Genomic DNA, 144,179 nt, shown 5'->3' on the forward strand with positions numbered 1-144,179 from the left:
ATCTGTAAACATTACAAGCAGTAATATACAAGCGGGCGGAAGACGCGCTAATGCACCGTCCGTCCTTTTACTCCAGAGCATCCTTCGATCTTCATATGACAGCCCAGCGACTCTGAACTGAGTTCTGGATTGCGTCCCACAGAATCGATTAGTAGCAGCTGTCAGACTAAAACCTTCTACTTCTTCTTCTTCTTCTTCTTCTTCCCTTCAAATATTAGGGCAAATGGCCTGTTACGATCTCACAGTTGAATTTTCAATCCAGCGCTTCTTTGGACGACCGAGAGATCTCTTCCCGTTTGGACGATAGTGGAGCATGACTTTTGGGATTCTATCTCTATGCATGCGATGCAGATGATTTATCCAGTTGTTCTGATAATGTTTTATGTGATTAATTACAGGTTCTAGTTGTAATTCTTCCATTACTTCTTCATTGCGTGTGTTATCCCATTTCGTATATCCCGCTGTATATCTCATAAATTTCATTTCATTAGCCGTTATTTTGCTTTCGTCTTTCTTCCTCAATGTCCATGCCTCACTGCCGTTACAAAGTACAGGTCTCGCCAAGGTCATGTAAAGGCGAATTCGAGTATGTCTTTGTACTAGGGAAGGTTTCTTAATGGTGTTAATTATTCCCATTGTTTTGGTGTATTTAGAAATTTTCTGTGAAATGTCTACTTCATCGAAAAAAGATAATGTGTACCCGAGATATGTAAAATAATTGATCCTTTCTAATATTTTTGAATCTAAACATATTTTGCTAGGCACAGGTTATTTTCCGCAGGAGGCCGTAATTTTAGTTTTTCTTTATTGATTTTCATATCATATTTAATTCCAATTTTGTTAAAATTAAAAATTGAACGTTGTAATTCATCTTCTGAGGATGCCACCAGAGCAAAATCTTCTGCAAAAAGTAATGAATCTAGTTGTAAATGTATATTGAGTTGTATATATCCATGAGGCAATTGACTAAAATGTTAAGTAAAAATAAATTAAGTTTAGTAATATTATTTATTTATTATCAGATTTTACATCTTCCTGTATCTATTTTCAGGATTTAAAGCCTTTCTCCATTCTTCCCTATTATTTCTTGCGCCATCTTCCAATCACCTTTCTCTCATTGTTCTAATTATTCCTTGTGTCCATGTCAGCTTTCGTCTCTCCTTCTTTTCCAGTTAGAATCCATTCATACACTTTCTTCGGCAATCTATCTTCTGCCATCCTCTTCATATGACCATCTTAATTGTTTTGTTTTTATAGATCAGGGATGCAGAACTGGCGAGAGAGGAGAGGAAAGCATGGGGAAAGTGTTGGTTCCCCGTCCACAGTCCACCGGCGTTGAATGACGTATCTGTGGCCCGTACGCAATCACATAAGACAGACACTGAATACAAATCCCCTCCCCTACCAAGTCAATGACATGGGGATGGAAGGAAAGGGTGAGTAACGTATCCGATGAGTGACGCAACGCCACAATTGTCGCCCAGTTCTCCAAGCCTGTTATAGAGTCTACAAGCGATACTTGTACTTTCATTTTTCCTCTTATAAAAGTATTTCTAATTTTGCACTTCCTTGACACTCTTGTAGATTTCCGCCAGAAACCCATCTCTGTAGAATGTAGTTCTGCTACTGTCCAAGACTTCAAATGCCGTATTTCTGAGCCGCATGGTACTGTGCTTTTTACAATTTATACAGAATAAACCGTAAGTAAGTTATCATTAATTACAGGGTTTTGTTCGAGATATTTGAAAAAGAAAGTTTAATAGAGTTTTGCTTCTTATGGTTTCCTTTTCGAGATAAAAATTGTTTTATATGAAACATACCACAACGTGTTTTGAGAAAGCCAGTGCTTTAAATCCTAATATTACCAGTCAATTTAAGGAGTTAGGTACAGCTTACAGCAGTAATATTTTGGAAATATTCAACATTTTTTTCCTCCATTACTGTATCTCGTACAATAATGAAAATTAGTACGTATAAAACACTGTCCTTTTATGATTATATATATATATATATATATATATATATATATATATATATATATATATATATATATTTTATTTTATTTTATTTATTTTTTTTTCAAAATTCAATTCATTGTGCAGTGATGATGCGTTTCCCACATAAATAAAAAACTATCCAACATTCTGTGATGAAATTTTTTGTGTGTATTTATGCATGTCATATCTACAACATGATGCAAGATCATTTCTCTCCCTTTGATAGACTGTCAGATAAAGAATAAATTCATTTAAAACATGGTTAAATATCAGTATTTTCTTCTAACATAAAATAAAAAAAATATATTATTTATTAAGTAATCTAGTTGAAAGAACATGATACTGTACACATGAGTTTCAGCAATAAAATAAAAGAGAGAGAACATGAAAGTTTATGTGTTATGGGGGAAACGCTTCATCATTGTACAGTGAACTGCCATCATTTTTAATTTTGAAATATATATATATATATATATATATATATATATATATATATATATATATATATATAGTTTTTAAAATCGTAAAAATATTTGTTTTTCATATAGCAGAAGAACAGTGTTTGACAGATACCAATTTTCATTATGGCACAAGATAGAATGCTGGAGGAAAAAAATGTTGAATGTTTCCAACAAAATTACCGCTGTAAGCTGTACCTAACCCCTTAAGAGATCAGTGTATTATGATAACAAGTGATTGAAAGAATTTTAGTTTTATACTTTAAATGTGCAGAAATTTGATCCGGACAAATGTAACTTTTCGTTCTGCAAAAGTGTATGTGTATTTAATGCCTACCTACTTCACTTGCGTGATTCGGGTTCCTGAACCGCCGGTTGCCAAACTTTTACCATTATCTCAATCTACCATAAATTACCATTAATACGTCTTACTTCCTACGGCTACTAAATGAGATGTTTCTGTATACTGGTTTGGTTGGTTTGCGCAATGGAAGCAATAATTAATGCAGTATTTCTAATAACATAAATATAATCTGACTGAATGAGTAACAATTACAACAATAATGTACAATGAGTTGATCAATGAATAACAAAGGTGCGTCACAAGAAAAATAAAGAAGGTAAAGTTGCGAATTCTAAATGAGGCAGTACTGTAGAACAGTGAACTATAAGCAGTAACATGAGCTGCAGCCAGGAAGTCAAAAGGAGGAAAGCTATGGCAAAGGAAGCTTTTAATAGAAAAAGAAGCATCTTCTGCGGACCTCTGGAAAAAGAACTAAGGAAGAGACTAGTGATGTGCTTTGTGTGGAGTGTAGCAGCATTGTATGGGCAAAAACATGGACATTACGGCGAAGTGAAGAGAAACGATTATAAGTATATGAACTGTGGAAATGAGAAGAATGGAACGTGTGAAATGGATAGACGGAATAAGAAATGAAGTTGTGTTGGAAAGAGTTGGTGAAGAAAGAATGATGCTGAAACTGATCAGGAAGAGAAAAAGCAATTGGTTGGATCACTGGTTGAGAAGAAACTGCCTACTGAAGGATGCACTGTACGACATTAAGATATATGGATCAAATGCGGAGACTAAGAGGAAGACAGGAAGTAGGAAAGATTGGAGAATTCTGGGTTTGCAATTAAAGACCTGGCCATGGGCAGACATGTATGTATGTATGTATGTATGTATGTATGTATGTATGTATGTATGTATGTATGTATGTATGTATGTATGTATGTATGTATGTATGTATGTATGTATGTATGTATGTATGTATATTGAGATATTAGTGTCAAAATTTTTCCGAGACCGCCTCCGTGATCTGTTAGTCACCATGCTGGCTTCCAGATCTAGAGGTCCCGGGTTCGATTCCCGGGCTCGACTGTCGGTGAATTTTTCTTGAAGAAGAATTGTCTGGGTTTCCAGAGTCTGCAAATTGAATGAAAGTGAGTGTACTGGGTTAATACTAATTAGCCAATCTTCAAAAATATAAAATACAAATATATAAGAGCTGTCGCTGTGACGAGTTTCAGCGTCACATTGTTGACAAGTAACTCCGTCAGTTAGCACAACCATAAGGCACTAATAGATGTTATAGAGTTAACAAGAATGAAAAAAAATGCTCCGCCATTTAATTATAGCTTTGTCAATGTAAATCTCTACGTTAAAGAGTGTGGGAGAAAGCGAGACGTTCTTGTCGCACATCTTGACTTACCATTATTGGACTTTTGAGTATTCTATTTAGATTTTGGTGTCCACAGTATACAGCCTATACGTTTTTTACGTCTCTTGTGAGATACTGTAAAAGTCCTTTCTTCTGTTTAGTTTCCTTCTAACAACTTTGCCTATACTGTATATTTAAGTCACTAATATTTTTAATCTTCGCTTACTGTATACCCCTTCACAAAGTATCATTGGCTGCAGGACAATAAACACTTTCAAAAATAGCTTAAAAATAACCTCCTTAGTAATTCATTCATCATTTATTATTATTATTATTATTATTATTATTATTATTATTATTATTATTATTATTATTATTATTATACAGGCTTTAACGGTCACTGACTACGTTGTAATTTCTTTCGTTAGACATGCTGCCTGATGGTGCTGTATTTTTACAATTGAAGACCTAATATTCTGAATGTGCTTAGTGCCAATTTTTTAAATTTCATTTTATTCAATATAGGGAGGAACATCCATATGAGAATATCATACTAAACTGTCTTTGTCGTAGCTAAACTGTAAGCGACTCGTGCAACAAAAGACGGTGTTGTAGGTATCTCAACATGCATTCCGCAGTGTGTTGTTCATCAATATCTCAGACTTTTCCGCATCTTCACATCTATGTCATGTCGTTAGGATGACATCATTATTTAACGAATCCAAGTGTCTATTCCCCTCTCTCCAGCTTTGCTCATTTTATCCTTCTTTTGCTTTCTTCCTGACGATGTAGGTAGATGCTTGAGAGTCCATCGTTGCCCGAATGGAATTTGCAGACATTGCTGATTTCTTCAGACATCCTTCTATCGCAATCTCATGTGTCATTGCCTTCATGCCTTTCGCAATTTCACCCTTTCTTTTTATTGCACTTTTATTTACAATCCCTCTTACTTTCTCCTTCATTTCTATTCTTTTCCATTCATCTAAATTCTCACCATTTGTCGACACATTCATGCCTTCTAAACAAAATTCGACATCTAACAATCTCTCTTACAGAGGTGTGAAAATTATTAGAATAATCTTAATTTTAAAGGTTTTTTAATAGTTCCTTCACAAATATTCATTGAATTGATGAATATTGGTATATAATATTACTATACTGATGTAGGATATATTTACTACTAACAATATCGGAAAGCATTGTTGTACATTGGTATTTTTCTTATTTTACAATTGTTATGGGAATTCAGAAATTATTATATTATGTTGGCGGAATTGGAAACATCAAAAATTAATTAAGAAATGCTTTAAACAAATTGTTCTTTGCGTTTACATTGTTGTGAAGGTTCAAGTGAATGTATACATCTGTTTTGTGTCTATAATTTTTTATGTTTCCAATTCCGCCAACATAATATAATAATTTCTGAATTCCCATAACAATTGTAAAATAAGAAATATACCAATGTACAACAATGCTTTCCGGCATTGTTAGTAGTAAATATATCCTACATAGTATAGTAATATATACCAATATTCATCAATTCAATTAATATTTGTGAAGGAACTATTAAAAAACCTTTAAAATTAAGATTATTCTAATAATTTTCACACCTCTGTACTTTTCAATTTATCCTTAACTAATATTGCATAATGTCCATTTTTCCTAGCTGCTTTCATAAACGGCACTAACACCTTTCTATGCCACCTTACCCCGTATTCAAAATCTTTCTCTAAACTAACATTCGAGTCTTTTAATGCTTTCTTGCTATCCATAATCTTCTCCTTAATCATCCGGTTTATCAGTCTGACCAAAATGGGCCTATCATTCCCATTTCCTATCCTGTACACTTCTTTCACTTGCCCATTTTCAATGCCAATACCTAACCACTCCCAGCATATATTCACTACAACTTCATACCTGTCCTAAGACAGTTCTTTCTCTTGCTCTTCGATACCGAAGAATATTAAATTGTTCCCCCCTTTTCTCCTTTTCTTTATTTCATCTTCTTTTTCTTATTCTTCTCATTTCGTAGATCTTCCAATTTACTATTAATTTTATCGATAATCATCATTAGACTTGTATCCATTTTACATAGAGCAGCCGTAGCGAAAATGTGTTCGTGCGCCGAGCTACTGTGTAACCTGCAACGTGCATAGCACTCGAAGAGGAAGTGAAGCAACTGTCTGACTTATTAACGGATTTTCATTTTCCTTACGTCAAGCACTTGAATATAATTTCATACAGTTTAAGGTTACAAACTAATGTTTAGTACGTATAACGAAGAAAGAAATGAATAAGAAAACATAGGACACATTATCACAACCTAAAATTAACTGTCTTCAGAATGTGTCTGCGACAGAGTTTCAAAATCAGGAATTATGTCACTTACTGCCAGTCGTAGTTGATCACGAAGGTATTTGTCTGTCAGTCGTGATCTAAATTTGGTTTTTACTATTTTCATTGCTGAAAATATTTTTTCACAAACGTAAGTTGTAGCGGACATGGCTTCAACAGAGCAAGCGAAAGAACGAAGGTTCGGATATTTATTTTTTGGCAAAGATTTGAAAAGTTCAACATTTGTCAAGTCCTTACATCTAGCTTTCATTTAACATGACATAGTAAATCTGTGAGTTTAAATTGAAGACCTAACCGCATTATTCGCACATCTGCTGAAAAAGAATCGACGTACAGAGATGATGATAATAATAATAATAATAATAATAATAATAATAATAATAATAATAATAATAACAATAATAATAATAATAATAACACAATCTTTTAATGTTTCATTTTATTTATTTTATTGGGTTATTTTACGACGCTGCATCAACATCTAGGTTATGAATGATATGAAGGTGATAATGCCGGTGAAATGAGTCCGGGGTCCAGCACCGAAAGTTACAAAGCATTTGCTCGTATTGATTGAGGGAAAACCCCGGAAAAAACCTCAACCAGGTAACTTGCCCCGACCGGGATTCGAACCCGGGCCACCTGGTTTCGCGGCCAGACGCGCTGACCGTTACTCCACAGGTATGACTTTTAATGTTTCATGAGTGAAATATAGTATAATGCCGTTTTATGTTATACAGCCGTATTCCTCGTAATACTTGTGAACAAATCATACATTTAATATTCTCATCATATTGGCAGCAAAAAAATGCGTCCTTCCAACCTACTTGAAACATTCGTTTTTGTAGCGGTACATTGTTTCGAGAGAGACATTGGACGATACGCCACTCACAGGTCAGAGACAAATACAAATGAACTGAGTTTGACTCCAGTGAGTGAGAGGGTGGAGGTTTGGGGAGGTAGGAAGCAAGAGAAATGCATAGCTATCATTGCGAGCCACAATGTGCTTGCGAGTCACATTTTCGCCACGGCTGACATAGAGCCTTCACTTCACTTAATGTCCACTTCAAAACGGTTTACGTAGTCTATACTACTGCACTTTGCAAAGTTAGCAGATTCGCGGTAACTACTTGTCATTGGTATATTGTTAATTCGATTACTTTATAACTTTCAAAACTGTATGAGACTCACGTCGGGAGTTATGGTGATGGGTTTTCAACTCGTCACACATAAAATGTTGTTGCCGAAATATATCCTAAGTATAAAATAACAGGAAAAATTAGGAAATTAAATAAACAGAACAAACAGGAGATGGAAGATAGATTAAGTTGAAAAATTATGGAGTGAACATCCACTGAAATAAGACAAAGAGGAACACCAAGGAGGAGAGAGAACTGAGAAACACACGACTGGGGACGATTGTAAAGATCTCACGAACTGGCGCTCAGTATGCGAGAAAAAACAACGGTTGTAAAATATTTCCTGTTTATATAGGCTAAATGAGGAATCCGTTTGTGTTTCAAGAAATATCCTGAGACAATTCTTTGAGATAAATCAGAGCAGTAGGCCCACATTTTCCAGGGAAACGGATTAAGCCCAAAGATCTGTCGCTTTAAAGGTAAGCGAGTGGAAAAGTAAATAGAAATGTAAACATCTGCAGCTTTAAGATCTTTGCGCGCTGACTCGGACGGACGGATGGAGGAGTCTGGAGCGACTAATGATCCTTTCCTTCCACTTGTTGAATGCGGCGCCCGAACAAGGAGCTCTCCACGTCGTTATCGCCCACTCAAGGACTCGCACTGAAGCATCTAATTTGTAAAAACTTCCCCGCGGTCATGAGGAAATCGCATTCTCATTCTATTTTCATTTTACTGTTAAACGACTCGGCGGTTATTACTGTAACTTTCTCATTATGTGAAGCGTAGAAGAAAGTGCAGTAGACACTGATTAATTCGACATTGAACAATTCGAATAAATTTTTATTCTCCTTGAAAATCCTATTGAAACCAGCGTTAGAAATTCACATTGAATTCAAACTTTCTTATCTTATAATTGTATAATTCGAAGAGAGGACTTGGATAAATCGCAATATAGCGAACGCCAGTAGGGGACGTTATCCCCGCCCACATGAAATGTGCATTCGACACAACACTCGCCTATCACGTAAGGTGTCTGTTGAGCTAGTAGGGGAAAAGTGGAAGGGGTCGTTCTGAAAAGGGGAATTTTAAAATGTTACATTTTTTCGGATCAAATTTCTGCACATTTAAAGGATAAAACTGAAATTCTTTCAATAATTTATTACCATAACACACTGCTCTCTTAAACTGACTGGGGATATTTGGAATTAAATCAATGGCCTTCCCAAAACACGCTCTGATATGTTTCATATAAACAATTTTTATCTCGAAAAGGAAGCAACAAGAAGCAAAATTGTATTAAATTTTTTTTTAAATATCTCAAAGAATAACCCCAGAAATTAATGACATTATTTACGGTTCACTCTGCATATTTTTTACTTGGTTATTTAACGACGCTCTATTAACTACGAGGTTATTTAGCTTCGATGGAATTTGTGACAGCGAGATGATATTTGGTGAGATGAGACCGAGATTCGCCATAGATTATCTGGCATTTGCCTTACGGTCGGGGAAAATCTCGGAAAAAACCCAACCAGGTAATCAGACCAAGCGGGAAGCGAATCCGCGACCGAGCGCAACTTCGCATCGGCAGGCAAGCGCCTTAGCCGACTGAGCTACGCCGGTGGCCTCACTCTGTGTGTGTGTGTGTGTGTGTGTGTGTGTATATGCAAGAGGCAGGTGAAAGAAAAGAAATGAGTGCAATAAGGAGATCATAAAATCTCCTCCTTGAACAGATATCTAGATAGATGTCAACGGACAAGAATTCCGGCTATTTCTATGAAGAGGCAAGTATGCTTACAAAGTAAGATCTTGTTTGTTTTTCATCACGTTTCAAAAAAGGGCTCTCAAGTGTTGTCGTATTAATTCACCATTAAAATGGGACACACGGACAGGAGAACACGAATTCGATCATGCGCAATGTTTAAAACATACAGAGGTGAGCCTGCCTGGAGAGAAATAAAAAAATAGATTACAGCCGCCAAATTACTCTTCAAGGAACGACCACTCATACAAATTGAGGGAAAGAAGACAGAGGATGGACATTGGAAAGTTTTCTTTTCTCAATCGTACTATCAGAGACTGGAATGCTTTACCTGCAAACTTACTAAAGGCTTTACCAATAACCAAAAATGTATTTAAAAATAGCCCTAAGGAATTTACTAATAGACGGTAGTATATTATACACACTATTTAAAGGGTGTAATTGATATCTTGTTATTTGAAGTGTTCTATCAGTGAGGAAGTGTGTTGTGTCAGTGAAGTGTGTAGTGTCAGTGAAGTCTATTGTGTAAGTGAAGTGTGTTGGTGTCAGTGAAGTGGCTGTGCAAATTATTTGAATAGTGAAATGGTTTTGAAGTGTTAGTGAAATCAGGATAGAATCAGTGTAGTGAGTGAGTTGACAGCGAAATAAGTAGAGTGCCGAAAGGTACTTGTCTAGGTATGAACCTGTCACAATCGTGGGTCTTAGTTCGAACTTAGGGTTAAGATACAAATTAGATTTACTTTAAATATTATTTTAAGTGACCATGCTTCATTTAATTTAGGATGTTCCTTGTTATTATTATTATTATTATTATTATTATTATTATTATTATTGGTTTTTTATTAGTTGTGTTTATTATTAATTGTCATTATTGAGTGTAATTAGTTACCACTGCCACCGGGTATATACCCATTTGCAGTGTGAATAAATACATACACATACATTTTTCGCGGGCAGGAAGTAAATATAGGCTACTTATGTTCCATTACGCTGCATTACTTAAAATAGCATTATAATATAGGGTGCATCTATATATGTGTCCATAAATGTGGGGGCGTATTCCTGACACCAAACCATAACAAAAAGTTCATATGAACATGGGTCCGCAAACTCTTCGTTAGGGAGTTACGGGTTTATTGTTAATAGTACATGTAATACATCATTTATCTTACTGAATACATCTTGTGATGTGATGAATGTTACTGTGAATAACACAAAACAGAACAAAATGCAATTAGACAAAACAAAACAAATGTCATGACCAACTGTAATGAAGAAAGTGGGGAAAATGCAAGTTTGAGGTGAAATACATAATCAGGAAATTCCTTTCATAACTCCCTAACGAAGGGTTTGTGGACCCATCTTCATATGAACTTTTTGTTATGTTTTGGTATCCGGAATACGCACCCACATTTATGGACACATACATAAATACACCCTGTATATTTAAGAAACAGCCTTTACCCATAATTCCTATATTTGAATTCTATAGATTCAAAATCCCCTACATTCACTTTTACTGTCAAAATCCTTCAATTTGTGACTTGTGGCAAATAGAGGGAATTTTCAACCTAGCAGTGGCTTTTAACAAACCTTTTGTTTCAAATTTAGTGGCTTTTTGAATTAAAACTATATAAATCATTATAAAAAATCTCTACAAATAAACGTTATAGTAGCTTATAAAAATGAATGGTCCCCTAAACGCCAACAATCTGCATAAATTGGGAAAATTTCTTTTTAGAGTTAAAATTGGATGGGAAGAGAAAGTCCAAGCTTTAACGGAAATGGAATTATAAATGTTGAGTAGTCGGACACGATAGGAAACTACGGAGAGTAATCAATGAAGTTAACAGAATAATTTTTAAGAGATTGAGTATAGAAGTGAAAAAGCTAAAGTAAGAGTTTTTAATACAAGAGCTATACTTATTATTAGTCTGTTATTATTATTATTATTATTATTATTATTATTATTATTATTATTATTGTGTACAGAGGGTCTTATAGGTTCAATATGTATTAGTTCTTGTAATTTTTGTGTAGAGAGTGATGGCGGATTAAGAACTGGAATACATCTAATCCATGACGTGAACAAAGATTGATGAAATAAATAAATAAATAAATAAATAAATAAATAAATAAATAAATAAATAAATAAATAAATAAATAAATAAATAAATAAATAAAATATAAATCATTAGAATTTATTCTTAGCAAGCAATATGTACTGTACTCCAACCACGAGAAAGTCTCCAGGGAATGAAACGAAACGGGGTGATGCTGTGAATGAATGTTGATGTCATAAGATGTCATAAGGTCACACACGTGGGTACTCGTATCTCTATTGGCTATCTCTCAAAGCACAAACCATAACACTGATATACACATTTTTATACTACCCTAGTTACAAAATTAGATCACTGTTAATCTCCTGGTCTTTTAATCCTTCCATACAGGAAATAACATATGCAGGAGAGCGCATGATTTTTAAACTGACGTTATATCTCTAATATTATCTATCTACTTCACTCCAACAGATGACGCAATAGTAAGCACATTCCTTTCATGGTTTATCTCCTGGTTGGAGAACAGTAGGCATAACTCAATTATGAACAAAATGGTCTTTAGGGGGTTTTGAATCTAGAGGATTCATTTCATAGTCTTCCCGATGCCATCATCTGTCACGAAAGAGCAGAAGAGGTGAACTGAAAAACGAACAGTACATACTGAGATGTTTGTCATTGTTCTCTGTCGTTGTATATGAGGATAATTATAATTACAAGATTATAACAGTGAAGCAAAAATGGTAAAGTGGTCGAAGGAGAAGAGTGACTAACCCGGAAAAACGTGTTCCAGTGCAGTCTTTGTTCACCGTAAACTACAATTGTCTTCTTCGGTGCTTGAACCAGGTCTCAGCCGTGCAATTGTGTCACTACAATTTAAGTTTTTGTGGAGGACGGACGAAGGATCTGGTCTTCACTTGTTGTGCTCTGCGCACAAGCGTTCGCCGAGATAAATCATTACAAAGGAATGAGTAAAGGGCAAATTAAAAGCTTCCATCTGAAATGTATGTGGCTCAGACCCTCCGTCTCTTTGACTACAGCCACTCAATTTTTTCACCCCACCCTGTCTATTCCCTTATAGAAAATGTTCCTTCCTTCATGTACAGTATCGAAAAGAAAGGAAGAAACTTCCGCCCTCTAGAAAAACTTTTTCATAGTCAAGACATATAAATAAAGCCTTAAAGGAAAAAAGTGGGGAGAGACAAATTTAAAGTGGGATGGAAGGTTTGATTCAATCTGCTCCTTGTGTTGAGACGCGACGCGAACGCTGCAGTGCAAAAATGGTACATGGTACAAAACACATGATGAATTATTCTATTTATATAAAACTTATATAATTATCAAAATATAACGAAATGTCATAAAGGTAGTTCAAGAGTGAAATGGGCTTCAATATAAACCTAACCCATGAAGTACATACACATACATACATAGCCTACATACATACATACATACATACATACATACATACATACATACATACAATACACCGTGTCCGAAATGGAACCTACCGATAAAGATACTAAATAATTTATTCCTTAATTATGATACACAAAAACAAATTAGGGGAAAGTATCAATCAACTCAACAAGTTTATGTCACCATCAGTAAATCTCAATATGTCCCCCTCTAGTAGCAAGACACACATCTAACCTGCATTCAGTATCTCTCCAGACATTTTGTAACATCTGCGGAGTTACAGATCTTACTGTGTCGATAATCCTTTGATGTAAAACTTGAAGGTTATCCACTCTGGTGTTGTAGACATGGTCTTTCACGAATCCCCAAAGAAAAACTCCAATGGTGTAAGATCAGGAGATCGTGCGGGCCATGCAATAGGACCATCACGACCAATCCATCGTCCTGGGAAATGATTGTGTAAAGTTTCAACGACTGGTCCCCAATAATGAGGGGGTGTTCCGTCTTGTTGGGAGGTGAACCTCTCTGGAATCTGGGGTAGAGCAAAAGTTTCAAGCATATAGAGATATACCGCACCGTTCATTGTGTTCTCTATGAAAAAAAAAGGTCCGATCACTTCTGAACTGGTTAATCCACACCAAATATTTAACTTTGGAGAGTTACGTCCATGTCCAAAAATAACACGAGGATTCTCAGAACCCCAGATCTCGCAATTGTGGCGATTAACATAGCCACACACGTGAAATGCTGCCGCCACCATGTCGCTGAAAATCTCCATTTTCTAGCAAATGTTTGTGCCACTGAACAATGGTGTACCTATCAGGAGTTGCACGGACGTATTTTTCACGAAATCTCCACTGAACTGCAACCGAAAACTTAAACTCTGCTAACTAGTTTTCTTTTCTCAATCGTACTATCAGGGACTGGAATGCTTTATCTGCAGACTTAGGCCTACTAAAGGCTTTACCAATAACAAAAAAATGTTAACAATAGACTTAAGGTCTTTACTAATAGACGGTAGTATATTATACACACTTTTTAAAGGGTGTAATTGATATTTGTTATTGAAGTGTTTTATCAGAGAAAAGGTGTGGTGTCAGTGAAGTGTGAAGTGTGTTGTGTAAGTGAAGTGTTTTTCTGCCAGTGAAGCTTTATAATTTATAGTGGCAGTGGAAAGTATTTGAACAGTGAAATGTTTTTGAAGTGTTAATGAAATCAGGATAGAATCAGTGAAATGTGTCGTAGTTCCAGTGCAGTGAGTGGGTTGTCAGCGAAATGAGTGTAGTGCTGAATGGTACCTGTGCAGGTATGAACATATCATACTCGTGGGTTTTAGTTCGAACTTAGGGTTAAGATACAAATTAGATTTACTTTAAATGTTATTTCAAGTGATCGTGCTTCATTTAATTTAGGATGCTTCCTGTTATTATTATTATTATTATTATTATTATTATTATTATTATTATTATTATTATTTTATTATTAATTGTATTTTCTATTAATTGATTGTATTTTTATTAATTGTGTTTATTACTGTTATTATTGAATGTAATTAATTAGCACTGCCACCGGGTATATACCCATTTGCAGTGTGAATAAATACATACATACAACTAATAACCGCACTGCACTTTTTCTTGCGGTGTGAATGGAGCCGTTTTGGAAAACAATCTGTGTATACACAACAATAGGAATAACAAATTCGCCAATTTCACGACATAACTTGTTGAGTTTCTGTACATTTTAGTGCAAGCTGGCCTAAGTAACTTATGTTTAGTTAGTTCATTTCTTTATCGGTCGGGACACGATGTATTTCACTATATACAGTAATGTATAATATTAATTCACAGGCGTATTCCTTGGCTAGTTCAACATCGACTTTACCTATACAACAACAGCAAAAATTCATTAGTTACAAAGATAATGGAGTAACAATAATAATCAGAATTTATTACGATTTCCAGAATTATACAGATCGTTCACCCTTTTACTCATAAATTTAACGCGACTGTTGTATATTTCCTCTCGATCGATTGTGGGAAGGCTTTGTGTTGCATAGTATGGACAGATAACACAGGCTGAAGGAACATCATAGTTACAGTATTAGTAGACCCACAGAGCTGATATCCATTCAGTGCAGTTCAGTTCGGTTCGTGGTAATGCAGTACACAAGTTACAGGAGGTCTAGGACTGTGACAAGGTTAGAGTGGGTTAGAAAAAGGGATAACATTTCCTTCCAACAACCATGCTATTGCTTTTCAAATGTTCGTAACATTACTCCTAAGGTTTCCGCTACAGACAACATTAATACAGTGCGTCTCTCCCAGACAATTACAACACTTGAAATGGCTACTATTTCTGTTTCGTTTCTAATTTTCTGCAAAAGAAAATGTGGCGTTTTGAGTGAACCACACAATTCTGCGGAAAGAATCTCTCTCCCAACATTACCGATCATTTCCTAAATAATTCGTATATGCTCGGAAATTAGTTTTCTTGGTTTCTGTAATGGTAATCGAAGTGTGGCCATAAATTCTGCATTTAAATAATCTACTACTTATTTAAGAGCTAAATTACAATTTTGTGAATTGAACTGAAACAACTTTCCAGTCAAGACAGTTTTTGCTGAAAGAGACGTTCATCAATAATTTTTGTAAAAAATTTACAATCTTAATGACTTATTATATTCTATTCTATCTATAATAATAATAATAATAATAATAATAATAATAATAATAATAATAATAATAATAATAATAATAATAATAATTCTTTATTTATACTGGCAGAGTTAAGGCCATAGGGCCTTCTCTTACACTCCACCAGGTCACAAAGTATACAAGCAGTTAAAATTTAACAAAAAGTTAAAGAACAGAATACTAACATATTACAAATATAATAATAATAATAATAATAATAATAATAATAATAATAATAATAATAATAATAATAATAATAGCATAATAAAATAGACACTAAACAACATGAAAATAATATCATAATAGGAAAAAAAGTAAAATACATTGGAATATAGTGAAAGCAACTCATTTAGTACAAATGGTTAATATGGAAAAACGTAAGGAAGAATATATCAAAATGGAATGTAATAAAATAATAATAAAAAAGAAAAGAAATACGACAATTAAATAAAATTCACAATAAAAAGGCTATGATAATAAATTCATCGGCTGATAAAGAGAACAAAAAAGGGAAAGGAAGGAAAAAGAAATATATAGCCTATACTTTTAAAAAACTATGGCAGAGAAAAGGGCTTATAACTGAAAGGAATCTAATTCAAAAGGTGCAATTTTAATTTATTTTTGAAACTAGACAATGTCCGATAGTCTCTGACATGTTGTGGTAGAGAGTTCCAAAGATGAGCCGCAGAGACGGTGAAAGTTGAAGAGTAGAAGGATGTTCTGTGTTTAGGAATAGAGAGTGTGATGTGTTGTGAGCGAGTATCTATTTCGTGATATGAGGACAAATGTTGAAAACGAGAAGCTAGGTAGCTAGGGTTAGAGATTTGTAGAATATTGAAGAGTAAAGTGAGAGTGTGAATAGTTCTTCGCTCTTTGAGGCGAACCCAGGACAGCATATTTATTGAAGGTGTGATACGGTCAGATCTAGGGACGTTGCAAATAAGTCGAACGCATGCATTATGAACACGCTGTAGTCTGTCTGTCAGTCTCATGTTAGGTCAGTGTAGAGAGTGTCTATGCTGTTCTATTCTTTTCTATTCTATTCTATATTATGTATTCTATTCATCTTATTTTATATTATCCTAGTTGTACTGTTTAATTGTATCTAAAGTCGACCTGGTTGGCGAGTTGGTATAGCGCTGGCCTTCTATGCCCAAGGTTGCGGGTTCGATCCCGGGCCAGGTCGATGGCATTTAAGTGTGCTTAAATGCGACAGGCTCATGTCAGTAGATTTACTGGCATGTAAAAGAACTCCTGCGGGACAAAATTCCGGCACATCCGGCGACGCTGATATAACCTCTGCAGTTGCGAGCGTCGTTAAATAAAACATAACATTTTTTAACATTTAATTGTATCTATTATATTATATTTTAACGGGTTTCTCACGTTCGACACAAATCGAGATCTTCGGCGTTGCTCGGAAAGCATTAGCTTGGCAGGAAGGCAACACACACTGATTGTGAAGCTGGCGGCCTTCCCCTTACTCTTGCAGGCGCCTTAGCTGTAAGCAGTACGTATTACTCAGCCTCGTTCTTTTTTTTTAAGTAGGTTATTTTACGACGCTTTATTAACAGCTTAGGTTATTTAGCGTCTGAATGAGATGAAGGTAATAATGCCGGTGAAATGAGTCCGGGGTCCAGCACCGAAAGTTACCCAGCATTCTCAGCTTCGTTCAGTTTCTTTTGCTGTGTGATTGAGTACACGTTTGTTCATTCTTACTGTGTGTAGTTTTGTTCACTATTTATATATTAGGGAACAACGGGTGTTTATTGTGTTAAACTATGCAAGGACAAGAATAAAAACCAACTTACATTAAAATATAACTGTGCTGTCTCATTTCAAAAAGTCAGATCTTTTTGCCGGACCCTGTACTATTTAACGTCATTAATAACTTGAAACGTATTTTTCATCAATTCCTTCTCTTTCATTTAAAAGTAGAATACAAGAGTCCTTTTATATCAGATTAAATAATAAATTGGGCCTACAGATTATTAATCTCTTGTGTCAGACTCGTAATTAGAGTTTTAATGAAATTATCACGCGAAAATATTACTGCGCATAATTTACACGTTTCGATAATAATGGCAGTCCCTTCTGGAATACAAAACATCACAATCGATACGCTTAAATGAAATACGGAATTACTAAGTGAAATACATTAAATTCATCAAGAAAGGCACATTTTAATTACGTAATGGAACTTTTACATAATTATTAGTATGAAAGGCAACATTTTAATAATGAGTAGGATATCATTTATACTTGCTGTATAATTATTAAATGTAGAGCCACTTAAGACAGGGTAGTCTGTCAGGTTATTAAGAGCACAGGACGTGTTTTTCAAACTTTTTTTAGGTCCCGGCAAAATTCCTATGCTATTTATATTAATTTATTTCTGATATATGTGTTTTTGTTTATTACACTCACACGTTCGTATTTTGAATCCCTGGAGATTAAACGTTATTTAAGTCATACCTTCTAAATCAATTTTGCTCGAAATTAGACTTCCCGTAAAAATATAAGAAGTGAAAATACAATACGTGTTCATCGTTAAGATAGGTCCACTTTGAAATCGTGGGAATTCGAAGCTGCCTATACTTGCCTCCAACAACATTCTATCCTTTAATTACTCTTTTACTGGTTTAGAAACAATGAAACATTTTGCAACACTTTATGTAACTGTACAAATTTTGGAACAGGCATCGTCAGAGATGGGATTTTAAAGGGAAAATTTTTCATCAAAAAAGGGCAAAAAAGGGAAAGTTATAGCCAGAAAAAAGGACTTGCAAAAGGACTATATTACTCCTCAAAACACACTTCAGCACATTTATGGATATGCATGGCACACACAATCTTACATTTCTCACTTAACAACATAAGAAAAGTGTTGTATTTGATATAGTCAAAAAAAGGCTTCAAAAAGGACTTTATTACTCCTCAAAAGGGTGCTACTTTAATTGAAAACACACTTCAGCACATTTATGGATACACATAGCACACACGAGCTGATATTTATCACTTCACAACATAAGGAAAGTGTAATATTTGATCACATTCAACATTTTTATATGTTTCAATATAATTTTGTGTCTTTGAACGCAGAATGTCTTTATAAACAGAAAATGACTGCTCAACATCAACTGAAACCAGAGGTGAAAATTTTCTTTTTATGCTGAACTCTAAATCAACAAACATTATTACTTTTTCAATGTCTGAAATCAGAAGAAGAACGATATTTATTTTCGCTTGCTCGGGAAGTTTTAGGCCTATCGGAAAAAAAATAGGACAATTATCTAAATGTTTGCGATATTCTATTAAGAAGGACCAAAATAAGAGATGTTTCAAAAAAAGGGGGAAAAGGAAATATGGACTAAAAAAAGGGGAAAAAAGGGAAGACAAAACCACATAATTTGGTCGGTGGAAGATAGTTTTGACATCGTGATTAATTGTTTTATGTTTCGTGTTGAAATAAAAAAAGGGATTCCCTTTAAAACCCGGTCTCTAGTTATCACATTCCTTAGGAGCAAGCAGTCTAAAATAATTGACATTTTTTTCTTAAAAAAAATCAGTAATTATATGTTATTAAATGAAAACCACAAGGTAAGTTGATTAATTTACGATACTTTATCAACAGATATGGTTATCTACCATCTGTGTGAGATGAAGGTGATTATGCCAGCAAAATGAGTCCAAGGTTCAGCGCCGAAAGTTACCCAGCATTTGCTCTTATGGGTTGAGGGAAAACCCTGGAAAAAAATATCAAGCAGGTAACTTGTACCAACCAGGATTCGAACCCGGCACATGGTAAGAACAAAGTATGTCAAGTTCTTATATTTTCACAATTTGAGCTTGAAATAAAATATATCAGCCAACTTTGGCTCTAAGCAGCTAAAATTTCCTACAAAAAATCTTACTTTTGTCAAGAATATGTGTTTGAATTTTTAGTACGTTTTTACTATACTGTGAACTCAAAGATGGCTTCACTCTGATGTTCTAAATTTATATTAAGAAAATTTTATTAAACTGACTTAACTGATCCTTTCCATACAGTCTTCAAATGCTGTTTCAGATGTTACTGAATGTTATTTTAGTTATATGATTTTCTCACTTATGCCTAACCGTTTTTTCTCAGACGACCACACATCCATAAAAATGTATTAATGTAGTTTTATTTTATTAGCACTGTTACCTATTGCTGGTACACAGCTACGGTATTTCTCGATAACAAAGCTCATAGCGTACTATTATTTCAATCTAAGATTACAGTGAGACCAGTGGCGAGGCGTGAGATATTTGTAATTGTAAGCCAAGTTGATAACTGAATAATAATAATAATAATAATAATAATAATAATAATAATAATAATAATTATTATTATTATTATTATTATTATTATAATTATTATTATTATTATTATGGTAATAATAATAGTAGTAATAATAATAATAGTAGTCTTCTTCTTCTGCCTGACAAATGTTAGGCCACAAGGCCTGTTACGGTCTCACATAAAATTTTCACGCCATCTCTTAGCAGGACGACCCACAGATCTTTGGCCATGTGGTACATAATCATAAATTGCCTTTGAGAATCTACTATTACTCATTCTTTCCAAATGATGTTTCCAATTAGAGTGATATTGAACAATGTAATCTAAAACTGGTTGAGTTTTTAGTTCCTTTAAAATTTCCGCAATTTCTTTTCAGATCCCAGTTAGTATAGCCCGCTGTTCTTCGCATGAATCGCATTTCAGAAGCCGTTATTCTGCTTTTAGCTGCTTTCCTCAGTGTCCATGCTTCGCTGCCATAGCTGAGCATCGGTCGTGCCAATGTGTTGTAGAGACGTATGCGGGTGTGTTCCTGAACCAAGGATGGTTTCATCACTCTATTTATAATGCCCATAGTTCTTGTGCATTTATTAATTTTCTCTGATATGTCCAGTTCTTAAAAAATGGAAAGATCGTAACCTAAATATGGGAAACTATTACATCTTTCTAATATTCTATTATCGAGACAAATTTTACTTTGTATTGAGTATTTCCCACAGAATGCCATAATTTTTGTTTTATCTGTTGAAATAATAATAATAATAATAATAATAATAATATTGTTATTATTATTATTATTATTATTATTATTATTATTATTATTATTATTATTATTATTATTATTATTATTATTATGCTTTTTATTGAATGGAAATTGAGTCAAATGTTAGGACACTTACCGTTTTATTTGTATATCAGGTCAACTCAGTGGCCCTTTTTGTCGAAAATTTCAATCACGGAGCAGTAAATGACACTTTTATCAACATTTCTGGAAATAGTGAACGTAATTCATGGTTTTTGTGTTCAGATTAGGTAGCTATGGTATGTGCCAGCACTATTTCATTATGTAACACTTCCTGTCACATTTAAGTCCACCAAATTACAGCTTCCACAAACTTTCCAGCACATAGTTACAGTCCGAGAAATTAGAAACGTATGAAGAGTCAGCTATGTCCCCTATCATTCAGCTAGTAGAGTAATCGAAGACAACATACGCTTACATGAGCTAGCTAAACATGTCATTGACTTCTTGCTTCCAGCTGACGGAACTGCATGGCCAAGAAAAATAGAGAATACAGAGAATGTGTGCGCACTCTTAATCGATAGTTCACACATGTTACATCTGCACGTTGTAGGGCTAAGGTTCACTACAAGAAGTACTGACTCTGTCAAAGACTGCAAGTGAATAAAGATAGTATACAGGGTGTTAAAAAAAAGTATCCAATATTTTAGGAGGTGATAGCATGCATCAAAACAAGAAAATAATGTCTAATAAACATAGGTCCTACAACACATACTTTCAGAGATCTGAACACTTGTTCATAGGAGGTGCTCAATGTGACGTCCACTCATGGCAATGCATTTCTCTACCCTACAATACAGCAGACTACCAGGTAATCATACCGTAGGTGACACCCTTGGCATGGAATAATGACACGTCGTAAGGAATAGTGAAAACAAAAGTCTGTTTGCAGATATGAGCAGATATGATATTGTGAATTTTCGTAATCACTAATCAGAATGTGTGGGCTGGTAAAAATCCCCATACAGTTGTAGAAAAAAGGCATCAGCACTAATTCTCAATCAACGTATGAGCAGACGTTCTTGGCGATAGATTAAGGGTCATACGTGCTACCACAGAGACTTTCAGGACTTTCTTATTAACGTATTGCCTTCCTTGCTGGAGAATGTGCCATGTCAGCAGAGACTAAAGATGTGATCCATACACGATGGCACATCAGCACATTTTCTCCGCAATGTCCGTGAACACCTGACGGTGATATTTTAGGACCGCTGGATTGGTCGGGGAAGCCCCATATCTTGGCCTGCTCGTTCCCCAAAACTAAATCCCCTAGACTTTTGGTTATGGGGACACATGAAGGAACCAGGTCAATTTCAAAGAGTGTGTGATTCCTTATGCCGAAGGGAAGAGGAATGCATTGCCATGAATGCACGTCATATTGAGCATCTCCTAAGAACAAATGCTCAGATCTCAGAAAGTATGTGTTTTACAACCCATGTTTATTAGACGTTTTCTTGTTTTGATGTATACTAGCATATCCTAAAATATTGGATACTTTTTTAACATCCTGTACTCAGATTTTTTTATTTTAAAAATATTTTAAAACATTTTCTTGTTATTTGTGAGTGTAAAAGACATTTACAGCAGTTAGGTCTACATGTAATTATACCTCGTCATTGAGTGAGAACGAGTCAAGTCTGTCCCTGCGTTTGTTTCTCAGAACATCTCCTTCGTGCGAGTGATCATATATAGGGCTTCTACAAAAACCTTTCCGGTTTCGACAACATGTAATTTACGTTCTATGAATCTGAGTTGTATAAAAATAGTACCAATGGAAAAAGAAATTCAAAATGTCTAGTTCCTTACCTTAAAAATGTTCAATGTGTCCCCCCTTGGTAGACCTAACACAGCACACATTAAGCCTATAGTCAAGTTCCACGTAGGTATGCGGATTTTCCGACTCCCAGATTCTGAGGTTAGGTCTGTTACCAGAAAGATAGAAAGTGACTTCGTCAGGAAACACCACGGAACGAATAAATTCATCATCGTTTTTAATTAAAATCAGCATATATATCCAGAAATTTCTTCGTAGCACTTTGTCCTCTGGATTTAGGGCTTGCAGCAACTGTAGTCGGTAAGGATGAAATCGCAACAGCTTTCGAAGGATCTTGCCTTAAAATCAATGTACCATTTACAGATTGTGGGCCCACTGACTGGATCTGCACCAAACTTTGTTCAGTAATGCCGTTGGACATTAATAAACCGGTAAATTACATGTATTTGAAACAGGAAAGATGTTTTGTAAGAGCCCTGTGCAAGTTCGACTCGCCTCTCGACTATGAATACTGGCTGGTTGACTTCCGGAAGGTTTCACCCGGAAAGAACTATGCATTTATGCTCAAATCGATCCATTTATTTACTTACAAATGGCTTTTACGGAGTTCACAGGTTCATTGCCGCCCTCATATAAGCTCGCCATCGGTCCCTGTACTGTGCAAGATTAATCCACTCTCTATCATTATATCCTATCTTCCTCAAATCCATTTTAATATTATCCTCCCATCTACGTCACGGCCTTTCCAAAGGCTTTTTTTCCTCCGGTCTCCAAACTAACACTCTATATGCATTTCTGGGTTCGCCCATACGTGCTATATGCCCTGCTCATCTCAAACGTCTGGATTTAATGTTTCTAATTATGTCAGGTGAAGAATACAATGCGTGCAGTTCTGCGTTGTGTAACTTTCTCCATTCTCCCATAACTTCAACCCTCTTAGACCCAAATATTTTCCTAAGTACCTTATTCTCAAAGACCCTTAATCTCTGTTCCTCTCTCAAAGTGAGAGTCCAAGTTTCACAACCATACAGAACAACCGGTAATATAACTATTTTATAAATTCTAACTTCAAATCGGTCCAATATGCGCCCTATATATGCAATAACAGTTCCGGCCCGATGTGGCAATTTTGTTCGGTTATTTAACGACTCTGTATCCCACTACTATGTTACTCGTATTTACCGTCGATGAAATTGGTGATAGCGACCATAATATCTGGCGAAATGCGGCCGAGGATTCGCCATGAAATTAAGTGACATCCGCCTTAGAGTTATGGAAAAATAAAAAGAAAAATATAGGAGGTAATCAGCTCATGAGGGAATCGAACCCTCGCCCAAATGCAGCTCTGTACCAAAAAGTAAAAGCGCTACTGCTGAGCTACGCCAGTGGCTAAGTGGCTTTCATGAATCCAATTCTGCCAGGTTTGTAATTTTAATAGAAATGATTTCATTTTATATTCTACTAGCCGTACCCGTGCGCTCCGCTGCACCCGTTAGAAATAAATATAAAGTAATTACATAATTAAAATAGGAAGTTTGATCCAGGGAACATTCGTGTTTGATAGAAGCATAAATCGTTTAATATGTTACTTAATTTAAATTGTATTTAAAATATTAAAATGCGATCATTTTGATCCAGAGAGCACTCATATGGTGCAATGGCAATTCCTTTAACATGCTATTAATTGTTATTACCAATTGTTTTTGGGAAAGCGAAAATTAACAGAAAAATTTTGGCTAGAGATTTATTATTATATTATATTATATTATATTATATTATATTATATTATATTATATTATATTATATTATATTATATTATATTATATTATGTAAAAAGTGTGTTCAAAACGGATGTACTCGAATTAGAAAGTTTTTAATTTGTTGTGGGAGCTCTTGAATCTCAGGAGGAACAGTTTTTACAACAGCGCAACATAATCTGCGTGGCTCATTACCCAATTTTTTTTGCATTGCATTTATTGCATATATATTTTATGTATTTCAACTCGATTCAATTGAGCATAGTTACAATTTTAATTATAAAATAATGGATTGCTAAGCTAACGTACTATTACTGCATACTAAATCAATACACTCTCGTTGTTCGTTAATTCTCTGAAATAAAAATGAATATGTTCATAAACATTATTATAAGAAATACAGGAAATGAATATACAGAATAACCTATCAAGTTTTCTGTGCATAAGAAGCTATTTTAATCTTACCTGTCCTCAATTCACTCACAAGTTATTGTAATAACATTATAGCATTATGTCCATCCAGAGAAACTACACTTTCCAATGATGAAATAATAATTAATTATACAAATCGGTTAATTTAGCTTCCTATATTACTTCATACAAACACAGAAACATTGTCTGTAGGCTATGTTTCATACCTTTCGATTGTTGTGTCCAAGGCCCCTTATAGACGAAGTCATTTGTTTTTTATTTCAATACACCGCCTTAGATGGCAGTTATTTTAATTTTAAAACTAATTTATCTCATTAAATATCAGTCCTATAAAAATTTTTCAAAGAATAAAACTTATCAGAAATCATTTTTAAAGAAACCTTTTTTATGTAACATTTTTCACAAAAATCAATAATAAGTGAGATATTTCGATTTATTTAATTCAGGCCACCTTATAACCCCCTTTTTAAATAACGTATTTTGAATGTCATATAGCCTAAAATCCAAGTTACAACGAACTTAATTTATATTCCAATTTTCATCGAAATCCGTTCAGCCATTATCGCGTGAAAAGGTAACAAACATACAGACAGACAGACAGACAGACATACAAACAAAAATTTCAAAAAAGCGATTTTCGGTTTCAGGATGGTTAATTATACACGTTACTTGGCCATTTCCTATGAGTCCCCCAACACTACTCGTAAACGTCATCTCCACAAAGTTGCACAATTTCTATAACAACCAGTAAATTCTTCTTCCCTTTTTCGATCACCATTTCTTTCAGAACTTAATTAGCCAAAAGGCAACGTTTCCCCTTCATTAATATTACCACTAATTTTCCAATTCTGTTGTGCTGCTTCGTGGTAAGCAGTCGATTTATGCCTCTTGAAGTGGAAGTCTTCTTCTAGTTGATAAATGGTTCATTTACCTAATATATAAGAGGTTGAGAACCGACACCTAAAGTGTTTTTAGATATTGAAATGCATATTTTATAGAAAAAATCTGGATCCTTCTTTCTGTAGGAAGCTAAGTCTTCAACCAATGCTATTGATAATAAAATTAAAATACCGTTCTCCAGAAAAAGACAATTTATACTTTTTTCTCGTGGAGATCAGTTGGATTTGTATGTGTTGGGGATACTTTTTACCATTTCCTTGTTAAAATTAACGTCACAACATAAGTAATCAAGGAAAATTTCGTGTAAGCTACCGCAACTTGTTGGTTTTTTGTTCCTGTCAGCAGTTTTAACGTTTCATCAGTTGACTTTATGGTTTTAATGTTTCTTGTATTTAATAATGAAGGGCTGAGAATGATATAGTCCAAAGCCATACGTTTATCAAAAACGGTTTTTTGGATGAATTCACTTCTTCCACATATGAGGAAGCTACTAGTAAAATATTATAAAATTTACTAAAAAAAATAACAGACATACACGCTGAAGAAATGATGATACCGTACTTAATAGCATTAGATTCTCAATTTTCAATACGCTCTCCTGTAAAGTTTTGTCTTTGTGGTTGAGGACTATCTCATTCTCACCCATTCCATTAGTACACTGATGAATTGTGTTGATGAAATATTAAGACTCGGAACAAGATCGTCATGAGGAAGGTAAAAAAGCAGTGAAATCTCTATAAAAACCTAGAGAAGTAAACTTGTTATACCTATAGTCGACTAAGATATTATAGGCCTAATAAGTAACTCATTTTTCTTCTTCTTCTTCTTCTTCTTCTTCTTCACTGTTGTTGTTTAGTCAACTGTCCGAAGACAGTCTGACCCTCACAAGTGACATTAAAAAGGCATCACTTATGAGGCAACTAGGCCAGGAGATATGGGGTAGAGTGGCCAGTGGCCAGTTCCTTTCCCCTCCATTGCATACATCGCTGATTAGCTGCATATTAATCTAATCAGACTTCAGATGTATACAAACAATTATTGTTCTTCCTCTGACCATATCGTCAAGTGAGATGTATTGCCTGATAATAGAACTCTTCATTAGTCAATTGTTTTTCACAAAATTATTTTAACAAAAAATTCAGTTTTTTGCTGAAAATCTGTTACAAACTAACTCACTATCCTCAGAAATAGCTTTTATATACTGTGCTGGTACCCTCATGGAACATTCTATAAATGTCCACTACTTCAATCATAGTCAACTTTATACTCTATTCGCTGGTTTAAACAAAGCATAAAATTAGTTGATTGTAGTTCTACAAATGTTTAGTCTTTCAGTTGAAGTTCCATCACCTTCCATTTATTCCATTCTGTAATAAAACTGTACTAGAACTTTCTTGAAAGTTTACTTTGTCTCTATTTCATCATTATTTATACTTGCTTTTCTGTGAGAATTTGTATATTCTATGTCCCAAAACGTGCTTCCACTTTCTTGTCAATAAAATTTAATTTAAACCAAGGGTCGAACTGCGAAAGAGGGAATTCTCTGTTGTCCAAACTACATTGTAGTCATTGCTATTTGAACTGTGAGGGAAATATTCTGACTGTGTTTGTTACAGGTTGTTGTGTGCTGAATTAACTGCTATCAAAATACTATTGTCTGTCTCAATTTCATAAAATACGACAGCAAACTTTGAAAACCTAACGTGTCTATTTTCAGAAAACACACTTCAGATGCCAAAAACGTAAATCTCTACAATTAAGAAAATAATTTCTATTGTGAAATATTAAGTATTTTTTCTATAGATTCTTATAAAATTTTGCAGTAGAAAAAAATTCGTCTATTACTGAGACACACATTTGTAGCATTTTCTGAAAATGGACAAGTCAGGTTTTAAATTTTGCCCCTCATAATATATGGACCCAAAACGTAATAGAGAATATGTTGAAAGGAAAAATTCTTTATTATCATTTCGTTGAACTTTATATTTCTTTTTCTATTACTTTTATCTCGTAATATATAATAGGTTGTAATTAATTTAATGAGCTGCATTTCTAATTCTTCCCAAATGGAAGGTAGATATTCACCCACCCTTAATCGTGTCAATAGCTGAGAATGCTAATTTGTCCTATTAATGTATATTATTTCTAAATAGGCCTACAGTATGTGTGACAGTCCTATTTCTGTAATCTCTCAGCTATCAACTTTAAGATAACTTAATGTGTAACAAATAATTATTGTAATTGCCCACATCTAACACCTTCCACAATATTTAGGAATTATTATAGATCAGCATTTACGTTGGGATAAGCAAATTGATTTTATGTGTACAAGTATAAGAAAGATAATTTATAAATTCATAATGCTTCGAAATGTTATCACTAAGGAGGTATTGAGAATAATATTCTTAGCTTTAGTACAATCATTAATACAATATGGTATAATAAATTGGAGTGGAGTAGCATCATCTGTACTTAATCCATTAATTTTATTACACAGAAGATAAATAAAAATTTGTCTAACCAAAAATATGGATTACCCAACAAATGTAGTTTATACAGATTTTAAAGTATTAAATATTGAAGAAATTTATAAATATAGTTTACTAACTTACTACTACAGAAATGAAATAAAACATAAATCTAATCGATATGAATATCGTACTCGAAGAGAAAAGTCTACTTTCCCATTAATTGAGCCTAATTGTCATACAAGTACAGTTCCTAAAAATGGTGCTAGTTCCTGCCCACGACTTTATAATAAAATTATAAACCATTTTCCAAATTTGAAATATTTTAAAACTGTAGCTTTTAAAAAAGAAATTTATAAAATTATCCATGATATATAATATTAACAAATGTGTGCATTTTTTACTTTTTATTTCTGTCTACTGTACTCATGTTTTTATTGAATATCACTGGCTTCTGTCAGATTGTGAATTTATATTAAATGTGTTTTTTCTCTCTTTTCTCTCTCTCTCTCTCTCTCTTTTGCTGTTATGTGTTATTTATTGGTTTGAATTAAGTTACTTACTGTATTTAGTAAACTGTCCTTGTAAATTTTATGTTATATTATTGATTAAGACCTCACCGTACACGAGCCTTGATCTTATGGTAGTGGCTAGAAACATTTTTGTTTTATAATTTTAATTTGTACTCACTAGCTAGCTAGTTAAATAAATAAATAAATAAAAATAAACAAATAAATACTTAAGAGATCTAAATAATAAATTAAAATGTGAGAATTTGAATTATCTTCTATATTGGACCATTTTAAATTTCAATGTGGAAATGACAAAAGCGTTGTGTAGATCTAATTTAAAAATAGGTTCTGTCTTGCCCTTCAAAGGACGTAAAATAATGCATTGTTAAAAACATTCAAGACTCTGACCATATTCGTATTCCTATGTCACTTTGTGTCTGTAGTATAAATTAGAACTTCGTTATATTCAGCACTCTAGTTGTCCTGTTCCCGCCTCCCTGTCTTCTATTAAGCTTTAATGAGAATCTGTGAGTGACATGTACCCTTTCTGTACGCAAACATAGCCGCGGTAATTTCACATTCCCGCTGCATCTCCAGGGATTCCGCGTTATAAAGGTAGACAAGTTTCCTCTCTTCATATTCGTTGTCTCTGAGGCACCGCAAACTTCTGTGTTCACCCACTCACTCACCCACCCACCAACAGAGACATGTTTGGCTTATTTTGTACGGTTAAAAGTGCTCCACCTACTGTCTGTGCATTGCATTACGACAAACCTCAGTCAAATCCGAGCCCTGTTTCAGTGCTTCCGTAGGAAAAGCTGTCCTCTCTCGTTTGATATTGTTGAAATAACATAAATTAGCTCTTTTTAGTCACGTTTTGTTTGGACTCTTTCCATTACCGAAAATGTCAGAATAACACGATGTTTCAAAGCTTGGATTTGACTGCGCCATCAGGTGAGGGACAGAAGGAAGTAATAGAAGATGGTGAAAAAGGAGAGAAATAAAAGAGAAAGAAGAATTAGCCTAGAGCAGTAGTGTCAGAGTTGTAAGCTCCGAAACCGGTTGTGGTGCTAGAAACGTCCAGTCGGAGCGTGAACTTGCTTATGTCTGTGGAAGCACCGGAGCACGCAACCAGTTATAGTGGAGCGCTCCGCTCCGTTTAGGCTGTGTCTGACAACGCTGGCCTAGAGTTAAGAAAAGGAAGAGAGAAAATTAAACAGGCGACAGAAAAAGAGAATAAACGTGAAATAAAATTAGATAAGGTTTAAAAAAATAGGAGGGGAGAAAAAAAATCAAGTGCATAGCTTTACTATGCTATATTTCTTTCGGAAAAACAAGGAGAACAAGGCAAAGAAAATGGAGAACACAAAGAGAAAACAATGCATAGACAAGGAGATAATGGGGAAAACAAGAAAAATAGGGGGAATAAAAAGAGAACGAAGAATCAGCCTAGAGTAAAGAAAAGAAGGTAAAGGAAGAGAGAAAGATGAAACAAGCGATAGAAAAAGAGAATAAACGTGAACTAAAGTTAAATAAGATTTAAAAAATGGGCGGGGAGAAAAAAAAATCAAGTACTTAGCTTTACTACGCTACATTTTTTTCGGAAAGACAAGGAGAACAAGGCAAAGACATAAAGAAAATGGAGAACACACAGCGAACACTGGACAGACAAGGAGATAATGAGGAAAACAAGAAGAATAAGGGAATAAAAAGAGAACGAAGAATCAGCCTAGAGTTAAGAAAAGAAGGTAAAGGAAGAGAGAAAGATGAAACAAGCGACAGAAAAAGAGAATGAAAGTGAACTAAAGTTAAATAAGGTTTAAAAAAATAAAGGGACGGGGAAAAAAATCAAGTGCATAGCTTTACTATGCTACATTTCTTTCAGAAAGACAAGGAGAACAAGGCAAAGACAAGGCGAAAATGGAGAACACAAACAGAACACTGGACAGACAAGGAGATAATGGGGAAAACAAGGAGAATATGGGGAATAAAAAGAGAACGAATAATTAGCCTAGAGTTAAGAAAAGGAAGAGAGGAAATTAATCAAGCGACAGTAAAAGAGAATAAACGTGAAATAAAGTTAAACAAGGTTTAAAAAAATAAAGAGACGGGGAGAAAAAATCAAGTGCATAGCTTTACTATGCTACATTTCTTTCGGAAAGACGAGGACAAGGATAAAATGGAGAACACAAAGAGAACAATGGACAGACAAGGAGATAATGAGGAATACAAGAAGAATAGGGGGAATAAAAAGAGAACGAAGAATCAGCCTAGAGTTAAGAAAAGAAGGTAAAGGAAGAGAGAAATATGAAACAAGCGACAGAAAAAGAGAATAAACGTGAAATGAAGTTAAATAAGGTTTAAAAAAATGGGCGGGGAGAAAAAATCAAGTGCATAGCTTTACCATGACGAATGGGTCTATTCGTTATGGCTTTACTATGCTGCATTTCTTTCGGGAAGACAAGGACAACAAGGCAAAGACATAAAGAAAATGGAGAACACAAAGAGAAAACAATGGACAGACAAGGAGATAATGGGGAAAACAAGAAGAATAGGGGAATAAAAAGAGAACGAAGAATCAGCCTAGAGTTAAGAAAACAAGGTAAAGGAAGATAGAAAAATGAAACAAGCGACAGAGAAAGAGAATAAACTTGAACTAAAGTTAAATAATGTTTAAAAAAATGGTTGGGAGAAAAAATCATGTGTATAGCTTTCCTACGCTACATTTCTTTCGGAAAGACAAGGAGAACAAGGCAAAGATACGAAGAAAATTGAGAACACAAAGAGAACAATGGACAGATAAGGAGATAATGGGGAAAACAAGAAGAATAGGGGCATAAAAAGAGAACGAAGAATCAGCGTACAGTTAAGGAAAGAAGGTAAAGGAAGAGAGAAAATTGAAACAAGCGACAGAGAAAGAGAATAAACTTGAAATAAAGTTAAATAAGGTTTAAGGAATGAATGGACGGCGAGAGAAAATCAAGTGCTTAGCTTTACTATGCTGCATTTCTTTCGGGAAGACAAGGAGAACAATGCAAAGACAAGATAAAGACAAGGGGAAAATGGAGAACACAAAGAGAACAATAGACAGAGAAGGAGATAATGGGGAAGAAAAGGAGAGTAGGGGGAATAAAAAGAGAACAAAGAATCAGCCTAGAGTTAAGAAAAGAAGGTAAAGAAAGAGAGAAAGCTGAAACAAGCGACGGAAAAAAAGAATAAAAGTGAAATGAAGTTAAAGAAGGTTTAAAAAATGAGGCGGGGAGAAATAATCAACAAGTGCAAAACTTTACTATGCTGCTTATCTTTCGGGAAGACAAGGAGAACAAAGCAAAGACAAGGAAAAAATGGAGAACACAAAGAGAACAAGGGAGAGACAATGAGAGACTGGAGAAAACAAGGAGAATAGAGGGAAAACAATGGGAATACAAAGAGAACAAAAACAGATGCATAATATCCCAGGGAGTCGAAGTGGTTTTCCCACAGACCAAGGATCTGGTAACTCTGTGTAGCTCCCTCGGACAGATGGCACCATGGTGAATTACGGTATCTACGATGCTGCGATATAGTATGCAGCAGGACGTAGTACGTGTTTTGCGAACAGAAATGCCATCGATGTGAGAAGGCTGCGGAATGTCAACAGAGAGTCTCCGCTAGACTCGGATGCCGTAACTGAATCATTAGATAGCACCAAGCAGTGAATCACGACAGGAATATGGTCCTAAGGATTTCAACAATCATCCCACAATAAGGACGTCGGCATAATAACCTTCAGGTTGCAGTGCAAGCCTTCGCGCTCTCCTCAGAAGGGAGAAAAAGATTACAGTGGCTCCTTCATCATGGAGAAATGATTGACAGAATGAAAATCACCATAATATTAACATGTCGCTATAATATTAAAAATAACAGAAAAAAGTATAAAGCCCAATTTATTTTGTTTAATTTCACTTCTTGTATTATTTTCTCATTTAAGTTATTTTAAATGCGAATTATTTAAAATATGTATACGTCACCAAATAATGGACAGCTATTTTTCTGATCGAGTCTGAGAATTAGTATGCAACAGAATTTCAACAATGTTAGTCTAATGTTTCTCAATAATGAGACTGATGAGTGCCAATTCCAATTTCTTTAATTAAGGGCATCAGAAATCTAACAAGCAAAGTCAGTTGACATAACACTTAATTATTGATCTTCGTAATACTTTCTGCAAAGGAAGCAACTTTGAGTCAATATACCAACGTAGTTAAAAAATCTGTGCATGAACTACTTGCCTTGCTCCATCAAATATAGCAACTTGTAAGCCACCACCTAGAAGAGAAAAATTCCGTTGGTAAATAATATTCATAACAACCATACACAAAGAACACAGAAAGATCTCCAACTCAATGTATACTTTCGAGAGGTTATTGAAATAATACTAAACCCAAGGCAATGGTGGCAAAACTCGGAACTAAATACAGTAATCATGTTACACAGATCGATCGGTATCACAGATATCTATTATACGAAAGTCATTTCATAAATAATGCACAGGTTGGCAGAACTCTGAAGTGAATTACGCAGTTGCAGTTGAAGGATTGAGTAAGAAACACGTGTGTTCGTTTCGTGCATAGCATACTCTGTGTTTAGGTAACAAGAGCTAGAAAGGGAGCTTACACGTGTCTCGGGTATTGTGACGATTGAAGACCAAAGATCGAATCTTTACGTTGCAAAACTCCCTCCCCACAAAGAAATCCATACTTCCAGAATGCTTTGAGTAGCGTTTGTGGTCAACTTACAGTAGACCGTAATACAGTTTCTCGTTGGGCTATTCATTTTCGTGAAGTCCTGTCAGCTAGTCTGCAAAGTCCAGGCGTTTCTTCTTCTCTTCATCAGTCAAGCAATGAGGGACACATCGTGCAGAAATTTTTCTCTTCCTTAAATTCTTTGTCAAAATCCCCATAGCTTTTCGAAGTTCCTCATACCTCGCTAGACAATCTTCTTGAAGTTACACAATTTGTTCATGAGTTGATGTTTTCGGCCTTTCTGGTCTTGCATCATCGTCTAAGCCCAACCGATGTGTCGCGCAGCCCCATGGAGTATGTCGCGAAATTTTGCACGTGATAAGGATACAACATCTATCATGAGTTAAATTCTCCAGGTCATAACGGCGGATGATGATGATAATGATGATGATGATGATGATGAAACATAATACAGTATAACTTACTTCAGAAGTCTGAATTCTCTCTCTTTCATTCTAACTCAAATAATAAGGAAAAGCTATACTAGCTGTTCACTGACAGCACAATTCCTTGACTACTTAATGAATGGTACGGAAATAAATAGAACGAATAAATGAGCGGTACACATTTTCATTTTACTTCTGGAAATCGAATACATTTGTAGCCAGAAATGCTACTACTTGAGTCACAAAAAATAACACATTACCATAAATAAAAATAACAAAACGATTTTAACAAATGGGGATATCGAAATATACTTATCTCCCCCTTCGGGAACAGACTATGCCATTTGTCTTACATCGCTCTGCGTTTCTCTGGCGCAACTCATCTCTACGTCCAACAGGTCTGTATTGCATAACTTGTCCAGCTGGTCTTCTTAAATTCTAATAAGTGCTCGTGCCAGTTGCTTTTCCGGTCTGCAATCCTTTCACGAACACCGAAAATTTTAAATCCTTTTCTTTTCTTTTGTCGCCAAACTCATCTCTTAGCCTACCTTCAGCTGTTCTCCTCAAGAACTTCACCTCAGCTGTTTCAGTCTTTCTTTTGTCTGTTTTATAAAGCCCAGTTCTCTCAGCCGTACACGAGCACTGGAGCTGCCGTCACCTTATACAATTTCAGTTGTATCCATCCACGTTTTGTTCTTCAAGGTGTATGTATAGTTCCGCATTTGTGTTGGAATTTGTTAATTCAGTTTGTAAATCATAATCTATAATGTACAGTGTGGAACTCACCTCACCGGCCCAGGCCGGAGGAGAACACCACAGGTGAAGCTGGAAGTGGAGATGTAGTGGAACTGATAAGAGGTGATGAAAGACTACAGGTCTGACCATTCAGCTACAGCAGAAGTTAATACATTTATAGTGATTCGTTATTGTTTTTATGAAGCTTGTAGATGTTATCAGTTCGGAAGCTGGCGAACAGGGGCGTGGTTTCAAGTAGCTTTGGAGTGAGTAACAGATGATGCATTCCTTTTGCATTCTTCAGAGAGTCGGTGAGGTGAGTCCAGTATAATAAAATGCATCGCAATTCAGGAAATTGAAAAAATAATTAACCTTCTCTATACTATCATTATTAATTACCACCTATTTCAGACCTGATCGATTGTTCTCATTGAAATGCCATAACTTAAAATTTTAATGTAACTTACATCTTTAGGTTGCAAGAAACTAATTCGATCAATTAAAATGCGTCTCAGTGAAACATACATACACCAGAGTTCGTATACGTCAGTTTCTGTCAGATACTTTTCCAATTCTATGTGGACTAAAGCAAAGAGATGCACTATTACTTTTACTTTTTAACTTTGCTCTAGAATATGCCATTTGGAAAGTCCAGGAAAAGAGAGAAGGTTTGGAATTGAACGGGTTACAACAGCTGCTTGTCTATGCGGATGACGTGAATATTTGTTAGGAGAAAATCAAAAAACTATTAGAGAAAACATGGGAATTTTACTTAAAGCAGGTGAAGAGATAGGATTGGATGTAAATCCCGAAAAGGAAAAGTATATGATCATGTCTCGTGACCAGAACATAGTACAAAATGGAAATATAAAAATTGGAGATACAGCCTTCGAAGAAGTGGAAAAATTCAAATATCTTGGGGGAACAGTAACAAATATAAATGGCATTCTGAAGGAAATTAAACGCAGAATAAATATGGGAAATGCCTGTTATTATTGGGTTGAGAAGCTTTTGCCATCCAGTCAGCTCTGAAAAGCAGAAAGTTAGAATTGATAAAAACAGATTACCGGTTCTTCTGTATGGTTGTGAAATTTGGACTCTCACTTTGAGAGAGAAACAGAGGTTAAAGGTATTTGAGAATAAGATGCTCAAGAAAATATTTGGGACTAAGAGGAATGAAGTTACAGAAGAATGGAGAACAACGCAGAACTGCACGCATTATATTCTTCACCTGATATAATTAGGAATATAAAATCCAGACGTTTGATAGGGACAGGGCATGTAGCATGTATGAACGAATAGAAAAATGCATATAGAGTGTTACTTGGGAGGCTGGAGGGAAATAGGCCTTTGGGGCGGCCGAGACGTAGATGGGAGGATATTATTCAAATGTATTTGAGGGAGGTGGGATATAATTGTAGAGCAGGATTAATCTTTCTCAGGATATGGACCGATGGCTGGCTTGTGTGAGGGCGGCAATGAATCTCCGGCTTCTCTAAAAAACCATAAGTAAAATCTTTATGTTGTAAAGATACATAAAAGATGTGCTGATCATTGTAGGCCTTCTTCTATTTGTGCTAAAGACACTTGGTCTCGGCAATTTATTATTATTTTCTTAGTATATTTTTCTAACCATGCGGTTAATTCAATATAAGCCATCCCCATTTACCATCATGTTAGGAGTCCAAGAAGTATATTTGGCTTCTAGAAATATAAAGTGAAGGCACGAGATACCTTAGGATCACGAATTGGGATTACTTGTTTAATATATTGCAAGTACTAATATTTTCACTATAATCATTTCATATCGAAAACTTACAATCACAAAAACTAAAATTCAGATACGTTGGCTGTGATTTGAAAGAGATTCAATTTCAACGGAACACCTTGTTCAAGGTAACTAAATGTGATCTATTTTGCGAAGTACTCAATACATTAACATTTTTCACATACCGGTATATGAAAAATCAAAGCTAAAACACCCTGAAAATTTAGAACAATAAAACTTTAGCCCAAGGCCCATTAATTTAAAAACAATTTCGAAAAACTTCAGGATATACCAACATTAATAAAGAAAACAATAATTGACTAGGTTCTACGCGCAAGAATTGAAACTTCTTAAGCTTTAAAAGTGTAGTAACCTTTTCAAGTGTTCGTGCAGTGAAAGACAATAAATGTAGGATAAATTTTACACATACAAGTTCAATATTCTTCAGAATTTAAGAGAGGAAGATTTGAATAATTAGCTGAAATGCAACATGAAACACACAAAATCAAATTGTTTACAACAGCATAAGGAAGGAGGAGAAGATATTGCTTTTCAAACATTTGATGATCACGTCTATTAAATTTAAAACATTTATTTGGTGAACTATGATTTAATCCTAAATTACTGACAACATTTAGATCAGACATTGCACTCGTTGATTGTTGACTGTATACTTACTTATGACTTTTAAGGAACTCACAGGTTCATTGTCGCCCTCACATAAGCGTGCCATAGGTCCCTATCCTGAGCAACATTTTAATCCAGTCCATACAATCATATCACACCTCCCTCAAATCTATTTTTAAATTATATTATCCTCCCATCTACGTCTCAGCCTTCCAAAGGTCTTTTCTCTCTGGCTTCCCAACTAACACTCTATATGCATCTCTGGATACGCCCATATGTGCTACATGTCCAGCCCATCTCAAAAGTCTAGATTTAATGTTCCTAATTATGTCAGGTGAAGAATACAATGCTTGCAGTTCTGTGTTGTGTAACTTTCCCCATTCGACTTTAAATTCATTCATCCCTCTTAGCCCCAAATATTTTCCTAAGCACCTTATTCTCGAATATTCTTAATCTCTATTCCTCTCTTGAAGTTAGAGTCCAAGTTTCACAGCCATACAGAAGAATCCGTAATATAATTATTTTATAAATTATAACTTTTAGATTCTTTGACAGCAGATTAGATGACTAAAGCTTCTCAACCGAATATTAACAGGCATTTCCCATATTGATTCTGCGTTTAATTTCCTCACGAGTGTCATTTATATTTGTTACTGTTGCTCTAAGGTATTTGAATTTTTCCATCTCTTCAAAGGATAAAATTCCAATTTTTTTTATTTCCATTTCGTACAATATTCTGGTCACGAGACGTAATCATATACTTTGTATTTTCGGTCTTTACTTCCAAACCTATCTCTTTACTTGCTCCAAGTAAAATTCCTGTGTTTTCTCAAATTGTTTGTTGATTTTCTCCTAACATATTCACGTCACCCTCATAGACAATCAGCTGATGTAACCCGTACAATTCTAAATCCTCTCTGTTATCCTAAACTTTCCTAATGTCATATTCTAGAGCGAAGTTAAAAAGTAAAGGTGATAATGCATCTTCTTGCTTCAGCCCGCAGTGAATTGGAAAAGTATCTGACAAAAACTGACCTATACGGACTCTGCTGTACGTTTCACTAAGACATATTTTAATTAATCGAACTAGTTTCTTGAGATTACCAAATTCAATACGAATATCATATAAAACTTCTCTCTTACCCGATTCATATGCCTTTTTGAAATCTATGAATAACTGTTGTACTGTACCCTTATAGCTACTCCCATTTTTTTGGCAATATTTGTCTAATACAAAAAAAAAAATTGATCAATATTCGATCTATTACGCCTAAAACCACACTAATGATCCTCAAAAATTTCATCTACATATGGAGTTAATCTTCTCAAAAAAATATTGGACAATATTTTGTATGACGTCAACAAAAGTGATATTCCAAGACGATATAGGAACATTAGGCCTAATTAAATCATTAACCATAACATATTTTAAAGTTTTTCTTTCCCCGAAATCTCGTACTGGTTTCAATCTACTTTTTTTTCCTTTCTTTTTTTCGCTTTTGGCCCCATTTTTATTTGCGGGCTTTCTTTCACACCACGCCCTCTTTCTTTCGGCATATTTTCTTACAAAAAAGCTTTTCAATAATGTCATTTTAGTTACTGGTTTCCACTATATAACGTCACAACACTAGACAGAAGACGCACTGCCCGACGGCAGTCTCATTTCCACTTTTTTTGCATTAATTTGTATAAGTTGGTGAAAAACCGCAAACAACTTTTATTTACCCGACAGCATAGTAACATACACAAACCTGTAAGCACAATACACAAAGCTCTCTTACAACGATCGCCACAGAATTTTGCTTCAGGAAGTTCGACTCGTAGCTTATCTGAAGAAGTTTCACTCCAGAAATGACCAAGCGTCAAAATTTAGATAATTAAATTAATGTCCATGATATTAACAGTAATGTGAAATAGGAAACTTCCAACATGCGATAAAAAATAGTTTGTCATTAAAATGAGAAGTATTCTCATTACACTGCATTTCAAATGTTTCTTCATAATTGCAAAAAGAAAAACAGATATAAATTTAAAAATTGGAAAGGTTTAGTAATGTAGGTCATTATTAGCAATTTTGTACAAATTTTCATAAAACAACTATTAATCTTTTCTAATGTTTTTTTTTTTTTTTACAAAAGTAGGTTTTTAAACATAATATGAATATCAAAAGATGTTAATGGTTTATAATCTGAATATAGTAGGCCTACGTCGATTCTCTTTTGCACGATCGTGCTTTTTGTTGTATTTACAGCTATTGGTGTTAGGCCTTGAAAGTTAGAATTCTCACACAGAAACTTGTTGCTAGGGAAACCATTCTTCTTAACATAAAACTATATTGGAATAAACTCATTACAGTGCACTTATTGTTACTTAGTTACCATTACATGCAGTTTTGCGAAGGCTTTGGAATAATATTGCTCTAAATTTTCAATGCAAAATATACTGTATTTGCAATTTTAAAAATATGATCGTGGAAAAAATTTTGTACAACACGCGTTTGTGAAGTGCATCACAAAATCTCGGAAATTGAAAACTTGCTCTCCTCGTTTTTCAAACCTAACTGGCACAGAATATGTCTAGGCGATAAAATAAAACAACTCAGAGTAACATGTGAGTTATGTTCAGGAGGGGAAAATATTTATTAATATGAAATTCAGACTAATCACTTACTCGACACTTCACCACTCTACCACTCACTGAGCTGTCGATACATCTCACTCACTCTCTCGCAGTTTTATTAATATCATCCATATCTAACTACATCCCAAAATGCATTGATATAAGTATATCCATTCTGCATTCTGGAGTAATTAATTTTTTCCGTAAAAAATGTAATTTTTCAATAAGTTTTCCTAACAGAAAATTTGTTATATAATCCACAGTTTGAAAGATAGAGAGATTGGTTTTGTAGTAAAAACAAATAACTTTATTTTTCACAGGCATTTGATCCCTGTGTAAAAATCAGGGAGTTTCACATAAGTATAAGGACGGGAGTGAAACACCTATTTTAATGGGTGTCCTCAAACTTTAGGTAGACTCTGTACTTCCCTTTCCTTATCCCTAAGTATAGACATAGTGAAACCAGAACTGAAAATCCATAAAAAAAAATTTGAGGATAATAGTGTTGATACGTATAACTTATATTTGTGCGACAACGTACAACAAATTCCTAAATTAATGACAATACGTTGTTGGAAGCAGTTCAAACAAAGAATTGTTACTAGGACTATCTAGAGGCGAGTAAAATAAAATTATCCCAATTTTTTATTTCGGGATGTTGGCGCAATATAAATGATTTTGTTGATTATATATTTGTCCTCCTTTTTTCATTTTGCAAATCTCACAATGACACTAATAATTAGCTGGAAGGTCACAAATGGAGAAAATAGGCCTTCATACAAAACAAGCTTTTCCTAAGAGATGGAAGAATGGGCTCTTTCTTCTGCAAAGTTCAAAATAAACTTGAACCTGAAATTAACTACAGGAAATCAGGAGCAGTCGGAGTCTAAAATTTTTTAAGTACACTCTACTTAGAAATGTTTTTATCGAACAGAACTAGACTCTTGTGGAAGTTTCTAAATAGTCTTAAATGAACAAGTTGTTATTTTTTTCTCCTCTCTCTTTTTTCTTTTTTGTTATCTTGACATATTACTTAATCATTTGTATCTGCATGCCATTTAGTACGATTTTGCTATTCAACTTTTTATGTCTTGGTACCCACTTGTATTTTCCTACTAGTGTATTAATTGTATACTATATCTCAAGTGAATTAATCGTCGAATTTATCTCGAGCAGTTTATGTCTTATAAATTGTATACATATAGCCTATATACACATATATACACATACAGTACAATATATATATATATATATATATATATATATATATATATACACATACATATACACACATATATATCTTCTATGATAAAATGTCTAGCTTTCATTAATCAGGTATTCTTGTCATACTTTAATTTTTATTGTAATTGTAATTGTAAATTTAATATTAATTGTAATCTTATTGTTCATGTTATAGTTGTAATCCCCTGGTAGAGGGGCAGAGAAGGCCTGACGGCCTTATCTCTACCAGGTTAAATAAATAAATCTAAATCTAAAATCTAAATCTATATACATATATACACACTAATACACACAGATATATATATATATATATATATATATATATACACATATTTATACATATATGCATATACACATATATGCATATATATATACATATATTTGTGACCGGGAGGTAAAAGGTCTTAAGTAAAAATTTTATAACTTTCTGGAGAGCAGTAGAAAGATTGAAATTGATGTCAATTATAGAGTTTTTTTTTTTAATTAAGAGGTTTTTCCTGGATATTATTTGTTTATATGTTTTCTAAAATAGGTAATGTTGATCATTTAATAATTTTCTTGATTATTTCCAAAAATAGCCGCACTTAAGCCCTTTTAAGACTAGAAACCAAACTGAGTGGAAGGGACTATGTAAAGATAAGAACTTTTTCATGCCAAAATAATTGAGAAATGTAAATTATTAGGAATGCAAAATGGGTCTTAAACATTTATAGGACTGTTTACCCTGGTGCTTAAAGTTTTAAAAGGAAAGGGCATCAGTATGTGATAAAATGGCTAAAATACAAGTTAAACCTTTTTAATAGGGAAGCATGGAAAGTAAAGATGTGATGGTTTGTAAGGAATAAAGTATTAAATATTCTTAAGTCCTTTATTCTGTGTGTGCTCGATTCAAAAAGTACTTAGGACATTTGGTAACGCTCTATAAATCCAGTCAGGAGTATTATTTGACTTTGACTCAGATTGTAGAGAATTGTTTCCGCTTTCGGTAATAAAAATCTCATTTTCACAAAAAATTGACTCAAGACCTTTTTCCTCCCGGCCACAGATATATATTTTTTCCCTTATGTTATGTAACTGATTTTGATTATATGTAATTTTCTACTTTATTTTATACAGGGTGATTCAGACAACCAGTAACAATAATTTATTTCGGAAACTAGTGCATGAAAATTTTTGAGACAAAAATATCTATAACTAAACCACATGTCAACTTTCACTTGAGCTTGATTTCATCAATCAGCTCTAACAAGAAGTAGGGTCAGTGGCGTACCACTTTAAAATTTCAAATGGGAGTCGGGGTCAAATAAGGTACCACTTGATAGAGCTCTTCAAAACAAACAACTTTCATAGGAAACGTTTTTATTAATTCCTACTCTGCCAGTCACTTGACTACGCCGAAGTATTAGGAGTCACTGGCAGTGTTAGCAGAAGAGTACAGGTGTGTGCTGCTCAGAACTGCAGATAGTTTGAAAATTTATAAAAAATTAATGGAATTGTCAAGCCTTCCAGTAACATGTCAACATTAATAATTGCCTTGTTTACATTTTCGTCTTGTAACATTTCTCAATACTGATGACATTGTCTTTTGTACGTTTTATCATTGAAAGCGTAGGAATTGATAAAAACGTTTCCTGTGAAAGTTGTTTGTTTTGAAGAGCTCTATCAAATGGTACCGTATTTGACCTGACTCCCATTCGAAATTTTAAAGTGATACGTCACTGACCCTACTTCCTCTCAAGGCTGATTGATGAAATCAAGCTCAAGTGAAAGTTCACATGTGGTTTAGTTATAAATATTTTTGTCTCGAAAATTTTCATGCACTAGTTTTCGAAATGACTTATGGATGGTCCGAATTACCCATTGTCTTTTCGTACGTTTTCTCATAGAAAGAGTAGGAATTAATAAAAACGTTTCCTATGAAAGTTGTTTGTTTTGAAGAGCTCTATCAAATGGTACCGTATTTGACCCCAACTCCCATTTGAAATTTTAAAGTGATACGCCACTGACCCTACTTCCTGTTAGAGCTGATTGATGAAATCAAGCTCAAGTGAAAGTTCACATGTGGTTTAGTTATAAATATTTTTGTTTCGAAAATTATCATGCACTAGTTTCCGAAATAAATTACTGTTACGGGTGGTCTGAATCACCCTGTATTGTCCTTATATTATGTAACTGATCTTGACTATTTATAATTTTCTACTATATTTCATGTAATTTCTAAGGTATCTTCTTTTGTGTTGTTTGTAATCTATCACATAATTTTGTATTTCATGTATATTATTGAAACCTGGTTGAGTGGAAGAGAAGGCCTTATGGCCTTAATTCTGCTAGGCAAACCACCACCACCACCACCACCACAACTACTTACTTACTGGCTTTTAAGGAACCCGGAGGTTCATTGCCGCCCTCACATAAGCCCGCCATTGGTCCCTATCCTGAGCAAGAATTAATCCATCCTCTATCATCATATCCCACCTCCCTCAAATCAATTTTAATATTATCTTGCCATCTACGTCTCGGTCTCCCTAAAGGTCTCTTTCCCTCTAGCCTCCCAACAAACACTCTATATGCATTTCTCCATTCGCCTATACGTGCTACATGCCCTGCCCATCTCAAACGTCTGGATTTAATCTTCCTAATTATGTCAGGTGAAGAATACAATGCGTGCAGTTCTGTGTTGTGTAACTTTCTCCATTCTCCTGTAACTTCATCCCTCTTAGCCCCAAATGTTTTCCTAAGCACCTTATTCTCAAACACCCTTAATCTCTGTTCCTCTCTCAAAGTGAGAGTCCAAGTTTCACAACCATAAAGAACAACTGGTAATATAACTGTTTTATAAAGTCTATCTTTCAGATTTTTCGACAGCAGACTGGATGATAAAAGCTTCTCAACTGAATAATAACAGGCATTTCCCATATTTATTCTGTGTTTAATTTCCTCCCGGGTATCATTTATGTTTGTTACTCTTGCTCCCAGATATTTGAACTTCTCGACCTCTTCAAAGGATAAATTTCCAATTTTTATATTTCCATTTCGTACAATATTCTCATCACGAGACATAATCATATACTTTGTCTTTTCGGGATTTACTTGCTTCCAGTAAAATTCCCGTGTTTTCCCTAATCGTTTGTGGATTTTCTCCTAACATATTCACGTCATCTGCATAGACAAGCAGCTGATGTAACCCGTTCAATTCCAAACCCTTTCTGTTATCCTGGACTTTCCTAATGGCATACTCTAGACTAGAGGAAAGTTAAAAAGTAAAGGTGATAGTGCATCTCTTTGCTTTAGCCCACAGTGAATTGGAAATGCATCTGACAGAAACGAACTCTGCTGTACGTTTCACTGAGACACATTTTAATTAATCGAACTAGTTTCTCCACCACAACTACTACTACTAAAAATTGTAAAGTACAGATTACAACACTTCATATTAGCTGTATGACTAAAATTGAGGCAAAATGATCGAAAACTCTTAAATGTGGAATTTTTCCCGGAATAATGTGTAAGAAAATTATCCAGAATATTCTACCTAACGGCAGTAATTGTAATAGGAAGGCGACGGCAGCGCTGACTTCCAAGCACTGTAGCGCCGGTCGGCCGGCCGGTCCCACAGCGCCAGTATCTTGGGATGTCATCGGGCGGCGCCTCTGTGCAGGCAGCGGGTTATCTCCTCTCTGATGACCCCCGAGTTCATTAAGTCACGGAAGTGAGACCTGTGCGATAATTTCCCGGCGCTGATTCCAGCTGAAGAACGCCGCTCGCTCGCTCGTTCGTTCAATTAGGTAAATGAGGCCCGACGTGGACGCCGGGTGCCCAAGATGGGGCCCGCATCTCTCCCGACGCCTTCCCCCGTTCAGTGTCACAATTGGATAGCACTGGAGGACATTCAACATTCTCATATAAAAGTATCAGCAAATTCCACTGGTATTCATGGGGTATGTTCTTCCTTCTGATAGCATTTCAAACCGCAGTGGGTTTTGATTTCTTAGACAAAGAATTCCATGCCTTCCTGTCTTTGGCGAGTTTGTTTCAATTCTATATTTGTAATATTTTAAGCTCGTTTCAGACATCGTCAACCATCTAAGCTTCCTATATACCATTCAACATTGAATAGTTACATAAATAAGTTAGTGGCCCAGCTATGTGAACTCGCTTTTAATATTTTGCTTGTTATTTCATCATACCCTAAGGAGTTTTTTGACTTTAGATTTTCAATAATTGAATACTTGGGAATTGTGTCGGAAAATATTGTGTTATAGAGTCTATGCTGTTAGTAACATTATCTTGGGAAATGTTGAGATTATCAATTATTATAAGAAAATATTTGTTAAATATATTTGCAATTTCATTGGGTCTGACGTTTTTGTATTGTTAGATATAAGGGTATAGTTTGTTACTTTACTTTTTGATAATCCGCTTTCTCTTTTAATTATGTTCCAAGTTGTCTTGTTTTTTTATCAGAGTTTTGCATTGTATTATAATGTAATTCTTTAGCTTTTTGGATCACTTTGTGTAATATTTTGAATAATTTTTATAGTGTTGTTTTAAGTTTGTATCATTGTTATTTCTGGTCTGTATGTATAATGATCTCTTGGTTTTGCATGAGATTTTAATGCAGTGTGCAATCTATCTATTGTTGTATAATGTTGCATTTTATACTTCACAGGAAAACTGGATTCAAAAGTATATAGAAATGTTTTATGGAACTCGTTGAATTCACTGTTCATATCACTTTGACTATGCACATATTCCCATGTTTCATTTTTAAGATATATTTAAAAATTATTTATGCTCGACCATGCCGAAATGTAGTAATTATATACCTGGTAGCAGTCCTTTAATGCATGTCATTAAAGTACACCTATTCATTAAAGTTCAGGTTTTCGATTATTCTCGGATATGCAATCGAAAGACAACTAGGAAAACGTCACGCAGGCTGGAAATCCAATACTACCGCAGAAGGTTATGTTCTGTTACTACAATAATTAGCGTTAATTGTAAATAATATTCAAATAAAGTTAATTTGTCATCTCGTTTTTCATTGTCGAATTCAATTTCAAGGTTATATCAAGTTTAACGTTTATCTTGCTCTCGAGATTATATCAAGGTCGTCGACATTCGTTTCGGGGAAAAAATCAATACTTTCGCGTCTGCGCACATTTCACAATTTACGAGATTGCACAAGGTCAGTTCGCTCCACAGTTACATAAGAATAATATGAATACTTATGAATAACTTCAAGTTAGAAATATGGTCGAGCATAAACTTGCCTATAATAGTAATTAAGACTCTCGTATGAAAATTATGAAACTCGCTTGCGCTCGTTTCATAAACATCCTCGCGTCTTAATTATTATCATTATAGGTTCGTTGCATAATGTAGACTACTATTTAAGATTCCCTGTTTATATTTCTGAATCTCACTTTAGTTGGTTTTTTTGATGATGTATTAATAATAATTATATTTAGAAGTTGAGCATCATAACCCGAAATACTATTAATTATTGGGGTTGTTTGAGATACACTTTTTTTTTTTATAAATATGTTGTATTCTGCAGTATCTGAATCCCCTTGTATTCTGGTCGGGAAATTTACCGTGCAAATTAAATTAACGATGCTAGCAATGAATTTAGTTGATCTTTCCTACTGCTTTCTGTTAGATAATCAACATTGATGTCTCCTTAAATAATGCATTCACGTTTCAGTTTCTGTAAGTATTCCAGTGTCTTTTCCAATAAATGAATAACATTTTCGTTTTCTCCAGTAATACAGAGTGAACCGTAAGTAATGTCATTAACTTCAGGGGGTTATTCTTTGAGATATTTCAAACAAAAAACTTAGTATAATTTTACTCGTTTTTGCCCTCGTTTTCGAAATAAAATTGTTTTATTTGAAACATTCCATACCGTGTTTCGGGAAAGCCATTAATTTAATTCACAATATGCTCAGTCAGTTTAAGAGAAACGTTGAAAAATTCCTTTGTAGAACGTAAAGTTACATTTGTTTGGATCAAATTTCTGCACATTTAAAGGAAAAAGCTAAAATTCTTTTAATCCTTTGTTATCATAATACACTGCTCTCTTAAACTGACTGAGCATAATGGGAATTCAGTCCACGGCTTTCCCAAAACACGCTGTAACATGTTTCATATAAAACCATTTTTATCTCGAAAAGGAATTAAAAGCGAGCAAAATTGTACTAAACTTTTCCGTATAAAATATCTCAAAGAATAACTTCATGAAAATAATGACATTCCTTACGATTCAGCTTGTATTTATATATCATTCTTGATACGTGGCCATACGTCATGAATTGCATGAATTTCACAAGTCTGTCCCGGTTTTTCGAAAAATAATAAATAAAAATCCAGATTTAGTTAGGTATTCGTTATTTTATGCACAAGGAATATACATTTGAAGGCGAAACTCAAAACGGCAAATATATTTTTAATAACGCACTGTAAAACTGTAGATATCATTTTATCACTTGCTGGAGCCAATGCTTCCATATAAAGTTGTTTTTATATAATTAATAATTCGTGGGATTCAGAGAAATCGTTAATGACAATTGAATGTAATGAAACTTTGATAATAATCAGAATTAATCACTTGGAATCGTGTTTAAAAATGTATAAAAAAAGTGAAAAAGCACAAAATGTTCACAAAGAAGTTAGTTGTACATCTCGATTACAGAACTATTAACACTTCTCCTTAAGGACACCCCCAAGATACGGACACTCCTCATATACGGACAGATTTTTATGTCCCAACTGAAATAATATAGAAATAATGATAAATTTAACTTTCATTTACGGACACACTCAGACACGGACACGGACAGCTGTTTCACAGTTCTAAAGCTTATTTTACCTCCTGACTGCGGACAGAACTTGGATTTCAAGACCTAATGTGTTACAAAAATGGAAAATTTGGTACAGAAATTCCTTAACATGAAAGAAGACAATAAGGTCAGCAATCGTGAATTTGTATTCAACACGTGATAGGGTTAGTAGGATTATTCTCTTCACTTCAATCAGTTCTGTTTCGAGAGACATGGCATCTGAACTGAAATGTTAAGTTGAAAACTGTAAATTACAGTACTGCATAACTGTAGACCTAGAATAAAATTGCCTGACACAGTACTGTATTTTCCTTTTTCGGTCTTATCTTATGTAATTCAAAGTTGCAAAGAATTTACTGTAGTATACTGTATTTAGAATTACACTACAGTAATATATTTCATTTAAAATGTGAAGGGATACATAATGCATATTATAAATTTACTGTTAGATTGGGGAGCTTCCCTCCCAATAAAGAACACTTCCCAGATGCGGACAGATTGTTACGTCCCTTCGATGTCCGTAAGTGTCACTGTATATCACTTCGGAATATAAAGTATATCTTATGCTTTCACGTATTAATTAACTAGGTTATCTTGTTGACTAGTTTCAGCCAGTGGCTATCATCAGAATTGGGCGATCTTCGCGCCTTCTGATTGTGTTTCACTTGACTCAACATTACATTACACAAAAACACCCTCACAGAAAACTCAATCAGAAGACGCGAAGACCAACCAGTTCTGATGATAGCCCACCGGCTACAAGGTAACCTAGTTAATTAACACGTGAAAGCATATATACAGTATGTAGTTTATATTCCAAAGATACTTGTCTTCGCCAGAGAAGTACGATAGTACACACCATCAACGTCGTCAAGTAATTCAACAGGATACTTAGAATAAAATGGAACAGATATTTACTATGATCAATTAAATGTACCACATGTCAGGTTGCAAAAAACACAATCAAGCTATGTAATTACTGCAATAAAAGTATATAATAAGATACCTACAAATATAAAGGCACTTAATGGAACACAATTTAAAATTCAGATTAAGAGATGGCTACAAAATAATCCCTTTTATAATATGAATGAATTTTTTGAAAATGATATAGTATTTTAGTTAAATTTTATTATTTTTTACTCTTTCGATATTTTAAATATTGACACATTGTTTTTTTTTATATTATCACATTGACGAGGCTTCTTGTATTCTTGTACCTTCAGGGAAATAAAGAATATGAATATGAATATGAATACAAACAGTAATGAAACCATTTTAAAATTAATAATTCTGATAAGAAACGTAAAAGATATATATTACAGTTATATGAACACTAATAAATATAATATAATTATTAAAAAATTAGTGAAAGTCAGACATGTTTCGGAGATGCTTCTCCATCCTCAGTGACTTTACCACGACGGCTGGTTGAGGTGATCGAACCGCGTCGTTGCTTGGCTTAAAGGAGACTGTAATAAATATAATATAATTATTAAAAAATTAGTAAAAGTCAGACATGTTTCGGAGATGCTTCTCCATCCTCAGTGACTTTATCAGGACGGCTGGTTCAGGTAATCGAACCGCGTTGTTGCTTGGCTTAATGGAGACTGAACACTGTATAATTGGCCCAACATGTGTGGTTTATCTTTGAATATAATAATTCTGGTTTAAAATATCTTTTATTATCATGAATTGTTCAATTTAGAAGTAAATACATATAGCAACAAAAGTTAAGCGTTTTCTTCTTCAATCCTTACCCCAATAGGACAGAAAAAAGGTTTTATTCAAAAAGAAAAAAGACGTGACTCATTCATCTGTCCTAAATTCGGACACAGGAAATATAGTTAAATATTAAGCGCAATCTTGTCTTCTTCTTTCATTTGTGTGAAATGGAACTAATATTTTATCATTTGAAAGTTGTTTGAAATGTCAGCATTTTGATATAAACTTCGGACAGCGTTCATATTAATTCCAATTGCACCAGTTTTCCGTGCCGTTTACAGCACTGAATTGAGTGACAACGTCTGACGAGGGGCAGGCCTCATCGACGCGATGTCACACGCACCCCTGCGGGCAGATGCCTGGCCCAATGACCAGATTCTTGGGGTGAAGGCCTCGTCATGCCATAAACGCACGTGGCAGTATTTGCGGGGCGATGCTATTAAATTTTTAGGTCTTTGAGGTTTCCAAACCTCAAGCTCTCCTATTTATGTTTGAGCTGCAGCTTTTTAAAGAAAAAATCTCTCTCTGGAGTAATAAAACAATTTTGCGGCGTCTTTCTGGCTTTCTCTGTTGAAAGCGTTCCGTAGTTTGTTTGGAGGTTGGGTGGTGGCGTGGGTGGGGTTCCTGTTCCCTTGTCACAAAGAACGGTAAGGAAAATATGAAGGCTCTGGTTTATGACATGGTTAAGGTGACCAGCAAGACCCTCTTGTAAAATTTATTATTGTGTTCAGTAAAGGACTGCGACCGGTCAAATGTTTTCATATTTCAATTTTCTGTTGCAAACATTTCCTGCATCTTTCTTTCAACAGGCAGTTTGACCAGTACCCTGGTTTGTCTATTCAGAACTTTCATTTCTATCACATAACAAAGTTTGTCCACATTGCGTCGCGTAGACTCGTCTCAGCTTCAAAGAAATCGAAGGACATTATAATCAATCGTAATTAATAGCCTACACTTTACGCTTATGCCCAGTTTCTGGTACACCTCAGTCAACTCTCAGTTACTTAACTGCTCTTATAAATTTAACTACACTGATAGCTTTCCTGAAAGTTAAATGTAGTCTAGATTTATCAGAGCTTGTAATTAAAAGTTGAGGTAACTTAAAGTTCAGTATCTATTGTTGTCCATAGATGTCTCCACAGTATTTTGTTAGTGATTTTTTTTAGTTACCGGTATTTATAGTTACTTTTGTTTGCAGAAGTTTTCAGTAGTAATATGGCTGATATGTACACAGTGAGCTCTGTACTAGTAGGAGCAAGGCTTTTTAATTAAGGAACCGTGTGATAAACGATAGTGTACATGTGCACTTCCAACTCAATCGTAATATGATTAAAAAAGCAATAATGGTTGGTATTTGGTGTGATTATCTGTAGTAATGTCACGAGCGAAGCGAGTGGATTTATCTGGTAAATCTCAGACCTCGAGTGGCATTTATTAGGACTATTTCGTGAATAAAATAAAAATGTAAATAATATATCCCTAAAATTCGATCACAAAATGTTAATAATTGTTTATTAACGAAAACTTAACCTATTCAGACATTGTGAAGTTGAAATACTCGTAGATGAATATCGATTACTGCAATAAAGAACTTCAACGTTATTATTCAGTAATGCCAATTGCGAAAAGCGAAATACAGGTTTAACAATGTTAATTACATGTACTGCACTTTTCTCTTATTATTATAACATAAATACATTTTCATTATCTGCTGAAATCATAATTTAATTTAACAGTAACAGTGGGGACAGCTATATACCAATGCTTATGTATTCACAGCGAGACATGTTGCTACACAGTGAAGCCATCTCTGTATAGATAGGCCTAATTAAAACACGAATTTTATTACGCCATATGGAAGGCAGTTTGATGAAAAGACCTTATTATTACTATGCAAGGTCATTGGGTTTGATATGCGATGATGTTACATAAATTTGAACATCTGACTTTCTATTAAATGTTTCATTTCATTCACAAGATACAATTTTATAGGCTACTTTGTGGGTGGGATGTCGTTATTGAGTTCCCACGTTGGACGCCATTTGAGGGTGAGTGGTTATTGTGACCACACGTTGGGCGCCATTTGAGGGTGGGTGCGTCTCGATGTTGCGTGAGATTCACTCAGGGTAGCCGAGGTACGGTTGTGGTGTAGGTTGATGTCGGGAATAATCGCAAGCCGGCTACTTATATAAAAGGCAGTGTAAATTCCAAAACTATAAGTTTATTGTCGTATTCACTTGGTAAACCCTAGAGTATGTATTTCCGGCTGATTTATACTTCAATCGTTGGTCGCAATTCTGTATCGACTCAGTTGCAGCTCTGAATAGGCTCTATCCGATACTATAAATTCAATACTCTGTCCCGTACACTACGACACGAAGCGAAATAGTAGTCCTGTCGACACCAAACGAAGTAGTTATTGTGCCCTGTATGTAGGGCCGCCCACACGATGTGAAGTTGTTTTTGTGATCTCCGCTCCGAAGCGGAATAGTAGTCGTTATCTCCGCTCCCCGTCACCCTTATTTATAAAAACCTATCCTACGCTAAAACTAACTATTCTATTGGTTAAAAACTACGTCACTAACTGGCCTAAAATCTATTCCCTATTGGTCCAAAGTGACCTCATAAGCTGGACCAAGATCTCTTCTTATTGGGCGCGAAATATGTCAACTCTAAATTTAGACTTTGGATTTCCCATAACCTCAAATTAGTTTGTATATCTCGCAAGAATACCCGTTCTTTGGAAAACCCAAGCTTGGCAGTATCTTTCCCACGGGTCCAGTCTAACTTTAGGGCTTTATGCTTCATCGAGTCTCTATACGAAACCCCGCTCAAGGTGGCCCTAAATCTGTCCGATGCTGACAAGTGACGAAACACCTGTGTGGGGAAGCTAATTCTAACGAAGTCGCCAGAACATCCCCGCGAATACATGTAATAAAAATATGGAGATATCACTTCGCTAATAAATCGGTCTCTCCCTCTCCTAATTACTGCTTCAAATGCCCATCTACGTAACCATTGGAAATTCCCGAAAGAGTTTCCAATGTTATGAGATGTCCCCGCTTTCTGCCTATAACTAGCCTCATAGTTCCCCCACGCGATCAGCCGGTAACACATTATTTACAATACAGTGAGATTACAATGTCACTACAAACAATTACAATAAATATTACATATATCTTCACAAGCCTTTCTATGTACACAACTCTCACACAATAAGCACAACAATGTACAATTTATATCCACATTTACATATGTACAATACCATTCATTCACATATTTACATTTATTTATTAATTGATCAATTACACACTCTGCGTGCTTGGTTGTACCAGCCGCCCTGTACAGGTTCACCTAGCTGTACGCGTGAGACTAACCATCCTACTCTTTCTCATTCCTGCCTCCTAGCCTCTCCTGTTTGAAAGGCCGCAAGAGTTGCTTGTGGTACCTTCCAACAGGTTTACTTTTTCCCCTTTCTACCAATTCAAAAGTATGGTCTCCATATCTACTTTTAATTTCGTAGGGCCCCTTGTACAGTAGCTCCATGCGTGAGTAACGTCCTCTAAGGGCGGAAGATAACTTCACGTCCCTTAGCAAAACCAAATCGCCGGGTGTGGGCTCCCATTTGTGGCGATATCTTTTAACTTTACCGAGTCTATACTCAGCCTTTTTCCTGATTCGGTCGAAAGCTAGTTTACACAGTAGTTCCGCACTAGGAGGCTCACCCTCCTGTATTGCCTGCGGCAAACTCTTTATCATAGGATCGGGATCGATCCCTACCATAAGTTTGATCGGAGCTATTCCGGTCGTTGGATTAATAGAGTGGTTCATGACTCTCTCAATCACCTCACATTGCCTAAACCAGTCCTTATGGTTTCGGTGACACAGAATACGGAGATACAATGATATATCCCTGAGCGCTCTTTCGCAGGGATTACCGCTGGGAAAGTATGCGGAGCAATTGTATAGTTTCACGCCCGCATCTTCCAGCCTTTTGCAAAACACTTTCGATTTATGTACCGACACATTGTCACTGAGCACCGCTGTTACCGGACCGTAAGTCGGTATGTAATCTCTAACCAGCTTGTCAGCACACAACTTACTAGAGATATTTCTTAAAGGGTAAATCTTTACAAATTTTGTGAATACATCGTACGTAACAAATATGTACCTGTGTCCGAAGGACGATGTGGGCATTGGACCGTGTTCGTCCACTGCTACAAGTTCATTCTTTTTACCCCTGATAATGACTTGTGGTACATTGTCATACCTTACATTTAGAGGTTTCGCCCTCTGGCAGACCTCGCAACGAGATATTACCCTTCTAACCTTCTTTGACAGTTGCTTAATATAAAATGATTCTGACATAGTTAAAATGATCCTATCACTCCCAGAGTGACACATAGATAGGTGAAAGTTATTTATAAGTTCATTCTCCATACTCGCAGGTATGTATATCTTCCACTTCTGGATATCCCTACCATGCAATTTATACAAGATACCAGAGCGCAATCCATACACTTCATCTTTCACCTGTGAGATTTCTCTAGCTTTGTCCATTAAGGCCCTTATCGTGGAATCCTCCTGCTGCAAATCTGCAATTCTCCGAAATTTTCCCGTCAGAGCTCCATTCCTCGTGGAATCAATTTTCATCACGGCAATTTCGTACGCGGGGGCGGTGATAGTTTCCGGTAGCCCCGATTTGGAATTCAAACGAGAGAGACAATCACCAAAGATATTGTCTGCCCCCGGGATATGTCTAATCGTCACATCATGAGCCAAAATTTCGTGCACATATCTAGATATTCTAGAGTTCGTCAATTTGCATCTACTCAGAAAAGCTAGGCTTACATGGTCAGTAAATATGATGATCTGCCTATTAAAGATATACTGACGGAACTTCTGTAGTGCGAAGTACACAGCAGAAATCTCAAGTTCCGTGATTGATGCGTTGCTTTCGGTACGCGACAGTCCCCTAGAAGCTGTGGCAATCACATGTCGCTTATTATCTTCATCTGTCTGACATAGAATTGCTCCATATCCATATGAAGACGCATCCGTATAAATCTGAAAAGGTAGGCTGTCGTTAGGCCTTTCCAACAGAATTGAGTCGGCAAAAAGCAGTTTCGTTCGATCGAATGCTTCCTGCTCTGCCGACCCCCACCTGAAGGGTGTATCCTTCTTCAACAATGCTCTGAGTGGGGCTACATGCTTAGCATAATTGACGAGAAACCGATTCTGGTATTGTAGGATACCTAGATATCTACGAACCTGTTTCCGGTTCCGCGGCGGCGGGATCCTCGAAATGCTCTGAATTCTCTCTTGGTCCGGTCTAATTCCGTCAGACGAAATTACGTAACCCAGGAAAACTGTCTCAACTTTAAAAAATGCTGTTTTCCCCAGCTTGACTGTCATACCAGCCTCTCTCAATTTAGTAAGTACAAAATCAATATCTCTAATATGCCTATCAACATTATTGCCATATATAAGAAAATCGTCAATGTACTGTGCCAGAAAACCTTTCGTCGAATCACCAAAAATTATGTCAAGTGCCCTTAGTAGCGCAGATCCAGAACTCGCGATGCCGAATGGGCATCGGGTATACTGATAAACTTTCCCGTTATGTAGGAACGCTGTGAATTTCCTCGAGTCCTCGTCCAGCGGAATCTGCCAATACGAACTGGTCAAGTCTAAACTAGTGAATATAGAACAGTCACTGATACGGCCTAACAAAGTGTCCACTGACTCCGTCCTGAAATTATCTTTAACTGAAAACGAGTTAATGTGTCGGGCATCGATCGTTACTCTTAAGCTTCCATTGGGCTTCCTAACCCAGCACAATGCATTTACATAAGGCGAGTCCGATACTTCTATAACTCCGTCTTTTAACATATCATTTATGACTTCGTCTGCCTGATCCCTTAAAGATAGGGGGATGGGTCTACATTTATGCCGAAATTCCTCCATTCCTACCACCTTAATTTTGTGTGTATACACTCTACACAGACCCGGCGCGTCTGAAAAGACATTTAAATGGCTACCTACAACATCCATTAAGCGTTTTCTTTCACACTCACTCAGGCCGTGTGCCTGGTTAACTTTATCTCTCACTATTTCGAAAGTACCTGTCTTTCTATTGTTATACGCGTCTACCTGTCTAAGATCGCCCGGCGAAATCTCATTACAATATCTGGCCCTACCGCTAATGAGATTGCGTCCTATTTGTCTCGCCTGGACTAATTCGCCGATACACAATTCGCATTCTCCGCAGTCTATTTGACACACTCCCCTAGTTACCTCGTTACCTTCCCACGTATTAACCTCTATAATTACATTCTTACAAATTTTGAGGTGCTCTACAAAAAATAACTCTTCCTGTAATTCAATCTCTCCCGCGGTTCTCTCATCTGCCTCAGCTCGAGCGTTATTGCTACTGAATGGAACATGGCCTACACTGCCGTTACCTGCCGTAACCCCTAGTCTGTTTTCCCTGAAATCTAATAGCGCGTGCCATTCATAAAAGCTTTCTACTCCAATAATGATGTCGGTAGTCAACCTTTGTATCACAAGAAAAATAGCATTTAATTTCACTTCTCCGCACTCTAACTCGAACCATGCTTGATATTTTACCTTTTCCTTCTTCTTGCTTAGGGCGCCTGCACAGTACAGTGAACATATGGGTAACGTTTGCAGTTTTATTCCTGGATCCCTAACCTTTTGAAAAAATTCCAAGCTGCATACGTTATTTGTGGAGCCCGAGTCCAACAACACACAACACTTTATCCCAAATATTTTGGCATCTATATAAGGCAATACATAAGTCCCATTATTTTCTAACTCTGGGTTAGTAATCTCGCTCTGTCTCTTCACGCTTACCGCGTTGGTGGATTCTTTTGACAGTGGCTTACTGCACTTAGCTACAGAAATCTCCGAACCCTTGAGACTTCTGTCTAGCAGTTTCCCGAGTGCGATGCAGTCGGTTCCGCTGCTACCTCGTCTCTATTTCTACAATTTATAGGCTCCCGGCCCATATTCATTCTGACCGGACTTTGCTGACGTCCGTTCATGTCTCTATTCCTGCTTTGTCCCACGTTACACTGTGTAGGTGGCCTATTGCACCCTTGTGAGGCCATTTCTTGTAGGACGCCTCGCCTATCTCTCTCCTGCTCCTGTCTCCTCCAATCACCTCGATTTTGCGGTCCCCTGCTAAAATTAGGCTGCCAGAATCCCTGTCCGTAATTTCTGTTTCGAAGCCAATGTGGTTGGGTTCTAAGCCTACTATTTCCGTTCTCTTGTCTTCCCGTGTACCATCGTATGTGGTTAACCCTACGCACGGGACCAACACCTCCTCTATCGTTTCTCATCCTGTTGTGGCTGCTCTGGTTGTTCCTAATATTATTGTAAGGGCCCCCAAAGGGCGGGTCAATCCTTCTTTCCCTGTTGGGACTATTCCCTCCGTTCTGACCATTATGGTACCGACTATGTGCATTGTTGGGGCTCCTATCACAACCCCAGCTACTCTGATTTTGGGCTCCTTTCCTTGGGGATGAAAAGGCCGTACTTGCCCCCTTCCCCGCTTTCTGGTCGGTGGGGCTTGAACCCTTTCCTTTGCCATGTTCATAATCTGCCTGTCCACTACATTCATAGTGCGTGGCGTCCGAACCATCCAGTGCAGTCAATAAATCTATTGTTTCCCCGAAGTCTCGGGGCCCTGCTACGATCAGATTATATCTTATGTTCTCGGGATACTGCGAAATCACAGTTTGGATCAGCTCTGAATCCGGTATTGGCGGATTGAGGCTTTTCCCTTTCTTAACCAGTTCAAGAAAATAATCTATCATAGAGACGCCTCTTCCCGCGTCAAACCTGCTCTGATTAATTTCCTTCCTAATTCTTTGTTGTTGTCTTTGTCCCCAGTATCTCTCCGAAAATTTTTCTCTGAATTCCTCATAAGTGACATTATCCCCTAGGGCCACTAGCGCCCAGTTGAGTGGTCGGCTCTTTAGGCTCTTTCGTACGACAGTCATTTTTAAGTCATCCGGCACCCCTCTTACTCTAAAGTACGTTTCTAGCTCACTTATGTAGTTATGTGGGTTTGAAAATTCAACCTCATCAAAAATAGGGTAACCAATCTCATTCAAAATGTGAGTGGGGTACTGGGGACGGCCTAAATATGCCTTGTCGTTTACATTTATCAACTCACTACGCACATCATCCCGTGAGGTCTGACATTCCTCACCAACACTATTGTTAACATGTCTTACATTTATGTTGCTACCTGATGCCGGGCTCTCACTTGTGCCCTCTTGTCTAGAAACTGCACGGTCCGAGCTGCTATGTCCGCTTAAATTTGCGGGACTACCCCCATTTAGTACGTCGTTTATTGAGTTTAGTTTACTTCTTAATTCTTCCAAACATTCGTTATCCGCCCTTTCTTTATTCTTTATGGCTCGCTTGAGACCGTCCACTTCCTGATCCATCTCACCTATTTTCTCTTCCACCGAATTCTGAATTTCTCGAACCTTCTCCACTATCGTTTCCTCAACAGCTGATTTTAGGTCGCTATTCTCTCTAGTAGCGCTATCTCTAACTCTAACTTCTAAATCCTTCATACTTTCTGACATCCTATCCATAGCTATCTTCAATTGGTTCTCCATTCCGATCCCATTCTCGGCTAATTTCCCCTCTAGCTTCTCTATTTTGTCCTCCATCTTGTTTCCTCTCTCCGCTAATTTTGCAATCTGATCTCTAATCTCTCTCGAACTTTCCCCCAATCTATTTTCCATTTGTTTTATTTGTTCTCTACTTTCCCTCAGAATCTGCTCTCTACTTTCCCTTGAGTTATTCTCTAATTTAGTTTCCATTTGTTTTATTTGTTCTTTACTTTCCCTCAGAATCTGCTCTCTACTTTCCCTTGAGTTATTCTCTAATTTAGTTTCCATTTGTTTTATTTGTTCTTTACTTTCCCTCAGAATATGCTCTCTACTTTCCCTTGAATTATTCTCTAATTTAGTTTCCATTTGTTTTATTTGTTCTTTACTTTCCCTCAGAATATGCTCTCTACTTTCCCTTGAATTATTTTCCATGAAATGTCTCATCTGCTCCCACAACTGCTCTAGCGTCATTTCCCCTTTGCCACTTTCTCTACTCTGTTGCTTTTCCACTATTCGCTCTTCCTCTATTTCCTGTCCTGCGTTATTCTCGACCCCCTCCCTGATTTCCATAATTTCCTCCTCCTTCCTTTGCTCCATGGTTCCCTTGTTTCTATTTCCTCGTCTTTCTCGTATTTTCCTAACTACTTTACTCCTATGGCTACGTAGTATCATCTATATGCTACTCTGTCATCTATCCGACGCTCGCTTTCCCAATAATAATCTAACTAGGCCTGTATTTGCACTCTGCTCACTTCCAACTAATTACGCAATACACTTATTTCACTTTCCCCCAAAATATCACACACAAAAAAAAATACATATATATATACCCAAAATATCACACCAGAAATTGAAACATATACACTTTATAATTATTCCCCCAAAATGTCATATACATATATACACATATATTCATCTTCTATTCATACTTGCCACCGCCTCTCCGAGTCGCCTTCTCTGGTGGTCCCCGTGTTGTCTTCTCTAGTGTTGTCGTGATGTCGCGATGGCTTGGTTCTGTTCCCGCCTTCCAGCGTCGTTCCTCGGCTATGCAGGGCTGAAATGCTCCGTCCGGTCCTCCGCGTTGTTTGGTGCTGTGTTCGCACCCGGGGTCGGTCACTGGAACAGCTGTCTTCCTTCGAGCCCCACGTTGGGCGCCATTTGGGGGTGGAATGTCGTTATTGAGTTCCCACGTTGGACGCCATTTGAGGGTGAGTGGTTATTGTGACCACACGTTGGGCGCCATTTGAGGGTGGGTGCGTCTCGATGTTGCGTGAGATTCACTCAGGGTAGCCGAGGTACGGTTGTGGTGTAGGTTGATGTCGGGAATAATCGCAAGCCGACTACTTATATAAAAGGCAGTGTAAATTCCAAAACTATAAGTTTATTGTCGTATTCACTTGGTAAACCCTAGAGTATGTATTTCCGGCTGATTTATACTTCAATCGTTGGTCGCAATTCTGTATCGACTCAGTTGCAGCTCTGAATAGGCTCTATCCGATACTATAAATTCAATACTCTGTCCCGTACACTACGACACGAAGCGAAATAGTAGTCCTGTCGACACCAAACGAAGTAGTTATTGTGCCCTGTATGTAGGGCCGCCCACACGATGTGAAGTTGTTTTTGTGATCTCCGCTCCGAAGCGGAATAGTAGTCGTTATCTCCGCTCCCCGTCACCCTTATTTATAAAAACCTATCCTACGCTAAAACTAACTATTCTATTGGTTAAAAACTACGTCACTAACTGGCCTAAAATCTATTCCCTATTGGTCCAAAGTGACCTCATAAGCTGGACCAAGATCTCTTCTTATTGGGCGCGAAATATGTCAACTCTAAATTTAGACTTTGGATTTCCCATAACCTCAAATTAGTTTGTATATCTCGCAAGAATACCCGTTCTTTGGAAAACCCAAGCTTGGCAGTATCTTTCCCACGGGTCCAGTCTAACTTTAGGGCTTTATGCTTCATCGAGTCTCTATACGAAACCCCGCTCAAGGTGGCCCTAAATCTGTCCGATGCTGACAAGTGACGAAACACCTGTGTGGGGAAGCTAATTCTAACGAAGTCGCCAGAACATCCCCGCGAATACATGTAATAAAAATATGGAGATATCACTTCGCTAATAAATCGGTCTCTCCCTCTCCTAATTACTGCTTCAACTTATAGGTTATGTTACCTGTGACAGCAGGACCAATGTCAGCTGTGTCTTATTTCGACCGTTACAATCAGTGCTACACGAAAGCATTTTTTATAGCTCGACAAACGCATTCTCGCTGTAGTGTGTAACGGAACTAAAGCTGCATCTACACCGCAGGCAGTGATCTACACAGTTAATATTCCAATCGCGTATGCGTGCAATCTGGGAAGAATATTGAAAGAATCAAGTTTAAAATGTACGTTCAATTAAAATGCATGAAGATTTTGTGTCTACATGGTGCGCCGTTTTGAACGTCGTCTTCACTGCGTAAATATATGAATTAATATTAAATATCAATCTGCATTCATTGCTTTAAAGTTGAAAGAAAAGTTTAACAGTGTAGTTGCATCTTAATGTATTCATGATCATCAATTTACGGGGAAACAGTTGGCGACAACGACTAAACAAAAGAACGACCATGCGATAAATTGATAGCGATAAATCTAGCTCCAAAAATTATCGCAAAGTGTGACTGTGATTGGTTGGAATTCAAAATTTCATTACACTTCATTGATCGAAAATGGAATGACGTCATATAAACGAAATAGTTCGTTTAAATCTATAAAATGAAACCAAAGAAAAGCAAACTGAATTCTTTTTAGAGTTTCTAAAAAAATTCCACATGTTCTAGATTTGTGGTGTTCCTCTAATTTGTTGCAATTTCCTGCAATTCACTGTAACTTATTGTCGTTGTGAAATGTACAGTAGTGGCAAAAAAAAAAAACCGAACCGATCCTTGTAGCTGATTTCAGAGCCTAGTTCACTCCAGAGAACTGGTAACTAAGACTTTTTTGGTTCGAATACTGCCTGGAAAGGAAACTTTTTTTTGTTCCTTATTCAAATTTATTCCCAATACTTTTCGATTGCAGCGATATTTTACTACTTATTTAACTTCTTATTCCCAGAACATGAATTTTACCATCTTATTTTCTAATGGCTTTCGAAATGGGCTACGTCAGCAGTCGAAACTACAACAATTTCAATAGATTTTTTTATTTTACTGGGTTATTTTACGACGCTGTATCAACATCTAGGTTATCTAGCGTCTGAATAAAATAAGGTGATAATACCGGTGAAATGAGTCCGGGGTCCAGCACCGAAAGTTACCCAGCATTTGCTCGTATTCGGTTGAGGGAAAACCCCGGAAAAAACCTCAACCAGGTAACTTGCCCCGACCGGGATTCTTAGTGTTGTCCTATTCCACCTCCCTACGCGTTATGACATAATATTTCAAAATATCCACAGATTCTGAATTCGGCCATGCATCGACGCGTACCTGCAAATACAATATCTCTGAGCGATCTGCCATCACTAGACACACACTTCCTTACTAGGATAGCCACGTCATTGAAATGAATGGCACACACCTGTAATAGAAGCAAAATTCCGTGGCTCTGATAGGATTAGGTTAAGATAAAGGGTAGGTAGGTTAGTTAGTGGATAGATGGGGGGTGGAATCCCTCTCCATGGAATGCAACCTTGACGTGGTGAGAGGGCTTGCATGCCTCTTTTAATAAAGAGGCCAGACTAATGGCAGTCCGATAAAAGTTGAACTCCAAAACTTAAGAAGTAACAACAGAATTATTTAAGATGTGCCTACTTTTCTTTCTTTCAGTCGATAATCCGATGTGCCCTAATTTTCTGGGTAAATGGAACCAAAATTGGAAGCGTCTTGATTTTACAAAAGAAAGCAATTAGAAATTTATGTAAATCAAACTATCTGGAACATTGTCGGCCACTTTTCAGACAATCACGGATTTTAACAATCATAAATTTGTATATATATGATCTAGTACTTTACACTCGACAAAATATCGACAATTACTCATTAGTGGCCAATATACATGATCATGAAATTATAAATAGTGAACAAATTAATATTCCATATTGTAGATTACACAAGAGCAACACAAACTTTTTAATTATGGGGATGAAATTATATAATAAGTTCCCAAATCAATATTATAAATTACCAATCAATAGCTTCAAAACTAGATTTTACAATTGGTTATTAAATAATCCTTTTTATTCTGTTGCTGAGTTTTTCAACACAAATTTGTATGAAATTGTATTTTAATAAATAAGTTTAATTGCAATTTAGTTAGTTTTCTTTAATTTAAAAGTTTCAAATTATTTCATGTTTTCATTGTATTATTTAAATTTTACTGTCTCTTTTATTAGTGTTTTTAAAAATGTATTTATATGTTTTTCAATGCATTCTGACTAAGACTAAAATTGTATGTCTAATGGCCAAATAAATTGAATTGAACTGAATTGAATTGAATTGTATTAAACACCCCATACACACATAGTCCGCCTACAGTTCCCAAGTGTGATAGATCAAGCCTTCAGTTAAGATTGCGCCACACACACGCAGGCGGTCGAAAGGATTAGATCAATAGGGAAAATCCACCGCCTCAGAATCGTCTTGTCAGGAAGTGCCTCATGTTGGAACTCCTGTCTGAAGGCACGCTGAACCCTCACTACACTCCGTGTGCTAGGGTATTCCAATACACACCAACTACGTTCCTGTGACTTCGCCATAACTCTCTAAATGATGCAGAATTCACATTGAGTTGAAATGAAAAACATTCACACCATTTAACACAATTGAAGAGTTAAAAAAAAAAAACAACCATAGTCCAAAAACATAAATTTTCAGAGGAAACGAAAAAAAAAACTATCTGGCATGATTGTTGCTGACACTTCAAGTATGAAATTCATAATGCCATTTCTTAAGGTGCTGTAGAAACTTGGGAAAACTGAAGTACATTTATAACTCAAATTGCCTTATGTGTAAATGTAGGTAACTGTGGACAATCGCGAGGGTGCTCGTGCAAAGAGGATTAAGTCAAAGTGTATGGTATGTAAATTTCTCTCCTTTGGTACTAAACAAAACCGCTTTGTCACAAAATACCGAAACACTCTAATTGTATCATCGATGGAACAATGACTTAATGTAACTCCTTTAACACAAGAAAGAAGTAATCATAGATAGTTCAAATCTGTACTTATCCCAGTTTAGCCAATTCATACTTAACCTCCTTTACACGAGCACCTCATTATACTGTAGTTGTTTTAAGGAAAATACTCTGTTGTGGCTAAGTGTGCCTCTCCTTTAATTTTCTTTTTATTTATTAAAATAAGTCCTGTTCTCCTTCGTTATTTACGTTTACTTAAAGATGACTTCATAACTAATACAACAATTCACGTGCTCAAGTATTTTTCTCTGATGTGGTTTTGACGCGTACTGTCAATCTATTGTATGGATAAACGTTTCATGATGAAAGAAATGGCATATTTTTAAATGCTACCATCGTTCTGGACAATGGCTGTTTGCACAATAAAGGTCTTTGGACTATGGTTGTTTTATGAAAACCACTGAAAATTTTCACTCCTATAACATAGGACTATGGTGTTTTTTTTTTCTCCACTAAGCACTAATTCAGTAGATGGCAGCTCCACTACAATACGCTCACCTCACATGTTTAATATCTCAAATTTTCATTTTTTTTTTTTTGCAAAGATTATTTAAGGTGTTAGGTACAGCTTACAGCAGTAACATTTTTGGTAATATTCAACATTTTTTCCTCCAATACTGTATCTTGTACAATAATGAAAATTGGTATGTGTAAAACATTGTCCTTCTGCTATATTAAAAAAAATACTTTTACGATTAAAAAAAATTATATATTTTTTTTTCAAAATTGATAATGGTGGTAGTTCACTGTACAGTGATGAAGCGATTCCCTCAAAATTCATAAACTTCTTAACATTTCTATGTTCTCTCTTTTATTTTCTTGCTGAAACTCATGTTTACAATGTCATGCTCTTTCAACTACATTCCTTAATAAATAATATTTTTCGTATTTTGTGTTAGAAGAAAATACTGATATTTGACCATTTTTTAAATTAATTTATTTTTATCAGATAATCTATCAAAGGTAGAGAAGTGATCTTGTATCATATTGTAGATATAACATGCATAAATACACACAAAAAATTTCATCACAGAATGTTGGATAATTTTTTTTAGGTATGTGGGAATCGCTTCATCACTGCACAGTGAACTGAATTTTGGGGAAAAAAAATGTAAATATTTTTTTTTAATCGTAAAAATATATACATTTTTTTTTTATATAGCAGAAGGACAGTGTTTTACACATACTATTTTCATTATTGTACAAGATACAGTAATGGGGAAAAAATGTTGAATACTTCCAAAATTTTAGTGCTGTAAGCTCTACCTAACCCCTTAAAAAACCCTGCAATTTGCTTCTATCCAACAATGCCATAATGACAAGCGAAAGAATGTAAAAGTGTCTTTTCTTTTTTTCTTATGATACCATTTATTGTTTTCCGCTAACAATATTGCAATTACACATTCTCTGAAATTCTATTTCGTAATCAGTAGGCCTACTTATATTTACAAAATTATAGCAGTTTGTAATCACGGGATGTTTCTGTGGACACACTGTATTTATCCTAATTATGAGAGTTATCAGAGACCGGATTTGAAAGGGAATTTCTTTTTTTTTTTATTTCAACACGAAACACGAAATAATTAATTACGATGTTCAAAACTATCTTCCACCGACCAAATTATGTGGTTTTGACTTCCCTTTTTTACTCCATATATCCTTTTTTCCCCCCATTTTAAACACATCTCTTATTTTGGCCCTTTTTTGACAGAATATCGCAAAAATTTACGTAGTTTTCTTATATTTTTTCGGAGAGACCTATAACTTCCGAGCAAGCGAAAATAAATATAGCTCTTCTTCTGATCCCAGACATTGAAAAACTAATAAAGTGTGCTGATTTAGAGTTCAGGATAAAAAGAAAATTTTCACCTCTGGTTTCAGTTGATGGTGAGCGGTCATTTTCTGTTTATAAAGACATTCTGCATTCATAGAGGCTGAAACATATTGAAATGTTGAATGTGATCAAATACAACACTTTCCGTATGTTGTGAAGCGATAACTATAAGCTTGTGTGTGCTATGTATATCCATGAATGTGCTGAAGTGTGTTTTCAATTAAAATAGCACCCTTTTGAGGGAGTAATATAGTCGTTTTTTAAGTCCTTTTTTGACTGTATCAAATACAACACTTTCCTTATGTTGTGAAGAGATAAATGTAAGAATGTGTGTGCCATGTATATCTATGAATAGGGTACGTATTCCAGCTACCTATAAACTGGAATGAAGTTGCCTCATTCGAAGTATATGTGACGTCACAACGCAGGTATAAGTACGTTCATATACAAAATAGTTACGCATCCTCTGCCCTCTTCCTCTAGAAAGTCAAAACCGGGACGCAGTCGTAGTGAGTAGTCTTATCGATCACTGCTCTTACTAGTCGTATTATTTAAATACTGTAACTAGATCTTTGTGACTGATTAAAGGTACATTGCAGAGGTAAAATGCCTTAGATAAGACGCTCAATCGTGTAATACTGCAGTGTATAATTGAGGATATTTAAACTGTCATTATAGACAACATTTCATATAAATTGTGTAAAACAAACGTAAAAGTGACAAAGAAACAGTGCACGGAAAAACACTGCAATACCAAAAGGCACAGAAAGTATGTTGAACGTATTCCAAAGAACCAGTACCGTCAAAATCTGAAAATTATGAAGATATTAACTCGACGTTTAGCATGGAGTTGTGTAGCCTACCATGATATTCAGTGCCAATATTCCAATTAATAAATTAAATAATCTACATTTTAGGGAATTTCTAGAAAGGTACGTATAAAATTAGTGGGTTTTCAGTGAAGAAGAACATGCAATATCCTAATGATATACGAAAAAATATCAGACAATATCTTGTACTACATCACGCACCAATAACGTCATGTGCTATTGAAAGAATTTCTTAGAATATAAAATCATTTCTAGTGACATCCGTAACTTCCGAATGAGCGTAAAGATCACGACGAAAATGTACATCACTGCTCAAGCATGTGTTTACTAGTATAGCTTCAGAATGTCGGGAGTTGACTGTACTACACGAACACGCAGCGACGACCTGTTTGTTTATAGCCTTATACATTGCATTACCTGTGTTCGGCATACTATATACTCAATGTGTCTTTAACTTCAGTCTTTAGATAGCTGGAATACTAATGCTGGGTTGCAAGAAAGCATTTGTAGATTCGTTAAACACTATTAGTCCTATAATTGTTCATTTAGTGTCAGTAAGCGTTGCAAGAACGATCTTTAAAGCTATTGGTTCGTTAAAGTACTCTGTAAACTGTAGGTCGAAAATCGGAGCTATAAACTTTTAACGAATCGTTAGCCGCCATATTGTACGTATATTTCTTGTTTTTGTAGCCTATCTGACAGTATTAAGTAATTTCGTGGATATGTTATCATTAGAAGTAAGTAAGTGAAATGTAATATACATATCACAGTGAACTCGAGATTCATGTGTGTATAGGAAAAGTTTTGTGAATAAAACAATTTGATTACTATTATAGAATCGTTTGACGTAGAGGTTATGTTTGATATGGTACAACTTCTACCAAGACCAAGAATACTGAGAGACAGATCGAATCCTCTAGAAGAATACTATAATATTGATTTTAAGGTTAGATTTAGATTATCGAAAGACACATTCATGGCTCTCTTGCATGAAATAGGGCATAATATTGAAAAAAAAATCACACAGTAAATTGCCTTGTGCTATTACGCAATAGGAGCGTTTCAGAATGTGATAGTGGATCATATTCATGTTCATAAATCTACAGTTTGTAGAAGAATAAGATGTGTGACTGCTTTGCAAGAATGAGAGAACAATACATTACTATGCCTCAAGGAAATTCTGTACAAACAGTAAAACAGGATTTCTTCTCAATTTGCAATTTTTCCAACGTTATTGGTGCACAGACTGTAGCCATATGAAAATTCAAAGCCCTAGTAGACACTTGAGTGAGATGTACCGAAACAGGAAGCGTTACTTCTCTATCAATCTGTATCAAGAATCGTTGCATGTTGACCTAGGTCAGTATTTGATGCCTGTCTTGTGCAAAGTTTCAAAACAATGGCTATCCAAAAACACAATATTACCATAGCGACATGCACGTATAATAAGCGAATTATTTGCGCCGGCTACGATGGCTCTGTCGTTTTGAATCTTTTCCGTTTAAAGGTGGAATAGCTAACAGATCGTTAAATATCACATTTGCAACGACCTATACTTTAAAGATTGGAATAGTTTAAAGGTCCGTTACTTAACGAGATAATAGCAATTTATGAAATAGGTTTCTTGCAACCCAGAATAAGCCTATCCATGAATGTGCTTAAATGTGTTTTGAGGAGTAATACAGTCCTTTTTCAAGTCCTTTTCTTTGGCTGTAACTATTCCCTTTTTTGTCCTTTTTTGATGAAAATTTTCCCTTTAAAATCCGGTCTCTATATGATACAATGCTTCAACGTTTCCAATCCAATAGTTCGCAAGCTACATTCTGTACTCAGTAGACCAATGTATGTATGTACTTAAAATCTGCATAGACTACTGTAGTCTCCTAAAATGTGTGTTCTGATTCAGACCGAAAGGACAGTCCACAAGTGTTGGATCTTGTTGCGTCACTTCGATATATTAATTTATATAGGGAAAAGCGATAGCCTATCAGCAGCTCTGACAGGGGTCCGCGTTGAGTCAGAGGACAGGCTGTCGCCGCGCACCGGCTGCGCCCCAGCGTAATTACAAGCACCGCGCCATGCCGCCCATTGTTGTAAGAAGCCCACACAGAAGAGGCGCAGATTTGCTCCTCCTCTCCGGAGCTGTCTTCACCGCATTCGCCATTAAGAGGGAGGCAGAGTGGCCCATAAATCATCAGTATAAATATTAATAATAACTTATAACACTCCAAGTTACCCTTCACAAGCCATTGAAATTGTGCACGTTGTAAATACAGATTGGTAGTGAGTTGTGATGTACGTTTGTATCAGCCTACTTGAGCGACTACGCGCTATACTTCTCAGCATCTCAAGATATAGTTCTGTTATGGAGGTTCTATTACAAGTTTCTCCTTTCTTAAAATTGTTATCTTAATATTTGCCTTATGAATCTGCAATTCAGAATTAAATCAAATCTAACAAGAGAGCTCATTGCACATTTCTAGGTATTAAGTATGCATGTACTATTATGTATGCATTCATAAACATAGATGTCTATAGTCGACCTGGTTGGCGAGTTGGTATAGCGCTGGCATTCTATGCCCAAGGTTGCGGGCTCGATCCCGGGCCAGGTCGATGGTATTTAAGTGTGCTTAAATGCGACAGGCTCATGTCAGTAGATTTACTGGTATGTAAAAGAACTCCTGTGGGACAAAATTCCGGCACATCCGGCGACGCGGATATAACCTCTGCAGTTGCGAACGTCGTTAAATAAAACGTAACATTTATTTTACAGATGTCTATGTATATGGAAAAATTTCATAAATTTTTATCTTGAAAAGGAAGCAAAAACAAGCAAAATTGTATTTCTATTTTGTTTGAAATAACTGAAAGAATAAATTGAAATTAATGACATTACTTACGGTTCACTCTATGTAGCCTATATATGTTTATATTAGAGAATATTTTGCTGGTCAAGGTATACTTGCATCAGTCTTTATTCTCGAAAACTGTATGATAATGGTTGTTCATAAAACATTTTTGATAACCAAAACATATGTAAAGAATTGATTGGTGGTAGTACCATTTTCCGTAACAAACCGGAAGTAAGGGTTCAAATTTCGAAATTTCAAATGAGAACATGGGTCATTGAAGGTACAATGGGAAACTACTTTCAAAAAGAAATAACTTTTACTCAAACTTTTTTTTCTAACTTTTATTGTTTACTCACAAAGCAACAAAAATGCTACCTTCTGAGAAATGCTGTACGATGTTGTTTATCTTCGTACTGTACCGATAGTAGGTAGGCAGCATAATTATAAATTCTGCATGTCTTGAAACCAAATCACTTTCCACTATTTTTGCTAGCAACAGTGAATTTTGTTTATTCGTTCATATCACGTCGTCTCCCTATGGGTTTGCTATTTGGAAAATGCCATTCTCAAATAAAGAAGCATTCGACGTGTTGATGGTACTTCGGGAATGCCATCGGAATTGCAGAGAAGCACATACCTACGCAGAGAGATATCCATTGTGCGCCCATCATTCGTACAATGTTTTCCAGCGTCTTGCAAAGCGTGTGCGTACAAACGGCGTGGTGCAGCCGAAACACAAGGGTGAGCGTATCAGACGATCTGCTGCCGATGTCCTCGCTGCGGTAATAGTTAATCCTCATGACTTCACAAGAAGGATTGCCCGTGACTCAGGATTGCACCACAGTACAGTGTTTAGAATTCTCAAAGACAACAAATTTAATCCATACCATATTCATCTCCATCAGGAACTTTGAGGACATGACTTCCAGACTCCTATTGATTTCTGCAACTGGTTTCTAAATACGGACCGTGATTTCGAGCTCAGAATTCTGTAGACTGATCAGTCAACTTTCAAAAGTAATGGTGAGGTGAATCTCTACAATGCCCATTACTGGTCTCCGGCTTGTCCACACCGGTTATGTGAAGTGGATTACCAGCACGTGTGGAACCTCTACAAATGGTATGGCCTCCTCGGACACCGAGGCATAGGACCATCCTTTTTTTGAGGAGAATTTGAATGGTAGAACGTACGCACGCTTTCGCCGAAAAATTTTGCACAAGTATCTTCATGATGTTCCCCTGCGCTTCGGTGAACGATGTGGCTTCAGCAGGGCGGCTGTCCGGCTCACTTTTCACGTAGGGCTCAGCGAGTTATTAGTTGGTTATTTCCTCTACGGTGGACTGAAACGAGCAGGGCCAGTAGCTTGGCTGGCCCGATCTCCTGACTTCGCTCTTCAAATGACTTCTTCTTGTGGGAGAGAATTAAAGACATGGTCTACCAGGTGCGTTTAACAACTAGAGAAGACATGAAACAAAGAATTAGGGAAGCCTGCGGGTATCTCAGCTGTGCTGAAATGTTCCGTTCAATCACTGATGTTAGGACGAGATCAGAACGTTGTTTAGCACAGGGAGCGGAGATTTTGAACAATTACTGTGAAGAGTATGCGTACATTAACAACGTACAACATTTCTCAGAATATACCATTTTTGTTGCTTTGTGAGTAAACAATAAAAGTTAAAAAAAAATTGAGTAAAAGTTGTTTCTTTTTAAAAATAGTTTCCAATGGTACCTTCAATGACCCATGTACTCATTTGAAATTTCGAAGTTGACCACAGGTACCCCTACTTCCGGTTTGTTACGGGAAATGATACTACCACCAATCGATTCTTTACATAGGTTTCGGTTATTAAATTTTTTTATGAACAACCAGTATCATATAGTTTTCGAGAAACAAGCCCCATACGGGTGTGTGTGTGTGTATGTATATATATATATATATATATATATATATATATATATATATATATATATACACACACACACACATGCATACATACACAAAGAAAGATTAATCAGTGATGACAATATAATAATTTAAATTTGTTTCTTATATTCTTTGTAATGTACGCATACAATTTTGTAATTAATAATAATAATAATATATATATATATATATATATATATATATATATATATATATATATATACACGGGAAGCAAAGGTGTGCCAAAGTTTATGATGGCGGAGAGAGGTGTGAGTTCAGGATTCTTTAAAAAATTATGACACCTATATGGGGAGAAAAGACAGTGGATAATTTTTGAAAGGCATTAGATTAGGTCTATATTTCAAAACACTCTAGGAACTTTGAAGTGATTATGAACAATACAAATTATTCCACTAACTTACACCTTGGAATTAAGTTTTAAATCCAGTCACTTCGAGGTGTACCAAATACTCGATCTTCTCATTGGGAGACAATGAGATGCAGAAATTCCCCGGATGAGACTGATAGTGTTCGAAGTGCAATACGTAGTGCAGTGTGATTGCGATTATGAAAGCTGTGTATTCCATCCATGCCCCGATCCGGCGCGAAGGGTGATATTACTTATAGAGCGTGCCTGCGAACAATAGGCTTCCTGCCGGTCACCGTCCTTATGTCTTTCTTTTGTCCCCCATACATTCTGCACCCTCGCCGTCCCCAAGAGAACTCCGCCACCCCCGATATCTGCAAGTAAAGTAGGGACTGAGAGCAGATCAAAATTGCTTCTCAATCATATACAACATCAGCAGCCCTGACGTCATGTGTATGCAGATGAAAGAGAGGGGGGTGGGACGAAGGGGGTGTGTACAGCATCCCCTACTGCCACACACGTACACATCTGTGTGGCTTGCATCAGATTAAAATCCAAACCCTCCCCTGCATTAGTATTTTTTTTTTTAGCCAGACCATTCGACCAAACCTCAGCATAGGCACTGCTCTGCTATTATTTTCGCGTTTTTCCATCTCTGTCCGTCATATTGCAACCCCTCTAACCCCCACCCCTGCTGCGTTGTGTACATACGCCATAGTGCAGGCCAGTTGTTGAAGTACCATACGCATAATGGGGGAACAGTGGGAAATGCAATTTTTTTTGTAGCGCTCGTAAAATTATAAGGGTTTTAAAAATATCCCTACTTCATATTTTTAGCTAATTTTCTAATTAGACACCTGCTGTTTCTTCTGTGTGATGAATGTTTGACCTTATATGATGTGTTCATCATGTCCAATAGCGGCCTATACGCCTACTCAATCCTTGCCTTTATCATGAAAGGCACAAAGACACTTACTGCAATAATAGAATCTTTAACGAGTACAATGTAGGATCTGTATTACGGAAGAATAAAGAATATAAACAAGTACAAAAGTAAATATTTAAACGGCTTGGTTTAAATATTTCACCTATGATCCGTCCCAAGAATCTGTAGAGTAGAAAGATGAACCAAGACCTCTGTGCAAGTGATATGTGGGAGGGCTAGGGCAATGATTGCTCCGGGGGGAGGTGTTGATTGAACGAAGGTACCAATGGTTTGCAGAGAGGAGGCTCATTTCTATCTTAACTTTATACCACGAGCATCTTACCCCTTAGCGGCCTCGAGCTGATGCTGCCCGCAATACATTCCGGCCCAGATAAACTCCTCTGAGCCATGGTACCTACTTTGGTCCTAGGTTATACAATAAAATAATTGATAGTCTAAATACCCAAATTTTGAAAATTTTAGTATCAGAAATTTCAAAAATATCGTTAGAAATTTAATTTTTAAAGAATATGTATTGATTTAATATGTATATGTATTTGTATGATTTAAATTGTTAAAATTGTAATTGTATTTTTAAAGTTAATTTATTCCTATAATTTTTTTTCTTGCCCCAGTTTGTGTCAAATAATTATCTTTGTTTGTGTTTATCTTTGTGTTTAGATATCTCCCTGAGCACGAGTTTTTACTCCTTCAGGGAAGAACTAAGATTGTATTTTTGTACATGTTATTTTACTAACAATAAACAACAACAATAAATGTGCGTGAAGTTACTCCACAGATTCCTGAGACGAACCACAAAAGTTTTTTTTTTTTAATTCACATTAAAATTAAAAAAGTTTATTCATAAATTGTATCGTTTTAGGGCTATAATTTCAGAAGACGCGGGTTCAGTTCTTGGCAAAAAGAAGCTTAAATTTATTTCCCTTTCATAGATATTCTTCAGTATAGTACCTATTATCTTAAACCAGCCGTTACTAACCTGTGGCCCGCGGACACCGTGGCTTCCGTAAGTTATTTCACGTGGGATCCGCAAAATCAATATTTGTTCCTAAGCGGTACTACAATTTATGTTTAATTTCATCATATTCTATGATTTTTCTCAGTTTTTTTTTTAATATTTCTTGTTTATCTTAGTCTCTTGAGACACAGTAGGCCTATAAGAATAATACGATCGATCGCCTGAAGGACTTTCATTGGCTTGCATGTCGTGCCTATATAGAGTGTTAAAAAAAAGTATCCCATATTTTAGGAGGTGATAGCATGCATCAAAACAAGAAAATAATATCTAATAAACATGGGTCCTACAACATATACTTTCTGAGATCCGAACACTTGTACATAGGAGGTGCTCAATGTGACGTACATTCATGGCAATGCATTTCTCTGCCCTACAATACAGCAGACTACCAGATAATCATACCATAGTTGACACCCCCGGCCTGGAATAGTGATACTTCGCAAGGAATACTGAAAACAAAACTCTGATTGCGGATATGAGCGGGGTTGAGTTGAGATGGTGTTGTGAATTCTCGTAATCAGCATGTGTGGGCAGATGAAAATCCCTATGTAGTTGAAGAAACAAAGCATCAGCATTTTCTCCGCAATGTGCGTGAACACCTGACGCTGACATTTCAGGACCGCTGGATTGGTCGGGGAAGCCCCACATCTTGGCCTGCTCGATCCCTAAACCTAAATCTCCTAGACTTTTGGTTATGGGGACACATGAAGGAACCAGATCAATTTCAAAGAGTGCGTGATTCCTTACGCCGAGGGGCAGAGGAATGCATTGCCATGAACGAACGTCACATTGAGCACCTCCTACGAACAAGTGTTCAGATCTCAGAAAGTATGTGTTGTAGGACACATGTTTATTAGACATTATTTTATTGTTTTGATGCATACTAGCACCTCCTAAAATAATGGATACTTTTTTAACACTCTGTATATCTGACAATCTTAGTTTTTTTTAATTCTGTAAATTTCAACCTTCAGGGTCCAACTTGAACAGTGTTCACAATTCTGGCTAAGATTGAAGAAACGATAATGAAATTAAACTTACTGCTCGCAGACTTGATAATCGAGAATTCGATTTATTTTCCACTTTCAGTGACTTTCTAGCGACAAATGATGATGACCTTTCATCCGATATCTTTGAAATCACAAAAGAACATCCTAATGCATTGACAAATTTAATGGAATATTTTCCTTCCTGCCATGACATGAACAATCCGGTGGAAACTCTTATTTTATGACAGAATCGGGTGGAAACTCTTATTTTATGATAGAAAATAGTTTGCCGTTAAAAGACAAAATGGAGTTGTTAGAATTATCTTCTGATTCGAGTTTAAAATCATGCTCTGTGACGAAAGATACCTAGAGAAGAATGAAGAAGTATATGTAGTATTTGTAGACATAGAAAAGGCTTTTGACAAAGTGGATTGGAATAAACTGTTGGGGATTCTGACAAAAATTTGTGTGGATTGGAAAGAGAGAAGACTGTCTTGTACCCTTTATGTGAAACGAGTCAAAATCAGGATAGGAGAAGAAATTTCTGAAGGACGTGAAATAGGGAGAGGAGTATGACAAGAATGCCGTTTATCACCTACACTGTTCTATTTGGAGGATTTGGTGAACTGTTTTCAGAATATGGGAGGAGTGATAGTAGGAAGAAGGAGAATAAAGTGCATCAGATTTGCTGATGATATAGAGTTATTAGCAGAAGAGGACGATACTAGGGATATGCTACTGGAGCTAAATGACAGCTGTGAGCGGTATAGGATGAAGATAAATGCAAACAAGACGAAGACCATGGTTGCCGGAAGTAAAATAAAGAAGGTAAACGTGAGAATTCGAAATGAGGCAGTTCAGCAAGTGGACAGCTTCAAATACTTGGGGTGTACTATAAGCAGTTACATGAGCTGCTCTCTGGAAGTCAAAAGGAGTATAGCAATGGCCAAGGAAGCTTTTAATAGAAAAAGGAGCATCTTCTGTGGACCTATGGAAAAAGAACTAAGGAAGAGACTATTGAAGTGCTTTGTGTGGAGTGTGGCATTGTATGGAGCAGAAACATTAACATTACGACGAAGTGAAGAGAAGCGACTAAAAGCATTTGGAATGTGGATATGGAGATGAATGTAGCGTGTGAAATGGACAGACAGAATAAGAAACGAAGCTCTGTTGGAAAGAGTGGGTGTAGAAAAAAACGGTGCTGAAACTGATCACAAAGAGAAAAAAGGAATTGGTTGGATCACTGGCTGAGAAGAAACTGCCTACGCAAGGATGCACTGGAAGGAATGATGAACGGGAGAAGAGTTCGGGGCAGAAGGAGATATCAGTTGATAGACGACATTGAGATACATGGATCATATGCGGAGACAAAGAGGAAGGTAAAAAATAGGAAAATAATACGGTTCAGAAAGTTGTACGACAAATGAAAAAATGCAGAAAAGAATGATGTCGACGGAAATGGATGGGCTTTGAAGAAACTTGAGAATATCAAAACTGCAACTAAGGAACACACATTAGAGAAGGAATGGATGCAGAGGAAACTATTGTTGACAGAGTTGAAAGAAGATCACTTCAATGGTATGGACATGTGCAACGAATGTCAGAGGAGAGGTGGTCCAAACGTACCATCAGTTGGGATGCGCCTGGTAGGAGGAAGCGAGGAAGAGCTCGCGCAGCTATGGTGAAGAGGGATTTGGAAGAAGGACAATGGGAGGATAAGAACATCTCGAAAACAGGAATTAAAGGCAAATTGCTGTAAAGTGGAAAGCCTGTAAGAATATATATAGGATGATTCAAGAAGATTGTGCAATAGTGTAGAATGTGATTTCTGTCATCATTCTAATTAAAAAAGTTCATATATACATATGTCCGATTTTGAATAGTTTCGGATAAAATCACATTTCTTTCTTCCGTAACACGCATTCTTGTGAACTCTCTCTCTCTGGTCGTCTGAAACTGTATGTGTTACAGTAGGCCTACAGCTGATAGCAGGGACACAAAATCTCGTGACATCAGGGTCACGGTTAGAGAAAACTCAACACCGGTACTACGTATCTACCTAGCATCCGAACAACGGAAGTTAGGGTATGCGGCGCGCGCAGTTCACATTCGGGCGGCTACGTGTATTGCTGCAGAATGTGGGGTCTTTGAAAACCGGCTTTAATACAGATTTTTCAGGTGAGTAACAAAGTGAATGTTCTTTAATGAATTTATAATACACCCAGTACCATTGTTGTAAATAATTTAAATGTTTAAACCGTCATATTCTACGTTTATGTTTAACATTCAGGAGGGCGTAACTCAATTAAAAAATATGACATGTTCATATGAAATTTTTTCATCAGAATGATGCCAGAAATCACATCCTAGAGTACTGGACAATCTTCGTGAATCACTCTGTATATTATATCTCTCTACTGCTGTTAAAAACCCCAACTGCTGGAGGTATGGAATTGCAATGACGACTATTGTCTTGTCTTACAACATTTCATTAATTTAATATTCATCCATTCATTCACTCATTTAGTGTTCTGCCCAAGGGTGGGTCTTCCACTGCAAACCTGTCTCCAATCTTTCCTATTTCCTGCCTTCCTCTTTATCATTTGATATTAAACGCTTTATTTTTACCGTTCTTCTTTTGGTATTCCACTGTCCAAGACAAAGGGAGAGAATCTGGAAATACCTTTGGTATTGTGGATGTTTTTGTGTTATATATTCGCGTAATATATTATTTTTATTCCAATCCCGATATTGCATTCTTTTTCACCAAGCGTAAATAGAACATATTTCAGAGACGAGGAATTGTAACTGATAGGAACGAGACATAAAAGTGTATTGACTGATTATTAAAAGGACGAAACGGTGAGTAAATAATAATTAGAATGGCTCAAATAAATTGGCTGTGAACTTTGAATTAGGTCTACTCCAGAATCAATATACTTCTACCAAAAATAACATTTGCTACAAAACTTAGATACACAATACTTTACTATTTTGTGACAATGATACATATCTTTATATTTTTACTAGTTTTTCTTGGAGCCTCTTTAATTTTCACTTTGTTCTTTTGTTCGCAATAGAACACAAAGTTTTCGACTACACAAGAAAATAATTTCCATATCTGAAAGTGGAAAAACTATAATTTCAGAAAACCCTTCCCATGCCCCTGGAGTTCATTCAGTCTCTAACAGAAATGAGTACCAGGGGTACTTCCTTGGGGATTTAGCGGCAATCACGGACTCGCATTCCTACTGCTAATAATGCCGATTGTCTATAAAGGTAGTGCACGGTCTGTAACAGGGATAACTTTACCTTAATATGAGCGACACTGAACCTTTAGTTTTCATAAGTGTGCCAATAAATATTTCAATTTATTAATACGAGTAAAATATAAATTTTATTTTGTAATGGCAGGGCCCTCAACTTGCCGTTATTCGTCCGACTCAACATAGTTCATAGATGTCATTAGTGCCGAGAAACGCAGACACTTAGTTCATCAGAGACTCTGCAGAGTGCACCATAGGTGATGGATCTACATTGCACTCGTAATGATTTATGCCGATGAAGAAATGTTGGGTTGTCACAGGGGAACAGGATGTCAAGAAAAAATCCCCGTATTGCGTGGACCACGGGCTTGCCCAACAGAAGCTATAAATTAAGATGGATTATCCAGGAATTGGACCCGGACCCTGAAGCTTATAAGTCCAGCTCGCTAGCACTGGGAAACAGTGGTAGTTAGTACGACAGAATATTTCCACCGAATCTGAAGTATCGGGGCAAATTTGTTGTATCTAGTAAAATAAATGCTAGGTCCACCGCTGTGGAGGACTGTCCAAATTTCACGACAGGATCTCTGCGAGGATAGCATGGTCCTAGCGGGGTAAGAGGAGAGAGTAAGCCAGTAACTCAGCGTTCTTGAAGGAGCAGGTGGATGGAAGTGATGTCATTGATCGACTGCTACAAGCAAGGCTCAGTCAATGATCGGCCGGTTCCGTGTCGGGGATAGGTTATAAGAGTGGAGGAAAAACTCGCATTCCTTGTTCGGATCTTGTCGTGAAATGCGGACTGGACTAACGGTTAGCATGTTTGACTGTGAACGAGCGGCCCCGAGTTCAAATCCTGGTTGGGGTTTTCCCTAGGTTTTCCCTCAACAAAATGAAGCAAAATTTCTGAATAACATTTCGGCGTTGGATCTCGAACTCATTTCGCCTTCATTACTTCACATGTCATTATCACCATTACCAAAGCCCGAGTTAAGTTCACGGCGCATTGTGCTATATTCGTACAAGAGCGCGACCGTTCGGCGACAAATATCATTCACAGGAGTGGTAAACACAGTGAGTCTCAGGTTGCGGTGCAAGTTTTCGGGCTCCTCATTCGTCAAAGAAAAAAGGTAAATAATGGCCAAAATAAAGCACTCTTTTCAAAAAAAAAAAGAAAAGAAAAGAAAAAAAGAAAGAAAGGAAGAAAGGTCATAACTGTTTTCCTATACAAAATAGAATTTCTTTCTCAATTTACAGCCAACACTAGGCCTCGGATGTTGATAAATTATCATCTTTTTTTCTAAGACATCACATACAATAAACTGTCTACCCTTTATTAATCAGTTAATCTTTTAGGACTTAGATATTTATTGTATTTGTAAATTTAATATTAATTGTAAATTGTATTCTTAATATTGTAGTTGTAGGGTAATCCCCTGGTAAATGGGAAGAGAAGGCCTGATGGCCTTATCTCTACCAGGTTAAATAAATAAATTAATAATAATAATAATAATAATAATAATAATAATAATAATACAATGCAGGCTGCAATATAAACTCGTTTTACTTCAACATGAACCAATATAGCCTACTTCTATTTTGCATTTTTCGGTATTTCATTATGTATGAGTAATTTCTTAGGAAATGTTATACTTTTTGTTGCATTTTTGCCCTTTTCTGCTTTTGAATGGGCCTTTTTTTTACGGTGTAGTCGTAATCTGTATTCGAGAATTTACTGCAGATTGCTTAAGCAAATCGATTACGTCATAGCCGTGATTCCTGATCACGTGTGTTGCATGCTTCCCCCAATTCAACGCAACAAAACAAATAATGCAGCCGTAGTGACCACAGTCAGCACACAAGTGAAGACGTTAAAATACCGAACGTAAAGCTACCAGCGATCCTTCAAACCCAAGACCCTATGAATGACAATGGCTCTTTACTGTAATGCTGAATAAGAGGTATGTCTGGGAATTTCTGTTCCTCCTAATATTTAAATATGCATTGGCGTGAATTCGGAGACTAATAATAATAATAATAATAATAATAATAATAATAAACTACAATTTTGGTCATTTTTTTTAATTAATGTCATATTTTCATAAATTTAAGGTCTTTTTCTGTGATTTTTTTCATCAACTTCCGAGCCCTAGTCACTACATAAATGTGACATTAAGCTTCAGGCTGTCCTAAGAAAATGGGTACTTCATGAATGGATCAGGAGTCTCATGGTAAAGTGTGAAGTGGATATGCTGTGAAATAGCCTGTGCTTAACTGTGGCCCAGAGACGATGCCTCCGCCGCGCGAGTTCGAACCGACGTCTCCTTGGCCCCAAGTCTCTATTGATTGACCCCGTCGAGACGAGAAGCCGCTCTTGAGCGACCGCCTCGCGGTTCCTGGCTGCCCACATTACCGCATGGGGTCGAGGTGCCCCACAAAACCCCCGGTCTCCGTACGTGCAATCCCCCTCCCCCACAAAAAACCCTCATACTGACTAACCCTCAATACCATAATCCCAACCAGCTCACATCCGCAACCAAAAACTCACTCTCACTACTTCCCTTCTTTTACTCTTTTATATAAAACATCCCTCAGCATCCCTCCCCATCCTATCCCCTGATGAATTCAGCCCCTCTAACCATCCATTAGTACAGAACCTCACAAAGTGAAGTAACTCTATATATTCACAGTGACACACTTGTGTGTACTTCCCGACAAGACACCTCCGGAAACTGACGCGGCCCCACTTGCAGTTTCAATGTTGCTTTATTTCAAGAGAATCTCCACTTCCATCCAAGTTACATGAGAACCCATGCGAACTTGTTCCTTTCTAAGTGATAAAAACGATCAACATTCATGTCAAACTTATTTTCATAAGTCTGTATAAAATTTGCATACCTGTTAATTACAATTTTAGCAAAGTTATGGAACTAAAGTAAGAGATATTTGAAATCTTCTTCTTCTTCTTCTTCTTCTTCTTCTTCTTCTATCTCGTATATTAGGACTAAATCCTTTCTTTTCTCAATTAATGCTAATTTTCATTGGAGAGAAGGCGATAAACTTGCCACCGATTTGGTGGCAGTCCTTCTTTGACTGCCAAATCTCAAACTATCGAGAAAGCAATAAACTTGCCATCGATTTAGTGGCAGTTCGTAAGGTTCTTGGACTGCCAAATCTCAAACTATCACCAGACAACCTCTAATGTAAGATGTAAGCTAGCTGTATTGTCTCTCAATCACTTTCTTCTTTCTTTAACCCATTTCACCACATCTTCTCCAATTGTCTGTCTGTCATAGAGGCTACATCCTGCGATGCTTTTGACTGTCCTTATTTCTGTTGTTCTCAGCAATTGTTCTGTTCTTTTTATTTCTGCCCTTGTTTCTGTAGCATACGTTAGGATTGGTCTAACGCATATCTTGTAGATTCTAGTTCTACTATTTTGTTCTTGTTTAGTCAATTGTTCGAAGACAGGTCTGAACCTCACAAGTGATACCAGCACCATTTATGAGGCAATAGACCAGGAGATAATGGGGTAGGTTGTCCAGTTCTTTCCCCCTCCAATGCATACATCGCCGATTAGCTACATATTACACTAGTCAGATTTCAGATGTCTACAAACATTTATTCTTCCTCTGACACATATCGTCAAGTGACATGTACTGCCTGATAAATAATAGATGTACGTATATCTCAGCCAGAATCTCAATCAGAGGATAGATGTCTTTGTAATTTGTGCGCATATTTCTTCTGTTAAGTTTTATTACTTGTAATCTTTGTCCAAAGATAAACTGAAGCTAATAGTTTTATTACAAACAACTAGTTTACATCTTAGAGGCTATCTGGAAATAATTTGAGATTTGTTTTTTTTTTTTCTTTGGAGATTTTCATATTAAATTTTCCGGTTGTTAACTGAAACTGATACAGCAGTCTCTGAAGATTCCTCACTTTCTGCCAGAACACATTATCAGCATAACACATTTATTTCTTGTTTTCCCAACCTATATCCTCTATTAACTTTCTTTGAAGTAAAATCGGTTATTCATGTGATACATTTATGGCATATAAAATAACCATGTTCCTCAATGACAGGGTTCTGGAAAAAGTTGCTGACCATCCCTCGCCCATGCTTTTCTACAAGCTCAGTGAGACTGCACCTTTCTCTCATGCCGCTCATATACATAAAATACATTAGGCCTATAGAATGGAATTTACGGGAGGGGGACACTATGGCCCAACACTGCGACCTGTTAGGATTTATTGTACTAACCCTCAAGCTAGGCGCATTCCCAAACCTACACCGGTTGACTGCAGTAAAGTTCGCTGCGTATCCACGTTTCGAGCCGGAAAAAATCCATTCGTTCCTAGGCCAGCCTCCTCCGTGCGTCGCCAGCCGGAGTTCGGGGAATACTAGTTATGGAATGATAACAAAATGGAGAAATGTTGACGGAATGATATAGATGCCTAATATGGGAGAAAAATGGGGGAATCCCGAGGGAAAACCCAGTTGTGACTTTGTCCGCCATAAGTGTCAGTATGGATTTTTAACGAAAACTCCCAGACCTGACCGGGACTCGAACCCAGGCCTCTGCGCGGCAGGCTGGAGTCACCGCAGGGGTTTTAAAATACATTAACTATTTAGTGCTATCGTTTAGAACGGGGGTCCTCGCTCGTGGTGCGCGAAAGTTTGGTATGTGATATGCTTTTCAATTTGTAAAAATAATTGCTTCATTTATTTGAAAGTGTATAACACGTACTTGTTAGTCAATATTTAGGCCTAGTTAGGCAAACTGTCACTTTTTCAGTTCTAGTGTTGGCGACAGTAGTTATTATTATTTTCGCCTTCTGTGTTTCCATTATCCCCAAGAAACAACTGTAGATGTTTGCTTATGTTAAAAGCTCTGTTGTATTTGTTTCAATTCTAGCATGATGGCTTAGTAAAGTCTTGGTTTTTCTGAACCGACGCATGCGAGGTGCGAGGCCCGCCGCGCACAAATCCGGACTACACGAGATATAGTGAGTGGTTTCTATAGCTGCGAAGTGCGCAGACCTTACTCGCCACAAATGTCACCTCGCAGACCTCGCACAGCTATAGAAACCATTCACTATCTCTCGTGTAGTCGGGATTTATGCGAGGCCTGTTCAGAAAAACCAAGGCTTTACAGGAGCACTGCCATTATTAGAGAGCAGATTTCTGGAGCTAGGTTTATTACAGAAGATCTTAGTTCAGAACTTTGGTTTAAAAAATACATTTTTGCTCGTGGAGAATGTTTTCGTTCAAAGATTTATTTCAAAAATAGTTAAATGACATTGCTTCTCACAGTGGCCTTCATACTTTTCTACAACTAGTCAGTAGGATTCTTCAAGCTAAAAGGCATATTATTAGTTATAAGTGCAGTAATCTACTACTTTTTTGCCTTTCACGGCAACATAGCCTACTTCTACTTTAATATATTCATCATGCCAGTTTCATTCTTCATCCTTGGTGATTTCCATGTTCATTATTGTGTTGAATTAAATTTTTTCTATATATTTTGTGTTAATCTTGCACAGGATAGGGACCGAGGGCGACAATGAACCTCCGGGTTCCTTAAAAGTCGTAAGTAAGTAAGTAAGTAAGTAAGTAAGTAAGTAATTAAGTAAGTATGTAAGTAAGTAAGTACGGTAAGTAAGGAAGTAGGCCTAAGTATGTAAGTAAATATATTTGATTGGATTTTCCTGTCATGTAAAGTAAAGTGTCTTACCTATCATATACTATATATATATATGATTATTGTATAAGTGTAATAATGACACAAACATTTTTTATTGTACAAAATTAAACAGAAGTTAAAATTTGAATAATTTCAAGGGAAAAATTGTTCCGGGGCCGGGTATCGATCCCGGAACCTCTGGTTGAACGTACCAGCGCTCTACCAACTGAGCTACCCGGGAACTCCACCCGACACCGTCTCAAGTTAAAATTTGTTAAAAATTGAATGGCTGTGAAAAAATTACGTCTCAGAGATTTATAAGAATATTCATGACTGTGTTCTATTAGAGGATAGTAGAATATTAATATTTATTTATTTTTTGCTTCCTCAAATTTCGAGATTGCCCGTAGACAAAGCATACCATATAATAATAATAATAATAATAATAATAATAATAATAATAATAATAATAATTTTATTTATTTATTTATTTACTTATATTTAATGTGCTGTACAACAGCCAGAGGCCAATTACAGTTCAGCACAAACAATATAACAAAAACATTGGCAATAATTTACAATAAAAGTACAAAGAAATAATTAAATTAATGACAATTAATTAAAATGATAATTACAAATGAAATAATGGAATCATAAATGAAGAATGGAATAATAATAATAATAATAATAATAATAATAATAATAATAATAATAATAATAATAATAATACATTTATATAATGCATTAAATACAATGTTCAGTTAAAGACAATTAAAGTTTACAACAGGGGAAAAATCCTGAAAAGTTAAATAAATAAGGTAAATATAGCAATGTTTTTTTTTTTAAATTTGTAAGGAACCCCTGATAGTGGCAATAGGTATTTCTTTAAAATAGATGTTGGGAGGGAAAGAGATTTCCAAAATTTTGCTAGGAAGCCTGAAATTGTTCCTCTAGCGCCAATGAGTAGGTCCACTACCTCTATATCGTCGAGTTCATATTTTTCTTTATAATATGAAATGGTAGATGTATAAATGCTCTGCTTTTCTTGATGGACTTCTAAAGAGGACTGATGGCTTTCAAATCTGATAGTTGGGTCAATAATATAACACTTGCTTTTGCTTTTAAAGGCAATTATATCAATTCTTCTGTGGCTTCCATTTTCTGTTAGGTCGTGGACTTCTTCGAAAACCTTAAAGTCTTAGCGCTGCAGCTATAATGGAGCGAATGTTATTATGACGCGTAGGCCTGTTTCTTAATAAATCACCGTGAGAGCAGGATCCCAAAACGTGCGCAAGGGTTTCTATCTCTCTGCGGTAGCGCCTACAGAGATGACCGTAACATATTTTTTTTTTATTTTATTGACCTTCTTTAAATTAGAGGCTGCCATTACACAAAGCATACAAAACAATACAAGAACAAATAGATGATGAAAGATAACAGAGTAAGAAAAAAGTAAACAAGTAAACAAACAAACAATGACAGTTTACAGAATAAAACAAAGTTACAAGTAAAGAAGCAATGAAAGCTAATAAGAGAAAGAAAAATGATAATGGTGCGTCAGTTTTTTCAGTACACTGAATTAGAGTCCATATAGGTGGTTCCGTAAGAGTTTGACTGAATCTCTAAGTATGAGGAGGGCCAGTTCATTCAGAAAAGATCTGTGCAGTCCTAAGGTCTTACAGAATTGAGAAGAGAAGTTAGGTATCGTTCCTCTTTCTCCAAACATCAATCCCATAACACTGATATCGTGAAGTTGGTATTTATCTTTATAAAACCGGATGGTTGGAACGTAGATTGCTCGTTTCTCCTCATGTACGCCTTCAGGCTGTCCTTTATACGTTTCAAACCTGATGGTGAGGTCGATTATCATACCCTGAGACAGAGATTCGCTAATGACGATTATGTCAATTCGTCTGTTACTGCAATAATAATAATAATAATAATAATAATAATAATAATAATAATAATAATAATAATAATAATAATAATAATGTACAACATTTAAAATACCGATAATGTAAATTGTATAGTAAACAATTTTAATAATAACCTCCCATTGACAAAAATTCTGCGTACGTCACTGCATAAAGAATATGGTGAATTACGAATAGAGAAAAAATCAAAGTGCTCTAAGAAAATCTATACCCAGCCTCTCTTTCTAGCATAAAACTGACAAAACCTTCTCGATCCCTTTGATGCGAAGTCATCAGTGCGAAATATGCATGGCCCAAGAAGCTGGAAAGTTGCACAGACTTGCCTCCTCGTCCATATATACGGCCCATGTAATGTAAAACCATCATCGGACCTGAACATGGCGGAAGTGGGTATATTTACTGTGTTTCGCCGTACGTCGCTTCTAAGGACTGAGCAAATCTGAAACATTTTATATGAGGAGTACTTCCGGATATCCTCTTCGGGGCCCCCATCTAGTACCACAACAGACCCACCATGCGTACATATGGAGGGTCCAACACCCCTGAAATAAATTGTAGCCCCAGGGTGGAGTGAGGTCGGGGGTTGACACCGTGCATTGTTATAAGGAGGGATGTCTCAATCATATGCCTGACATTCGCACACAACGTCATCTATAGAAAGCTTATGTTAAGAGCCACAGTGTGTCTAAAAAGTATATTCTTCTGAAACAGTATGTAATATGTTGTTACGCAACGACACAAAACCAATATAACTAATGAATGATCAATAGCAGTAGTAGTACTGGTACAAAAACAGTAGTACTAGTGTTAAAAATTGTACAGAATTAGTAGTGATAATTGTAGCAGTATTATTATGGAGTGTGCTTAATAGTCGAAGTTGCAAGTTTATTACAGACTAGACTCGACTATCAAGTTTGAAAGAGAAGCATAACAGCAAAAACGATAATGAAAAGAGAATCATCTATGAACTTTGCATTCCTTATTTTAGCAAGCAGTATATCATCATGGCTAATCGTTGGTCAGTACTTACTTATTTACTGGCTTTTATGGAACCCGGAGGTTCATTGCCGCCCTCACATAAGCCCGCCATTGGTCCCTATCCTGAGGAAGATTAATCCAATCTCCATCATTATATACCACCTCCCTCAAATCCATATTATTTGAAGGTTTCGTAACAAGCTGTTTTTTACGGTGATGGGTTGTTAGCCCTTCGCCCAACCCCCAAGCTGGAGTAGGCCTACCACCCCTCATCGGCTGTCCGCGACTGCTTATTCAATACTGTTGGTCAGTACACGGACTTCTTTTTGGAGTTCGTGGTACCATCTGCAAATACACCTACATCCATTTAAAATCAAAGGGATTTACATTTTACAATTATTTATTTACTTATTTATTTATTTATTTATTTATTTATTTACTTGCCTTACTTTATCTATCTATCTATCTATCTATCTATCTATCTATCTATCTATCTATCTATCTATCTATCTATCTATCTATCTATCTATCTATCTATCTATCTATCTATCTATCTATCTATCTGTCTATCTGTCTGTCTGTCTGTCTGTCTATCTGTCTGTCTACTTATTTATTTATGTCTCTAACAGAGCAAAGCCCCAATTACAACAGACAGTACAGATTTGTTAAAAAAAATCACAGAATTGCATATAACATGAAAAAAGAGATAAAACAGAAACAAATGCAAGATACAAGTGTAATTACAAATTAAAAATTAAAAATGAAAAAAAAAAAAACAAATAGATACTACCTAAATAAAAGACACAGATGTAAATATAAATGAAAAATACCAAATAAAAATAAATTAAAAAGAGTTAGGTATAGATATCATAGCCAAAAATGTAAAATGCAGCTATAATTGGCAAATTACAGAGTAAATATAACACTATGTTAATAAATTCAGTATACAGTATTATATAGTAGGACTAATAGGCTTAATTTATTGATTTAAGAAATTCACCACTACAGAACACGTGTTCCAACCAGCATGATACCTGACTACAACTACAACCAACATGCAACTAGAATCCAACATATCATGAAACCATTGCTGTATATAACTTTTTCTTGTACATATTGTACGATAACGAGAAATCTAAATCCTGTTTATTTCATAGATGTTTGTAAGTTCGAAGCATTAATAAAAGTGGAGACATTTTATGAGATTGTGTTTTTGATGTCTGTAAATAAAAGAGAGAGAAAATCCTTAGAGGAATTCTAAAGGACTCAATTCAAATTTTGCAATTTCATCTCTATTTCAAATAATATGATTCGCTTTAATTTTATTTGAAATTTACTATATGTATTTGCATTGTAAACTTTTATATATGTATTTGTTTTCTGGATCCTTGTGATCATCCTTATTGAAGGGCAGATTGTTTTATTTTATAATTCCGATGTGCAAAAATGTTTTAAGACAAGAAGGTAAGGAGCTCTTGAAATATACAGGATCTAGTGATTTAAATAGAACGCATAAGAAATTCCAAAAGCAACTCATGCCACCAATTTTTTTAAACGGAAAATATAATGTATTTAGTTCAAAATTATGTAAAATAACCTTTATACCACGGAATCTTAAGAAGTCCATTCTCCTTAGTACAGGTACGTATAGTTGAAATAGCACCACAGTGTTATTAATATTAGCAATAAAAATTAATAGCAAGCACTGAGAAAGTTTACAGGAAACGGATGATATTGATGATTATGATTACGTTTACGATAAATATTGTAGTCTGACGATTATAATGTAATGTAATAACATCGAATAAATGCAAGTTTTACATGCAACAAAGTAAGTTAAATAGGGGCCTATGGATTTATAAGACAAAATATCATAAAATAGGCTAGGATAAAAGGTGTTCTTTATTTATCTATATATTCATTTTTTAAATGTATACATTCTTTTTTCATTTATTTATACATTCATTTTTTACTTATTCATACATTTATTTATTTATTTATTTATTTATTTATTTATTTATTTATTTATTTATTTATTTATTTATTCGTTTCTTCGTTCATTTATTCATTGGTTCGTTCTTTCCTTAATTTATTTATTTATTTATTTATTTATTTTGCTGGACAGAAGAATGGCCTATAGACTAATAAGACAAAATATCATAAAATAAATAAATACAACATTTTATATATATATATATATATATATATATTTATTTATGTATTTATTTATTTATCAATAAATTCATTTTTTATTTATTTACACATTCTTTTTTACTTATTTATAAATTTGTTTTTTACTTATTCATAAATTCATTTGTTCGTTCGTTCGTTCGTTCGTTCGTTCATTCATTCATTCATTCATTCATTCATTCATTCATTTTGCTGGACAGAAGAATGGCCTATGGACTAATAAGATAAAATATCATAAAATATATCAAATGTTCTATTTATTTATTTATTTATACTTTTTTTATTTATTTATACATTCATTTTTTATTATTTACACATTCTTTTTTACTTATTTATACATTTATTTTTTACTTATTCATAAATTCATTTGTTCGTTCATTCATTCATTCATTGATTCATTCATTTTGCTGGATAGAAGAATTCTAGAGTAAAGTAATAAATTGTTACGAATTGTGAATCTGTACCATGCAATTGTGAGAAACTTGCACAATAAAAAACACAACTTCTGAACTTTTCATGTTATCTTCTGTTTGATTTTATGGTTTGGGCTTAACCCCGTTTTGACTTCACTATTAAAATGGACTTCGCAGAGTTTCTGACCACCGTTTCCAACATCTGCCACGATTTCTTTTACTAGCTGATTTGTATTTCAATGCGTTTTGTTTTGTAATGCGTGTGTCTGTCATTCATTCCGAAGACTTCCAGTTTTCTTTATTTTCTTTATATATCTTCATTTATTCTATCTATAGCTGAGAATATGTCGAGTTCTTTCCTTATGTCGTTGTTTATGACATGATTCCTCAACCTATATTCCTTTGCGGCTCTTACAAGTTTCATTTCGGAGGACTATATTTTTAATTGTACTTTTTCTGAAGTCCATGTTTCTTTTTCTCGCACAGCCATGACCTCACAAAATTTCGTCTGTGTTTCTGTGCCTTATTTTTAATACTTCTTTTAGATATCACAGTCTCACGCATTAAATTTTGTTACTTGTTCCAGAACGTCTAAAAATTGTAATCCTTTTATAATAAAATTTGCAACAGAAAGTATACACATGTGTCACCGAAAATTTAGCAGAAGGAAATTAAATCAAGTTTTGATTATTTTTAAGGCCAGTATTCTATTAATCTCTGTGCATAACTTTCATTATATCTGTCCTCATGTGATTTAGGTTATTTTCAGTTTTGTGCAGTAGAGGCTTCTGTAGTTTCATAGGACACTATTCTGCAGACCTATCTCCTTTCTTAATCGAGACATCAGTCTACTAAAGGCAGGGAGCTTAGTGGAGGGCGAGAAACAGCTGGCATATGATCCTTCCAAGAGCCTTTTGTTCAGAAACAGGATTCTTCTACGTGTCCTAAATCAAAGATCAAAACCACAGGTATTACTATACTTCCGAATGAAGACACGCAAAGCATTTCTCTACTGTCCTTAAAAGTCGACCAATTTCGATCGGGTTTTTACTCGCATACTTCGGACTCATTTGCAAGTACAGTACAATAAGTGCAACGAGAAAATTCCCGTGTTATTATTGTTGTTATTGTTATTATTATTATTATTATTATTATTATTATTATTATTATCATATTAACATCATCAATAGGCCTATTATTACTACTATTACCATTCTTATTTTTGTCACTATAGATATAGATAATTTTATAGTTTCATTATTGCAATTATAATTTTTGCAATCATTCTTGGTATTTTACTTCCATTATACTATACTTGCTATAATATTCTGCCGAGTTAGCTCTGTGGTAGCGTGTCTGCCTCCAGATTAGCCGGCCCGGGTTCGATTCCCGGCGGGGTCAGAAATTTTTATATAGGCCTAACATTTCTACCTCGGGACTAGGAGAGATGGGGGTGCACAATTTCTAATCACTAGATTGTGCACCAATATGCCTGGATTAAATCCCAAATCTCTCCTCAGTGCATATGAAGAGAAAGCATATGTCACTGCTGATAGTGATTCGTCCGTCGGATGGGGACGTTAAGCCTGGCGGCCCCCTTGGTGCTATTCGACAGGAGTAGGCTACGTGCCGGCACCGGGTTTCCCCTTCTCCCTTCCTCATCTTCATCATCATCACTCATTCCCGACACTACACTTACACATACACTCACCCTAGTACATGACATAACTCTTCACATAGGCTATACACATCATGTACAGAGTGAACCGCCGAAGTGGTGTACAACTAGAAAATGGGTCACAGTTCTGCCATCTATCCGCAGTATGCGGAATCCGAATCACGTAAGTAAAGTGGGTGGGCATTGGATACACACATATTTGCTATAATCATCAAATTATTACGAATAATCCCGTTATCATCATGACGGTTCTTCACCTGCTTTGTTGACTTTTTAAATTAATTAGCAACTACAAGTCTTATTCGTGATAATAACCTTGTGGATACAATTCCACGCTTATATAATATTTTAGTTAAAACGTGTAGACCATAGATATCCAACTAACTCGTACGAGATAACCCCTGGCGTAAGCAACCCGCAGCGTCGGTTCTATTTCATCTTTCTCTAAATACGAAAAATATAAGAATACGTGGACCAACTGGGACAATAAAACGTGGGTAATCAATCTTTCCTAATTTTTTGCTTTTCTCTTAGTCTCCACATAACATAACATGATTCATTCATCAAAGAGGGCATATTTATTGATCCACAAATATAGGAACTAATAAATGATCCTGCATTCGAAGAAAGTTTGAAGTCGAGCCAGATCCTTCCAAAGAACTAAGGCTAATAACTACGAAGAACTTATTAGTCAGCTTATTGAGAATTACAGGAAACTTGGATGTAACATGTCTCTAAAAATCCATTTTTAGACTCACATTTAGACTTCTCCTCCAACCTTGGCAATGTAAGTGACGAACATGGGGAACGTTTCCATCATGAAATATCCGTTACAAAGGTACATGGATCCCAAGAGTGTTAGCCGACTACTGCTGGACTCTTCAAAAGGGATGATTTTTTTCGTTCGTTATTTAACGATGCCGTATCAACTACCAGGTTATTTAGCGCCGATGAGATTGATGATAGCGAGATGATATTTGGCGAGATGAGGCCGAGGATTCGCCATAGATCACCTTGCATTCACATTACGGTTGGAGAAAACATCGGAAAAACCCAACCAGGTAATCAGCCCAAGCGGGGATCGAAGCCGCGCCCGAACGGAACTTGAGACCGGGAGGCAAGCGCCTTAACCGACTGAGGCACGCCGGTGCTAAAAGGCTTGATCCTCAAGCTAAATAAGCAGAAAAACACAAAAATGTACATTTTAGGCCTTACTTAGGCCTACTTACAAATGGCATTTAAGGAATCCGCAGGTTAATTACCGCCCTCACATAAGCCCGCCATCGGTCCCTGTCCTGTGCCAGATTAACCCAGTCTCTATCATCATATCCCACCTTCCTCAAATCAATTTTAATATTATCCTCCCATCTACGTCTCGGCCTCCCCATAGGTCTTTTTCCCTCCGGCCTCCCAACTAACACTCTATATGCATTTCTGGATTCGCCCAAACGTGCTACATGCCCTGCCCATCTCAAACGTCTGGTTTAATGTTCTTAATTATGTCAGGTGAAGAATACAATGCGTGCAGTTCTGTTTTGTGTAACTTTCTCCATTCTCCTGTAACTTCATCACTTTTAGCCCAAAATATCATCCTAAGCACCTTATTCTCAAACACCCTTAATCTCTGTTCCGCTCTCAAATTGAAAGTCCAAGTTTCACAACCATACAGAACAACCGGTAATATAACTGTTTTATAAATTCTAACTTTCAGATTTTTTGACAGCAGACTAGATGACAAAAGCTTCTCAACCGAATAATAACAGGAATTTCCAATATTTATTCTGTGTTTAATTTCCTCCCGAGTGTCATTTATATATGTTACTGTTGCTCCAAGATATTTGAATTTTTCCACCTCTTCGAAGGATAAATCTCCAATTTTTATATTTCCATTTCGTACAATATTCTGGTCACGAGACATAATCATATATGTGTATTTTCGGGATTTACGTCCAAACCTATCGCTTTATTTGCTTCAAGTAAAATTTCCGTGTTTTCCCTAATCGTTTGTGGATTTTCTCCTAACACATTCATGTCATCCGCATAGACAAAAAGCTGATGTAACCCGTTCAATTCCAAACCTTCTCTGTTATCCTGAACTTTCCTAATGTCATATTCTAGAGCGAAGTTAAAAAGTAAAGGTGATAGTGCATCTCCTTGCCTTAGCCCGCAGTGAATTGGAAAAGCATCAGATAGAAATTGGCCTATACGGACTCTGCTGTAGGTTTTATTGAGACACATTTTAATTAATCGAACTAGTGTCTTGGAAATACCAAATTCAATAAGAATATTATATAAAACTTCTCTCTTAACCGAGTATTGAAATATGTGTTAAAAATCTATCCCCAATAGAAAAAAATGTAAACAGATTTGAAATCAGCAGACAAAATATCACATCTGCTTGGGAGTTGCCCACATGGATAAGTACTCAGAATAAAACGTCACAACATCATACGTTCTATGATCGCAGATGCATTTCGATCCAAAAATCTAGACGTTCACGAGGAAGTTCATTGTATTGCTGATGGTGGGAGCAATCGTAGGATCGATATGATAGCTATAAATAGGAATAAACAGACAGCCGAAATAATTGATCCTATCATCAGATTTGAAATCTCAGCCACTCAACAATTTGAAGTGAACGAAGAGAAAAAGAAAATCTACGAGCCCAGGATTCAGTACCTATCAGCGAAATACATTGAAAAAATCACAGTTACCGGTCTCTTCCTCGGAGCGAGAGGCACCATTCCGAAAGCCTTTGTAAAGTGGAGGGAAAAATACAAGCTGACGAGAGATCTTCAAGATGCCATCGTCACCACCATTATAAAATTTTCTGTAGCGATATTTCGTCAGCATCTTTATGGCGTACATCCAATTTAAATTATACTTGGTTCTATTTTTTTTCTTATGTCTTAATCACTTTTGTCTGAAACCTGTTTACATAATTTTTCATTTTAAATTTTATTGTGAGCTATTCTGTGTCGCAGGGCAAACCCAAAATATTGAGTCAGACCAATAAATTAATTAATCACCCTTTAGTTTCCATTTAACACACAAAAAGTTTAATTTTGTAGCCCAGTGAATGGAGCAACGACGATACTAGCTTAAATTTTGACACACAATCTCTAATAAGACACATAACCTACCAAAACTACTGTGATGTGAAGCCGTTAACCCAACTGGTATAAGCTGCGTCTTCGACCCAGTGACGTACAGATATCAGACATAGAGAAATAAAGAAATTTAAGCTCTGCAAAATTGCGCAAATTTTGCAGCGACTGTTGAGCTGAGAGCACTGCTCCCCCTCCCCCTCCCCCAAAGTGAGAGCGGCGACACCGCCAATATTCCCATCTGAGTCGGGGACGCGTGAGTTATAACTGCCAGCAGCGCCACTGCTAACTAACCGTAGCATTTGATAGAAACTGTATTAATAACGTCTTACTCTCATAAGCGAGTTGAATCATTGCCCTCTGCGATGACAGCCGTGCAGACACATTGAAAATCAAAAAGCGTGTCTAAACATTAGGGGGCCACCGCGTTTGTGCACTAGTTAACACTTCCCCGCAAGAACGGGTTAAAGCGCGCAGCATCACTTGTCATAGAGCTGCTGCTAGTGGCCTAACATTTGAGTCCGGAAAGCAAATTTACTTTCCATGATTCTCAATCTTCCATATTCAGAATATATTTTTAAGATTCATGTATTTTAAATCGTTTAAAAACTCTTGCCCTATTCGGACACCAACATTGCAGCTAAGATCAATGTTTAACCCAGATAAGACTGACGTCCTACATATAGGACACCGGACGTTTCACACAAATATGATAATAACATTGACTATGACAGACTAAATATAAGAAAAAAAATTGGAGGCAATTTATAACACATAAGGATTATGGTATCATGATTGCAGACTATGTAAATCTTACACAGCAATGTTAAAAAAATAAAACGTCCGGGTCCTATATCTAGGACGTCAGTCTTATCTGGGTTAATATGAAATCCCTCCAACATAGATCAGTATGCACAATTTTATTACTCAGGAGAATACTCACAAACAAAATCGAGTCTTCAAATATTCGTTGTTGTTTAGTCAACTGCCCGAAGACAAGTCTGAACCTCACAAGTGATACCAAAAAGGCACCACTTATGAGACAACTAGGCCAGTTCTTTTCCCCCTCCATTGCATAAATCGCCGACTAGTTACATATTGAAATTAAGTCCCTTCTTTGCCCCTTTCGTTAAGTCACGTAAAAAGTACTTTTCCATATTCGTAGATCAAAGACAGTCAGTCATAAAAATTCACCCCTAATCAGAATGATGTCCCTTTATAATAATTTAAATAATTCCAATGATACTGACTTATTTTCAAGAACAGATATATTTAAGAAACACATTTATGCAAATTTGGTTAATTAAGAAGTTACCTCTCTCTCTCTCTCTCTCTCTCTCTCTCATATTCAGTTTATTCATTGCATATGTTATAATACTCTGCTGCAAATATAAATTTGTTTTACATTATTAACTATTTTCTTGTAAGATAAAAATGTTAAGGTGCTTTTATGAGCAGTAATGCCTGTGTACTTTCAAATAAATAAATAAAGAAGTAAATAAATAAAATAATAAATAGATAGATAGATAGATAGATAGATAGATAGATAGATAGATAGATAGATAGATAGATAGATAGATAGATAGATAGATAGATAGATAGATAGATAGATAGATAGATAGATAGATAGATAGATAGATAGATAGATAGATAGATAGATAGATAGATAGATAGATAGATAGATAGATAGATAGATAGATAGATAGATAGATAGATAGATAGATAGATAGATAGAAAACCAGGCCAACAATTTATTATAATACTACAGTAATAACTCCCTTTAAAATTAAAGGCACATAAGTTATACTGTTTATTTACATTGCATCGGTCTTGATGAACTGCTATTCGACTATGTCAAAGAGTCATTGCAACATAAGCGGAAGAGAAGAAACGAGAGCGTCAGACTGTCGATAAGAGAGAGAGAGAGAGAGAGAGAGAGAGAGAGAGTTGTTGACACAAATATATAGGCTATTTAGATCACTGTGAAGATGAAAGTATCAGCCTTTATGCGCGTTCGTAAGAGATCGTCTGAGTGAGTGAGTGAGTGAGTGAGTGAGTGAGTGAGTGAGTGAGTGAGTGAGTGAGTGAGTGAGTGAGTGAGTGAGTGAGTGAGTGAGAAAGAGAATTAGTAAATGAGTAATAAAATTATTTCTCTTGTATGAATGAGTGAATGAATGTTGATGTGAGTGACAGGTAGCCTGACCAGTCATGTAAGTGAGTGAGTGAGTGAGTGATTGCTTGTGTAGCTATGTAAATGTGTGAGTGAGCATGACAAGTCAGTGAATGAATTAATGTAAGTGAGGAATAGTGTGACTGCTGATGTAATCAGTGAACGTGAGAGTGAGGAGCGAACAAATATTTGCTCGTGTAATTTGTGAATGCATAAGAATGTGTTGAGTGAGTGAGTGAGTGAGTGAGTGAGTGAGTGAGTGAGTGAGTGAGTGAGTGAGTGAGTGAGTGAGTGAGTGAGTGAATGAATGAGTAGCTGATTGCGTGAATAAATGAACAGTGGCGTAGCACATGGAAGTAGAGCACCTTCCCAAAATTTAATACAGAAAATCATACAAATTCCGGGGTAAATACTATATTCATTATCTGTGACAAACCAAACAAAAATGAACAAATTTTTAACTTAGAAGAATTCCTTTAAGTAAAGTAAGATGTCTTGAAAGATAATCCTTATGAAATTCATCCGAAATGTGGTAGTTATAAGAAAGTAAAGAAATCTTACCTTATGTCATTGGGTAGATACCTGTAATAATAATTTATTTCTACGTTGCGCTTTTAAACGTGAAAAACAAATGTTAACAGATCTCTTTTCATTGTTTCCTTAGAGAAGGTATCAATAATTACCAATCACCACTTCCATCACAATAGACATATTTAATCAGTGACAATCTGGTCGCAATTGTGAAGTATTAGAACGAGTTTACTTCTTTTTCCACTCGTTAATTATTCAAATTGTATTATTGGATAGACCTATATTACTATGTAGTCCTTAAAATGTAAAATGTTTACGTTATAAATGTTAACATTCTTTCTTATAAACTTAAATCGATAAAATTAAATAAGACATGTTCAGGAGACTTGGATAAAAACAAAAACACTTTTGATCCTAATATTTTTTATTACGAACCATCCAATATCTTCTTTAATCTTCGACCAAAAGTTGAATTACACAATAACTCTAACTATTTGTCGCGAGAATATAAATAAGTTATTAGAAAATTTCAGACCTCTTAGTATACCCATATTGGCAGCTTTACTACAGTAGTAGGCTACAAACAGAACTCTTCACTGTTCAATACTGTCTGATGTGCGATGGAGTCCTCCTTATTCTACCAGTATAGTCTTTTGGAACTTGGTTAATTTATTCTCAGCATCTGTAGATCTCAAATATGAAATCTAAATAGCAAAATTGAGAAACCTGCTCCAATATTTCATATTGTGTTATTATTTTTGCCCTTAAAATTAGTAATCACCTGTAAATCTCATTATGTTTGTTTTTGTGAGCGATATTTCAATATTACATTCGCCTACCACGTTATTTAAAACGAACAGAAATCTCTGAAGACTATCTTCTCACTTGGCAATAATTGTCTTATCAGCAGCATATAAAATATACAGTAATGGACAGGAAGATCACGTTGTAAAAAAAATATATTTTATTATACTAGTCAGCAGTGACTTTGCTAATATAGAAATTAAATAGTACTGGTCAGACTGGGCTTTCTTGTCTTACCCATCTTGTTATTAATCTAAAATATTTGTTTAATTTTTGTTAATTTTAATATTGATTTTAGTACCAAAATACAGGCTTTGTATGACATTAATCAGATGTTCAGATATACATTTCTTTTGCCATATATCACTTCTAAGCGGCCCGTCCTTATGTGCTACAGTGCTACAGCACAATAATAAATATTTGCTCAAATAATGTATTTGTAATACCATAGTATTTGATCTGTCACTTGACAATTTCCCGTGATTATGTTCATGATGCGTTATAGAGTGTTTAGTCTTCACTCTTCGGTGCCTCAGGGAGTTCGTTGTGCTACTCAGAACTCCACATGAGAATGTAGACAATTATGCGCATGTCCGAAGCTGAAATCACTACTCTGATTGGCTGTTTTTACGCGGGAATGTGCTGTAGTCAGCTTCACCATGACACAACTTGGAGATTGCAAAAGTAAAGCGTAACGAAAGAATGCTTGTTTGTGGAAGAACTCGGAACTATTTACAAAGTATTTGGTAATTCAAGTGTCCGACTGCAGAACTATGGATGGAGCTGTTCAATTGTTACAATACATAGTCTCAAACAATTTACAGCATCCATTCTGTATAGCAACGAAGTTGTTAAATATTTTAGTTACAACACCAATGACAACTGCTGAGCCAGCAATACTGTCAATAGAAAAGATTATGATGTCCAAGAAGCCACCGGCGTAGCTCGGTCGGTTAAGGCGCTTGCCTGCCGATCCGGAGTTGCGCTCGGGCGCGGGTTAGATTCCCGCTTGGGCTGATTACCTGGTTGGGTGTTTTCCTAGGTTTTTCCCAACCATAAGGCAAATGTCAGGTAATCTATGGTGAATCCTCGGCCTCATCTCGCTATCACCAATTCCATCGGCGCTAAATAATCTCGTAGTTGATACAGCGTCGTTAAATGACCAAGTAAAAAACGTGATGTCCAAAATGGAGGGTTTAACACCAGCTTAATTGACAAGTTCTGCAGTAGGAAGGAACGTCGTAAGGACTTCATATCACGTCACTAGGCGAGTCTCAAATTAAGATAGATACATATAAGTGTATAGGCTACAGTAAGCCGATATAGATATTGTAGCACACTCATTATTTTGACCACCAGCCGCTACTGCTACTGAGTGACTGATTATTTTAGCGACCATATAACTTGGTGACAGAGAGGGTGTATCGTATGATCGTGTATGCCTAGTCATGCAACTGATCATCATATAACAATAAAAAAGTATTTCTTGTGTTTTACATGCAAACATTTTCGAGAAATACATTTTTTCGCATATATAGACATGGGTGTAGTTGCAAAAATCACACGCCCCATATATAGAATTGCTGGTCTATGTATTACTCTAAGCATGCGTCACCTAGATTACAAGTATAATACAAATACAAATCCACATTAAGTTAAATATTTACGGCTATCACAAGAGGAAACCTATGTCACAAGAAACTTTAGGGCACATAAATAAAACTAAATAAAAAGCGTGCTCAACTGCGCTTGTAATTGTTTTGTGTTCCCATGGCACTGACTTATTTGATGAAAATCACAAAAATAAATACGACGCTTTGTGTTAGAATAAGTGGATTTGTACACCAGATTGGCCCCTACAACTTTCCGCCCACGTGCACACATAAACGGACCTGAAGCGGGGCGGAGTGGAGACTGCATTGGATGCACAGAATGAACACTCTCAAAATTGTGTGTAATGTTAGTTTCCTATTTCACTCGGAGCTTATATGCAATTTTTCGAAACGATTTTTGTGAAGGAACCGCATATTGATATGGAAGTTTAATTCAATACTGAAAACGGTGCAAAGGGAAATTGTATTGCCAGTATTTTCTTCGGTAATCTGGGAACTGTAACTTAAAAAGTGTAAAATAGCTAGAAGCAATTAGCCGATTCATCATCATCATCATCAATAAATAAATAGACAGATAAATAAATAAATAAATGAATAAATAAATAACCAGGTAAATAAATAGCGGTTTTTGTGAAGGAACCGTATATTGATATGGAAGTTCAATTCAATACTAAAAACGGTGCAAATGGAAATTGTATTGCCAGTATTTTCTACGGTAATCTGTGGAACTGTAACTTAAGTGTAGAATAGCTAGAAGCAATTAGCCGATTCATCATCATCATCATCATCATCATCATCATCATCATCATCTTCATCATAAATAAATAAATAGACAGATAAATAAATAAATAAATAGATAAATAATAAATAAATAAATAACCAGGTAAATAAATAACGGTTTTTGTGAAGGAACCGCATAATGATATGGAAGTTCAATTCAATACTGAAAACGGTGCAAATGGACATTATATTGCCAGTATTTTCTACGATAATCTGTGGAACTGTGACTTAAAAAGTGTAGAATAGCTAGAAGCAATTAGCCGTTCATCATCATCATCATCATCATCATCATCATCATCATCATAAATAAATAAAAAGATAAATAGTTAAATAAATAAATAACCAGGTAAATAAATAACGTTTTTTGTGAAGGAACCGCATATTGATATGGAAGTTCAATTCAATACTGAAAACTGTGCAAATGGAAATTGTATTGCTTGCATTTTCTACGGTAATCTGTGAAACTATAACTTAAAAAGTGTAGAATAGCTAGAGGCAATTAGCCGATTCATCATCATCATCATCATCATCATCATCATCATAAATAAACAAATAAAAAGATAAATAGATAAATAAATAAACAGGTAAATAAATAACGGTTTTTGTAAAAGAACCTATATTGATATGAAAGTTAAATTCAATACTGAAAACGGTGCAAATGTAAATTGTATTGCTTGTATTTTCTACGGTAATCTGTGAAACTATAACTTAAAAAGTGTAGAATAGCTAGAGGCAATTAGCCGATTCATCATCATCATCATCATCATCATAAATAAACAAATAAAAAGATAAATAGATAAATAAATAAACAGGTAAATAAATAACGGTTTTTGTAAAAGAACCTATATTGATATGGAAGTTAAATTCAATACTGAAAACGGTGCAAATGTAAATTGTATTGCCTATATTTTCTACGGTAATCTATGAAACTGTAACTTAAAAAGTGTAGAATAGCTAGAGGCAATTAGCCGATTCATCATAATCGCCGTCGTCGTCATCATCATCATCAAATTGTAATGAATGCATCCAAATCATTCAGTTCCCACACGTGAGAGAAATATTAATAGACAATGGAGATCACTCTGTACTGAATCTATAACAATAGCAAGTAAGACAATTCGCTTCTGCACAAACAAACCTTTTCAATAAACTTGCGACAAAAGACTACAGCTCACGAAAGCATAGCTTCAATATCTTTGATTTATTGTATCTATAAATAAACGTTGTAAAAAGCAAATGAAATGAAATATCTAGAAAAATTCTTGCATATCCTCCAATAAAATAAATTATCTTTCTTTTCATGTACCGATAAATCTTATTTTTATTAATGTTTCAACAACTTCAACAGTTTTCAGTCATTGGAATAAGCTAATAGTTTAAATGTAAGAACTATTTGTTCAAAATAATATTTTTTACCATTTATAAACTATCATTTTGTAAAAATTTCCTCAAATTTATGATCTGAATGTAGCCTATGTAGCGTTCAGCGCACAAATGACCCAACACACAAAATTAGATTTTCACTTTACCTTTGTGTAACAGATGCGAAATGCGATATACAAACGAAAATTATGCTAAAATCTCATGGAAAACTGAGAATTATTACTAGGCCAATTTAAACTTTGAAGGGAACAATATGAGGAGCTGCTTAAAGCAATAAACTCAACATTCAAATTTTGTGGAATGGGCCATTTGTGCTCTGAGCCCGTCATTTATACAATACACAACAAAAAGAAATACATCAATATATCAATTTATTACTATCAAGAATATGGGGTCCATGAATTAGGCTATAGTCCACCGCTGTGGAGTAAAGGTTAGCATGTCTGACCGTGAAACAAGTTGAGTCAAGTTAGCTGGAGTGTCGATGGAATTTGTGATAGTGAGATAGTATTTGGCGATCTGAGGACGAGGATTCGCCATAGATTACTTAGCATTCGCCCTATTCCTGGGAAAAACCTCGGTAAAATCCAACCAGGTAAACAACCCAGCCAGGAATCAAACTCACTCCCGAGCGCAACTTCGGATCAGAAAGCAAAGGCGTCTACTACCTGAGCTTCACAGATGACTGGTTATAATTATTTATTTCATAGCCTCCCCCTTGCTTTCCATAGTGATAAATCGATATATTGAAAAAATTATCTTTGTTAGATAACTTAGACCTACATATTGGACACTGGAATAATAAATTTTAACTAATTATTATCGATTGCCGGTAAAATTCATGTTCTGTGAATAATAAGTTAATTAAGTAGTAAAATATCGCTGCAATTGAAAAGTATTGGGAATAAATTTGAATAAGGAACAAAAAAATAATTCCTTTTTCATTTTTTTTATTTTATTGGGTTATTTTACGACGCTGTATCAACATCTAGGTTATTTAGCGTCTGAATGAAATGAAGGTGATAATGCCGGTGAAATGAGTCCGGGGTCCAGCACCGAAAGTTACCCAGCATTTGCTCGTATTGGGTTGAGGGAAAACCCCGGAAAAAACCTCAACCACGTAACTTGCCCCGACCGAGATTCGAACCCGGGCCACCTGGTTTCGCGGCCAGACGCGCTGACCGTTACTCCACAGGTGTGGACAAAATATTTCCTTCCCAGGCAGGATTCGAACCACGAAAGTCTTAGTTACCAGTCTATCGTGCTCTGGAGTGAACAAGGCTCTGAAATCAGCTACAAGAGTCGGTCCTGTTTTTTTGCCACTACTGTACATTGTGTTATTTAAAAAGACAGAATTCTTGACATACAATTATTAAATGATAGACATTGTATTTGAAAATGTGTTCAAAATATATACATACTAGGTTCAAAAAGTTCCCGGAATTTGCTAGCATCATAGAAACAACGTACCTTAAACACTATTCTACAGCATTTCCTTTAAAATAGTTGCCTTCCGCAACAACACACTTTTGCCAACGCGTGTAGAGTTCCTGGAAGCCATTTTGTGAAACCCGTCTTAGTGCTCTCGTCGCGTTTGCGATAACCTCTTCAGCATTGAATCTCCGTCCTTTCAGATGACATTTCAGACGGGGAAACAGAAAGTAATCAGGTGGTGAGAGATCAGGAGAGTATGGTGGGTGATCCAAAGCAGTTATGTTGTGCCTGGCAAGAAAATTCTTTACAATAATTGTGCGATCAGCAGGTGCATTGTCATGCATAAGGAACCAGTTGTTTTCTACCCACTTTTCTGGACGTTTCCTTCTCACTGCGTCCCAGAGGTGACGGAGGGTTTCTACGTACAATTCTTTCGTTACAGTACGACCTTCTGGAATGAACTCATGGTGCATGAGACCCTGAGAGTCGAAGAAAACTTCCAACATAACTTTGCTTTAAGTGAGCTTAAATGCGACAGGCTCATGTTAGTAGATTTACTGGCATGAAAAAGAACTCCTGCGGGACAAAATTCCGGCACATCCGGCGATGCTGATATAACCTCTGCAGTTGCGAGCGTCGTTAAATAAAACATAACATTTAAAATAACTTTGCCTTTGGAAGTGTGCCTAGGAAATTTTTGCTTCCGAGGAGATGTTTTCGATTTCCACTCAGATGACTGTCGTTTAGGGACTGGGTCGTACAAGTAGCACCAGTTTCATTTTGTTTAAGAAATCACCATCTTCATCAGCCATACTGATCATGTCCCCAGCAAAACACAGAACTTGATGTTTGTACTTTGCTCTGTGGACATAATTACAAAATGCGACGAACAAACGAAACACTATGATAAACAATTGCCTACAACTTAAAACCAATAATTGCCATTATCAACAAACTTTAAGGAAATGACATCATGAATGTTACCAACAAAACAAATGTATAATATCCCTTGTTATATATTAATACGAAAAATGGTAGTAAAATTCCGGGAACTTTTTGAACCTAGTAGTATATATTTTTTTTTGTGACGTACTAGTCCATAATTTTTCACTTTCTCCATGGCTACGATATATGTAATACAGCTCATTATACCTTTGCGAACCTAAAAAACTTTTATAGGCCCTAACGCCAAAAAAAATTGTCGCTTGTCTACTAACACTTATACCTTATACTTATTTTATCTTCAGCTTGTTTGGCTTTAATAACATCTCCAGAAGGAATTTCGGTTCCAACAGATCCCGACATCATTTTCAACATAACAGAATATTGTTTATTAAATTCAGAGACTTGTAAATTAACAACAAAGAAATAATAGCATCATGCATGGTCTCCCTCTTATTCTACGTACTCTTTTTTTTTCTAGTATACACAGTCCCTAGGTACCAAAAGAAAACGCGCTAAACAAGACATGCAAATACAAAGCGAATTATAACTTGAAACTCTTATCAAAAGTTTTAATTTGTTGAATTACGCACTAATGCGCCATAATAGTACATTATGCAACGAGCCTATAATAGTAGTAGGCCTAATCAAGACGCGAGTATGTTCGATATAACCTTGAAATTGAAATAGACATTGAAAAACGAGATTACAAATTGAATTTATTTGAATATTATTTACAATTAACGCTAATTATTATAGTAACAGAACTAGTTGCCTTTCGATTGCATATCCGAGAATAATCGATACTTGCGCTTTCATATTGCTACAATGGTATTTTCTGATTGGTGGAACACCTGAACTTTATTGAATAGGTGTACATTAATGAGGTCCATTAAAGGGCTGCTACCAGGTGTATAATTACTACATTTCGGCATGGTCGAGTATAAAATAATATATGAACCTTTGGCGAAATTTCATGTTTAAATCTCGAGCCAGAGGCCCACGGCAGCAACCCCGTCGCCCTCGCTATAAACATCTTCATTTCGCTCTTGATACATAAATTACTATTTCATCCCTTATAACTTTGGAATATATAGAGTTTTTTCAATAAATTACAAGTTCGAAAGCTACAAGGACTGCTCCGTACATTTTACTTACCTGGTGTAAAATATATTACAGTTTACATTAGCAAAATGGAATAAAGAAAAATTCTAAACAGGAATTTTAAAACGTTTGGAAATAAATATTAAGCCTATTTATACATATGGCCTTTTCTAGATTGAAAAATACAATTAAATTTTCACATAAAATAGAGGCAAAAGTTTTACCAGTAGAAAATGAACATAAAGATTTAGGTATATTATTTAGCAGTAATTTTACATTTCATAGTTATATTAATAATACTATAAATTTGTCCTATAAAAGTTTAGGTTTTGTTATAAGAAATTCTTGTAAATTTAAAGTCAAAACTATAATTTTATATAATTCAATTGTTCGATCTAAATTAGAGTGTGCTGCAGTTATCTGGAACCCAGTTACTAACAAATATAATCTGTTACTAGAAAAAATTCAAAATACATTTCTAAAATGCTTATATTATACAGTTTATAATATTTATCCCACTTATGAGAGATGTTACAATGCTTCAACATTTCCAAATAGTTTGCAAATTAGACGAAACTGTCAATCTTTAAACTTTCTTTGTAAAATTATTAACAATAAGTTGAACTGAGTTGGTTTATTTTATTATATAACATTATATGCACCTGAGCTTAACATAAAATTTCGAAATTTATTTTTCATACCAAGGGCACATACTGAATCCCACAAAAAAATCCCCAGTTTTCCAAATGTTTTAGTTATACAATACGTAAATTACATCCTCATCCGTATGTTGATATTTTCAATATGAATTTCTCTAAATACAGAATTATTTATTATCATATTTTACAGAATATTGTTATTAGTTAATTTCAAGCTACTTTCACACCTTATTTCAATTTCTCTTTTTTCTTTCTCTTTTTTCTATTTTGTTTCAGTTTTTAATAAGAGTATGTTTCCTTTTCTTTGTTTATGTTTTATAAATTGCTTTGTTAGTCTTGAACATTTGTCTGTTATGTTCAATAACAAATAAAAAATATAATAAATAAATAAATAATTAAGTAAATATTTAAATAAATAAACAAATAAATAAATAAACAAATAAATAAATAAAAGCTTACTGTGTGTTATTAAAACCATAGTCAAGACTTTCTTGGTCAGTATGCAATTCGAAAATGAAAAGAGAGAGGAATTCCAATGAAAATATGGAAAATACAAAAAAATCCATAATTTATGTAGCCTATTTAAATCCTTCACAAGTCAAAAAGAGACTCGGCTCAAGATCCATAAAACGACAGCAAGATCACTGTTGACATAAAATATGGGCAATTTGAAAGTGGTTTACATTCCATGTTCCTGATCAGAAATAATTTGTTGTTTATATTGTGTCTATAAGTATCTTTTCATCTACGCACTGCAATTTTTTAACGTGAAACATCTATAGGTACGAACTGAGAAAATGCGTGACAATTTGTGTAAGATGAAATTTCTAAATTTAACATTATAGGGGCAGCACTAGAGTTTTCGTTATTGTATCAGCTGATAGATGGCAGTTACCAAACGGAATATGTGTTAAATTAAATTATGATGTCACACGCTAATAAGATGACTGTCGCCAATCCAAGAGCAAACTAACTAGGCGAGTCCACTTATATAAGGGAGTTTGGATATTCAAAATAAAAAATAATGGAAGAATGCGTTATAACTTGCATGTAATTTTTTAATTGGTTATTTTACTACGTTTTATCAATTATGATTATATAGCGTCTGGCTGAGATGAAGGTGATCAGCGAAATGAGTCGAGGGTCCAACGCCGAAGGTTACCCAGCATTTGCTGTTAATGGGTTGAGAGAAAACCCCAGAAAAAAACTCAACCAGGTAACTTGTCCCAACCAGGACTTGAACCTGGCACACGGTGAGAACAAAGTCAGTCAAATTCGTATATTTTAAGGATTGAAGCTTGAAATAAAATATATCACCTATTAAAATTTTGCTAACTTGTTTTCTATGACTCTTGGAAATATGAAGGAGAGACGGTAACCTAGCTAAGTAAAAGAATTTACCTTTTCTATTATCGTCCATTTATCACTATTTTACTTCTGAGTGGGTTTTCTTCCTACGAATGCCATGATTTTTGTTTATTAACTGATATGTTTAGGTTACACTGATTTGAAATTACCCACAGGATAGGCTGGGGCAAAGGTGCACACTTAATACTTGTTTGTTTTTTTGCCCTCATGCTTTTCTGGTTACATGACAATGAAAATTAATTGTACATAATAAACCTAGATTCATACATTACACGATGCCATACGTTCAAGACTGACTATATGATCTGCTAAAATTATATTTAAAATAATGTCACAAATTAAAAAAGTGGATCTTTGCCCCTGACTGGGATAAATATCCTATTGCTATGGGACAAAATTCCACACATGGAAAAGCTGTAATAGATCTGAGTTGAATTACAGTATTTATTTGTCAGGTAGTGGCAGTCATAAATTGTATAATGTTTTAGATACATAATCGTCGCCATCATCATCATCATCATCGTCTCCATCATATGACAAAACATGATACTAGCATAACACTAATTTACATTCAAAAACACTTTAACATTAGGAAACACTTGAAAAATTAAGTAAATAATTGTGACAAAGACATAAACAAATTAAACATAAAAGTTAAATGTCAGAAAATACTTGCTAAAACGCTCCAATGATGTCATTTCATAGCTTCCTTAAGTATTTTACGTAATGTGAATTCATTACAGGCAAGTTTTTAGTGGCATATATAAGACCTATTTTCTAATAGCTGCTTAACCTCCTCTAAAGTTTAGAAGACCATAACTTTGTGGATGTTTTTCTTTCGTAATTTCTGGAACATGATGTTGAAGCTAGTTTTATTAATAACAAATCGATGTAAAAAGGTTAAATACAAATTAAAACCCAGTAAATACGCTCAATAAACCTACGTGTTCAGTATGAAACATGAGAGGGAGGAAAGAGAAACGTTCTGGGGCAAAGGCACGCATTCGGATGCTGGCATCAGCTGCCATCTATAGCAACTTGTTCCACTCACAACTAAACTTGAAGTGTGAGTTAGGTTATGTACTTACATTTCGTCGTTGTTCCTGCAATAACTCCTATGTGCAAAATGTAACATTTTTCAGTAGGAAGAAAAAACACATTTATTCATCCTATGGCAGCCGTACATTTAGATCGTACCTCCAAAGCTTGAAAGCACAAATCACTGACATAACACGTCTGACTCTTTCACCATAAAACCTCTCAACTGGAGATGCAGGACTGCCACATCACTAGGGCTAGGATTTTGATGAAATTGCATCTTTTTTCTAGTAAGCCAGAAACATAGCCGCTTTAGTATTTATATGCTATGTGATAAATTGAGTGTTTTAAGACATATTTGTTAGGGCATTTTTTTTTGCATTTTTTGCCTGTTTCAACTCATAAGAGCATCTTTTGTGTTATTCGGATATTTTTGAGGCATTTTCATTTAATTTTGGCCACAAATCCCCAGTATTAATATAAAACAATGTTTATTTCCTTTGATATTTTGTCTACATATTTTTTCCATTAATATCCTTTATTTTTTACTTGGTTATTTGACGACGCTGTACCAACTACGAGGTTATTTAGCGTCGATGGAGTTGGTGATAGTGATATATTTGGCGAGATGAGGCCGAAGATTCGCCATAGATTACATGACATTTGCCGTACGGTTGGGAAAAACCTCGGAAAAAACCCAACCAGATAATCAGCCCAAGCAGGAATCGAACCCGCGCCCGAGCGCAACTCCGGGTCGGCAGGCAAGCGTCTTAACCGACCGAGCTACGCCGGTGGCTAATATCCATTATTTTGTATAATATTTTAATCGTTTTTCTACATAAATATTGCCCTTTCAACGTAGTACACCCCATGTAATGTATCAGTCCAACCATCCCTTCAATATAGACTCCTCTATACTTGCTAATTCCGTATAAGAGCGGTCTTGTGATGGGCTACATGGAAACTAATCAAGTAAAATAATTAATTAAAGTGTACCACTTAGAAAAAATTACGTAAAATTAAATAAACTTAAATGTTGATACTAGAATTTAATTTAATTGCTAGTCTAAATATTAAGTAGCACAAAACTCCTTTTCCTACTAAGCCAATTTTATAATGTAGGCCTAAGATCAACTTTTAGGGAATTTTAAGGGCATTTTTGAAAGATTTTTAGGTCATAAATGCATTGTTTTAGGACTTTTTTTATGATTTATAGGTCATCAAAATCCTAGCCCTACACATCACACTCAAAAGTAGTAAAAAACTAAATTCGGATCTTTGCCCCGAGCGCACTTTTGTCCCTGCCTACCCTAAATTATATATGGCTAGCTCTAATTATCTTCAGAGTCTGCCAAAATTATTTGATTATCTGCATATAGCAACTTATTTGTTTCCTATCATGTAGACCTACCGATTTATTTTATACTTTCATCGTTTATGCACTGGAAATATAGTAACTATACCAAAAAATAATGCACCCACTTCTTGAAATAACAAAAATTGTCAGTGACGATATACGAAAAAAAAATAATAAAAGAACTATTATTGAACATTAACTGCTGTGAAAAGATATAATGATATTTGAAGATATTGAGGTAAAAATCAGGGACAATTATAAAATCACAATGAAAAATAGTGCTGCAGCTGTGAAATAAACCCAGTACCTCTCACACACAAGGAAGGCTCTGCCAACTTGGAGCGGTACACCACAATGTTCGGATGCCACGACTCGTGCTCCAGCAGTCAACCACGCAATGAAATCTTGATAGAGTACTTAGGACGCTGTTCCACTAAACTATTAATGCAGTTTCCCCCGGCTGCAGGGAGCTGGGTTATGCTGTTACATTTATATGCAGCCGTAGGGTTGATGTATAACCAAAAATCACACGCTACTTACACCAAGTTGTAGCTACAAGACAGGGATATAAAGCGAGTCGAGTTGCCATAGCAAAATGGATCTTGGTTGTTGCCTTGGTAACAAGTCAATCGTCGTAACGGACGACTTTAACATGTTAATCTCGTGTCGGGGGGAAGGAAACAAAATATTAAAGCTGAAAAAAATGTAATGTAGGTGCACCATTAAGGGTGCTGACTGCCGTGGATATGTAGATGAAATTTCCCTGTGCAGATTAAAAGCATCCCCCGCCTTCCGAAAACCTGAGTACCGTGACTTTGATGTTGCATAACAAATTGTATACTTTTCATATAGTAGGCCTATTCCGTGAATGAACACTGATTAGAAGCAGTCTGCTTAAATTAAATACCAAAGGAAAATACAATTTGCTGCTCTTATTTAAAAAAAGTCCAGAATCTCAACTGTGGCAGAACTGGTAGGCATATAATAAGTAATACAATCATTTTTAAAGGGATGAAAGTTTTTCACAAACTGTAAATGATTTAGTGATATTGATATAGATACTGACGAGCTGGAGAGTTTCAAGTTCGATGCTTGGCTCAGGAGAGGACTTTTATTTTCGTAATAGTTGCAGCATGGCACGAAGGGGTTGTTCAGGCAACTTTTGAAAGAATACGCAACGTTCTGCATTTCGAGAATAAAAGCGGCCATAGGACGATGATAATGACTGGAGGCCGGAGGAGGTGAATTCTTCAATCTTGTCCTCTAGATTTTATTTTGTTTTCGTTCCGATTTGTGGGCATAGCATTTTGTTTCTACATAAGCCTACTATACATTTGTCACTAATGTAAGAACGGACTGAAACAATAGAATAAATGTTTCAATGAGATAAAGGTGACAATTAATAGGTCTCAAAATATGTTAGAGTCAATACTTACTTACTTACAAATGGCTTTTAAGGAACCCGAAGGTTCATTGCCGCCCTCACATAAGCCCGTCATTGGTCCCTATCCTGTGCAAGATTAATTCAGTCTCTATCATCATATCCCACCTCCCTCATATCCATTTTAATATTATCCTCCCATCTACGTCTCGGCCTCCCTAAAGGTCTTTTTCCCTCCAGTCTTCCAACTAACACTCTATATGCATTTCTGGATTCGCCCATACGTGATACATGCCCTGCCCATCTCAAACAACTGCATTTAATGTTCCTAATTATGTCAGGTGAAGAATACAATGCGTGCAGTTCTGCGCTGTGTAACTTTCTCCATTCTCCTGTAACTTCATCCCTCTTAGCCCCAAATATTTTCCTAAGCACCTTATTCTTAAACACCCTTAACCTATGTTCCTCTCTCAGAGTGAGAGTCCGAGTTTCACAACCATACAGAACAACCGGTAATATAACTGTTTTATAAATTCTAACTTTCAGATTTTTGGACAGCAGACTGGATGATAAAAGCTTCTCAACCGAATAATAACACGCATTTCCCATATTTATTCTGCGTTTAATTTCCTCCCGAGTGTCATTTATATTTGTTACTGTTGCTCCAAGATATTTGAATTTTCCACCTCTTCGAAGGATAAATCTCCAATTTTTATATTTCCATTTCGTACAATATTCTGGTCACGAGACATAATCATATACTTTGTCTTTTCGGGATTTACTTCCAAACCGATCGCTTTACTTGCTTCCAGTAAAATTTCCGTGTTTTCCCTAATCGTTTGTGTATTTTCTCCTAACATATTCACGTCATCCGCATAGACAAGAAGCTGATGTAACCGTTCAGTTCCAAACCCTACCTGTTATCCTGAACTTTCCTAATAGCATATTCTAAAGCGAAGTTAAAAAGTAAAGGTGGTCTCCAAAAACATAAAAATTAATCGGTCTAAAAATATGACAATAATACGTCTGCAAACCCTACCTGTTATCCTGAACTTTCCTAATAGCATATTCTAAAGCGAAGTTAAAAAGTAAAGGTGGTCTCCAAAAACATAAAAATTAATCGGTCTAAATATATGACAATAATACGTCTCCAAAGACATAAGAATCAATAAGTCTCAAAAATGTGAAAACTAAAAGGTCTCCAAAAACGAAAGAATCAATAGTCTAAAAAAATGTGACAATCAATAGGTCTCAAAAAGCGTAAGAATCAATAGGTCTAAAAATGTGACAATCAATAGATCTCCAAAGACGTAAGAATCAATACGTCTAAAAAATGTGACAATCAATAGGTCTCCAAAAAAAACTAAGAATTAATAGGTCTAAAAAATGTGGCAATCAATAGGTGTCCAAAAACGTAACAATCAATAGATCTAAGAAACGTGACAATCAATGGATCTAAGAAATGTGACAATCAATAGATCTAAGAAACGTGACAATCAATAGATCTCCAAAGACGCAAGGATCAATAGGTCTAAAAAATGTGACAACCAATAGTCTCCAGAAACGAAAGAATCATTGGTCTAAAAATGTGACAATCAATAGGTCTCCAAAAATGTAAGAATCAATAGGTCTAAAAAATGTGACAATCAATAGGTCGAAAGAAATAGGTCTAAAAAATGTTACAATCAATAGGTCTCCAAAAACATAATCAATAGATCTAAAAATGTGACAATTTTAAAAGAAGAAACCATTTATAAGAATCAATAGGTCTCAAAATGTGACAATCAATAGGTCTCCAAAAACGTATGAATTAATTGGTCTCAAAAATGTGACAATCAATAGGTCTCAAAAAACGTAAGAATTAAAAATGTGACAATCAATAGGTCTCCAAAAACGTAAGAATTAATTGGTCTCAAAAATGTGACAATCAATAGGTCTCAAAAAACATAAGAATCAATAGATCTCAAAAATGTGACAATCAATAGGTCTCCAAAAAACGTAAGAATTAATTGGTCTCGAAAATGTGACAATCAAAAGGTCTCGAAAAACGCAAGAATCAATAGCTCTAAAAAATATGACAATCAATAGGTCTCAAAAAACGTAAGAATCAATAGGTTTCAAAAATGTGACAATCAATAGGTCTCAAAAAACGCAAGAATCAATAGGTCTCAAAATGTGACAATCAATAGGTCTCCAAAAACATAAGAATCAATAGATCTTAAAAATGTGACAATCAATAGGTCTCCAAAAACGTAAGAATCAATAGGTCTCAATAATGTGACAATCAATAGGTCTCGAAAGACGTAAGAATCAATAGGTCTAAAAAATGTGACAATCAATACAGTAGGTCTCCAAAAACGTAAGAATTAATAGGTCTAAAAAAATGTAAAAACCAATAGGTCTCAAAAACGTAGGAATCAATAGGCCTGAAAATGTGACAATCAATAGGGCTCCAAAGACGTAGGAATCAATAGGTCTAAAAATGTGACAATGAATAGGTCTCAAAGAAAATAAATAGATCTAAAAAATGTGGCAATAAATAGTTCTCATAAAATCGTGACAATCAACCAGTAACCGTGACAACCAGTAAATCTCAAATATGTTAAAATCAATAGGCTTTTAAAAAGTGACAATAAATAGGTATAAAAATGTGACAATCAATGGGCCTAAAAAATGTGACATTAAATAGGTCTCACAAAATATGACAATCAATATGACAAAATCAAATATTTTGAGGTCTTCTTATATCAAAATCAATACAAAGTAAATCAATTTAATAAAGTTGAGATTTTTCAGTTACATATTTTAAAATTTATTGCATACCGGTAGCTTTTATTTAGCTAATTAACTTACATAATTTGCCAATTTTGGCTACATATTTATGTAAATATTTCTTACATTACATATTATAAAAAAAATTCCGGGGTCCACCGCCACCGACAACTTGTTTTCTTCTAGTATCACGATAAAGGAGACAACGATTTCTACCTTCCTGTCCCAGTAGGTCATACATAAAACGTATGATATGTACTTACAATTTGTAGCATATATTAATTATTAATTTAATGACTATTCATTTTTATAGAACCGAATCCGAAAAATTTGTAACAAACTAGAAACTATAACACCGATTGCTTTCAGAGCGCTTTTAAAATCAAGAGCACTTAATGTCACCGTATGTACATTATCTAACAGCAGTCCGTCAACAATTGAAAAATAAAGACAATAAAGATGGCGTACTTCATTGAAGAACGTGTGTTAATTGTTCGTTCTTATTGGGTTAGGCCTACAGAATCTTTCCCTGAAACCCAACGACAGTTCATGACAAGGTTTGGAGGGCGGCAAGTCCCATCAAAGTCAACAATAATCGATTTGACCAGGAAACGTGAATGGACATGTTCCCTTCTGGATGAACGTGAAGGAATTATCGGGTCAATTTTTTCCCAGGGATACGGTTCACAGTAATGCCTACAATAAGATATTCACAGAGTTTGTGGAGCAACTTGATGATGTGGAACATATGGAAAAATATTTTCAGCATGATTTGGCGAACTTCCATACATCAGAAGAGTCAATAAAAAGAATATTAAGATATTTTGAAAACTGATAATCTCTGCTGGTCTATGGCCACCATGATCGCCCGATCTTAACAGTCCTGATTTCTTTTTGTAGGGCTAAAAATAACTAAGTAAAAATATATGCATCGTATACAGAGATTAAGAGGAAGACAGAAAAAATAGAAGAATTGAGAATGCTGAGTTTGCAGCGAATGACCTGCCATTTGACGAAAAAAGTTAATTAAATGAATATTAGATACTTCATAAAAACCTTAATTATTATTCTTGTGCAAGGTCTGAATTTTTGTATATATAGCTTGCAGAAAAATATTTAATATATTAAAAAAAATTCGTTGTAGTAGTTGCGATTATCAGACGGATGTATAGAATGATAAAATCGCTTCTACAATATGAGAAAGCTTATATCATTATCACCATCCATTTTTACTTGGTTATTTAACGACGCTGTATCAACTACTGGTTATTTAGCGTCGATGGAACTGGTGATAGCTAGATGGTATTTGGCGAGATGAGGCCGAGAATTCGCCATAGATTACCTAACATTCGCCTTGCGATTGGGGTAAAACTTGGGGAAAAAACCCAACCAGGTAATCAGCTCAAGCGGGAATCGAACCCACGCCCGCGCGCAATTCCGGACCAGTAGGCAAACACGATACCATCTGAGCTACGGCGGTGGCTATCAATTATTTGAAAGATTTTCGTTTCAACATCACTCCTGTGAGGGATATGAGAACATTCGAAGGGCTCAGAGCCAAAGGCGACCAACCCACAATTTTGTATTGTTCATTATTAAGCCTTTTTTCAAGACTATACATTGTTGTTATAGATTCATGATATTTTTTTTTTGTATTTATTCAATGTAGAACAATTAAAATAAATTGTGAAGCCAATCATTTTTGTCAGGATCCTCTTAATATCAACTCTTATTTACTCATTTTGTAATTGTGGGTTAGTCGCCTTTGGCTCTGAGCCCTTCATTCATAAGAAGTGGGACTCCTGGGTCATGACTAAGAAGCGGATTCCTATGTAATTAAATATTCTTTTTGCGTGTGATAAAACACAATTAACAAAGTTAAAAATTCCGAACATGAAGTTTCAAATTTAAAACCCGAATTTTATTTCACATAAAAACACATATTTTCACAAAAAAAATTACGTAAATATATATTTTCAGGAAATCTATTATAAACACATAAATCTTGGAGTTTTTTTACTTAAATAATTTTTTACAAGACATTTTAAATATTTTAAATCTAAACCAATTATATCACTCAGAAGTACGTTATCTTTTTTAAGAATTCTTGGTTGCTTCGTGTTTCTAAGCGCTCTGTGGTGTATCCATGATCCATTTTTTTAATAGTATCGCCTCAAGTTCTGAGAACTGCTAGGTGGCATATCAATGTTATTATTAGAGAATAAATTAACATGGACAAGGAGGAGAGATCTTACAGCACATAATTAGGAAAGTTTATTGTTGCTGAAGATGATTTTATTCCACGGTTTGTTTGTGAAACACAACAGATAAGAGCTCGGTATGAACATTATTTAATTTAAACAAATCTCTCGCCTCTCACTCATGTCTATCAAGTAAGGCAATATATCATGTTGTGATTCCCTGTTATCGGGCTTCGTCAATCGATATCCTTCAAGATATACTGAAATATGGTTGTTTAAAAACGTTTTGGCTTTCCTATTAGCAAATCTAAGCTTTTTGTGTGACATCATAAAAAAACTCGGTACATCCAAAAACCTGTTGTCTAAAACAGGGAGGTTCGTGCCGTGGATATTACACCAGACTCGCTACCAGGTTCAGAAGTACAAGTACTAAGGGACAAATTCCAGAATGTGTTTGGGAAAAACAGTGGATATAAAAAAATGTGTAAAGTTGCTCAAGTACTGGAGGGTGTGCCTGTAGGTGAAATTGACGGTGTATGTGTTTGTGACATTCCTCTCTTTAAATATGCACGTCTGACGTCCTGTGATTTGGAAAGATCATTTTCACAATATAAGTCGTTGTTCAGAGATAATCGGCATGCATTTTTGATGGAGAATTTGGAGATGACCTTTGTTGTTCAATGCAATTCTCGGCCAACTACTAGCACTCAAGTGTGGTTGGTGAGTACCTATTAACATTGTTTTCTTTTTTTTTTTCCAAGCTAAGTAAGGTATTTTTGTCATATTAAAAAAATATTGTTTTTATTTTTATCAAATATTTTCGTACTTTTTAGCACATAAAAAAAATATATATAAATTTTTAGCAAATAAAAATCCGCTCCCTAGTCATGACTAGGCACCGGAAGTTAAGGCACTAAAAACTGTATTTTAGGCACCTAAAAGGCTCTAAAAACAACAAAAATAGGGACATAAAAGGCACTGAAATTGTATTGAATCACTCATAACTCATTAAGTAAACATCCGCAAGACCATAAGTAACTTAACAAAGTAGTACACTGGAAAATATTTTCTCTGTTCTATAGACTTGTTTCACTTGTACTTATTCATCCACAACTTCACGTCCATAATTGAGTTACAATAAATAACAGCAACTTTTCAAGATTGAAGCACAAACTTCTGTCACGTTTATTGGACAAAATCAGTGTGACGATGATTAATGTAACAATAATGAGACGTCGGTAGAGCTGCGAAGTCTACCAGAAAGCACCGTCTTTGTCCACCACAAATTATAGTTGGACTCACTGGGATTCGAAAGTGGATTATCAGCATGGGAATCAAACGCTACATGTATTCGACTAAAAATTGATGTTTGTTGCTGTTTAGTCAACTGTACGAAGACAGGTTTGAACCTCACTAGTGACACCAATAAGGCATCACTCATGAGGCAACTAAGCCAGGAATTAATGGAGTAGGTCAGTGCTGGAGTCAGGTAGCAGTGCTGGGTAAGAACAAGGTCGATTCCGGAGTAAGCGAAACAACAACACTGCATTGCAACAGGATGTCCCAAATCTATGGCTACTATAAGAACTGCAATTTTCTTAGATTCGAAACGCAGAAATACGAGTAAATGCAGTATTGTTGAGTGAGTAGTCATATAAAGAAAAAGACAAAACAGGTATATATAAAAGCAAGAAAACGGCAAAAAAGTACATATTAAAGTAAAAAAGGCGTAAATGGCAAAAAAGGCAAGATCAAACTTCATCAGTAGGGCTAGGATTTTGATGAAATTGCATCTTGTTTATAGTAAGCCAGAAACATTGCTGCTTTAGTATTTATATGTTATGTGATAAACTAAGTGTTTTAAGACATATTTGTTAGGGCATTTTTTTGCATTTTTTGCCTGTTTCAACTCATAAGAGCATCTTTTTATTTATTCGGTCATTTTTTAGGCATTTTCATTTAATTTTTTCCATAAATCCCCTTTATTAATGTAAAATAATGTTTATTTCCTTTGATAACTTCTATACATATTTTGTCCATTAATCTCTATTATTTTGTATAATATTTTAATCGGTTTTCTACACAAACATTGTCATTTTAACGTAGTACATCCCACGTAATGGATCAGACCAACCACCCCTTCAATATAGACTCCTCTATACCTGCTAATTCCGGATAAGAGTGGCCTTGTGATAGACTACATGGAAACTAAAAGTAAAGAACCTCACGTCGACATGCCGAAGCAGAGGTGAACGATCATACATGGAAATTACATCAGGTAAAATAATTAATTAAAGTGTACTACTTACAAAAAATTATGTAAAATTTAATTTAATTACTAGTCTAAATATTTAGTACAAAACCTCTTTTCCTACTAAGCCAATTATATAAGATTACATTTTAGGGCATTTGAAGGGCATTTTTGAAAGATTTTTAGGTCATAAATGCATTTTATCATGATTTATAGGTCATCAAAATCCTAGCCCTATTCATCAGTATGCATTTCTCATGATTCGCGCACTTTTACTAAAAGCATTTAAATATGAACATTCAAATAAAATAGGCATTTTCCTAAATATCGTATGTCTAGTCATGTCGTAGTATCAACGTGTAAGATAGCACAGAACAAATTCAGGAGAATGGAAATCATCCAGTGCTAATAGAAAGGATAGAAAGCCCCACTACCCATCCTGGAAACGAACACATCACCGTTTGATTTGTAGGTAGAAATAATACCCCTTGCGATTTACAAACTAGTATAAAAATTTATTTATAATTAGATCCACATAAGTAAAGCAGTCGGTATAGACTATCACAAAAATCACTACAGGCTTATAAATGCAGTATGAAGCAGACATGTTCACGCAGTAGCCATGCTGTTTCAGGAAAGTAAGCTGAAACAGGGGGTACAATTTGTTTAACACGCTAAACCGTGACAAAAAGCTGCTCCAGTAATTTACGCAACCAATTCGACGACGGATAATATTGTAACTAAATGCAGCAACACAAATCCATCAAAGTGCTACAATGCTGATTACATGAAAAGCATTTTTTAGTGCAGGAATGTCAACAATTCAAAGCTGCGAGCTTCCAAAGCTCATTGAATAAAAAAACAGCAAATAAATAAACAGAAGGATAAATCTGGTTGAATTTAACATCTTTATATAACAAGCCGGCACAGCATACAGTGTATGACACAGTTAACCTAACAGCTGCCTCCACAGCGATCCATGTCTATGATAATTGCACATGTAACTAATTCCCGATAGGAGTTCCTCATTATCATCGTGGACTTCTTAAATGCTTATTCGGCTTGAGGACTAGAGTTAATTTTGTTGTTAAGTGAAGATTATTGTTAAATAAAATTTCTCAATTACCTTCCACATAGGCGTTTTTGGTTTTTGATACAATCCGCTCAGGAATATGTAGTTTAAGGGATTAGGTACAGCTGAAAGCAGTAATGTTTTTGGAAATAGTCAAAATTTTTTTCCTCCATTACTGTATCTTTTATAATAATGAAATTTAGTAGCTGTAAAACACTGTCCTTCTGCTTACTTACTTACAAATAATGGCTTTTAAGGAACCCGAAGGTTCATTGCCGCCCTCACATAAGCCCGCCATTGGTCCCTATCCTGAGCAAGATTAATCCAGTCTCTATCATCATATCCCACCTCCCTCAAATCTATTTTAATATTATCTTCTCATCTACGTCTCGGCCGCTCCAAAGGTCTTTATCCCTCCGGTCTTCCAACTAACACTCTATATGCATGAATTTTTGGATTCGCCCATATGTGCTACATGCCCTGCCCATCTCAAACGTCTGGATTTAATGTTCCTAATTATGTCAGGTGAAGAATACAATGCATGAGTTCTGTATTGTGTAACTTTCTCCATTATCCTGTAACTTCATCCCACTTAGCCCCAAATATTTTCCTAAGCACCTTATTTTCAAACATCCTTAACCTATGTTCCTCTCTCAAAGTGAGAGTCCAAGTTTCACAACCATACAGAACAACCGGTAATACAGTATAACTGTTTTATAAATTCTAACTTTCACATTTTTTATACAAGACTGGATAATAAAAGCTTCTAAACCGAATAATAACAGGCATTTCCCATATTTATTTTGTGTTTAATTCCCTCCCGAGTATCATTTATATTTGTCATTGTTGCTCCCAAGTATTTAAAATTTTCCCATCTCTTCAAAAGATAAATTTCCAATGTTTATATTTCCATTTCGTACAATATTCTCGTCACGAGACATAATCATATACTTCGTCTTTTCGGGATTTACTTCCAAACCTATCTCTTTATTGCTTCAAGTAAAACTCCCGTGTTTTCCCTAATCGTCTGTGGATTTTCTCCTAACCATTCAAGAAAGGATTCTGCTATACGGAAAAAAATATTTTTACGATTTAAAAAAAATATATATTTATAATTTTTTTCAAAATTCAAAATGGTGGCAGTTTACTGCGCAGTGATGAAGCGTTTTCCTCATAACTCATAAACTTGTTAACTTTTTAACGTTCTCTCTCTTTTATTTTATTACTGCAACTCATATTTACAATGTCATGCTCTTTCAACTACATTCCTTAATAAATAATATTTTTTTTTTATTTTGTGTTGGAAAAAAATACTGATATTTGACCATTGCTTTAAATGAATTTATTTTTTATCAGTCAATCTATCAAACATGCAGAAGTGATCTTGCATCATATTGTAGAATGGTGGATAGTTTTTGAGTTATGTGGGAAACGCTTCATCACTGCTCAGTGAACTGAATTTTGAAAAAAAATCCTAAATATATATTTTTTAATGAGTAAATATATATATATAGCAGAAGGACAGTGTTTTATATATACTAATTTTCATGATTGTATAAGATACAGTAATGGAGGAAAAAATGTTGAAAATTTACAAACTTTTACTGCTGTAAACTGTACCTAACCCCTTAAATAACATATTTTACTATCTTTATTATCTACCATTTTCATGCGTTCATTCTGATGCTGACCATACAGGGTGATTCACGAGGATTTACCGTCACTTACGGACCTTATTTCCGAAGATATTCTGAGCAAAAGAGTCATATAAACATTTGTTTTAATCGCAATATTTTCAAAGTTACACTAATTTGAAGTTGTTAGTAAAATACTTTTTTTCTTTAGTTTTACGGGTACGAAAATATTACAAATAGAGAATGAACTATTTAGAAGCGTCATTTCTTTAATTGGCTAGTATTCTGAAGCTAAAAATGTGTTCTTAATTGCTTTGTACAGATTTTACTTTTCAACTTTTAACTAAAGATTACATCATTCTCACGCATTTATATTTATCACAACAATTGTTACAAATCATTTGACTTTAGAATTGACAAGAGTGGTGTGATTTGTAACAATTGTTGTCATAAATGCATAAAAAATATAATTTTGTAATTAAAAATAAAAAAAATCTGTACGAAGCAACTATGGAATTCACAACGCATGTATAGCTCCAGAATGCTAGCTAATTAAAGAAATGATACTCCTGAATAGTTCATTCTTTATCTGTAATATTCCTTTACTCTTAAAACACAAGAATAATGGTATTTTACAGAAAACTTCAAATTAGTGTAATTCTGAAAATATTGAGATTAGGGCACATGTTTATATGACATTTTTTGTTCAGTATGTCTTCGCAAAAAAGCTCCGAAAGGGACGGTAAATCTTCGTGAATCACCCTGTGTATGGTGGTTTCAATTCTACAGATTATAGCCTGCCTAGGCCCACTGCCAATATGCAAGAACTCAGCTGTATTCAACTGCATCTATTCTACGTTACATAGCTTCGTATCCTGTCACTTTCACGAGTAATATTATTAGAAACCATTAAAATTATTAGCCCTATAGACTAATTAATATAAACTTGTTTTATGCAATCCTAGCATTAAAACATGCTTGTTATGAGTGATAAATCGTGCAAAACTGGCATAATTCTGGCACTGGTGCCAGAAATGTTACTTAGAAACTAGTATTCAATGACGTCATCACGGCCTTAACAATACAATTTTATACAACGTAGCTGTAAGAAAAAGCTTCAAAACAACTACAAAATAGCATTGTCTTACAAACGGTTACTTACCAACCATGCAATATATATTGCGTCATATTCAGCACTCGTGTCTCTATTACGTCATAATATTACATTTTGTAAATTTATAATAGTTTTGTATATACATATTTTCTTTTAATGCTAGAATATCATGCATACATACATACATACATACATACATACATACATACATACATACATACATGCATGCATGCATGCATGCATGCATACATACATACATACATACATACATACATACTCATTCATATTTGATACATATATAATGTTAACAGTTTTCAGAAACTGTTGTTGAATATGGCCATAAAGTCATTTAATATGCGCTCCTGTGTATATATATATGTATGTATATATATATATATATGTGTGTGTATATATATATATATATATATATATATGACGTGTATCTTCTTAAATGCAGGTAGTAAGGCCGTAACATAATATTACGAGAGGAATTCGGCCGGCGTCGTGGATCGTGTCCCGGCATGGCTCAGTTGGTTAAGAGCACTCAGCGCGCACAGCTGAGAGGTCCTGGGTTCGATTCCCGATGCCGGTACGAATTTTTCTCGTACTTAATGGTAATAAATACATACATACATATACTCACACATACATACACATTATTCACACATACATACACATTATTCACACACATACATACATAACTTACATACATACATACATACATACATACATACATACATACATACATACATACATACATACATACATACATACATACATACATACATACATACATACATACATACATACATACATACATACATACATACATACATAAGTGTTCTGCCCAAGGACAGGTCTTTCACTACAAAGGCAGCATTCTCCAATGTTTCCTATTTTCTGCCTTCCTCTTTGTCTCCGCATATGAGCCATTTATCATAATTTCGTCTATCATTTGACACTTTCTTCTGCCCCGAACTCTTCTCCCGTTCACCATTCCTTCCAGTGCATCCTTCAGTAGGCAGTTTCTCCTTAGCCAGTGACCTAACCAATTCCTTTTTCTCATTCTTATCAGTTTCAGCATCATTATTTCTTCACACAGTCTTTCTAACACAGCTTCAGTTCTTATTCTGTCTGTCCATTTCACACGCTTCATTCTTCTCCGTATCCACATTTCAAATGCTTCTATTTGCTTCTCTTCACTTCGTCGTGATGTCCATATTTCTCCCCCACACAATGTCACACTCCACACAAAGCACTTCACTAGTCTCTTCCTTGTAAAACGTAATATGTAACACGTGGAAATCCTCATTATAACGCACACGTTTTCTTTATATGACTACTCACCTAACAATACTGCGTTTCTTTCTGCGTTGGAAACTAAGGAAATTGCAGTTCTTATAGTAGCCATAGATATGGGACACACTGTTGCATTGCAGCATTGTTGTTTTCCTTACCCTGGAATCGACCTTGTCCTTCTGACTCCAGCACTGTGTTGAGAACACGAAGTACGCAGTCAGTCTAGGATTGACTTTGTGAGGGTACTGTTTTATGGTGAAAAATGCCAAAATTGAAAACATCCAAAGCTTCTTTATATCGCCAGTGGGTAGCAGAATTTCCTGCTTTCACTACTATTGGAACGATTATTATGTAGCCAGGATGGCACTGTTTAAGTATGCTCCAGTCACATCAGTATACGTTGAGAGATCTTTTTCAGCATATAAACTGATTTTGTCCAATAAATATGACAGAAGTTTGTGTGTCAATCTTGTAAAGTTGCTTCTTGTTTATTGTAACTCAAATTATGGACGTTAAGTTTTAGAGCCTTTTTAGGCGCCTAAAATACCATTTTAGTGCCTTAATTTCCGATGTCTAGTGATTAAGCTGTTCAGGCACATGCATATTCACAATGGTATACGTGATGGTCTCTATAATTCTTTTCATTCATTGAACTGGAGTCTTCGCATCTCGCGCACAATGCAATGCAGTACAATGCAGTGCAAATCAATAACTGAATAAATTGCAAACTGGGTCCCACTCTATTAAATTAAAAAAACAATAAATAAACTACAGCATTTAAAACATTAAAATATCTACTGTTATACAATCCAACAGAATCAATGATATCTCATTTTGAACTTGATAAAATGATGATCATAGTCGTTATCAACTTCTAGTGCTCTTCGCCCTTCCATCCTCATTAAATACCTGGGCATTCGATAAGTAATGGAAACAATGTTGTAAATCAGAGCTCCTAGCGGTGACCATTGAAATCTTTTAGTAGGCCTATGTGACAGAGCAGCGATTCTTTCATAAATCTGCAATATTGAAAACCTCGAAGTAATCATATTTTGTAATACTGTCACTATTTCTGATTTGTAGTAAGTAATAATGCCCTAAAAATTGTCCAGTAGGTACAAACAAAGGTGCTTCATAAAATCCAAGTTGCAAGAGGAAAAAGTGCAACTGTGTGTATTACGGCATTACAAGAAGCTTGTGGGAGAGAAGTCCTACCATACCGAACTAGTGCAAAATGGGTGAAAGCGAGGCATTCGCTTTCAATCAAGAGTTGACATCCGAAGAGCTTTAGTTCGATCGGTAACAGAGATATCCAGAAATAATGCTGCAGATGGAGTCCATCATCTTCCAAGGATTTGGCAACGTATTGTTGACATGGCAGGAAACTATATTTGAATTACATATATAATGTCAAAAGTAATATAAATAAATTTAGTGTGAAACAGTAACTATGTTGCCTTTACTTTTCGAATGACCTAGTTCTAGTATGTCATATGTAATCGGTAAGTAGTCTATCGCTTTCTATATAAGCCTTCATTTTTCTTGTTTGTAATGTGTTTCATAACTCAAATATTTCGGTAAATAGACATTATTATTATTATTCTTCCACCCTAATATTACACCAGATAGGTCTTTTATGGTCCCATTCCATTCTTTCTCAGGTCTCACCGGAAGACCGCTTTTATTAGATGTATAATTTTGTGTGAGATTTTAGACTCGGTCAATCGAAGTACATGGCTTCTGCATTAAATTCAATGTGTTATGTCATTAATTTCAGGGAGTTATTCTTTGAGATTTTTTAAACAAAAAAGTTTAATACGATATTGCTCGTTTTAGTTTCCTTTCCGAAGATAAAAATAGTTTTTTATTACACATTTCATAGCGTATTTTGGGAAAGCCATTGATTTAATTCCCAATATGTTCAGTCAATTAATAAGCGTAGGATGCAGAAATTTGTTCCGAACAAATGTAACATTTTAAAATTTCTTTTAAGAATGAAAGTTACATTTGTTCGGATCAAATTTCTGCACTTCTAAAAGGAAAACTAAAATTCTTTCAATAATTTATTATCATAATGCACTGCTTTCTTAAATTGACTGAGCATATTGGGAACTAAATCAATACTTACTTACTTACTGGCTTTTAAGAAACCCGGAAGTTCATTGCCGCCATCACATAAGACCGCCATTGGTCCCTATCCTGAGCTAGATTAATCCAGTCTCTATCATCATATCCCACCTCCCTCAAATCCATTTTAATATTATCCTCCCATCTACGTCTCGGCCTCTCTAAAGGTCTTTTTCCCTCCGGCCTCCCAACTAACACTCTATATGCATTTCTGGATTCGCCCATACGTGATACATGCCCTGCCCATCTCAAACAACTGGATTTAATGTTCCTAATTATGTCAGGTGAAGAATACAATGCGTGCAGTTCTGTGTTGTGTAACTTTCTCCATTCTCCTGTAACTTCATCTCTCTTAGCCCCAAATATTTTCCTAAGCACCTTATTCTCAAACACCCTTAACCTATGTTCCTCTCTCAAAGTGAGAGTCCAAGTTTCACAACCATAAAGAACAACCGGTAATATAACTGTTTTATAAATTCTAACTTTCAGATTTTTTGACAGCAGACTGGATAATAAAAGCTTCTCAACCGAATAATAACAGGCATTTCCCATATTTATTCTGTGTTTAATTCCCTCCCGAGTATCAATTATATTTGTTGCTGTTGCTCCAAGATATTTGAACTTCTCCACCTCTTCGAAAGATAAATTTCCAATATTTATATTTCCATTTCGTACAATATTCTCGTCACGAGACATAATCATATACTTCGTCTTTTCGGGATTTACTTCCAAACCTACCTCTTTACTTGCTTCCAATAAAATTCCGGTGTTTTCCCTAATCGTTTGTGGATTTTCTCCTGACACATTCACGTCATCCGCATAGACAAGCAGCTGATGTAACCCGTTCAATTCCAAACTCTCTCTGTTATCCTGGACTTTTAATGGCTACTCTAGAGCAAAGTTAAAAGTAAAGGTGATAGTGCATCTTCTTGTTTTAGCCCACAGTGAATTGGAAACGCATCTGACAGAAACTGGCCTATACGGACTCTGCTGTACGTTTCACTGAGACACACTTTAATTAATCGAACTAGTTTCTTGGGAATACCAAATTCAATAAGAATATCATATAAAATTTCTCTCTTAACCGAGTCATATGCCTTTTTGAAATCTATGAATAACTGATGGACTGTACCCTTATACTCCCAATTTTTCTCCATTATATGTCGAATACAAAATATCTGGTCAATAGTTGATCTATTACACCTAAAACGAAGTAAATCAATAGTTTTCCCAAAACACGCTATGAAATGTTTCATATAAAACAATTTTTATTTCGAAATGGAAACAAGAACAAGCAAAATTGCATTAAACTTTGTTTGAAATATTTCGATACTGAATAAAAAAAAGTAAAACGAAACATTAATGTAGAATGAGAACAGAGAAACCCACAGTATCATATACGCTTACAGTACAGTATTTAAGGGAAAAAAGTGTCAATGTTTGCTTGTCTGCTGATTGACGTTTTTACGCTATGAGAACTACCGCGAACTGTGACTGATATTATGGAATGTAGGCTATTACGTTCTCTGTTTTAATAAACCATCACGTTATCTTGCACGATTCGGAATACAACAGAAGTGTTGAAAACCGACGTTAGGATTCCAATGCCACTGAAACCACTGAAAACTGTTAGCTTATTCCCTGAGTAAAGGGCCACTTCCTGTCCATGGAAAAAGTTATGTGCTTGTACTCTATTTCGTCGACGACCTGGGATAAATGATGCGCGGTCAGTCAGTCTTTTGTCCAGCTAGCTCATTGCGGGGCGCCAACCACCTGCCCGTGCCGACTTCCCAACAAGATGCTAAAAGGTCGCAACATCTCTATTTCGACTGCCGGACGTGGCAGACACTTTATTGTGTCTCGCTTCACTTGGAGCAACACTGACCTAACTGCTACAGACGTCTTCTGCAGACTTCTGTCTTCTGTCGAATTAGTTCATGAAAAAGCAATTAAATTTAATGTGTAGTCAATTTAGCTCCTTTGTTCTGGTTGAGAATAAGACCCAGATAAGCACACAATTAAAATTATACCCAGTCATGGCAGTTTCATTGGTGAAAACTCTATAAGCTCTAGATATGAGAACTGATCGATAAGTAAAATGGATTTTGTAGGTTTCTCATACAGTACAACAAAAATTGTCTTTTTCATCAAAAGCTTTGTCATCATGACCTATGAAGAAAAAATGAGCTTCTAGATCAGGCCTGCACAAGGTTTGCGCTCTCCGAGCCGGCTCACAGCTCATGAGCGGAATGCAGATATTAGCTGCGCTATGTATAAGGGTGGACTGGAAGAAGGGGTGATCTCGTACAAAATATACACAAAAAGAAATACTATTACGAGTGCTTATGAAATGAATTCCCGTTCAGTGTTTGGAAAGCTATCTTGGACTATTACTAACTAATAAAGAAATATTTATTTTACAGAAATAATAGAAATTCTATAGCTACTTAAATGCACTATATCATTTTGTTATATTTTTATTTATCAGTAGGGCCTACATCAATACGAGGTTTTATGCTGTAGGCAGCTGAAAGGAACAGTAGCCTACTGATCGTAATGAAACATCAGTTACAGATGTTCGATGTCTGCCTTTATTAAAGTTGATACGAGGTTTTATGCTGTAGGCAGCTGAAAGGAACAGTAGCCTACTGATCGTAATGAAACATCAGTTACAGATGTTCGATGTCTGCCTTTATTAAAGTTGATTATAGAAAACAGTTGCTCACAAATGTTGAGCCAAACATAGCAATCATTTTCACAGCCAGTCTGTGTAGTCGTGGATATTATTGCTAATGTTTAGTCTTGTAAAACTCAACCAGGCTAGTAGTATTATTCAAACGATCTTTAGCCCTTAGGTCTCATTGAATATCAGTAAGTTTGAGCTGTAAATCGTTAAATGTTAAATGTTATGTTCCGTCTTTTAGATTCCTCCATACTGTACTGTAGCAGTAGGTAAGCAACGTGAAACAGTTACTGAGAATAGGCCTACACACTGCACTCCTCTAGATAACTGAGTGGTCGTTTCCCTCTATTCTACCTATAGCAAGTCAATGTCATTCTGACGTATCTTCCTCTCCGTTTCGGCGAGCGATAAACACGGCTCTCCCGCTCCGAAGGAGCGCGCGCGCTCGTTGAGCGCTGTTTGTGCAGTGAATGTAATTAGCATGAATAGAAAATATTTTCAAACGAATTACGCATTTTACAACCAAATAATATGTATACAATATATGCAATAATAATAATAATAATAATAATAATAATAATAATAGTAATAATAATAATAATTACATACCTTACTTATAAGGTTTGCTATTTAAGTACATTTAATTATATTTTCATGTATTCACAAAAACAGCTATTCGTATTTTTTAATCATTTGTCATATTATTTTGCTATTTACGAAAATCGCTATTTAAAGTTCATACAAACATAAAAAGTCGATCTGGTTGGCGAGTTGGTATAGCGCTGGCCTTCTATGCCCAAGGTTGCGGGTTCGATCCCGGGCCAGTCGATGGCATTTAAGTGTGCTTAAATGCGACAGGCTCATGTCAGTAGATTTACTGGCATGTAAAAGAACTCCTGCGGGACAAAATTCCGGCACATCCGGCGACACTGATATAACCTCTGCAGTTGCGAGCGTCGTTAAATAAAACATAACATTTAACATAAAAATGATCATTATATCGGATTTAGAATAATTTACAGACAAACTCAGAAACTATTAAAGAATATTCTGGAAGTCTGTAGTTTAAAAATTTGAACAGCAAAATCTAAAGTAGACCTAATAGTTCTTCGAGATAAAATCCCACACGGAAGGGGAATATTTAATAAAATCAAAGTTATCAAACAAGAAAATACATTCAATAATTCAAGATATTTAGTTCCATAATATGTAAATTAAAGAGACATTCATAGCAAAATTTCAAAGTTTTTAAAAGCATTGGGAATTATTAAATAGTATATTACGATACAGTCCCGCGCCGTGGCGTCGTGGTCTAAGGCATCCGCCTAGGACTCGCGTTACGGAATGCGCGCTGGTTCGAGTCCTCATGGGGGAAGAAATTTTCTCATGAAATTTCGGCCAATGTATGGGACCGGTGCCCACCCAGCATTGATGCACTTGGGAAGCTACGACAGGTAGCGAAATCCGGTTGCGAAAGCCAGTTATAACGGCTGGGGAGGATCATCGTGCTAACCACACGGTACCTCCATTCTGGTTGGATGATCGTGCACCTGTGCTTCGGCATGTGAACATGAGGCCAGCAGTCGGCTGGTTGGTCTGGGCCCTTCAAGGGCTGTGGCGCCACGGATTATTATTATTATTATTATTATTATTATTATTATTATTATTATTATTATTATTATTATTATTATTATTAATGCAATGTTTAATAGACCTAGTCACAAATTATTTGTGGGAATATTTTTTTGAAGCCAAGAAACATTATTTTCAATCCAAACTTCATTAATCACCAAAAAATGTCTTTCTGTCTAAAATAATGAATTTTCTTTCTTTTGGCCATATTACCTTCATATGGATATATTACGTGCACAATGTAAGATTTTTCAAATTGTAAAAAGCAAAGCATTCTAGTTTAAAGAAAAGTCTTGGATTAATTTGCTATGTATGCATAAAAAATCAAAGCTCATGCAGTCATGCAAAAATTAATTCAAATTAGGCTGGCCATATTACCTTCAGGTACCTTACTTCGTCCATTTAGAGCCGACAACATTAGGATCAGTGATAATGGGGACATGGTGAGGCTAGCAGAGGGACCCTATTATACGAAGAAACCCTGAGAATTAGCAACTTTTTCCACTGAAATATTGTAGAATATATCCGGAATCGAACTTAGAGCCCCTTTAGTGAGAAGCCTACAACTCACTGATTATGCTATGCTAGGTTAAACGAAATCTTGAATAAAGACCTGATTAGCCACCTGGATATCCGGACTTCAAGCAGGTGCTGCTCTTTTATAGTGCGATCATCTTGAATTACTAAAGTTGGGTAATTTTCCTTACTTCTCGCTAAGATACGTTGCAGATGCTGGAGTCGGCAGTGTAAACAAAGCGGGAAATCGGAGGGCGGGATTGAGACAGCTCGGTGCGGCGCGGCGGCCCGTCTAGTGAATATAATTAACCCCTGGCAGAACCGGTATCGCAGTCAACTGCTCCTGGGGAGGACTCATACATGTGGAAGAAAGGAACCAGAAAAACGAGATGAAGGCCGAACAAAGGTGCTGTTGGGGATTTCTTTATAATGTTTTGAGGTTATGGAAGGGCAAGAAACCAAACATATGAAAGGTAACCAACAGTAGCAAAGCTCTACAAACCACAGTAGCGGATACGTTATTATATGAGGTGAGAACTACTGTTCGTGCCAGCCGGCCAGTGGCGTGGCATAGTAACATAACCAACCAACTGACGAAAAATAAGTTTAAGTGTAACAGAAAAATTGTGAAGTCGTGTATTCAAATGGCTTTGTGGTATGCTAAGCAATATAACAATGGTTCGATTACAAGCTACCAGAGTAGCTCAGGCAGTAGACGCACGTGTCTGCTGACTCGGAATCGCGTCGGTTCGATTCAGTTTTGGGCTGACTATCTGGTTAGGGTATTTACTAGGTTTTCTCCAACTGTAAAGAAAACGCCAGATAATCATATGGAGTCCACATCTGTGGAGTAAAGGTTAGAGCATCTGACCGCGAAACCGTATGGCCCGGGTTCGAATCCCGATTGAGACAAGTTTCCTGGTTGAGGTTTTTTTCCGGAGTTTTCCGTCAACCCAATATGAGCAAATGCTGGGTAACTATCGGTGCTGGACCTCGGACTCATTTCACCGGCATTATCACCTTCATTTCATTCAGACGCTGAGTTGTTGATACAGTGTCGTAAAATAACCCACTAAAAATAATAATCATATGGCGAATCCTCGTCTTCACCTCCCCAAATAAAAGCCGTTCCACCGTATTTGAACCATGGCCTTGTCATCTAGCGCAGGTTACGTGGACAGCAGCACGTGGAAATCTTTCGGAGTAGACGCATTTTCGTCCACAGTGCATCCAAGATCATGCTTCAACCACCGTGGGACGGCTTCTACCATTTCGCTATCACTAATTGCATTGGAGCTAAATAACCTAGTAGTTGATGCAGCGTCGTTAAATAACCGAACAAAAGCACATAATTTATGAAAAGGAAGTGAAGAAAACGGTGATGTTTCTAATAATGAAGACAGTATTATGATACTGTACCACGTAATATTACAATTTGGAAAGAAGCATATGGAAAATTTCCAATAAAATCCCGCACGATTTCGTGATGTTTTATTTTATATAACCACTAAATAATCAAAGTTTATTGACCGAAATGTGTTTCCTTTGCACAGAAAATCTCATTAGCTGTTCACAACTTTAAAGTTGATGCAATTGTCTCATAAAACGTTGCTATGCTTACTCATAAAAATCTTTCTGATAATTAACAAAAAAGACGAAGAAAAATGGAAGCCAGCTGTATACTAATGCTCTAATCCTAACGTTCCTTTAGTCTGTATTATCTGGTCATACTGCACAACACTTAACCTTCCCACGCTCGATCCAGGGGAAATGGCACACACTATTTTCTCGGCAGTCACGTTCGATCTGTAACAGTAAAAGCTCGATAGCATTTACCTGAGTCAATCCTGTTTCCTATACAATTTAGTATGCAGAATTGTTCGTAAATAAATAATTCAACTCAATTATTTTACACTTAAGAACCTTGAGAACATAAAAAATAAGCCTCTGTCTTTTGGTATGGGTAGATGATGATGATGATGATGATGATGACGACGACGATGATGACGACGACGATGATAATGGTAATGTGGTAATATTAAAACCTTGATTGAAGAAGTAATCGATTCCTTCTGAGGCCTAATTTTTCAATAAGAAGAAGACGTAATGCAATTCCAGTAGTGATAGGCTTAATAATAAAATGATGATCTTGCAAATATGATATTAATACAGCAACTAATACATTTGACAACTCACAGCACTATTGGCATATACCGATTACTGTAATATTTTCTCGTTCAGTAAAATTTTTGTACAGTAAAATTATTTACACTCTTTCAGCAAAATAGCCTAATACGACAATAAAATAAAGCAGAGTAGTGATCGCTGTTTTGTTGGCAGAGAAAAACGAAGGAAATAGTTAATCAGCATCATGCTCCGGCCGTATTTCACAAACGTAAAAAATTAAGTTATTCATTCTATAGCATGTTAATTGAGTAGCAGTGCTTTCTGAAAAATATGAAGAAGATAACATTCCTTTGCCCCTGGATAGAATATTCATCTTCCGTCGATCTTCGACGAAGTCAACTCTCTTCATTACGCTTATTACGAAGAGATCTATGATATTTAAATAAGCATGTAACACTGTAACTTTTTCAGAAAAATTAACATTTAAGTAGTCTCATGGGGATCATGTTATATGTTGGTTTGTATTATTTTTAAGCTGTTGCCTACATTGTCCAGCTTATCAGTACCTTCCTGAAAGAGTGTCGGCAATACGACTACATGGTAACTTCCAGTTTATCACTGTCATTTGTTGCGTTAATTTAAATTTTCTAGGCCGGGGGTTCTGTTGACCTCCATGCGACTACTAATGTCATAAATTAGTTCACAATTAGTATAGCATTATTTTTGTGATTCTATACGTGAAATCTCTTACTCTAGAAGATTATGGCAAGTAATGATACATATGACCTAGAAGATTTATATAGAATCAGGATATTTCATATTTTAATTCATATTTTTAATTGGGGGTCACTCAAACCCCCACGCGACTACTAATGTTACAAATCAGTCCACAAGTAAGTATTACAGTGTTAATTTTGTGGTGTATATACATGCAAATTATTACTTAACATTCTGGCAAGTAATGACCCATATGAACTAGAAAGTTTACGTGGAACTATGAATTTTACATTTGAATTCATATTTTTGCTTGGGGGTCACTTTGACCCCCACGTGAGTACTGATGTCATAAAATAATTCGCGAGTAGGCTACTTAAGTGTTAAGCAAGTACAGTAGGCCTACATTATCTAGATAAGAAACTAGTTGCATATCGCATTTATCGCCTTAACAGATGACAATGATATCATTAATTGGGAAGCAGCATTATTTTGACTTCTATAGGCTACAACTGTAAACGTGGGAGCAAACAAACATGTAAATAACCCCGAAGTTACTTCGTAAGCGTGGCAGTTGGCATGTGCCTCGAGTTACCTCAGGAGACTGCACGCCACTGAATTGTCTGTCAATGCTGAGTGGTCATTCAGTCTGTGTGCAATGGAACTATCGAGGGTCTCTCTCCCGTATATAAATACACACAATAATTCAAATTCCAGCTATAGATCCTTACAATTCTGTTTGGTGGTGAAGTGCTTTCGACAACAAACAACAGCCGCAGTGCAAGAAATCACACACGTCAATTGGACATCTGTTGCAGCACAAAAAATGACAGAGGTGACGTTTCATTTGTCATCTTGCAGTCACTTCCTGTCAATGGCATTAAAAATGGACGTCATATCCGAGATATAACGACAGCGGCAGCCCGACTATTAGCATATCTATCCCTCAGAGGAGAGACAAAGTATCAATGTGACAGACAGTTTACGAATGTTTCCTCACTTTCACTGTGAAATGCTGCAAGTGAATATCGACTTCTCCCTGAATTTTAAAAGGTGAAGGAATGGCATGGAGGTAAACTCCATGTTTTCATAACCTTGGCACTAGACTGGGGTGATGTGGTCGGCACCACGCTCCGAACGCTTTTATCCCAAGAATGACCCGGTTCTTATTTCCACAGAACACTGCGTTGACCCCGAGGCCGTTCTGAAAGTTTACTATCACCCTAGATCAGCGTTCCTTAAACTTTTTTGAAGTGAGGACCACTTTTTTAAGTCAGAACAGTTACCGGACCACCTTACTCTTGTTCCCTTCGAAAGCAAATTTATCATTTTTGTAGCATATTTTAATACCAGTATACTTGTATTTTGAAATGGAATTAATTAATTATAATACTTTTCTAATTATATTTTATGTAGCCAATCACAAGTAACTTATAACAAATTCTGTGCATTGTTGATTCATCGCTTGCCTGTTAGCAGCTAGTTGTTTGAAATCCTCCTTAAGTGGTACACGCTAGTAGTTGTCCATATTTCTGTTAAATAGTGTCCATTATAAATAATAGAAAACTGACTTCGATCAGGCTCTTTGAAAAGAAAGGAACATGATGATATGCTTCATTTAGGCAGTGCTAAGAATTCAGAAGCTGTGTGTGAAGAAATATATTAATATCAGTGATTATAATGCCATTACAGAAATATCTAGTCCTAGTGATAGCTATTCAAAGAAAAAAATACTTTCGTAAATATGACAAGAGTTATTTGGAACTTGGATTTACTTGGTGTGGCAATGAGAGTGAACCTAAACCTCGGTGCATTGTTTGTTACGAAGTGCTTTCAAACGAGTGTATGAAACCCGCGAAGTTGAAACGGCACTTAGAGACGAAACACGCAAGTGTAAAAAGTAAATCTGTCGGAATTTGAAATAGGCGGAGTCTAAAATTTCTTATATCGTCATCTGGAGAAAGAAATAAAAAAAATTAATGCAGAAACATGCACGATTTTCAACAAGTAAAGATGCAAATTGGCACGTTCTATTTTATTGGTGTATAACGTATTGTACGTGCCATTTCAATGTACAGACTGGGTGTCGGCAAAACTATCAAGAAAGTCATTAATACATGAAAAGGTTCGGTACTTTGGTCCTCTGTTATGAATTCGAGTGGTCCCTGGCTGGGTTAGAGGCTCGGCACCAGATGTGCAGGGAAAAGATGGCGAGAAATGCCACATTCATAGTTCATAGTGCTTTAAATCCCTCGTTTGTTGCTGAGAGTAGAGTGGGTAGATGGGCAGGGTAAGAAATTATTTCATAAAATATTAGTACTGGGAGAAAAAGTGAAAGACGATTGTCATGTGTCATTTCCAAACTCTGAGATTTTCAGCTGTAGTGTCATATGCAATTTGTTTGAATTTTATTTCTTCTTCTGTCTTTTTTGAAGGACCACAAGGGCAGACCTCGAGGACCACAGGTGGTCCGCAGACCATAGTTTGAGAAACGCTGCCCTAGATCATATACAATATACTCAGATTGCTCTGCGTTACAGGCATTGACGGTAACAACTTTTGTCAGGTTTACTATTCTGCCATCTAGTTGTTACATAAGGAGTCACGTCATAACTCCTATTTGAATTGCATTAGCGACTGTACTGCCATCTCGTGTTCGTTTATGGCGGACGGGTGGCGATCCTGGCGGTTGTTCTCTTCAAAGTGCAACCGATTTTAACATAGGAATGAGCAATCTATATGTGATCTGGGCTATCATCCACAATTGAACCCAAGACCTTCCAGTCCGTAGTCCGCTGCTCTAAGAATAAGCACTCGTCACATCGTCTTACTTAATTGTTGCCAGTTTCGGAGTATATGGATATAGATATTAACAATAAATTATGGCGTGGAGTCAGAAAAGACCCCAGGTAAGTGTCGAGGGGTTAACATGTTCAATTTCAATTTTTATTTTACAGAAGTTCACAAATTATTATAAAATATTCTTTCACAATTACCTGATCAGACGTATGGAACTGGTTTTCCGATGTTCGGTTAAAACTTCAAAATTTAAACGGGAATTTCAAAAACGTCAAATGAGGTATATTATTTTTAAAAACATATTTTAACGCCGTAATATAAAATTCTAGAGTATAAAATGAATTATTAAACCTTACACTATTAAAACAAATCTGGTCAGCCTTAAAGTTGTCACTCATGCTCGACCTTAATCTTATTTGTTTTTAATTTTTAATTTGTATTCGGTCAATTTATTAAAGAAATAATTCAGACTAAACGCAAGTTTTAAAATTTATATACGTATAAAATGAATATTGATGTATTCATTTGTTTGTTCAGCGCTGAATAATTACTTATCTTCTTTCGTTGAGTCTGGACGTGTATCTCTTGTGTTTAGTCTGTGTTTTCTTAAACAGTCGTTTTACACCATACTATTAGACTCAGGCCCGTTTCTTCAACCTTTGTTAAAATGCACTTAATATAGCGTTAATTAACTGTATGTTAAAAGTATGAATTGCTGTTAAAAATATTGCGTTTCCTCAACTTTACATTTCACATTTTAACATTCTGTTTGTTAACTCTCTGTTAGGAACCAGAGATTCTAGAGTTTAACCATAACCTATAACCAAATATAGGCTCAATTCTGTTTTATGAATTTTTACAAATTGCGATTTTCACTTGTTTCCGTTGTTTGATTCAGAGAGGATAGAAGTCTTTCTATTCTCTCAGGTTTGATTTCTGCTTCTTTCCGTCGTTTGTATCATAGTAGCATGGAGCGGCGTATTGGTATTGCTGTTTTTATTTTGGTTGGTTATTTAACGACGCTGTATCAACTACAAGGTAATTTAGCGTCGATGAGATTGGCGATAGCGAGATGATATTTGGCGAGATGAAGCCGAGGATTCGCCATAGATTACCTTATATTCACATTACGGTTGGGGAAAACCTCGGAAAAAACCCAACCAGGTAATCAGCCCAAGCGGGGATCGAACCCGCGCCCGAACGCAACTTCAGACCGGCAGGCAAGCGCCTTAAACAGACTGAGCCACGCCGGTGGCTGGTATTGCTGTTGTGAAATGGAAAACACTGGAACAAAAAGAAATAGGACTAATTTCTCTTCGTTCGAGAGAAGCCTTCCGCTGGAAATAATTTCGCAGTATAAACCAATTATTGAGAATAAACAAACAAACGGATCTAAGCTGAAATAAAAAAATGAGGCTTGGCAGAAAATAGCCTATATGCCTACCTTTGTATGAACTTCTGTTCTGTCAAATCACAGAAATCATCCGCTCTGTTTATGTATTCATGGATATCATTTTCTAATAATCAAGATATAAAAGTTCAACATCTAATGCACCAGCAATATTGGATACTTCTATGCTAACAGAGAGTTAAGTGATTTAAATGCATGAAATTGGGTAGTTAAATTAAAATAGGTTTTTAACAGCCTGCTAGTAACCTACTAACAGTAGTTGAAGAAATGCTTCAACTGTTAAGTTTACAGTTAAAATGGAATAACAGTGTTATAATTTAACAAATATTAAGGAAACGGGCCTAAGAATCCCCGTTGTAAGTAACTGTATCATATTACGTCAGAATTTTACAAGCGAAAACAAATTGAGCTAGAGAGGCCCTAATTCTCTAATCCTCTGCCTGGAATGAAACCCAGGTGTTTAAATCATGAAGACTTTTTTCCTTAAAATGTTTCCTGAGGAACTCTTATTACTGTAACAAAATAATAAGCGCTCTTTCCATACTTAGAGAAAGTACGTATAATGTGATATTTAGAACTCGCTCAAAAGAGCATAAAATTCACAAAAGCACAACTGAGAATAATAGGCATAATAATAATAATAATAATAATAATAATAATAATAATAATAATAATAATAATAATAATAATAATAATAATAATAATAATAATAATAATAGTTTTCTTTTCCCTTCCAGAGTTAAGACCATCTTGCCTTCTCTTCCACTCAACCAGGATCAAAGCACATACAGAAAAATACATACCGGTATATAAGTATTAACTTAAAAAAAATAATAATAATAAATAAAAAAAGAGAGATTGAATACATATGAATATAACCACAAACAGGAAAATAGATTCTGGTATACAAGTATTAACTTAAAAGAAAAGAATTAATACATATGAATATAATCACACAACTAAAGGAATAGTACAATTAGTATAATCAGCATCGGTTACATTGAGACAATAACAAATCTAGATATTAGTATTTATTGAAAAAAAAAAAAAAACAAAGTAATGACTGATTAAGGATGAATGGAACGGAGAAAAATTCTCTCCGGCACCGGGATTTGAACCCGAGTTTTCAGCTCAACGTCCTGACGCTCTATCCACTAATCCACACCGGATTCCCATCCCGATGTCGGATCGAATCCTCTCAGTTTAAGTTCCCTCCGTTCCACTCATCCTTCATCATGTGATGACGCACAACAAATGCATGGAAATATCATAATACTGTATGTACTTCGGTATATCGTAATAAAATAATAATAATAATAATAATAATAATAATAATAATAATAAATAAAAATTATATCTAAAAAACTAATTCTGTGCATTTAAAATATTTCTAAACAACCTAATTTTAAACGACTGAGGACTAAGACTGCACCTGATTTCCAATGGCAGCGAATTCCAGAAGTGGGCCATGGCTATTGAGAAAGAATTTGAGTACAGAGATGTCTGATGACGTGGTACTGATAGCAACAGATTGTGCTGTGAACGTGTATTACGATTATGATGTGAGGCTAGGAGAGTAAACCGAGAGCCAAGGTATGAGAAGTATGAGAACATAAGCGGTTTTTCTTCCATCTTCTAAGAGTTCGTGGTTTTTGTGCCATTCCTGTCCATTTATCGCAACGTTTTGAAACACATTACTCTAGCTTCATCGGCCGCTGCACAGACGAAGGCAAACAAAGTGTCAAAGATTCTTCCGACTCTGCGAGCACATCAGCAGATTTACGGGGGGTACCTGAGCGCCGCACAATGGAAATGTCAACCCTCGAGCTGCCATTACGCCTGTACGTAATTTATCTGGCTCTTCTGTATATTTGCGGTCTGTTTCACTGGAATTCCGTCTTCTTCCCGCAGCACATTAAGCTTGCTGACAGACTCAATTTGACATATAGAGGGCGGTGGGAATGTGGCAGGCTGCGACACTGGTCAACGCTGACTGCGTCCACCGATTCACAAGTTCGCCGAGTTATGGCACCATCGCGGGCCACTGGAGCCCCGGCTTTTATGCACTGCGACTTTTTATTAGACAAATGTGGTCTCCCCTCAAAAAAAACAACAGAAGCTGGTAATAGGTAGCTCGCAAAGATACTTCAGAAATGGACTTCAAGTGAAGAGGTAGTTAATGTTTCCAAAACTCAACTTGCACTATGGCGTAGAGATCGAAGACGGCATCAATAAATTATGAGTAGAGTTTGAGTCGACTCCAACGTAAGTCTTCGCTATGAGCAGAAATTTTTATACAAGTTACGATTCTGGTATTAAACTCCAAACTCTATCCTACGATATATACTGTACCATCCTAACTAAAATCAGGATTTATAAGAAAAATAGAAGCTAGATACTATTTCGACATATGGCTAGAAATTACGAAAGTGGCCAAAACATATCCTTGAAATTTATTATGCAACTGACTGGAAATCATAGAATTTTACCTACTAAAGCAATGATAACCATCATGTTTTAATTTAATTATTATTTGGACAGTTCTAATTAAATCATATTATGCCTGAGCAGCAAATCTGAGTGTGGAAATGTCAGTTCTGTGACGTGTCCCAGACTACATCTTCAAAAGCTGTTTTATTGTCATTTAGCAATTAAAAGATTGACACAAGACAGATTAAATGTTAGCATGTCCCTGTCATTTATTAGTTTATTACAAAAGATAGTCATTGAATTGTTTCTTTAATGCTCTAAATATTATTTAAATCTGTCCCTAATAGTTATGTCAGTTCTGTGACACATACTACAAGCGATATAAGTAGGCCTGAGAAATATATTAATATTAAAGGATTAAAAAATTCGCTCCGGCGCCGGGGATCAAACCCGGATCCTTGGTTCTACGTACCAAGCGTTCTCACCATTGAGCTACGCCGAAGTCCAATCCAAGCACCGGATCGAACACCCCTCCTCCGGTGTTTTTACCTTTGTGACCTGACTCCAAGTTGGGCATATATGTTGACATTTTATATTAAGTCAACTGTCATTATACAAGGAGCGCACTAAGTTGAGTGATTTGGTGGCCGGGATTCCACAGCACTATGCACAGTAATCTGTACAGAAATATGCACTGTTGCTAGAAGATTCTATGTAAAGATTATTATTATTTTTTTTTTTGGTCCTACAGAATATATCCGTTAGGGTAACACGCCAGATCAGAGTTTGTCTTCTTAATGTTTCAGCTTTTTCAAATCGACGTTACGTTAGAAATCTCGTGATTTGTAATCAGTAGATGTCGAGTTTCAACTTAAGACGACATGGGATGTCACACTGACAATACAAACATTTATATTCTACGTAGGATTTCAAAATGCGATCATGGTTTTCATGCAACATTAAATCTATGGATCTCAGAAGCTGCTTAGGCTTAAAATGCGCTCGTACTTACCTATAGTATTTATCTCACGCATAAATTTAAAACGATAGTACTTCTTTCTGTTCTCAAACGTATAAGCACCGGTAACGTCTTATGACGCACAAAGAGCACTTCCAACTAATTAAAACGTCCTTAAATAACAAAGGGGGCAAATATAATGACTCAACATAAACTGCAACAGCACAGAATAAGATAAATCCACTGGCATGATACCTACCCACTCCCATCATAATGATGTTGATTGTAATTATATTATGTTTACTCTACGCATTATTAAATTCTTGTGTATATTTGCATTAATATTTCATTATTTGTTTTACATACGTATCCGGATTTTACTAATTTGCAACCCCCAGACATATTGTAAATACAACTCAAAGTACGTGTTAAAAACTAATGCTACTAGCTATACTACATTGGGATCGAACTGTAACAAGTTATTAGACAGTAGGAATAGGTAGGCCTAATAAGTTAATTTCCGTTATGATATTTGTCATATTAAATAAAATACTAAAGCCAAATTAATACACATATACTGTAAAAATGAGCAATTTAAAGAAATAAATATTCTTAAATTAGGCACAAATCAAAACTTAGTTATAGGAAACCACAATAAGTTGAATGAGTGGTAGAACTTAATCAGTAAGGAGCGGATTCCTATGTAATTAAATATTCTTTTTGCGTGTCATAAAACACAATTAACAAAGTTAAAAATTCCGAACATGAAGTTTCAAGTTTAAAACCCGAATTTTATTTCACATAAAAACACATATTTTCACAAAAAAATTATGTAAATACATATTTTCAGGAAATCTATCATAAACACATGTCTTGGAGTTTTTTTACTTAAATAATTTTTTACAAGAGCTTTTAAATATTTTAAAACTAAATCAATTATATCACTCAGAAGTATGTCAGCTTTTTTTTTTTTTTTTAAAGAATTCTTGGTTGCTTCGTGTTTCTAAGCGCTGTGTGGTGAGTTCGTGATCCATTTTTTTAATAGTATCGCCTCAAGTTCTGAGAACTGCTAGGTGGCATATCAATGTTATTATTAGAGAATAAATTAACATGGACAAGGAGGAGAGATCTTGCAACACATAATTAAGAATGTTTATTGTTGCTAAAGATGATTTCATTCCACGCTTTGTTTGTGAAGCACAACAGATAAGAGCTCGGTATGAACATTATTTAATTTAAACAAATCTCTCGCCTCTTGCTCATGCCATGTAAGGCAATCTTCTTGTGATTCCCTGTTACTGGGCTTCGTCAATCGATATCCTTCAAGATAGGTATCGTCGCTTAAGAACCAATACCGCGTAACTGACATTTTTTGTCAAAACTGTTTTTTTGCACAGATGGTACCTCCACTATCATCTGCATGCATTGACAAGAGCGGGAATTTGATTGCATGAATGGCCTGCGTGCGAAGGAGGGGGGTACAATACCGCGTATCTGAAGTCACGAGAAGTCTGTTAGAAATACCGCGTATCTGACAACAGATATTATGTCTACTCCCTGGGCGCCATCAGTACGGAAGCTGGTTCTCGTTACTGCTTTTGTAAAATTGTGTCAACAGTGTGTAATATTCTGAGAAGATTAAAGAAGTGTTGAGTTTCAATTATTTAAAAGGTAAATATAATATAATTATTTCACTAATGTCAATTTAATGTTAGTTGAGCTGAATTCACGCAGAATCTTGCCGCAAGTTCATTCACTGAAATATAGTACATTTAATTTTTAATATTATATAGGCCTACAGATACAAGAAAAGAAATGGACAATGAATCAGAAGACGGTCAGTTTAGCGAGAACGAAATCCTATCTGTGGTATGTTCTGCATTCAGGACGGGAGAAACTTCTGTGAACATTAACGAAGGTATGGCATAAGAAGTATCACTGTTATTAAACGTTTATTTTCTTCAGTTACGGAATCATAACAGCAAACTTAATTTAAGTAATATAAATAATCATGAATGGGCCGCTAAAATAATTTGCGCTACATTCAGTGGTCCTGAGCTTGGTTCCTCCCATTTCTTCCGTTAGGAGGAAGATCTAAATTGATGATAATATTTATTACACATGTTTTTAATCCATTTATATCACATTTATAAGCACTAGTAATCTCATCTTATTCGTAGGTTACTGCCTGATAATTCAAATGCAAAAGAAAACCGTCCTTCTGGAAATGGGTTGCTGCAGATCAGGCATTATCCGTCCAGTGTTACTGGTAAGGTTATGATCATATTATGCAGTCTGGTATGATTTAAAGCAACACTATTAAAATAATACCGCTATAAATAGGATAGGACAGAAACTGAAGACAATACTTCGTTAATGAAGGATCTAAACTAAATTTCGGATGCGTCTTCAGATGTAGACGACCCCGAAGAATTCGTGAGTGCTACTTATTCTACATTTTTACATTCGTCAGAAAAAGGTAAAGAGAAGAATCTTCAAGCGTTTCATGGAAATTTGACGGAAAAGAGAAAAAGAAGTTCAAAGCCACACAAGGTTAAGTGGAAGAAAATGAAAAATAGAAAACTTAGAATGGAAGAGGAAGCTTATCTTAGCTACAAGAGGTCGAAAGATGGCAAAGTGACACATGATACGGAAATAGATGCAAGGAATTTGGGGCCAGAGAGTAGTTATAAAACGTGCCAAAATTCGAAAGTAAGAGGCTGTAATTTAATTCCTAATGAGAGAAGACACATCTTTCAGGCATTCTGCAAAACTATGACTTGGGGACAGCGGACTGTTCACATATCAAATCTTGTGAATTTCACTCCTACGAAAAGACCTGGCAGTACAAATTCTGAATCGAGAAGAAAGAGAACATTTGCCTATAATCTAAAAATTGATGAGAAAAAAATTCAGATTTGCAAAATGATTTTTCTGTGTACATTGGGAATTAAAGAATGAACTGTGCGATACTGGTTAACTAATAGTACTGATGGCGTCCTTTCAGTAAAAAAAAGTCATGTTCTCGTGCAAAAGCACAGAAAAAAAAGAGCATTAGTAGCCTGCCTAAATTACCGTCACATTATTTTATGTATAACCGATTGTGCCATAGTTTTTATGATAGTATTCCACACTAGGGTTACTCAAGGATTAATTTTTGTGATTTCAGCATAGTCCTATAATTATTTAGTGTGTTTAACCAATATTGTGCCTGAAAATTTATCATCATTATTATATTTTTATATGATTTTCTTTTCATTATCCGCAAGTCAGTCAAGTCCATTGTCAATAATAATAATAATAATAATAATAATAATAATAATAATAATAATAATAATAATAATAATAATATAATTATTATTAATTGTTTTATTATCAAATTATACTTGTCAGCAACGTTTTAGTAACAATTCTACTTATCTATTCAAATACGTAATGTGAAAATAAAGTACCTAGTAACAGATTATTATTATTATTATTATTATTATTATTATTATTATTATTATTATTATTATAAACATTGAACTGTCTTCGTTTTTCCTTTCCCATAGTTTCAGCATTTGACTGACTAAGAATGCAGCAATCATTGTCTGGAACGTAATCTAGTGCTGATTCAAGCTACAGCCTACCGACCTTGACCTCAAGTCAGATGGTAGGACAACAATTCAGATAACACATTGACATATACAAGAGCACGAATAATATTTCCAGAAGGCAGTTTTAACGTAAAGTGAACGCTTGTCAACATGTGCCTTGAAGCTGCTAAAGTTGTCTCACAATACCGCGTAACTAACAAAATGTAGTCAACGGCAGAGTTCCAATACCGCGTAAGTGACATGGCCAAATATCTACAGCCATGATCAGCCATTTTCACTTAGTTATAAATTAGTTAAACTATTTCATAGCCATATATCACTTTTCAAGACTATTCCATTATTTTTATGGTTTGTATTAAGTTTTTTCCTTCTCCTGTAAAATTTACATTTTGTCAGTTACGCGGTATTGGTTTTTAAGCGACGGTATACTGAAAGATGGTTATTTAAAAAACGATTTGGCTTTCCTATTAGCAAATTTAAGCTTTTTGTGTGACACCATAAAAAACTCGAAACATCCAAAAACCTGTTGTCTGAAACAGGGAGGTGCGTGCTGTGGAAATTAAACTAGAATCGCTACTAGGTTCAGAAGCAAAATTACTAAGGGACAAATTCAAGAATGTATTTGGGAAAAACAGTGGATATAAAAAAATGTGTAAAGTTGCTCAAGTATTGGAGGATGCGCCTGTAGGTGAAATTGACGGTGTATGTGTTTGTGACATTCCTCTCTTTAAATATGCATGTCTGACGTCCTGTGATGTGGAAAGATCGTTTTCACAGTGTAAGTCGTTGTTCAAAGATAATCGGCATGCATTTGTGATGGAGAATTTGGAGATGACCTTTGTTGTTCACTGCAATTCTCGGCCAACTACTAACACTCAAGTGTGGTTGGTGAGTACCTATAATTTTTTTTTCAAGCTAAGTAAGGTATTTTTGTCGTATTTAAAAAAAAAATAATTTTTTATTTTTAGCAAATATTTTCGTACTTTCTAGCACATAAAAATAAATATATTTAGCATTTTTAGCACATAAAAATCCGCTCCCTATTAATCAGCAGGAGAAACGAATTCTTATACTTTCATATATTCTAACAAGAAATTGGATTCCCAAGGAGTCCTTATAACAAATAAAAAAGCTGTAAACCTTCGATCATATGCAGTAATTCTTCGTAAATAACTGTGAGTAACATCTCTCC

Source organism: Periplaneta americana, chromosome 16 (assembly GCF_040183065.1).
Source record: "Periplaneta americana isolate PAMFEO1 chromosome 16, P.americana_PAMFEO1_priV1, whole genome shotgun sequence".
NCBI classification, from domain to species: Eukaryota; Metazoa; Arthropoda; class Insecta; order Blattodea; family Blattidae; genus Periplaneta; species Periplaneta americana.